This window comes from Coenobita brevimanus, chromosome 108, assembly GCF_032717465.1.
Source record: "Coenobita brevimanus isolate Jiangsu-jjx chromosome 108, ASM3271746v2, whole genome shotgun sequence".
Classification (NCBI taxonomy): Eukaryota; Metazoa; Arthropoda; class Malacostraca; order Decapoda; family Coenobitidae; genus Coenobita; species Coenobita brevimanus.
In genome coordinates this window covers 8,400,808-8,544,986 of record NC_137061.1, presented here as the reverse complement: position 1 = coordinate 8,544,986, position 144,179 = coordinate 8,400,808, and the positions used below count along the sequence as shown (strand labels likewise).

Genomic DNA, 144,179 nt, shown 5'->3' with positions numbered 1-144,179 from the left:
TTGTTGCTGCGACGGAGAGAGGTCCTGTGTCAGCAGTGCGAGGTCAGCTAGTACCCAAACTCCACTTCACAGTTAGTCCAGTCCTCCCACCCATCTGGTGATACGCAGCATTCATCGACTATTGTATTTCTTTTGTGTATTTACTAGTTATAAGAGTTTAATTAAGGTGTTTTTTTTTCTAGACGTAAGTATTTAGCTCGTGTGAGAGTGAGTGAGTGCGTCTCATTGATTTGAAATGTAACGTTAAATTTATTTTTTGTAATTAATAAATTTAATAGTTCCTTTCTCGAGCTTAATGTAAAGTAAAAATCTTGTTTCATTTTTCCATAATTAAGCTTATTTTCCATATAGCTCCTAGCTTGCATAAACGTTTGCTTTCATAACTGGTACTTAGACCAGTCTTGTTGTTTTAACTTAATATCCGTTGTGCCATCTGGGAGTTAAGCATCGGCAAGAACCTGATGTTAGTATTAGTTATTTATTGTCAGGGGTGATGTAACTTTCTCCAGAGGCTAACAGTACAGTAATTCAGCAATTGTGAGTAATTAGTCTCTGCTGTGTACTGTTGAGAAAGTTTATAAATTCTCGTTCTTGAGAATCTTAGCAAGTCAGCGTAAAGTAATCGTTGCTTGATGTAGCAAGACAATCATTGTCTCTGCTCTTCAATATTATTGAATATTATTATCAAATTAAATAATATTTAACCATTTATTCCAAAATTACCGTGATATTATAAAATCCCCGTGACAACTGCATCCTATTTTTTTTTTTTTTCTGCCTCTCGCAACTCTACCCTCAACATTCACACCTCACCCTCCACACCCAACTGCTATCCTCCATCCTCTCCTCATAGCCAAACCATCTCTATTTACCCCTCCTCATCACAAAACTAAGACATTTAAGTTCACCCTTCCTCTCAACTCTTCACTCGCAATCTGACCACCCCACAAGGCCTGTCATTCAAGGACGCACTACACACACATTTTAATCATCGCCATTTCTGTGTGTCTGAGCATACGAATATCCTTTTCCTTCACTACCAAAGTCTCACCATCATACAGCATTACACTCCTAACACATGCAGCATACAAAGATCCCTTGGGAATTAGCACTGAGGGAAAGCCTTATCAATGTCAGGAGAGGCAACAGCTCCTTGAACTTCAACCACTCCTTACGCTAGCCACAAAATTAACTCCAGCCCCACCTCCAGCACACAACACGTCCCCAAAATAGCGTAACTCCACACACTGAAGACTCGCCAGCAAGATCAATCCTTTCATGCCTGACAATCTCTGCATGCTCTCCCTGACACATCACACACACAACAATCAGCGTTTTTCAGTCTACCTCTAATACCACTACATCTTATGCGCCAACTTATCAGAAATACTGCACAAAATGGAGTTACTTCCCATACCCATGTGGCAAACCACACATGGCCACTCTCACATCAACCCTGCAATCTGACTACACACTGCCATCAAATAAGGGAATATGGATCTGTTAGATGTGAAAACATGCTATAATAATGAAACTAAGCAACGGAGAGGGTTGCCTTCCTGAGGTGGCACAGTCTCCTTGGTTACTAGTCATATCAATGTGGTAAAGCAATATGACTTCATAGTTACAGGAGACTTGCTTTCATGTCTCCTTGCTTACTAATCCCTCAGGTGGTAGGTGGTGGCAACCATCATGCAGTCACTTGATGTAGTGCAGTCTACTTCTTCCTTCACCTGTATCATTCTGCTTGTGTTCCCCCCCCCTCTTCCTACTTCTCCCTGTCACTTATCCTTCCACTTTAGGTGGTTCTACACTGAGTGACAAGCCTAATGGTTTCCTGCAACTCAGGAAACCATTTACAATGCTGGGTGGTAACCATATAACCAGATAACAGTGTGATGTGGAGCCTGCTGCGGTGCCCCTGTTAACTGGGTGGAGAGACGCAAATGCATCATCCATCCAGGAACCAAACCTCCACACTTTTCCCTGCACCTTGCTGTTGCAGGGCGCTGCCAGCCACAAGGGAACATCGGTTCACTGCTTGGGGTGACCCTGCAAGGGGCTGTTGCTTGCCTGTGGTTGATGGGTCTGCTTGGCCAGACAGACCGGGATTGATCAACAACTAATCCTTCAATTCACAAATCCCTTAAACGAGACACCTTCACTTCCCTCCCTATCCTCCCAAAGGATAATGGTGGACTACAGGTGAAGGGCAAATTCAGCCTTCAGACCACCACGTTCATGCTCAGGTAAGCCTGAGGACAAAATAATTCAGCACTTCATGAATAGCATATAAACGAGCCTGAGACAATGAGTGAACTGCTTGAAGGGGGGGGGGAGGAGGAGGTAAACAAGGACTTTCTGTATATACAACTAAAATGCTTTCATTAACTTTCCACAGCACTTCTTTGTGACTAGCACATAAACGAGGACTTTCTGTATACACAACTACAGTTCTTTCATTTTAACTTGGCCAAGATTTATCCTTTACCAACTTACTTCAGTACAAAAAAAAAAATCTACGTCCTTTCCACAGCACTTCTTTGTGACTAGCACCACTAATTTCAAACTACTGTCATAGCTAAATGAGAAAGATTCAATGATGGTAATTTTGGTCCAAAGTTAAACCCTTCCCACAGCACATTTTCGTGACCAGCATGGTAGTTTTACGCTTAAGATTCAAAAATGGTAATTTTAGGTCAAAGTTAAACTACTTCCACAGCACTTCTTCGTGACTAGCATGGCAATTTTAGGCCAAGTTAAAGCAAAAGGAGAGATGCAGTTTTAACACATTACCAATCTTCATGTAACATATGGCATTTTCCTGCACACAGCTGGGTTGATCTTGCTGTCTTGATACCATCTTCAACCACCTTGGTAAAAGTCGACTCGCCTCCTGTAAATATAAAAAGACATTAACTTGCTTGTTTTCATCTGATGGCACTGAACCACTCCCCAAAATACCAAGCTGTGGTTGCTGAGGCATGAGGCACCTAAACCCCCTAACCCACCAGGCACCTAAACCCACTAAACCCACCAGGCACCCAAACCCACTAAACCCACCAGGCACCCAAACCCACTAAACCCACCAGGCACCTAAACCCACTAACCCACCAGGCACCCAAACCCACTAAACCCACCAGGCACCCAAACCCACTAAACCCACCAGGCACCCAAACCCACTAAACCCACCAGGCACCCAAACCCACTAAACCCACCAGGCACCCAAACCCACTAAACCCACCAGGCACCCAAACCCACTAAACCCACCAGGCACCCAAACCCACTAAACCCACCAGGCACCCAAACCCACTAAACCCACCAGGCACCCAAACCCACTCAACTCACCAGGCACCCAAACCCCCTAACCCACCAGGCACCCAAACCCACTAAACCCACCAGGCACCTAAACCCACTAAACCCACCAGGCACCTAAACCCACTAAACCCACCAGGCACCTAAACCCACTAAACCCACCAGGCACCCAAACCCACTAACCCACCAGGCACCCAAACCCACTAAACCCACCAGGCACCCAAACCCACTAAACCCACCAGGCACCCAAACCCACTAACCCACCAGGCACCCAAACCCACTAAAACCACCAGGCACCTAAACCCACTAAACCCACCAGGCACCTAAACCCACTAAACCCACCAGGCACCTAAACCCACTAAACCCACCAGCCACCTAAACCCACTAAACCCACCAGCCACCTAAACCCACTAAACCCACCAGGCACCTAAACCCACTAAACCCACCAGGCACCTAAACCCACTAAACCCACCAGGCACCTAAACCCACGACACCCACCAGGCACCTAAACCCACGAAACCCACCAGGCACCTAGACCCACTAAACCCACCAGGCACCTAAACCCACTAAACCCACCAGGCACCTAAACCCACTAAACCCACCAGCCACCTAAACCCACTAAACCCACCAGCCACCTAAACCCACTAAACCCACCAGCCACCTAAACCCACTAAACCCACCAGCCACCTAAACCCACTAAACCCACCAGCCACCTAAACCCACTAAACCCACCAGCCACCTAAACCCACTAAACCCACCAGCCACCTAAACCCACTAAACCCACCAGGCACCTAAACCCACTAAACCCACCAGGCACCTAGACACACTAAACCCACCAGGCACCTAAACCCACTAAACCCACCAGGCACCTAAACCCACTAAACCCACCAGGCACCCAAACCCACTAAACCCACCAGGCACCCAAACCCACTAAACCCACCAGGCACCTAAACCCACTAAACCCACCAGGCACCTAAACCCACTAAACCTACCACGCACCTAGACACACTAAACCCACCACGCACCTAGACACACTAAACCCACCATGCACCTAAACCCACTAAATCCACCAGGCACCTAAACCCACTAAACCCACCAGGCAACTAAACCCACTAAACCCACCAGGCACCTAAACCCACTAAACCCACCAGGCACCTAAACCCACTAAACCCACCAGGCACCTAAACCCACTAAACCCACCAGGCACCTAGACACACTAAACCCACCAGGCACCTAAACCCACTAAACCCACCAGGCACCTAAACCCACTAAACCCACCAGGCACCTAAACCCACTAACCTAAACTCCTCTGAGATATGTGGGCATCATCCAACCCTCTTAAGCTACCAGAAGAGGCTGTATGACTCCGTCGCTGATGCCTGTCCAGGATGCAACACAGCACCCTATACTATTAAGCACATTATGGAAGACTGCATTGCACACAATCACCTACGCCAACAACACAACATACACTCCTTGAGAGCTCTGTGAGAAAGCCCGGTCTCGGCCAGGGCCTTCCTTAGGGACTCGGGGCTGTTCGGCCAGACTGCCTAGGGAACAACTACTACTACTACTACTAACCTAAACTAACACACACTAACACACCTAACATTCAAACACTTGCCAACTGGATCTAAACAATCAGTTTAAATTCCCTAACTAAACAAGAAGAAACCAGGAACCTGGGGCAAAACTATTTCAGCCAGTTTTTAAGTTTCTCTTGGAAACTCAATGTGAAACTTTTATTGAAATGCTTCCTTATGGGCAGAAATGAAAGTTGCTAAAAAGCAGCTGAAATCAGCCGACATGTCGTATCAACTCAGATTTATCAAGCCGAGCAACTCATAAGTCGCTAAAATGCCTCTTTATGGCCCAAACTGAAAATCTAACAGTCACTTGTTGTGTCAGCTGAGGCAACACCTGATATGTAAAATCAACAAAATTTCAAGCTGAGCAACTTTGTATTTAAGGAAATATTTCAGAGCTCTCAAAGTTTAGATATTTAATTTTTCCTTGGAGAAAAAAAAACATTACCACTTCTACACCTTTCAGCTTTGCCACTGAAGAGGTCTAATATTCTAAAGCACATCTAACTGGACCACCATAACCCACTAGACCACCAGGCATCTACAGTAAGTACGGCAGCAAACACACCCACCTATAATTTCAAACAGCCAGAGGAAGCACCTTAACCCCATAAACAACGACGATGATTGCCAAATTTTTAAGGACGGCAAATCTGTGAACAACGCTCATACACCTAGAGAATATCCACTGTACTCCCTGTGTGCTTAAACTATTCATATTGAAGTAATCCTAGAGTATTTTAAAGTCTGGATTACATGAAAAAATGTAGAACAGTATAAATCTTCCCAAACAAAACCTGAACAAAGTCAAGAGTCATCCACTGAAATATGCCTGGATTGTAAATAACCGTTTCCTCCTGCTAGTGACAATCATTGGCAGAAAAACTATTTAGTCACTGGTAAAAGGAAAAATAGTCACAGGCAGTGGGAGGAAAACAGTCACAGGCAGCAGGAAAGTCACAGGCTGAAGGAAAAAGTCAAAGGCAGAAGGAAACAGTTATTTACAGTCAGTGGCAAAAGGAACCTATTTACAGTCACAGGCACAGGGATGAATTCAAACAGGTATACTTTTAATTCCTTAACTCCTCTAGTACCTTCTTTGTTTTTGGTTTTCTTCTTACCAGCAGACAATTTCATAAATAAGGGAGGACCTATGGCTCTGATGGGGTCAATGAAGGTTAAATCTTACAGTTCATAAGCATAAAATCGTCTGGAAATAAAATCTAAAACTTCTGAGTGACGAAATTAAAGGTACCAATGTAACTGAAATCACAATATTACACACAAGGCTTTGCTGTCAACACTGCTGTCCTTTTTAAATACTGTACAAGGATCGCCAGCTGATGCAAGGGACTCCAGATGACCAATTTAACCCACAATTTCATCTCACTTGCTTCATTCTTGCCATCACCTAATGGTTTTATCCAGCGTAGGGGATATTTTCTTTATTGAAGGGGTAATAATGGCTATACTGTATCTGACTTCTGTTCCACGTCTCCAAAGCTTATTAAAACTAAACGGAAAAGTTAAGAATGAAACAAGGCAGATGGGGTGAGAATGATAATTTCCAGGGATATGGTTGTCAGCTCTGAAAATTTAACTGCTACACGTTTATTGCATATAATTCCACTTGGCAAAAGTGAGTTGCATGGTTCTTGCAACTTTAGCTTCCTCAGCTATTTAAGCACAGGTTTTAATGCATTTTGACCACAACACGTTTAGGGGCAAGTTTTGCAGCCAAATGACAATTACCAAAAGCTGATACCAGGGCAAGATTCAAAGAAATTTGAAAGTCGGGAGTAGGTTTGAGTTAGGCAGACTGAAAAAGACCTAGGGCAGATGCACTGACTTCGTGGATAAGGACTGAATGGGGAGGCTACAGAGCAACGTACAGTGTCACCATTAGGTGATTAAGGTCAACGCATGCAACCACATTGCAGCCTTTATAAATGAACAATACGATACCAAGGCAAGTTTTGCAACCAACTGGCAATTAGCAAGAGCTAATACCATGGCAAGATTTGGAAAAAAAAAAATATATAGTGTGTAATCTCAGGGGTATGAGACTAAACAGGGATGCTGCCAGAGATTGAGAAGCGTGGAAAGCCGCCATTAGGTGATCAAGGCTGACACATGCAAGCATATTGGAGCCTTAAATATTACAAAATGTTACAGTATGAAACTATACAAGTTGACTAGGCCCATCAATGTTTCTTCAAGAGACTGGCATCTAAATAATTAAGTAGCTAGAACATTTAAGAGTTCTCACCATTTTAGTATCCAGCTGAGTTGCTCCCCCACATCAAAGCTGCTGGTGGTGGTGGTGGTGGTGGTGATGGTGGTGGTGGTGTCTACCACTGTCCATCCTCCAACTGTACTTATTAAATGAAGGAAGGAATTTTTGATCTAGTTCTTATAATGAGGCCTTAAGTGGGTAAAAGAGGTTAAGATATAAGTGTAAGTGCTTCCTCTATTATTTTCCCTATCTTTGCTTTCTGACCCTGCCTCATACCATCATTAGGTGGTAAAGATTGGGATGAAGGAAAAATAAGATTGTCCCTAGATAGTTCACTGTTTGAATTAGCTTAACTTGAAGAGGGAAGCAGCATTACACAGTACTGTATAGGAATAGATGCCCTGGTTACTGTGCAAACTTTGGTGTGAATATTGAGAAAAACTTGTTTGCTAGAACACTTAAGTCAGTTGAGGGTTCATGCTTGTCTGCAAGTGAATCTGGGGGACTCTAGGCTGAAATACCCTTCAGCAGTCCACCATCTTCCTCTTGAGGGATAGGTACATAATATTAACTGGTACTCATAGATGGAGGGGTTAAATACAGGCTTCAGTTACGTCCTTCAGCATAAGATTTAACTAGTGTTGAGGCAGCACTGTCATTGTAGATAAAGGGTTAATGAGTTCTAAAGCATCTTTGTAATTAAAACTCCAAGATGCTTGCATACATCGGCCTTGATCACCTAACAGCAGTTCTCCATGCTGCTTGATCTCTAGCATCCTCTATTCTGTCCCCATCCCTGAGGTCACACTATGACTTCGCCGCAGGTATCTTACCGCCTGCCTCTCACCCTCTGCACCCGGCTGTCATCCTCTATCCACTCCACATTCCCATGCCATCTCAATCTACCCCTACTCATTACAAAAATAATACGTTCAAGTCTCAATCTAACTCCAAAACCATCTCTGTCTACCCTTTCCTCTCAGCTCTACCCTCAACATTCAAACCTCTCACACTCAGCACAGGGTGTCATCCTCCACCCTTTTTGCATTACCAGACTATCTCAATCTACCCCTTCTCATTACAACACTAATACACTGATGTTCCATCCTTCCTCCCAAACCATCTCAATCTACCCCTATCTTTCAGTTCTACCCTCAACAGTTACACCTCTCACCTTCTGCATCCAGTTATCTTCCATCCTCTCCATATTCCCAAACCATGTCAATCTACCCTTTACTCTCAACTCTACCCTCAACATTCACACCTCTCACTGCATCCAGCTGTCACCCTCCAGCCTCTCCACATGCCCAGTGAAATGGACCACAAACTTCTATGACAGCACCTCCGTAGATATACTTTACCTCTGCCTTCGCCCACACTGGATAAAACTATTAGGTCTCAAGGTTCCAGTCAACTGTTCTAATCTCTCTCGCATAGTCTACTGTATACTCTGCTAAATTTTCCGACATCAGTATCTAAATGATGAGATTAGCAATTATGACATTCAAAGAAGTGCAGTGGCAAAGGTGTATAGGCAAGGAACTGACATTTTGATATTAAGCTATATTGAACTACTAAAGAAAAAAAACGAACGTAAGGCTAAAAACTGCCTCATTTCAATTTCTTAACCATGAGAAAAATTATCTTACTACTTAGCTATACTGTAGTTTGCTCTTTACCTGATGGAACTGACCCACTCTCAACATTAGTACTTGAGTAATTGGACAAAATTTCATTAACTTTATAGTGATGGGGGTAGGAATAAGTCTCCTTGGTTAATATAAGTTTGTTTTCAATGGACAGAACTAACAACAATACTGTGTGGTTGCTAGAAAATTAGTTATCTAGCTATCTATTTATCTATTGCCAGAAACCTTAGTTTTATAAGGTGTGGCCACAAACAAATCGCCTCCACACTACCCTGTCCTGTCATTTGGCTGCCCTCCCTTCAGCTCTCACCCCCCCTCTCTCTCTCTCTCTTCTCCCCACTCAATCCCTCCAACTCACACACACCCTCTTTCATATGTATCTACACTCAGTCCCTCCAACTCTCACTCCCACCTCCCTCCACTCCAGCACTCCATCCCATCCATGGTTATATAGGAATGAATGGCTTTGGTCAGATCAACCTTCCATAATTATCTAACTACACTAACAAGGATAAAGACGAGATACACAGACACAGACAAGAGAGACAGACAAAGACAGACAGACAGACAGACACGGACAAACACAGTACTATACTTATCGGAACAGACTTCCCCCATTCTCCTCCATCGGTCAAGGCCCCTTCGCTACGAGTTCTCCAGTCAGACTCCCATTGCTCCTTTTGAACCAGAATCAGGCTGCCCTCTCTCTGGAACCGGGCTATCTTGGTTCTTCATTCACTCCCAGATGAACCCAAGGCCACCGCAGGAACACCACTGCAATGATTGTAGAAATATAGTACATTTTATTTATATTTAGACTACTATACAAAAAACGCTACTTGAACCTACTACTTGACCTAGATTTTGCCTTATGCAGTCCATTTCACACTCAGTGGCAAAAGATAATACTGTGGCTAATTATCCTTTCCACAGCACTTCTTCATGACTAGCATTGTATTCCTGTGTTCATCTATTACTAAACTCAATTCAAGATGCAGAGATATTTTAGACCAAGTTAGAGTGAGGGACACAGGATCACTAAGCTTTTGTTACAACTAAGTGTTTAAGATGGATATAGGTCAAATTAGAATGAAAGGAGTATAGCATTATATTCCATCCATCCATCCATTGCCAGACGCCATGTATCCCAAACGGGGTGGTCAAGGGCTTAGAGTTAATTGTTTTACAGGGAGGGGCACTAATCCTCCACCAACCAGCATTATATTCTGGTGTTAATTTACACTTTCAACTCTATTTCAAGACGAAGGGCATTTTAGGACAAGTTAAAAGAAAAGCGCATGACTGCTTGGTTTGAGGCAAGACATTTTAAAAAGCAAGTCTTTCTATCAAGTCACTCCGGCCGTAGTCACTGCGACACCTAAAAAAAAAAAAATAGTTTTACAAGCCTTAGTCACTGCAGCATCCCACCCAAGTACTTAAGATGGATTTATAACAGGCATTATTATTTCAATAGTTTAGGTTAAGATGGATTTATAAATGAAGTTCTTATTATTTTATTAGCCTGGGTTAGGTTAGGCTAGTTAATAATAATTGGGTTAGTTAAAAACGAGTAGTAATAACGGTTGCAACGAGTGGATTTGTCAGGAATGGGAGGCCAGAGTGACTAGGGTGGGAGGCCAGAGTGACTAGGGTGGGAGGCCAGAGTGACTGGGGTGGGAGGCCAGAGTGACTGGGGTGGGAGGCCAGAGTGACTAGGGTGGGAGGCCAGAGTGACTAGGGTGGGAGGCCAGAGTGACTAGGGTGGGAGGCCAGAGTGACTAGGGTGGGAGGCCAGAGTGACTAGGGTGGGAGGCCAGAGTGACTAGGGTGGGAGGCCAGAGTGACTGGGGTGGGAGGCCAGAGTGACTAGGGTGGGAGGCCAGAGTGACTGGGGTGGGAGGCCAGAGAGACTAGGGTGGGAGGCCAGGGTGACTAGGGCCGGAGTGACTAGGGTGGGAGTGACTAGGGTGGGAGTGACTAGGGTGGGAGTGACTAGGGTGGGAGTGACTAGGGTGGGAGTGACTAGGGTGGGAGGCCGGGGTGACTAGGGCCGGAGTGACTAGGGCCGGAGTGACTAGGGTGGGAGTGACTAGGGTGGGAGGCCGGGGTGACTAGGGTGGGAGTGACTAGGGTGGGAGGCCGGAGTGACTAGGGTGGGAGGCCAGGGTGACTAGGGTCGGAGTGACTAGGGTGGGAGGCCGGAGTGACTAGGATCGGAGTGACTAGGGTGGGAGGCCGGGGTGACTAGAGCCGGGGTGACTAGAGCCGGGGTGACTAGGGCCGGGGTGACTAGTGCCGGAGTGACTAGGGTGAGAGGCCGGGGTGACTAGGGCCGGAGTGACTAGGGTGGGAGGCCGAAGTGACTAGGGCCGGAGTGACTAGGGTGGGGGTCGGAGTGACTAGGGTGGGGTGTCGGAGTGACTAGGGCTGGAGTGACTTGGAAACACTATCTTAACCTGGTCTAATTTTTCTGCTTTTGTAGTTTACTTCGTGTAGCTCAGTGACAAAAACCCATCCATAGCACTTCCTCGTGACTAGCATCAGTGTTAATCTCAGCAATAAAGATGGAGAGCAATATTAGGTCAGATTTGGAGTAAAACAGGTGTAATGTCATTTTTTTGTTAAGGAATGAGTCTCCTTGGTTACTAGCCAAAACTGCTCTCCCAGTCCGACTACACTTGGCCATAAACTAATTCAAAAGGAGTTAGGGATCCTTATGAAGAGTCTTGGTCATGAGGAACTAGTCTCTTTGGTTACTAGTCAAAATCACCCTCCCAGTCTGACTATGCTTGGCCATCAGCTAACTGTAAAGGGGTTAGGGATCTTTATGAAGCTGTTGCATGGAATTTGATAAGCCTTTAAGGAATGAGTCTCCTTGGTTACTAGCCAAAATTATCATCTCAATCTACACGGGCATAAAGTGACTGCAAAGGGAGCCTTGGTCAAGAATCTCCATGGTTACTAATCAAAATTAACCTCCCAATCTGACAATTGGCCATAGTGACTGAAAAAGGGGCTGGTGATTTTTGTCAGATGAATCCATCCATCCATTCATCATCTAATCCTACTTTGCCCCATGAGGAGCGTAGGAGCCCGGGGCTAGGAACATTGGTCCTGGCATTTAAGATGAGAGTGACCAGCCTCACTCATCCCTGAGTGGCATTACGGGAGCAATAAACCCCAACCACCCCTTGAATATAAATCTTCACCGGCTCAATCCGATTGGAGCACCTTTATTACCCACTAAACCACCAGGAGCCAAAATTTGGTTATATGGTTACCACCCAGCGTAGTAAATGGTTTCCTGGTGTACAGGACACCATTTGGCTTGTCACTCAGTGCAGAGTCACCCATAGGTAGAAGGAAGAGGAAAGAATGAAGGAAAGACAGAAGAGGATGGACGGAAAGAAGGATGGAGGAGAGGAAAGGGCAGACACCTGAGAGCAGCACTAAAAGTGAGTAGATGGTACAACGAATTATTTGTAGAATTTACCCGTTAATATACCAAACCCCTCCAGAAAAGCCATGTGGAAGCAGCAAGCATAAAAATATAAATAATAATAATATAATAATAATAAGAAGAATAATTCGAAAAGGCTTTGGCATACTCACCAGATTAGTGTCCAGTTGCATGTCCCCTCCAGAGTGATGGTTGTGGTGGTGGTAGTAATTGTAGTTGTGGTAGTTGTGGTGGTGGTGGTAGCCCTCTACAGCTATTTGCGTTGATACCGGAAGAGCTGCCCATAAATTACTTCTCCATGCCATGCTTTTTTCGCCATGTTGCTGCCCTCCCCCCAACTCACACCACTGAAAAAGAAATTCCTTATAAGCCATCACATCAAAAACGCCATAAAAACGACCATAAATTATCCATAAATAATTCGAAAAAAACAAAATTCCACACACACCCAAAATCAACACCCAAAATCTACACACACACCCAAAATCTACTCACAAACACCCCAAACTCCACACATACACACCACAAACTCCACACACACACCCTAAACTCCACACATACCCCAAACTCCACACATACACACCACAAACTCCACACACACACCCTAAACTCCACACATACCCCAAACTCCACACATACATACCCCAAACTCCACACATACATACCCCAAACTCCACACATACATACCCCAAACTCCACACATACATACCCCAAACTCCACACATACATACCCCAAACTCCACACATACACACCCAAATTCCACACACACACAACCCAACCTCCACACTCAAACACCCCACCTCAAAGTCCACACACAACTTTATTATCCTATTTTATTACAATATCAATGATCTGAGTAAGCTTTGAAAATACTCAGGAAGGTTTACAGTGCAAATTAGAATCATTATCATCATCATGGCGCAATTAGTGGGGAGAAAATGGAAAAATATCTTACCAAAATCATACAGCCTTCACCAGCCCACACCTCAAGCCAGACTAACCAAACCAGAAGCCGGCGAATTCCTCCACCTCCCCCACATTCTCCCTCCCGCTCTTTCCCTCCCCCTTCCTCCCCCCACTAGTTCCCCCCCTCCTCCACCTCCCTCTCATCACACCCCTTCTTTTCTCCATCCCCCCTTTCTCTATCTCTCTTCTTTCTTCCTTTTCCTCCTTTCCTTTCCTTCCTTTCTCCTCCTTGACTTTCCTCCTCTTGTCATCCTTCTTCTTTCCACCTCTTCCTCCTCCCTGAAAAAGCACGCTTCCTCCATCCCCCTTCCCTCCTCCCTCCCTTCTACCTCCTCTTTCCTCCTCCCTCCCTTCTACCTCCTCTTTCCTCCTCCCTCCCCTCCACCCCTTCCTTCCTTCCCCTCTTTCGTTCGTCCAATATCTCTGGATTTGTAGAACATTAGATATTTTAGTGACTCAGGCTCCCGCACACGATCACTATTACTGGTCAGTATCTGGTGTTGATCAGTGTTATTGATGGTGTATGGGTTATAGTGAAGGATTGTTCAATATACTGACGACATCAAAATGAGTTTCGTTTTCTGTCAATATAGTCAATGTCAATATTACTGATCGTGTGTGGTAGCTTCAGTAATATTTATCAATATTTTCCCATCACAGTCCGTATCCATGTTTTGATGTTTGCAGCTTGACGTCAGTTATACAAATGAATACTGATCAATAGTACTGACCCGTTTGTGGCAAGCGGGGTTATAAATATTGATGTCAGTACAATATATTAAGGTCAGTATTACTGACCGTGTGTGGGGGCCTTTGCACATACACACACACACACACAAAAAAAAAATGCATAAGAAGAGAGGTGATAAAGACGTAAGGAAATTCAGTTTCCCAAACAGAGCAATTGATCAGTGGAATGCACTACCGAATGAAATAGTGTGTGCCAAAACGATTCACAAATTTAAGGATATGTACAATAGGCTAAATATGGTTTAAGACACGGGACAGTACGAGCTTGACTCATTCCTGTAAAGATACGATTAGGAAAGAACAATTCGGTAAGAACACACACACACACACACACACACACACACACACACACACACACACACACACACACACACACACACACACACACACACACACACACACACACACACACACACCGCTCGCTGGTGCAGTGGTAACGCTCTCGCCTGCCAACTGGTGGACGGGAGTTCGCGCCTCGCTCAGGTTGCGAAAAGTTTCACTGACGAAGTGGGTGGTTACTGTCCCCCTTGAGCAAGGGGACGGGTGTGTGCGTGTGTGAAGGTCACAGCCTTGCCCTTAGATCGGACTATATGAGCTCTCAGCTCCCTTCCGGGAGGGTAAAAGCTGACGATCACGACCATCAAATGATCCTGACCGACCCGGTGAATTACACACACACACACAGATTATCTATAGGATGGTGATGATGACTTTTTTTTTGTGTGTGTGTGTGTGCGACTCTGGGCATAGGCTTCACAGCCTGCTCCCAAGGCCCAGTAGTCCTCCTACATACCATACACCTCTACATGTCACCACTTCGGCGCTAACACCCACCGTCCATATTGAATCCATGCTAGCGCTGTCTCATACAGGACTGGTGTATTGGTATTAGCGGGGGTATTTTTACGACATGTCGGCGGGTCTTCTGGTAGATCAGTAAATTCTGATTTGGTGAAATTCAAATCTTTAAACTGTGCCCTGCCCCAGCGGGGATTTGAACCTGGGTCCAGTAGGACTACAGGCCACCTCTCTACTGGGACTACACCAATATCAATGGTTTATAATCGCAGACATGACTGTCACCACCGCGAGTATCACAACCAACTACCACCATCGCCATCACCACCTACCATTACCACCACTACAAACAATTACCATCAATACCACCACTACAAATAATTACCATCATTACGACCACCACAAACAACTACCACCACTACCACCACCACCAACTACCACCATTACCACCACCACAAACGACTACCACACTACCACCACCGCCAACTACCACCATCGTCACCACCACCACAACCACATCCATCTACTACAACCACAACCACCCACCACCACAAACAACAACAACTACCACTCCCACCACCAACAACAACAACTACCACCCCCACCACCAACAACAACAACTACCACCCCCACCACCAACAACAACAACTACCACCACCACAACCACAACCATCCACCATAACCACCACAACACCTACAATCATAACAACCACAACCATCCACCAATCCCACCACCATCTATTTCCATCACCTCGCCCCCCCCTTCAACATCCCTTTATTCCTCTCTCTCTCTCTCTCTCTCTCTCTCTCTCTCTCTCTCTCTCTCTCTCTCTCTCTCTCTCCCTCCTTCCTTCTTTTCCCATTCTTGTCTTTCCATCTATCGTCTTTTTCCCTCCCTTCACCTCTTCCTCCTCCCTGAAAAGAGGGCTTCCTTCCTCCCCCTCCATCCCCCCAGCCCTCCTTTCCCCACTTACGTACTCCCTCCCCTACCCCCCTCCTACAAACTACTACCACCATTATGACCACTACCATCACCACCGCCTACCGTCATCACAACCACAGCCACCACCACCACCACAGCCACCACCATCACCAGCACAACCAGGATCACGTTTTTTCACCCTTTTTTTTTTTTTCCACATTTCTAAATATAAACACAAGTTGTGGCAGTGGGGGCAAGATTCAGAAAGCTGAAGTCAGATTTTGACAGTTTTCTTTCGGATTCATTTGGATGTGTTTTATCTAAATTTGATATTCATTTTATTGGGAATACATGATTCCTTTTTTATTTAAGGTCATGGGGTGTGACCTCAGGGATAAGGGATTGAATAGGGAGGCTGGCAGAGATCGAGCAGCGTGGAAAGCTGCCATTAGGTGGCCACAAACACATTGTCTCCAAGTCACCCTGTCCCCTGCCATTTCGTTGCCCTCCCCCGAACTTACCAGTACACCACCCTCTCTCAAATACCTCTCTACTCGATCCCTGCATCTCATCTTCGGTCTCCCCCTCCCCCCACCTCACTCACATACTGTACACTCCTCGTGAGCCTCTCATTCTCCATCCTCTCCACATGGCCAAACCACCTCAGTGTATTTCTCCTAATGCTTTCTGTCATCCACACCCGAGTGAATTGGCTCAGTGAGAGATGCTATCAGAGCAGGTTTGGAACTACAAAGAAAAGTGTTTGAGAAGGGAAAGACAAATGAAACTACAGGATGAGGGAGCTGGCGAATGATCTTTGGCCTCTTACAGACTCAGTGACTCAAGGTTAGCTCCAAGATGGCAGGAAAAGTCATTGTGAGTGATAAGCAGCTGCAGGGTAAACCGGTCAAGGTCTGTAGTGATGTTAGTGATGTCAGCTGCAGATGGGTAGGCAGAAGACGAAGGCCAAGACCATGATGTTATTTCACAGGCTGCTTGACATCACAAAGTGTGCCTGTGCCTTCTGTCTTGCACTAGGGGCCACTACTGTTCCCAATCACGTCACTGTCCTCCACACTAAAAGCTTCCTGTGATAGAGCTTCGATTCATACTGGCACAAAGGACAAAGCTTGAGGACTTCAGCAGCCACCAAACCTCCGTCTGAACGAGAAAGAAACCAACAGGATGGAAAAGGCAACAAAGGAGAATGAGATACAGAACAATAGAACCTTCCTTCTCTCACGCCTTCTTCTTTCCCTCCTGCCTCCCATCTTCCTCTCACACCTTCTTCATGCTGTCCTACCTTCCATCCTCCTCTCACACCTTCTTTCCCTCCTGCCTTCCATCCAGCTCTCATACCTTCTTCATTTCCTCCTACCTTCCATCCAACTCTCATACCTTCTTCATTTCCTCCTACCTTCCATCCTTCTCTCACACTTTCTTCTTTCCCTATTGCCTTCCGTCCTTCTCTCACACCTTCTTTCCCTATTGCCTTCCGTCCTTCTCTCACACTTTCTTCTTTCCCTATTGCCTTCCGTCCTTCTCTCACACTTTCTTCTTTCCCTATTGCCTTCCGTCCTTCTCTCACACCTTCTTTCCCTCCTGCCTTTCATCCTTCTCTCACACCTTCTTTCCCTCCTGCCTTCCTTCTTCCTCCTTCCTTTCTTCTTTCTTTCCTCTTACCCACTTTGTCCCTTGCCTTTCTCGTTTCCTTCACTAATGCCTTTTTTTCATTGCACCTGTTACCGAACTGTAAATTGAGCGGAAATGGCAAATAAGGCTTGATGGTAGCAATGATTTTTTAACTATCAATTTTCTGCAATTTTCTGTGGGTTTAGGCTACACTTGAACATAGGGATATTTTCATTTATTTTTGTATTTTAGTCATGTCATCCTCTGATTATTTTGTTCAGCTTACGATAGACTTTATAGACTGGAGGGATTACATGAATCAGTAATAAATTTTTCATCATGTTCCACTCACCTGATGTAGTGTTGCCTATTTTTTCCTGCACCTTTATGATTTTTTTTTGTGTCTGTCCTCCTCTCTTCCTATTTCTCACCATCTTCCACTCACTTGATGTAGTGCTGCCTACTTCTTCGTTCACCTATGTGTGTGTGTGTGTGTGTGTGTGTGTGTGTGTGCGCGCGCCCTCCTCTCTTCTATTTCCCACCATCATCCACTCACTTGATATGCTGCCTACTTCTTCCTTTACCTCTATCATTCTTTTTCTGCATCTGCCCTCCTCTCTTTCTATTTTTCCCATCTTTCCTGTCACTTTTTGCTACTCTTCTTTCCTTTTCAGGCGGCTTTATATTGAGTGACAAGCTTAATGGTTTCCTGTAAGCCGAGAAACCATTTACATTGCTCCGTGGTAACCATATAACCAAGCCATACGTGTTCAGTGTGTGTTAATAAGTGGGTTGGTGGAAGGTTAGTGTCCCTCCCCATAGAACAGCTAACTCAAAGACAAACAGCAACCCCTTACTGGATTATGGTGTCTGGCTGTAGATAGATAGATAGAAGATAAAAGGCTTTACTCATATCATTCATATCATTTATAAAGGATCCAACATGCTTGCACGTGTCGGCCTTGATCGTGTAATGGCAGTGGCAACAATACATTATACTCTTTTTACTCTAACTTGGCCTAAAATTCCCCTCTCTCCTTCTTGAATGCTGAACTGTAACAAGAGATTAACGTTTAAATATGCTGCTAGTCACGAAGAAGTGCCATGGAAAGTGTGTAGAGCTAAAGCACTGTCTTTTTGTTACTGAGCTATGGAAAATTAACTGCTGAAGGAAAAAAATATGGGCAACGAGAGACAGACAGACAGACAGACAGAGACAGACAGACAGACAGACAGATAGACAGAGACAGACACACACACACACACACACACACACACACACACACACACACACACACACACACGCCACTCCAACAAGATTAAGACAGCACCACAACCAATAAAATTATTACACAGTTTTATAATACAGTACAGTTCTATCTATTCTATCTATCTATAGCCCGACGCCCTAATCCCGCAAAGGGTGGCCGCAGACAAAACGCCTCCAAGTGGCTCTGTCACCCACCATTTGACTACCCTCCCCCCAACTCACCCCCCCTCCCTCATATACCTCTCAACTCCATCCCTCCACCTCATCCTCAGTCTACCTCTCCCTCTCCCTCCCTCCACCTCACCTGCATACACCCTCTTAGTCAGTCTTTCATTCTCCATTCTCTTCACGTGTCCAAACCACCTCAGTGTATTTCTCCTAATCTTCTCAACCACATCTACATCCACCCCACAGCGTTCCTTCACTTCTTCATTCGTCAACCTGTCCCTCCACGTCACTCCACATGCTCCTCTCAAGTAACTCATTTCCACTGCTCTCACTCTTGACTTGTTCCCCTCTTACAAGGTCCATGTCTCGCTTCCATACGTCAGGGTAGGGATCACAATACTATCATGCAATGACTTCTTAACTTCCATACTCACCTCCCTATTTCTCATCACTGCTTTCAGTGTACCAACAACCTTCCTTCCCTTCTGTACCCTTTCACGCACTTCATCCCCAAAGTTTCATCCTTACTCATCACACTACCCAAGTACTTGAATGCACTCACATTCTCCATATCCTCACCAGTTCTACATGAAGAAAAAATATGGCAGGAGTGAGACGAACATTTCCTTTTACACTGATAAATCCCGCGTGTTGATAAAATGAAAAAGTGAAATTAATGACGCTAAAGAAACTAAAATGGAAAAATCACATACCAGCATAATCATTGTATTTTTCCTGTCACTATTTATTACTCATCTTTCCTTTTCAGGTGGCTTTACACTGGGTAACAAGCCAAATGGTTTCGTGTAAGCCAGGAAACTATTTACAACTCTGTGTGTAACCGTATAACCAACCCATACGTGTTCCCTACGCGTCAATAGGTGGGTTGACGCTAGGGCTGACAGAGGGTTAGTGTCCCTCCCGGCAAAACAACTGTCTCAAACAGTCACCCCTTACGGGATTGTGGTGTCTGGCTATAGATAGATTGATAAATAGAAAAAGTATATATATATATATATATATATATATATATATATATACAGTAGAGATGTAAATTAACTCTCTCATGGTCGTGTCTCTCATATTCTTTCCAGAAAGACGGTTGATTTTACACGCATGAAAATGAGTCATGGAAACCTGAGTGTTAATGCTGCCACTAACGCTTGCAACATGGAAAGATTATACTGTTTCATTCGCATCAAAGGCAAATCATTTTTATCTAAATGGGTGCGAGACACAGACCCTTGAGAGTTAATGTAATGCGGTATAAGCGTTAACTGTCTTCTTTACAATTCCATAAAAAACACTTTCGGTGGAATATTATTTATAATACTCCTGCCAATTTTCTCATAAGCTCAGAAGGATTATCAAAACCTCTTTCCTATTGATTTATTTTATACACCCCTCATACACCACATACACTAAAATACTCTTTGGATAAGGTGTTGGGGAGCTTCCTTCATTGGTGAGAACAATGACCCTTACAGAACGTCATCCTTCGTTTTTTGCATGTGTTAGGATAAAGATACATTCATATATATTGTATTGTGGCAGTATGAGGTGCTTTTTTTTGTGTGTTCGACTCTGTGCATAGACTTCACAGCCTGCTCCCATGGCCCAGTAGTCCTCCTACATACCATACACCTTTACATGTCACCATGTGTGGTAGTATAAGTGTTGTAGTGTGAGGTGTGGTAGGATAAGGCGTGGTAGTGTAAGGTGTGGTGGCATAAGGTGTGGTATAAGTATGGTAGAATAAGATGTGGGAGTATAAAGCGTGGTAGTATAAGTATGGTAGTGTATGGTGTGATAGTATAAGGTGTGGTAGTATCAGGTGTGGTAATACATGATGTGGTAGTGTACGGTGTGATTGTGTATGTTGTGGTAATACGAGGTCTGTTAGAAAGTATCTGACCTTAGGCTCTAAAAAATAAATAGCTAACCTGTTGAACTAGGACACTAATCACCCTCATAGTAGGCCCCTTCTGACTTGACACACATAGTCCAGTATTCTTTCCACTGCCTGAAACACTTTTCAAAGTCGGTTTTCGGTATCTCCTAAAGGTGCTTCGTCGCAATCGTCATGATCTCTTCTCTCATCACCAATCAGGAACCCTTCAGCAGAGTTTTGAGCTTGGGGAAAAACCAAAAGTTGCACGGAGCCAAGTCTGGTGAGTAGGGAGCCTGCCAACCTGCAGGATGTTGTGCTAGGCCAAAAATTCCTGAATCAATTGAGAAGAATGTGCAGGGACATTGTCATGGTGCAGTTTCCAATTTGCCGCTTTCCAATGGTCTGGTCTCTTCCGCCGAACTGAGTCACGAAGACGACAGATAACGTTGAGTTAGTAATGTTTGTTGACAGTCTGACCTTCTGATGCGTATTCATGATGCACAACACCACGGGAATCGAAAAGAACTGTCAACGTGTGAGTGCACTTCAGCTTGCTGCGGACCTGTCACGCTTTTTTTTTTGGCCGAGGTAACCTTGCATGCTTCCAATGGGACGACTTTGCTTTGGTTTCTGGGTCGTGCCCGTACACCCATGTCTCATCTCCAGCGATAACAGTCTTCAAAAAGTCTGGATCGTGACTTGCACACTTCAACATGTTTTGAGCAATTTTCATCCGAGAGAAGAGATCATGACAATGCAATTAAGCACCTGCAGGAGATACCGAAAATCAACTTCGAAAAATGTTTCAGGCAACGAAATGAACGCCGGGCTACGTGTGTCAAGCCTGAAAGGGCCTACGTTGAGGGGGATTAATGTCCTTGCTCAACAGGATAGCTAGTTATTTTTGCAGACTCTAAGGTCAGATACTTTCTGAACAGACCTCGTATAAGGTGTGGTAGTATAAGATGTGGTGCTGTAAGATGTGGTACCGTAAGGTGTGGTAGTATAAGGTGTGGTAGTCTGAGGTGCAATAGTATAAGGTGTGGTAGTATAAGGTGTGGTAGTATGAGGTGCGGTAGTATAAAGTGTGGTAGTGCAATGGTAGTATGAGGTGCGGTAGTATAAGGTGTGGTAGTGCAATGGTAGTATGAGGTGCGGTAGTATAAAGTGTGGTAGTGCAATGGTAGTATGAGGTGCGGTAGTATAAGGTGTGGTAGTGCAATGGTAGTATGAGGTGCGGTAGTATAAGGTGTGGTAGTGCAATGGTAGTGTAAGGTGTGGTAATATAAGGTGTGGTGGTGTAAAAAGCGGTAATGTATGCTGTGGAAGTGCAACGTATGGTTCTGTGTGTTGTGGTACTATAAGGTGTGATTGTGTAAGGTGTGGTACAGAAAGATGAGGCAGTGTAAGGTATGGTAATGTATGCTGTGATAGTGTAAGGTGTAGTAGTGTAAGGTATACCACTGTCAAGTGTGGTAGTGTAATGTGTGGTACAATAAGATGAGGTAGGATATGCTGTGATACTCTAAGGTGTGGAAGTGTAAGGTGTCACACTGTATGATGTGGTAGTGCATACCGTGGCACTGCAAGGTACATCACTGTAAGCTGTGGCAAAGTAGTAGTAGTTGTTGTTGTTGCTTAACCCAGGTCTGTCTGACCGAGCAAACCCACTGACCGTAGGTAAGCAACTACACATAACGGGTTGTCCCATAGGTTCCATACACCATTGATGTTGTGTCAGCATCTTAGTGTGTCATGTGTTATGCAGTGCTCCATCACGTGTGTTATACTGTGTGAGCCTCTCCTACATGCTGGGTACGTGTCATCCGTGATTCCACCCTACCCGTATCTAAGATGGTAGCTGAGTGGGGCTGGGTGATCTTCTGCTCTAAGCCTAGCTTAGTGAACATGAAATTGATCGCACATGAGATGAGTATGTAGGTGATTCTTCACTGCTAATGTGGAAAGTCTGGAGGTGGGACATTGTTTTAAAGGGTTTGATAATGTTTGTGTGGTGACTGTTTTATATGCCTAGTTGTGTCGTGTGTGTCTGTCATTATAATGACAGCACAGGCTGCTGCACTGAATCTATGCCCTTCATATCAAGATAGTTTTTGACAGGGACGAGTTTAGTTTCAAGGTGCAAGTGAGCTGTGAGGGTGGTTTTAGTGCAGCCAGCGGTGATGCATTGTGTGTTGTTCTGTATGATTTGCAAGGTGTTGATGTGGGTATTAGATACACTGGGAACCTATGCTGATCGAATGTAGGCTACTGTTTGCGGAGAAGGAAGAGTGTGTCCTTTAGTTCCCCAAAGTCTGGCCCTGTAGTTGGCCTGAGTGCAATGAGTCTAGGGATGCACCATCTCTTGTTGTTTTGTACACGGTCCTTGAAGGTGAGTCTGGTGCCGTAAAACACTCCGAGGATCTTAGCAGAGGGTGTGTGTGGCACACATACGTTGTTTGATGTTGGGGTGGTTCCTGTGGTCATTTTTACTGCTGGTGATAAATGTGGTGATGGATTTAGTTGGGGAGTTCATCAGCCTATTACCTCGACCCAAGTCTACAGTGTGTTGAGGTACTCTTTTTGCATTGACCAGGCTGTCCGCAGTGTGGTGAGTGGTTGTTATGGTGACATCATCTAAATATAAGGCAATATTTGTGGGTGGTTGGGGTGTGGGAATATCATGCATGTGTAGGTTGAAGAGTGTGGGTGAGAGAACAGAACTCTGTGGAACACCAATACGGAAATTTTTTGTACATAATGATTTCCCCTGATATGTGATACGTTCTTGCCTACCAGATAAGTAGTTGGTATACCAGTGTTTGGTGGTGTTCTCCATGTTTGTGTTGCATGTCTTAGTGATTTGCTTTCACTAGGGGATGGTATCGAAGGCTTTAAGAATACTGTATCTATTGTTGTGAGCAGTGTGTGTTGTGCCAGTTCACAGAGTTGATGCCATCAGATGCTTGTTGCGTGAAATTAGTCTGTAAGGTGTTTGTAGAGTATAGTGCTCTAAATCTGTTGTGAACGAGCAACGGGGACCTGGGGTGTGACTTTGATGAGACTGAGCTGTTCAGATATTTTGGATGATGAGCTATGTAGTATTACAGATCTGAACAAAGCAGGGTGAACTGGGTCCCATTTTGGTTTAGGTATGGTGATAACTGTAGCATGTTTCCAAATATTCGAAACTCTACAGGGTGCGCATGAGCAGTTGCTAATGTTTGTGAGGGCCTGGATGCCGGGTGGTCTTAAATGTTTCAAGTGCAGGTTGCCGATGCTATATGCTTAAAAAGTTGTTTGTTTTCTTGATAATGTTATACGTCTGTTCTGAAGTGATGAGGGTTGTACTCTGGTTGGGTGGAAAGGTGTTTATGTTGACAGGGTTGTCTCTCAGACTCAGTGCATGTTGGTGTTATGTAACTTACATGTGCATAATGGTTCATGAGTATATCTATTTATTCTTTATAGGAAAAGATGTATTGAGTGCCAGAGGTGATGGCAGTGTGGGTCTTGGGGGTGTTTATTTGTGATTGTGACAGTTAAATATTCTGTACAGCTGAGAGGGGTCTGAGGAGTCACTAAATGTTCCTATAAGGCCTCCCAATTTTCCATTTTCTCTGTACAAATTTTACTGTTCTCATTGTTTAACTCTTGGAGCCTTGTGATGGTGTCTTGTATGTGTGGGAGAGGGGAGTTGTGTTTATTTGTTGTGTTGTTTTATGAGGTGCAATTCCCGGTGTAAAGTTTGGGCTGCAATGTCTTCTGTTGCCTCATAGAAATGATATACGACTGCACCGAACACCGGTGTGATGCTGCTGAACTTTGTAATATGCCCATTAATGATGGTGATGGGTGTGTTTGTTCATTGTGCTGAATTATGTTCTGTTTCTTCAGTTAGTTCTGTCCAGTCTGCTTTCTTGTAGTTTGTGTATGTGAGGGGTGATCACTCTGGCCTGGACTGTGTTCCTAAGATGATAGTGATGAGATGATCTGTAGTGAGTTTGGGTGAGTTGGGTTTCCATGGGTGAGTTGGGTTTGCTTGGTGGTGGTAGGTGCAAATGTTAGCATACAGAATGTGATGTCTGGTGCAGTTTGCCTGGTGTGGGATGAAGGTGTATTATGTGTCATTGAGAATGTACGTGTTGTTGCGTCATGAATCAATGCTGAAACCTTGGCAATTATTTTGATTGTGTTCATACCAGGCTGTGCTTTTAGCATTCAAGTCCCCAGCAATGACAGAATTAGGTGTCTCCCTTAATGTAACTGTTAAAAATATTGATATCTTGCTTATGACCAGAGTTGACACTAAGGAACTGTATTTCTAATGTTGTGTCATCCTGGAAAAGTGATTGTATTGCTTGTGTTATGTCTGTAGAGAAGTAATGGGAGTATGTATGTATGGAGGCCTCCTCCTTGGTCCTCAGTTCTGTCTGAGGGGAAGCGTAAGCAGTGGTTGATTTGTGTGTGTGTGTAATTAATTCACAGGGTCGGTCAGAATCACTTGATGGTCGTGATCGTCAGCTTTTACCCTCCCGAAAGGGAGCTGAGAGCTCATATAGTCCGATCTAAGGGCAAGGCTGTGACCTTCACACACGGACACACCTGTCCCCTTGCTCAAGGGGGACAGTAACCACCCACTTCGTCAGTGAAATTTTTCGCAACCTGAGCGAGGCGCGAACTCCCGCCTACCAGATAGCAAGTACCACTGCGCCGGCGAGCGGTGTGTGTTCTTACCTAATTGTTCTTACCTAATCGTATCTTTACAGGAATGAGTCAAGCTCGTACTGTCCCGTGTCTTAAACCATATTTATCGTACATATCCTTAAATTTGTGAATTGTTTTGGCACACACTATTTCATTCGGTAGTGCATTCCACTGATCAATTGCTCTGTTTGGGAAACTGAATTTCCTTACGTCGTTATCACCTCTCTTCTTATGCAGTTTTTTGCAGTGTCCTCTTGCTGATGCTTCTCCATATGTTAAGTAATCATTTATGTCTATTTTCTCCTTTCCTGATATGCACTTGTATAGCATTATCTAATTGTTCTTACCTAATTGTATCTTTACAGGAATGAGTCAAGCTCGTACTGTCCCGTGTCTTAAACCATATGTCTTAAACCATATTTGTGTGTGTGTGTGTGTGTGTGTGTGTGTGTGTGTGTGTGTGTGTGTGTGTTGTTTCTTGTAGCATTTATGCGGTTTGGTCATGATTTTTTTTTTTTTTTTTTTTTTTGTGGTCATCAACATTTAACTACAGTACTGTAGCACTGCACACCAGTTATCTGATCTTCCAGTGATTGATAAATTGCTATAAAGAGATGAAAAAAGTTATGGCCATCTCTTTGTATTTGATGCAATGCTCCTGCTATAATGATAAAGATGGTACACAGAAAGTTTGTCATGCACACACACACACACACACACACAAGCTGACCATCACCTGCCAGAGCAAAGATAGCCACCAGTACGATAACTGCATGTGCTCAAACCAGTTCTGATGCTTCTGTGCAAGCCTCGTGGCTCCCACCGCTTCCCTGAACAGCTGCTCACTCCATTTCCTCTCTCTCTCTCTCTCTCTCTCTCTCTCTCTCTCTCAGATGTCCCATGGTAGTCATTGAATCTCTTGTATTCATTGTGTTGCATCATTCTCACTCCCTTGTGCAATATTGCAGACCCTTTGCAATCATCTGTGTGCAGTGTTAGTGATCGAAAGGCATCAGCGTGTGTGTGTTCCTTAAAGTGGATTTTGTCATTTTTTAAAATGAAATAACTGAAGGTCTGTGATAATGTCTGGTCAAGGTACTACCCTTAGTGAAAAGTACAATGCTCAGGGCATTGCCCATGGCAATGGAAGGTGAAGTGCCCAAGGGATAGCATCATCTTTGAAGTAAAACTGTATATTGTGAGGCAGCAGCAAGGCTGACACCCCAATTAAATGTCTCTACCACCGGTAAGAGTTCTGCTGACGTGTTAGTTGCAGGGCTTGCCTGATTTAACTCCCTTTGCCTCTCCACATCACTCTCCACCTTGCCTGATGTAAGTGACTCTGAAGACGAGGCAAGTGAGTGCCCAAGGACACCATCTCTCCCCTAGGCGGGGGGTGGACCATGATGATGACTTGGCCAGGAGCTGGCACTACTCAAGATTAGTTACTGGTACACTTGTTTGGGGACTTTATTGTCTTACTTCTACCCCACTTCTTTCTTATCACAATTTCTATCATACTCACAGGTGAGACAGTGAAGGAAAGCTTGGTAGTCAGGTACGGCACTAGAGGAGGTCTAGAAACAAGTTTAGGGGGTAGGATTTTTTTTTTTAGTTGGAAGGTGGGGGCGCTCACCATTCACTCACATGATGTAGCGCTGCTCTGGATGTCTGCCCTTTCCTCTCTTCCATCCTTCCTCTTCTGTCTTTCTTTCCTCCATTCCTTCCTCTTTCTTCTGCCTATGGGTGACTTTACACTCCCTCTTCTGTCTTTCCTTCATTCTTTCCTCTTCCTTCTGCCTATGGTAACTCTACACTGACTGACAAGCCAAATGATTTCCTGTACGCCAGGAAACCATTTACTATGATGGGTGGTAACCATATAACCAAATTTTGGCACCTGGTGGTTTAGTGAGTACATACGGCACTCCAATCAGATTTAGATGGTGAAGGTTTGTATCCAAAGGGTGGCTGGGGTTTATTGCTCACGTAATGCCACTGAGGGATGAGTGAGGCTTGTCACTCTCGTCTTAAATGTCAGGACCAACTTGCCTAGCCCCGGTCTCCTACACTCCTCATGGGGCAAGTATTTTTTTTTTTTTTTTTTTTTTTTTTTTTTGTTACATGCTCATAGGACCCCCTCCCTATCCCCACTGAACCCATGTTATATTGATCTCACCGTACAATAAATTGCAATTCCATGGGTTTTCACTACACGTAACCTCATCACATAGCGAGGCTTGACTAACTCATGTGTGCCAACTGTGGGATTTTTCTCATCTATGCAGAGGAAAAACTTCACCAAAGTCTATGTGATAAGTAATTATATAATCGTTGTAAGATATGTAGAAAATGTGAAAAATATTTAAAGTCATTACACACTGGGATGATCGCCTCCTCATAATTCTCGACCCTGGATGAACCCATTCTCCCATTTCTTCTCCCTCCAATGCTCCATTTCTATTTGCAGAAGCACCCATGACATTCATTAACTTATTATCCATTATTTCCTTATGCACTGCATGCAAAGCAGCCAAAGGTTTTATCTCTGCCATTCTGAATGTTTGGTTGATGTCTGATCAGCTGATTGATCGTCTACTTGGCCAAGCAATTTTTTGCTTGCTCTGCAGTGTGTGGTACTGCCCAGGTAGACACAAGGCTGGTCATCTTTTGAGGACTGAATGTACATGTGTGGCAAGATTTTCACTCCAACTGCAGTATTCTAACCACTGCACCACCAGGATCCTTTCTAAAACCCTGAAAATATTCTGTAATCCATCCATCCATCCATCATCCAATCCTACATTGCCCCATGAGGAGCTATTCTGTAATATTAATATTTATCATATGCCTGACCTCAGTTATAACCTGATCAGTTCTCCACAACAATGTCATGTAAAAGTAAAACCCGTAAAATGTAGATGACATTTTTTTATTTTTATAATACAATCTCTGTACTACAAATCCTAACAAAGTTCTTGCTAAGTCTGATGATACAAGTCAAAACAAATGTTACAATGGCAATGATTCTTGCCTCCCCATTGTGCACAATCATATAAATACTGCAGATCCATTACCAATATGTACACCTACCTATAGTCAGTTTGATCATACCTGAAAGAGAATTGCCTCTCATTTTAGCTTATTACCTGTTATTTTATGGCAGAATAAGAAATAATACATCCATACATCATTTCCTTTCCTTCAACTACATTCATTGTTAGCAATATACTCTAATACCTATCTCCTATAACACCTTAACACTCATTATGCAGAGGCAGCACTTTTCTGTCAGGTGGGAGTAAACCAGCTATAGCAACAAATGAAGGCATAAAAAAAAAAAAAAAAAATACTGTACACAACAGGATAATATCTCCCCATCACTGTAAAAAGAAATCAGTATGCCTTTACTGTTACTCTGGAAGGCTGATTTTTAATTTATTTTAACTCAGACTGTTATTTAATTGCTGAAAACCCCTCAGACTAAGACATTAACCCTTCACTCCAATGATATATTTGTTCATTCTATTCTTCTCAGCACCAGATGATTTTACTGTACTTAGGACAGACCTCTAGTGAAAGGGTAAATGACGGCCATATCTAACTCTTGTTCAAATATTCATAAAGCCGAATAAAATCATCTGAAGGCAGAAATAACAGAATTAGCATTTACATTCCCAGGGTGAATATTAATTACAGTCCCAAAAATCATCACCATGATCATCATCATCATCACCTCTTATCCCACCTCAGAATGGAGTCAGGACCAAATAAATAGCTAAAAAAACATAATACAGTATAACAAACAAATGACAAAGGCTTTACACCAGAATAAAAAGGCTCAGAATGTAAATATTTAGAGTGGCATGAAGTGGACAACTCCTCCAACAATTATTATTCCGAGATTAACCCTTTCAATGTCATGACACGTTTTCTATATTATTCCTGACATTACGGAATGATTTTTGGAGATTTTTCACACTGGCGAGGTTCAATACAGCCTTCATTTACCCTCTCAATCCAAGAGGTCTCTAAAAAGGTGAAATAAATCATCTCAAATTTAAAAATAATACGCATCATTGAACCGAAGGGGTTATCTGCATCATTTTTACAAGATTTAAAAAAAAATCGTGAGCTAGCATTTGTCAACCACCACATTAGGACAACAAAGAAGTAACTGGAAGAATATATTACTGTAAATGCCCACCAATTTGGTATCCTCAACGTCAGAAATGATATTACACTCTGCTGGAGGCTGGACCACTCACCAGTATGCTGAAATCCTTCTGTGAAAGGGTAGGAATCAGACATCGAAGGCTGGAAACTTCTTGGAAATTTGAATGTCTTCCATACTACAGTCAATCGGAAGCTTCTATCAGTCAGAACTTTCCATTTAACATAATGATCACAGTCCCTCTTGGTCCATCTTGGTGAGCTTTTACTATAATATTCTGTTCTTAAACATATTAAAAAAAAAAAAAAAAAAAAAAAGGAGGCATTATCACACAAAATTACCTTTTGCAAAGGAAGACCTTCAAAGAAGTCTTTGTCCAGTAAAGTATATCACTATACAAAGTACTGTACATCTAAAAAGACTTAATATTCTGATCAGAATCATCTTTTTCATTCCTTCTATGAAGCAAATTTTAAAGCTACAAAGTTACTCAGGCAAAATGATAAAACAATCTTGATTTGCACTAGACTCAAAACAGCACAGCACAAAACAAAGGTCAATATTTTTCCATGAATGTTAGGAACAGCCTACTGAAAATACCATGACTTCTGATAAAACTGAACACAAAATAATGATTCTATCCAATACATGAGTTTTAAAAAGTTTCAATACTGTAAATCCCTATTATATGTCAGTGACGTGTTCCAGTAGAAGTATGTTACAACATTTTCCGTACAACTGGTATTACAAACTGGGAGACTCAGCAAATCGGTATATGGGTAGCAATGGAATTTTAATAGAGAACATCTGCGTAAACTAACGTTGACTTCGCAGCAAAACAGAACATGAAAGAAGGGCAACACATAAAGATTTTCTGTACAGGCCTCAGAACTAAACCACTCTCCGAACCTCAAAGAATTGCTTGAGGTAATATACTTGTCCAATTGTCATGGCAACCAGTACAAGGGCCTCAAACACAGACCACATGACGACGCGTGAGTTGGTGTTGTCGTTGATGGAGCGGTGGATGCGTTCCCTCACCTCCATGTAGTCCTGCTCATGCTTCACACCTGATAGTGCCGCAGACAGCTCACGAATCATGTCTTCCATTTTGCTGCCTCCTGCTTCACCTGCACAAAGAAGAAAAAGGCTTAGGTTTAATGCCTATAAATTACCAAGGGTCATTAAGATACACAATCTACCAAGTCTAACAACTCCTTCGATAATAAGATCTTTCATATTGTATATCGTACTGCATCATTCATAGAGGCTCCAACAAGCCTGAATGCACCGTTTGATCACCTGATGGTGGCTCTCCACACTGCTTGATCTAAGGCAGCCTCCCTATTCAGCTCCGCATCCCTGAGGTCACACTCTGCAGCCTCATCCCAAGTCTCTTTTGGTCTGCCTCTTGCAACCCAACCCCAACATTCACACTTCTCACTTTCCGCACCCAACTGTAATTCTCCATGCTCTCCAAACGCCCATCCCAATCTTCCCCTCTTCATCACAACACCAATATACTCCAGTCCCATCCTTCCTCTAAACTCTTCAATCATAAACCTAATCCTCCCAGGGTTCGCATTCAAGGACGCACAGTACATCCATCTAATCACTGTCATTTCTGCATGTCTGAGACTACAAATATCTTCTTGTTTTACTGTCTAGGTCTCACTACCATACAGCACTACACATAAAGCTTAGGATTTATGCATACTAAATGCACAATGGCCACTAAGGCAGATTATAACACAATCAGTTTTGGTCCAATCACAATCTTTTCCAAGAATATGACCCTCAACAGCTGATGTTCCATTCAGGTTTCCAACTGTTCTGCTGGGTGAACACGTCCAATGGGGGAAACAAACTTTGTCCAAGAGTCTGACCTGTTGGATAAACAAACGTGAGTTCTTTCAGTTCTGAGACAGGCTTGCTAACCCAAGCACAGTCAGTTCCCCCCCCAAAGAAGTACTGTAAATAATAAACACAGTGCTGTAACACTGAAGATATAATAAATGTGGAAAGGTTGAAGAGACAAGAAAATACATGCAGTAACCATATCCAGTGAGAGACTTCATTATAATGGACTAATACGGGGATAAGGTGGACAGTACATATATGTTCATTATACAGTACAAGATATCCGTTACAGACCCACTATACCAGATCTACAGTCAGTATACAAAATGGTCCAGAAGGTATCCCATGTACGACATGTTATAAGACATTAATAAATCAACACTGTATGGGTTTGGCCAGCGTTTCTTGATATACAATAGATAACAAGAATTAATGTCAGCCCTCATTTCAAGTAATAATAAAAAAGACAAGGAAATACTAGGCCTGGGTTTGGTATTTAACAAAATTGTCCAGATGGTTGCCACATGCTCTCCCTATACTGGAACTTGATTCAGAACCGTATATAGCAAAAGTTGTCCAGTAGGGTCAAGGGGTTCATAATACCCATAGTCCAGTATAAACAGGTCTGTTAAAGCAAGGTTTCACTGTAACTAACAACTGGATGTTAGGTGGGTTAGTGGGTTCCTCCCTTCAACCAGAAGACACTTTCATTTTAATTAAGTTGCCATCAGACTACAGTACAGTATTTATTTTATTCAACTTCAAAAGAACCTCTAGCTGTTGAACTCCAGGCTCATCTGGATGTGAACCCAGTCAACCAAAAGACTCTGGTCTCTTAAACTGATGCTCCCAGAAATCATGTGTTGAGGTTATTGTCTGTGCCATGATAGTAAGGATATCTGGTGTAGGGGGCTACAACACAGTCTGGGCCTAGTGGTTTGTCTCTGATTTGCATTTTGTGCTGGTAATGAGGCAGGGATGGGTGATGGCCATATCACAGTCAGGCTAGGTGCACTCATGTCTCTAAGGTAGTATCTGAGTAGTGAATGTCTTGTACTTAATGAAGCAGAGGCTGTTGGGGTGAGGTTTTGAATGTGTGTGGTGACTATGTGATTAAGTATGGGTTTGTGACATGGAGTGTTGGGTGGGATAGGTCTTCAGCTGAATCAAAGAACTGTGTGCTTCATATGTACACCCTCCCAAAAAAGTATCGGCCCCTTAGGGTATGATGGTTGTGAAAATGAGTGAGTTCTGCAGACACACGACTCTATAAATCTGGTACCTCAAAACATATACTACCCAGTATGTGATATTTTTGTGTGATTTTGAATTATAATAATTACCAAAGATAATATTTTCACTTATAATCAAAGGATGCCCCATACAGTAAAAGCTTGATTAACCGGAATGCATGGGAATTTTTCCATTCCGGATGTGGAAATTTCTAGATAACTGAATGTTACTCTTAGGTCAAACAAATGAAATAGGACCAAACTTTAGACTTTATTTCATAAAGTACATTATTCAGCATTAGAAAGCGTACAGGTAAGATACAATACACAAAAAAGACAGCAAGAGAAATTGTACATGACTGAACACAAACCAGCAAACATTACCAAAAATTAGTTAAAGAAAAATTTAGCATATCCCTCTCGCACTCTTTCGACGCCACTTGTGTCCAATCACTTCCAAGTACCGAATGACAGTCTCTTGCAAGCCCAGACCTTACGCTCCCCACACTCCTCACTCAGCAATTTGTGCGGTGTCAGAACTGATTTCAATCATTTCATTCCCCCTGCCCTTATTAAAACTGTATAGTTTTGAAGCTGGTTTATGTTATAAATTAATGAATGATCTTCCTAATGAAAGAAAAAAAAAATCTTAAAAAAAAGAAAGAAATTATTATATTGTATCATTCACTTATTTATTCAATGCTTATTTATTCACTGACATATAAACATTTTGGCAATACTGTAATTACAGAATATTGTAGAGCATTTATCTGCGATCCATTTAGTAAAAAATTGACACTTCTAGCTATACTAGAAAATTTTTTAAGGAATACGGAATAACAGTAGTCGATCATCCCTCCTGGCCACTCTGAGTGAACTATCTATCTATTTATCTATTGCCAGATGCCTCAATCCCGTTCGGGGTGGCCACAAACAAATCACCTCCACGTTGCCCTGTCCCCCGTCATTTCACGGCCCTGCTCCCAACTCACACCCCCTACTCTCATATACCTCTCCACTCCATCCCTCCATCTCATCCTCAGCCTCCCCCTCCCTCTCCCTCCCTCCATCTCATCCTCAGCCTCCCCCTCCCTCTCCCTCCCTCCACCTCACTCACACTCTCCTCGTCAGTCTCTCACCCTCCATCCTCTCCAAATGGCCAAACCACCTCAGTGTGTTCCTTCTAACGCTTCCTATCACATCCACATCCACACCACAATGCTCCTTTATATCCTCATTTGTCAGCCGTCTCTCCATGTGACTCCACAGGCTCCTCTTAAATAACTCATTTCCACTGCTCTCACTCTTGACTTGTGTCCTTCCAACAACGTCCAAGCTTCACTTCCATACGTTAGAGTTGGTATCACAATACTGTCATGTAGTAACTTTTTCACTTCCATGCTCACTTCCCTGTTTCTTATCACTGCTTTCAAGGAACCAGCAAACCTTGCTTCCATGTTGTACCCTCTCAAGCACTTCACCCTCCAAACTTCCATCCTTACTCATCATGCTCCCCAAGTACTTAAACGTACTCACATTTCCCATTTCCTCACCATCCAACCTCACTGTGCATTCACTGACTTCACCTCTCTCAAAGACCATCACTTTACTCTTCCCTACATTCACCTTTAGATTCCATTTCTTACACACTGAGTGAACTGTTTCCTATTATTTCACTCTCGCCCACCCAGACCTCACGCTCCCCACATTCCTCACTCGGTGATTTGTGAGGCATCGAAAAATTATTACAATCATTTCATTCCCCTGCCCTAATTTTTAACTGTATTGTTATGAAACTGATACATGTTACAAATTAATAAATGATCTTCCTAATGAATGAGAAAAATAAATAAATAAATAAAGGATATAAGACACCATACTTTATCATTCAGTAATATATTCATTTACTCACTGACATATATACAGAACTCACACTCTGTATTTTTTTCACAGCAATTTGTTGTGAAAAAAAGTGTGCGAGTACTGTATATATGTCAGTGAGCAAACGAATACATTACTGAATGATAAAGTATGGTGCTTTATATCCTTTATTTACTTTTTTTTTTTTTCATTCATTAGGAAGATCATTTATTCATTTGCAACATGTATCAGTTTCATAACAATACAGTTAAAAATTAGGGCAGGGGAATGAAATGATTGTAATCATATGCAGCACACATCACAGAGTGAGGATTGTGGGAAGCAATTGGTCTGGGCGAGCAAGAGTGAAATGATAGGAAACAGTTCACTCAGAGAGGCCAGGAGTAATGAACGACTATTGTTATTCCGTATGCCATAAAAAAATTTCTAGCATAGCTAGAAGTGTCATTTTTTTACGAAATGGATCGCATGTAATGTTCTACAATATTTTATAATTATTGTCGAAATGTTTATATGTCTGTAAGTAAATGTGCGTTGAATAAATAAGTGAATGATACAATATGGTAATTTCTTTTGATTTTTTTATTAGTACTTGGATGGGTGACCACCTGGGAACACCAGATGTTGTTGGCATCCCTACGTGTCAAGTGGGGTTGGTGGAGGATTAGTGCCCCTCCCTGTAAAACAATTAACTCTAAGCCCTTGGCCACCCCGTCTGGGATACATGGCGTCTGGCAATGAATGAATGAATGAAAAGATGATCAAACAACAAATTGTTGTGAAAGAAAAAAATAAAGCAAATTATATGGCTGGACTCAACCTATGTCGAAAGAGTGTGAGTGGTTGATTTCACTTGGACGAATCCTGAGTCAAAAGAGTGTGAGCGGTCGGATTCTTCACCGGGCCCCCGTGCATGAAAGGGTTAAATTACGGGCAAAAATAATTTTTAAAACTTAGCTTCATACGCTACTTTATCCTGTGCTGTACAGAACTAATCAAGAATTATAGGGGAATCATCAGGATCATGAGATATCCGGAATATTTTCAACCCCATGCCGGATCGAATTTGCGTTTCGGTTATACGGATGTGCCGATGCATCGGATGCCGGTTAATCGAGCTTTTACTGTATATCACAATGATTCGTCCATGTTTCAGAATGATACATGCCATTAGAGGGCCGATACTTTTTTGGGAGGGTGTACATACGATCTTTGGTTGGTTTGGTTGAAAACAATTTTGTTTCTTGATGGTGATCTGTACATTACAGTATTTGTGGTTTTAGTGCATACTGTTTCTAGCTACTTCCCCCGCCCCCCCAAACAGCAGCCGTGGCTCAGTGGGTTAAAGCACTCTGACAGAAGGGCTGAAGGTTCAGGTGCACTCAAGGGTTATTGGAAGACATCAGGAAGGGCATCTGGTCATAAAGTGCTACACACTCCAAAACCAAAGTCCTCTACCCAGGGGCAATGCCTTATCCCTTGTCAAAAAAAAGTTATTTAACCTCAATGTATTTCTCCTAACACTTTCTATCACATCCACATCCACACCACAACACTCCTCAACTTCTTCATTTGTCAGATTGTCTCTCCACGTAACTCCATATGCTCCTCTCATGCAACAACTTTTTTACTTCCATGCTCACTTCCTTGTTTCTTATCACTGCTTTCAAAGAACCAGCAACCTTTCTTCCCTGCTGTTCCCTTTCATGCACTTCACCCTCTAAACTTCCATCCTTACTCATCACACTACCCAAGTCTACTTAAATGCATTCACATTTTCCATTTCCTCATCATCCAACCTCACTGTACATCCAATGAATTCATTTCTCTCAAAGACCATAACTTTACTCTTCCCGACATTCACCTTCAGATTCAGTTTCTTACACACCCTTTCAAACTCATTTACCAGGCCTTGCAGTTCCCATTCATCTTCACTTAACAATACAGCATCATCTGCAAACAACAGTACAGGGAGTTTCCAAACGTTGGACCTCTCTCATCAAAAGCCGCTCCAATATCCACTGCCCTACCCTGTACTGTATTTCTTTTTTAACTCCATCCATATACAGACTGAACATCCATGGAGACATGACACATCCTTGTTTCAATCCAACACTCAAATAGAAAAATTCACTCAATTCACTATGCACACTCAATGCAGCCTTAGCCTCCTCATACATACAGTACTCTTCATGGCATTCTACAACTTTCCATTTACTTCATATATTCTTAACATTTTCCACATTCCTTGTTTATCCACCCTGTCATATACCTTCTACAAATTCATGAAGGCCCTCCCTGTTCTTCACCAACAAATTCCTGTTATTTCCCTAACTCTGTCAATAAGTGTCCTACCATACACTTTTCCTATTATGGTACACTAAGAAGACAAATGTCCCTATGATTACCTCACACCTCTTTTCCCCCTTTATTGTACAGGGGAATAGTTATACCTGACTTCTAATCCTGCAGGACTCTACCTTCCTCCCAGCCCAATCTGCACATCTTCCATACCAGTATCCATTGTACTACTGTCTCTACCCCATACTTCACCACACACTCCCATCAATTCCTGGGACTTTCCCTATTTTGACTTTCTTCATTGCTTCCACTACTTCCATCCAACTGATTTCTTCCTCTCTTCTCATCTCCCTTCATCTCACAGCCATTTCCCAGCCACTTTTCCTACCATCACTTTCATTCTCTATGTTTAACAGTTCCTGAAAGTGTTCTCTCCATCTGCTCACTTTTTCTCCCTACTCCACTAGCAATCTACCATTTTTATCTTTCACTCCCCAACTAACTTCTTTATCACCCAGTCTAACTCTCTTTACCTCTTTCCAAAACATTTTCTTTCATTCTCTCCACTTTACACTCAAATTCCTTCCAAATTCCTCATCTACTCTCATCTTATTTTCTCTCACTAATCATTTCCTCTCTCTCTTCCTCTCTACATATAACTCATTCTTCTGTCTCTCAACTTGCTCCATGTCCCTGCTTCTCAACCACTCACTAAATGCTTTCTTCTTCTGCACCACAGCTTGTCTCACCTCGTCATTCCATCGTGCTGTTCCTTGCACTCCCATTCGTCTTCAAAAAGTAACTTCGGGATATTGACCTCAAAGTTTTAAAAACAATGTTTGTTCTATATCTCGAACACTTTTTCTTCTAATGACTTGATATCTAGTATGAGAGTAACTAAATGCAGGCTGATAAGTCTGTAAAAATATGATTATTATATCTTGAAAAATAAAATAATAAATAAATTTGTATATGGCCTTTTATGTTTTACGAATAGGATGGATGGACAGTGTGAAGAAAGCGCTGGATGCGAGAGGGATGTCTGTTGAGCAAGGAAGAGTGGCTGTGCGTGACAGAAATAAATGGAGAGAAATTGTGAATGAATAAGTGATGACGCAGCCCTGAGGGGATATTCTCCCGCATTTGGTCTGATCAGCTAGTCAGGTCAGGTGCGGGTAAGGGGATGGGTGTATTATGATGTGGCAGGGGTAAACCAGTTCTGCTGTCGGGCCCTGCTGCGGATGTCACTGATTGCATTGTGCAGTTGACCCTTGTGCGGTGTGGTGCGGTGAGGATCTGTCCGTTCTCCCCTTTGGGGCTAAGATGCGAATAAATGTGTTTGAATGGATGAGTAAATGGAGAGTGAGTCGTCCTGTCTTGGCTACCTCCCTTTCCTTGGGGGAAGCAGCCTAGGTATATAGATAGATAGATAGATGATACCTCATCACTGGGGGTCAACAGAGTAAAACACCTTTGGGTTTGGGTCATTTATTGACCAGTGGTGAGCAACTTTCTTCCCTCCACTTCCACCCATACCCAAAAAGAATGAAATTCTAAGTGATACAAATGCTTGAAAAAAAATATTAAAATGCAATAACGAAATAATAATGGTGCCCTTACACGAAAAGCTCATTTAGAACTCCCCGCCACCAGAGTCTGGGTCATCCTAGGCAGATCCTCTTTCTTTTTTATATCTATTGTCCTTTTTCCTTGAAGCACCCGTCATCCTTTCCTTGTCCTTTACTCTCAGGTACTCTGCAGAAGATCCCTCGTACCCAAGCTCTCGCATGACATCAGTTCTTTCATAGCCAAAGTTATGTTCCAGTATCATTAGTGACATGGAATACGGAACTGTTTTTAATCAATAAAATTTAGTTTTCAATAGCTTATGCCTGATTTTTTAATGTACACTTTCATTTATATTCTGAGTCTTTGCAAACATCCATCTGACAAATAAGTCTTCTCAAGTCTATCTATCTATCTATTGCCAGACACCATAATCCCGTAAGGGGTGGCCATTTGACTCTGAGTTATCTGTTTTACGGGGAGGGGCACTAACCCTCCACCAACCCACTTACTGACACATAGGGAGCACGTACGGTTTGGTTATATGGTTACCACCCAACATTGTAAATGGTTTCTTGGCTTACAGGAAACCATTTGGCTTGTCACTCAATGTAAAGCCACCTGTAAAGGAAAGAAAAGCAATAAGAAGTGACAGGAAAGATGGGAGAAATAGGAAGAGAGGAGGGCAGGAACAGAAAAAGAATGACAAAGGCTAAGGAAGAAGTAGGCAGGACTACATCAAGTGAGTGGATGATGGTCGCCACCACCTACCACACAACATAAAAACTGCACAGTTGCGCTCTCTCTGGTGGATCTAGCGACACTGTCACCTTCATACTTGAATGAGATGGCAGAGTTTCCTTCTTTGCCAATGCCCTCTGATAAAAACACCAAGAGTCTTTCCCTACAGGGCAATCATTGTGTTTTAGCTCCTCATCTGTGCCAGCGATACGATAAAATTTGGCAATTATATCTTTTCTGAGGTCCTGCCAGCTTTCACTTTTGTTCCTTCTAACAGCTTGTCCATAAAAAAATGGCAGTTTTTCTAAAACAGCTTCAGTTAATTTTCCTTTCTCAGATGAAACCTTCTTTTTTCTCTTCCTAACTGCATAAGTCTCTTTGCCCTTATCAGCAGCCATTTTCACTGTCTTTTTCCCTTTTGTTTTTGTTTCCATTTCCTTTTACAACGGTGTCTTTCAAGTTCCGCAGTCTTTTACCAAATCGCCTCCCAACATGATTCAGCACTCCTCTATTCTCACAGGAATACTGTAAGGTCCTTTCCCTTCATTCATTTCTGTGACTGTGAGGGATGCAGAAGAGTCACCATCACCAATGAATGTAACATATCACAACTTATTTTTTCCTTCCGATCTTTTCCACATCCGGGTAGTAGCCTCAGCCTCCACTGTCCTGGATTTTCCCTCCAAATTTTTGTTGCACATTGGTTTATGCTGAATCTGAAGCCTTTTGAAAGTACCTGAACTCATTTTTGTCTCTAATACTTTTTCTCCAAATCCAGACACTGTTGACAAAAGATGCTAAGGACCTCATGATATAAAATAAAACCAGTTTCAGCCTCAATAGCACTTCCAGTTCCAACATGTGACATATGTCCTCTTGTCCATCAGGTCCCATCACATGACACTGCTATATTGAGGATTCCATTCTCATCGGGAAAAATATCTTTCTCTGCAGAATGTTTTCTCACAAGGTATTGAATAATTTCTTGTCTTTCCTCATTCACCTTTCTTATTCTTCCACCAATAAATCTTTGAACAGAATAGTAGCCCCCTCTACAGAGTGGCTTCATTTTCAGACTGTAATGAAGGACAAAATATCCAGCATACCCATTGCCTTTTTTCATGGCATCACAAACTACCACTAATTTTTTTTTTTCTTTGTGAGGAAGAAGGAACCAAAGGCGCGACCCTGCAAAATTGTTCCTTCCAAGAGAAAAACAAAATACAAGAAAGAGCCAAATTCAAGATCCGATCATTTCGAGATGCCTGGACACACTGCATTTGAACGACTGGAGATCATAGGAAACAGGAAATACAGACAGAGGGAGACAGTTCCAGAGTTGACCTGTTGCATAAATGAAGGACTGGGAGTAACAGTTAACAGTGGTGGGCAGCACAAACGAAGAAAGACCTTGCGCAAGCGCAATGCGCAATTCACAGTTCACTACCTTGCGCAAGCGCAAGTGCACAATCTGACAAATATTTAGCTTTGCGCAATGTCGCAAAGTGCAAACGCAAACCATTTGCATATATTTTGGGGAATTACTGTAAAACATTGAGATTTTTAAATAAAATAGCATACTTATTTACTTACTTTTATTTATTATTGTTATGAGGGAGGGGGGGGTGAGTTGGGGGGAGGGGAGTCAAATGGTGGGTGACAGAGTGACTTGGAGGCGTTTTGTCTGCGGCCACCCTTTGCGGGATTAGGGCGTCGGGCTATAGATAGATATAATTTGCACAAAGTGCGCAATCCAATATTTAGCTTGCGCAGTGTCGCTAAGCGCAAGCACAAACCACTTGCATATATTTGTGGGAATTACTGTAAAATATTGAGATATTTAAATAAATTAGCATACTTACTTTTATTTATTATCATTCTGTCTATCTATCTATTGCCAGACGCCTTAATCCCGTAAAGGGTGGCCACTGGCCACAAACAAGCAACAAATCGCCTCCATGTCGCCCTGTCCCCTGCCATTTCACTGCCCTGCTCCCAGCTCACACCCCTCTCTCTCATATACTTCTCCAATCCATCCCTCCATCTCATCCTTGGCCTCGCCCTCCCTCTTCCCCCTTCCACCTCACTCACATACGCTCCTCGTTAGTCTCTCATTCTCCATCCTCTCCATATGACCAAACCACCTCAGTGTGTTTCTCCTAACGCTTCCTATCACATCCACATCCACACCACAACGATCCTTCACTTCCTGACTTGTCAGTCTGTCTCTCCACGTAAATCCACAGGCTCATCTCAAATAACTCATTTATTTCCACAGCTCTAACTCTTCACTTCTGTCCCCCCAACAAGGTCAAAGCTTCACTTCCATACATTAGAGTTGGTATCACAATACTGTCATGTAGTAATTTTTTCACTCGTGGAAGTTCAGAGGAGTGAGCGGGCTGCAAAGCGGAGGGACAGGGAAATGTGATGTTTCCAGTTTTACTTTTATCTGCATTTTTGCAAGACATTTTATTTAATAATTCAGTATAGATATACAATAGCAAGTGTGATTCCTTACAAAAATCATTAAAAAATATTATTTAAATCAAATATCCACAGCCTAATAAATCATTAGCCTGTGGATGTTTGGTTTCAATAATGTTTATCCACCATCCACCCCTCTCCCGGTGACGACTCGAGGTGCCTGGAACCACTGTCTGACTCTCTTCTTCTTCATTTCTGCAACATTCGCGGCCTTTCCTCTAACTTTCGCTCTGTTGAGCACCATCTCTCCTCCTCTAAACCTCACCTTCTTTTTCTAACGGAGACTCAGCTGTCTGAGGCAACTGACAGCAAACCCTTTTCTGTATCCTCCTACTTTCTCTATACTCATTTCAAAGCCAAAGGTGGCTGTTGTGTATATATACGCAACGACTTATCTTGCTCTCGTGTTCCTGAACTCGATTCTTCTGAATTCTCTACACTCTGGCTTCGGCTTTCCTGTCATTCTCTGACTAAATATATCTGCGCTGTTTACTTATCCCCTAATTCTACTGACTATCAAAAATTCTTAGACTATCTTACTTCTACGATGGAACACATTCTATCCATTTCTCCTTTCTCTGAAATCTCCATTTTAGGAGGTTTCAATGTTCACCACCACCTTTGGCTCTCCTCTCCTTTCACGGATCCACCTGGTGAACAAGCCTACATCTTTTCTATCCTTAATGACCTAGAGCAGCTTGTACAGCACCCTACCCGTATCCCTGACCACCTTGGAGAGAGCTCCAACATACTTGACCTCTTCCTCACAACTAATCCTTCTGCTTACTCTGTTAATCTTTTCCCTCCGTTGGGCTCCTCCGATCACAACCTTGTTACCTTAACCTGTCCTATCACTCCCGTACGGCCTGTGGACCCTCCAGGAAAATGTCGTCTGTGGCATTTTGGAGCCGCAGACAGGGAGGCCCTCAGGCAGTACTTCTTTGATTTTCCCTGGAATGATTTTTGCTTCCATGGCCGGGAGACATCTGAGTGTGCCTTGCGCATTACGGAGGTTATTCTCTCGGGCATGGAAGCATACATTCCTTTCTCATATCCTTTGACTAACGCTAGAAAGCCTTGGTTTAATCACGCTTGTTCTAATGCTGTCCGCAACAAGGAGAAGGCCTACAAAAAGTACCGGAGCCAACCCACCCCTGAATCACATCATCTTTACGTTTCTGCCCGGAATCGTGCTAAGTCTGTTCTTCGCTCTACTAAAAATAATTTCATCCATACTAAATGCTCTCAACTCTCAAACTCGAATTCTTCCCGCTCCTTCTGGCACCTTGCCAAAAATCTTTCTAACAACTTTACCTCATCATCCTTCCCTCCTCTTTTCTACTATGATGGTTCTGTAGCTATTTCTTCTACTGATAAAGCAGATCTCTTCGCACAGACTTTCTCCTCCAATTCCATCTTAGACGATTCCGGTGCTGTTCCTCCATCACTTCCCCCCTCTGACTTCCTCATGGCTGACATTAAAATTTCTTCAGTTGATGTATTTTCTGCCATCACTGGCCTCAGTGCTAACAAGGCATATGGGCCTGATGGGGTCCCTCCTGTTGTTCTCAAGAACTGTGCTTCTGTGCTTACACCCTGCCTAGGCAAACTCTTTCGCCTTTGTCTGTCAACTTGTACCTTTCCTTCTTGCTGGAAGTTTGCTCTCATTCACCCAGTCCCAAAGAAGGGTGACCACTCCCAACCCTCCAACTATCATTCAATTGCTTTAACGTCCTGTATTTCAAAAGTTTTCGAGTCAATTCTCAATAGAAAAATTTTAAGGCATCTTTCCTATCACAACCTTCTTTCCGATCGTCAGTATGGATTCCGTCAGGGACGCTCCACTGGCGATCTTCTCACATACCTTTCAGACTCCTGGTCGTCCTCCTTTCGGGACTTTGGCGAAAGCTTTGCCATTGCACTTGACATCTCAAAGGCTTTCAATCGAGTCTGGCATAAATCTTTAATTTCCAAACTGCCCTTCTACGATTTCCATCCTTCTATCTGTGCCTTCATAGCTAGCTTCCTTTCTGGTCGTTCTATAGTCGCTGTTGTAGACGGCCATCGTCTTCTCCTAGATCTATCAACAGTGGTGTTCCTCAGGGCTCTGTCCTATCACCAGCTCTCTTCCTTTTATTCATCAATGACCTTCTAAGCTGTACATCTAACCCTATCCACTCATACGCTGATGACTCCACCCTTCACCTTTCCATTCGGTTCCCACAACGCCCATCTCAACAGTTACTTCAACAAACAAGGGATGAGGCTATGGCACACCTAATGTCTGACTTGGCTCGTATCTCTGACTGGGGTAAAAATAATCTGGTTGTTTTTAATGCATCTAAGACTCACTTCTTACACCTATCAACCCAACAAAATCTTCCACAGGTATACCCACTAATGTTTAATAATATTCAGCTTAATCCTGCATCATCCTTGAACATGCTTGGGGTTTCATTTACTCGGGACTTATCTTGGAAAGATCATATTAAATCTCTTATAAAATCTGCTTCCAAGAGATTGGGTGTGCTAAGCCGACTCCATTCTTTCTTTACCCCTGCATAATTGTTGACTCTATACAGGGGTTTTATCCGCCCCTGTGTGGAGTACAACTCTCATGTGTGGGGAGGCTCCCCACATACAGCTCTTCTCAATAGGGTGGAATCAAAGGCTTTTCGTCTCATTAACTCTCCTCCTCTTACTGACTCCCTTCAACCTCTGTCTCTTCGCCACACTGTTGCATCTTTATCTCTTTTCTATTGCTACTTTAATGGTCACTGCTCCTCTGAACTGTCTGCTTGCATTCCTCCACCTCTACGACGGGTGCGTAGCACCCGTCTGGCAGCAACCTCTCATCCCTTTTCTGTCCAACTCTCTAATGCAAGAGTTAACCATTACTCCCAGTCTTTCATTTATGCAACAGGTCAGCTCTGGAACTGTCTCCCTCTGTCTGTATTTCCTACTGCCTATGATCTCCAGGCTTTCAAACGCAGTGTGTCCAGGCATCTCAAAATGATCGGATCTTGAATCTGGCTCTCTATTGTATTTTGTTTTTCTCTTGGAGGGAACTGTTACTGCGGGCTCATGGCCTTTGGTTCCTTCTTCCTCGCATAAAAAAAAAAATGTATACTGTATATGATTTTTCTCAGGAACTGCATATGCTACTCATAATAAATATTTTTAATTTACTATTATTTACTAATAATAGTAATTTAAAAATATTAAAATACATTATCTCTGTTGAAGCATTTTAAGACATGCTACTACCCTCTGTCCCTCCCGCCTCCCCCAGAACCCTCGTGACCCGCCCGAGCCTCCCCCAACCCTTGTCCAGACATACCGTACAGGAAGCTTCCAAGACCAGCTGTCTCTTGGATTGCGCAATGCGCAGTCCACAGGACAGGTGGCCAAGGCAGATGCCCAAATGCAAATTTAGCTGTGCAAGTGCAACTAAATTTGAGTTTGGGCACCTGCCTTTTCATGTGCGCAAACGCAATATTGCGCGTGGTCTTGTGCAGTGTGCAATGCGCAAACGATATTCACCAGAGCGCAACGGTGCACAATTGCGCTTTGCGCAAGTGTTTACACACCTGCCCAGCACTGACAGTTAACTCTTGCATTAGAGAGTTGGACAGAAAAGGAATGAGAGTTTGCTGCTAGACGGGTGCTACGCGCCTGTCGTTGAGGTGGAGGAATGCATGCAGACAGTTCAGAGGAACACTGACAATTGAAGTAGCGATTGAAAAGAGATAAAGATGCAACAGTGCGGCGAAGAGGAAGAGGTTGAAGGGAGTCAGTAAGAGGAGGAGAGTTAATGAGACGAAAAGCCTTTGACTCCACCCTATTGAGAAGAGCTGTATGTGGGGAGCCTCCCCACACATGAGAGTTGTACTCCACAGAGGGGCGGACCCCTGTATAGAGTCAACAATTATGCAGGGGTAAAGAAGGAACGGAGTCGGCTTAGCACACCCAATCTCTTGGAAGCACATTTTACAAGAGATGTAATATGATCTTTCCAAGATAAGTCCCGAGTAAATGAAACCTCAAGCATGTTCAAGGATGATGCAGGATTAAGCTGGATATTATTAAACATTAGTGGGTATACCTGTGGAAGATTTTGTCGGGTTGACAGGTGTAAGAACTGAGTCTTAGATGCATTAAAAACAACCAGATTATTTTTACCCCAGTCAGAGATACGAGCCAAGTCAGACATTAGGTGTGACATAGCCTCATCCCTTGTTTGTTGAAGTAACTGTTGTGATGGACGTTGTGGGAACCGAATGGAAAGGTGAAGGGTGGAGTCATCAGCATATGAGTGGACAGGGTTAGATGTACAGCTTAGAAGGTCATTGATGAATAAAAGGAAGAAAGTTGGTGATAGGACAGAGCCCTGAGGAACATCACTGTTAATAGATCTAAGAGAAGAACGATGGCCGTCTACAACAGCAGATATAGAACAACCAGAAAGGACGCTAGCGATGAAGGCACAGACAGAAGGATAGAAACCATAAGAGGGCAGTTTGGAAATTAAAGATTTATGCCAGACTCGATCGAAAGCCTTTGATATGTCAAGTGCAATGGCAAAGCTTTCACCAAAGTCCCGAAAGGAGGATGACCAGGAGTCTGAAAGGTATGTGAGAAGATCGCCAGTGGAGCGTCCATGACGGAACCCATACTGACGATCAGAAAGAAGGTTGTGATAGGAAAGATGCTTTAAAATTTTTCCATTAAGAACCGACTCGAAAACTTTTCAGATACAGGATGTTAAAGTAATTGGACAATAGTTAGAGGGTTGGGAGTGGTCACCCTTCTTTGGGACTGGCTTAATGAAAGCACACTTCCAGAAAGAAGGAAAGGTACACTACAAGTTGACAGACAAAGGCGAAAGAGTTTGCCTAGGCAGGATGTACGCACAGAAGCCCAGTTCTTGAGAACAACAGGAGGGACTCCATCAGGCCCATATCCCTTGTTAATATTGAGGCCAGTGATGGCAGAAAATACATCAGCTGAAGACATTTTAATGTCGGCCATGAGGAAGTCAGAGGGGGGAAGTAATGGAGGAACAGCAACTATATGTCACGCAAAGTCGCATTTTCTCGACATTTTCATGTCAAGATCATCTTGATATCCATTTTGACTTTTACTGAGTTTCAAGTGAGTGTTGCAAAAACGGGTCGGCAAGATTGTACAGTATTGCCTTTACCTCAGAGCCAACTATAAACATTCGTTCATGCGCCATATGGCTGCCTTGGGAGATTTTCTGTGAGTAGAGGAATTACATGATATTATTCATCAAGTGACCGACCAGGCGAGGCTTTTGCTTGATATTTTGGCGTCAGATGAAAGGGCAGCTGTACCACTGTTGCTGGACACAACGTAAAAGTGTCAAAATCCTGAAGACCCCCACATTGTGGTAGCATTGGGGAAAAACCAGAGTAGAATTGCTCTGGCACCTGCTGTGAGGCTCTTGTTCCAGTTTGCCTTAAAAAGTAACCAGCCATATCAAATAACATTATATGGGGCCACTTTAATAACTCGATGGGCCTAAATGAAGAACTTTTACTAAAGTTGCTGCTAGACGGCACCACCACAGGTGTCAGCTGACGGCAAATTTGGATTCTCCACGTCAAATAAACTTTTAAGGGAAAGCTTTTATGTCTCAATAGGCCACAAGCTCCTTTTTCTCCTCTATCAAGTTTGGCTCTACTTCGGAAGCGCTGGGTTTGTTTGCAAAATGGAAAATCACTATCAGTCAAAATACTTCGGAAGGAACCTTGACTAATCTTGACTAGTCATGCTCAGAATTCAATAAAGTTTTTAATTTTGGTGCTCGCGAAAACGGGTATCAGTACGAGAGTCAATAAGCGATATCAAGATTAGTCAAAATATCTTGACTTTTAACGTGACGAAAACACGGCTCGACTGTTCACACTTATCAGAATAGTGTATTCGTTTACACTGTATGCATGTAACTATAAAATCTGTATCTGCAGAATGTGTGTGCAAAGAAAGTTCCAAGACACCACTGCAGTCATTGCACACCCCAACATCACTCTCAAAAAGAGAATAAAGGCAAGATTCCTTCACAATATCATCATGCTCACCCTCACCACCGCCCACTTCTTTCAAAGCAAAATAGCTTTCCAATGCCTTTTCTCTCACTTTTAGGATGTTTTTCATTGTTCCTAGAGTTGGTTGGGAGTCTTGAGGTAATGCATGCAGTGAGGATTTAGGCCCAACTTGGGGTTCTAAAGTACTCGTCCTAGATCCAAGGGCTGCATCATCTTGTTTCCTCTTACGAGCTTCAGCACTAGCTAAACAAGCCTCAACAAGGTGCCTCGCTGATTTTGTAGGTCCAGGCATCGTGTGAAATCCTCAAATATATGCACAAAACCAAGCACTCTGATACAGCTGATTCGAAGGACACTCTACTGGGTATGATAGCACCAATTTAGAGAATTTAATATCCAAATCTTTATTCTGAGGCTCATACTGGTAAATAATAAATATAAAAAAAACTGTAATATTTTTATCGGTACAGCGCTTGCCTTGACACACCATGTATTGAAAATAATAACATTAATAATTCGAAATGGTAAAATAAAATTGTCTACCCTTCAATTTTCTTGTTTTGGTCATTCTCTCTACCGTAAATATCATAAAAAAAAACTCTAAACAATCAAGGGAGGATACAATAAATTGAAACTTTAATAAAGGAGGAGAGTGGAAAGCATTCAAAGAAGTAACTGATTGTACTGAGGAACTGGACATGATGTGGTGTACAGAACAGACTGGTAATCACTAACAGAATGCGAAGAATGCAAAACTAAAAGTAATGAAATCTCACAAAGGGTGGCCACAGACAAAACGCCTCCAAGTCACTCTGTCACCCACCATTTGACTACCCTTCCCCCAACTCACACTCCCCCCTCCCTCATATAATTCTCAACTCCATCCCTCCACCTCATCCTCGGTCTAACCCTCCCTCTCCCTCCCTCCACCTCACCTATATACACCCTCTTAGTCGGACTTTCATTCTTAATTCTCTTCACATGTCCAAACCCCCTAAGTGTATATCTCCTAATCTTCTCAACCACATCCACATCCTCCCCACAGCGTTCCTTCACTTCTTCATTCATCAACCTGTCCCTCCATGTCATTCCACATGCTCCTCTCAAGTAACTCATTTCCACCGCTCTCACTCAAGGCTTGTTCCCCACTTCCAAGGTCCATGCCTCGCTTCCATACGTCAGGGTAGGGATCACAATACTATCATGCAGTGACTTCTTAACTTCCATACTCACCTCCCTATTTCTCATCACTGCTTCCAGTGAACCAACAACCTTCCTTCCCTGCTGTACCCTTTCATGCACTTCATCCCCCAGAGTTCTATCCTTACTCATCACACTATCCAAGTGCTTGAATGCACTCACATTCTTCATATTCTCACCATCCAACCTCACTGTACATTCTGTGACTTCATTCCTCTCAAACACCATAACTTTACTCTTGTTTATATTAACTTTCAGCTTCCCCCTCCTACACACTGTCCCAGATTCATTTACCAAACCTTGCAACTCCCATTCATCTTCACTCAACAATACTGTATCATCCGCAAACAGCAACACCGGAATCTTCCAAATCTCACCCTCATTCATTAAAGCCACCCCCACATCCATGCCCTACCTTGCACCTCCTTTACAACCCCATCCATGTATATATTAAACAGCCATGGAGACATCACACAACCCTGTTTCAGTCCCACACTGAGATCAAAGAACTCACTCAGCTCACCATACACTCACATCGCAGCCCTAGCTCCTTCGTACATACTCTTCACAGCATTCAACAATTTCCCCTCCACTCCATATATTCTTAATACCTTCCACATACCTTGCCTATCTATTCTGTCAGAAGCTTTCTCCAAGTCCATGAAGGCAGCATACACTTTCTTTCCCTTCTCTAGATACTTCTCCACCAAACATCTTAGAACAAATATCTGATCTACACACCCTTTTCCCTTCCTAAATCCCCCTTGTTCTTCTCCAACTAACTCCTGTCATATGCCTAACCCTATCAATGAGTATTCTACCATATATTTTACCAGTCACACTAAGAAGGCAAATACCCCTATGGTTACCACATACTTCTCTCTCCCCTTTTCCTTTGTAAAAAGGAACAATTATACCTGATTTCCAGTCCTCTGAAACCCTTCCCTCTTCCCAAGCCAATCTACAGAACTTCCATATCCACTCCACAACAATCTCACCCCCATACCTCAGCATTTCACCACACACTCCATCAATTCCTGGGGCCTTTCCCAACTTGATCTTCTTCATTGCTTCCATTACTTCCATCCTACTGATCTCTTCCTCCCTCCTCTCATCTCTTCTTCTCCCAGCCATTCCCCAACCACTTATACTCGCACTGCTCTCATACTCTAAATTCAACAAATCCTCAAAGTGCTCCTTCCATCTCCTCAATTTCTCTCTCTTTCTCCACCAACAATCTATTATTCCTATCTTTCATTCCCCTACTATTTCCCTTTCACACTGCCTTCCTTTCTTTACCTCCTTCCAAAACAATTTCTTACTCTCCCTCCATTTCACACTCAGATTCCTCCCAAACTCTTCATCCACTTTCTTCTTACTCTCTTCACCAGTCTCTTCACCTCCCTTCTCCTGCTCACATATACCTCTCTCTTCCCTCTCTCATCTTCTCCCCTACCTCTACTCGCTAACCATTCACTATATGCCTTCTTCTTTTGTTCGACAGCTCATTCCACCTCATCATTCCACCAAGCTCTCCCTTGCACACCCTTGCATCTCCTCCTCACTCCACAAACCACCTCACACGCTGCGCCTATCTCTTCCGTGAATATCTTACATATGTCTTCCACCCTTTCCATCTGCTCTAGCTCATACCTTCCCAATCTTCCTTCCACTATGCTCTTATACTCTGCCATTTTCTCATTATCTTGCAAATTCTCCACTCTTCTCACAGGAGCTGTTTCCTCCTGTCTTCCCCTTTGTCTCCTCAACTATTTTCTTTGCTGCTTTACTGGCCAAGTGGTGGTCTGAGACTCCATTCCCCCACCCTCTCCACACTCTTGCATCCAACACTTGTCTTCTCATTCGCTCATCCACACACATACTTAACAAAAATTTGGAAAAATACAAGTAGCTGGAAATCAAAGAACTGGGACTGATATGTAGGTAAAGGTGTTGGTGAAAGCAGAAAGAGAACTATGGAGATTAACAAAACAAAGAATGATAAATTATGAATGAAGTTAACTGCAGAACGAAAGGCAACAGAGAAATGAATAGGAAAGTAGAGGAAAGTAATGAGGTAAAACTAAATGAGATCACAGAAAAGCTTGGTGACAAGAGAAATAACAATGAGATACTGCGGAAATTTTAAAAAAAGACAGAAACTAAGCAAAAATCCGCATTGGTGTTGAATGTTGAATGGCTATGATAAACAGGAAATAAGAAAACCTGAGAAAATAAATGAATTGGTAACAGAACATTACTCTGATATATATATAAGAAGGGAGGGAAATCCAATGTATAATGAATACAGAGTGGAGAGAGGTGATCTACTAAGAGAATGCTGGGACCACCAACAAAAATGAAAAAAACTAAGTGATGAGGACATAAGCACTATAAATAAAAAATGCAAAAAGCATGAGGCCCAGATGCAATTAGTAATGAAGCTGTAAAAAATGGAGGGAGAAGCATGATTAAATCAGGGATAGGAATGATGAAAATTGTGCATATTACAGAAAACATCCCTGAAGACTGGAAAAAGGCATACCAGTATATTAGAAATATATACAATGAAGAAGGGGACAACAGAGATTTGAGTAATTATAGAGGAATTTGCCTATATACTCATAGGCCTAGATATAAACCGTTTGAAAAAATATTACTGAACAAGGAAATAGAAAAATTGGAAGACATGTCAGAATAATCCTGTGGAGCAAAGAGAGGTAGATCAACAAGAGAACGCTTATTCACAATAAGAACAGTTATGGATAAAACAGATGAAAAACATTATGATATCATGGGAGTAGTTTTTGACATCAGCAAGTGTTCTGACAAACTTGATCTACAAGAATTAATGAGGGGATTGTGCATGAAGGGTATAAAAGGTAGAAGTTGGAGACTGCTTTATAAAATGAACATAAACTGTACTTTAGTGCCACTTACAGCTCTGGGAAAATGCAAATAAATAATAGCAGATAAGATGGTTAAACAAGGGTCAGTGCTGGGAGCAATTATATGTGCACTAACAACAGATTCCTTTACAAGAATGTTAAAATCCAATAACTAAGAATGGAAAATAACTGGTAAAGAAATATACCCACTTATATTCCAAGACAACAGTGGCAATTAACAAGCAATAAAATTTAGGAAGTTGTCGATACAGCAGATGTTTTTAGAAATATAAAGGGAGTAGAATTTAACGAAAGAAAAACTAATCAAGATCAAACGAAAGAAAGAACAAGAAGTCATGATGAATGGGAAACCACTTGAAGGAACAAAATGTCAGATATACTCAGGGAAAACTATAATGGATTGTAATAGACAACATACTGAATTTATGAAAAGGATAAGAAAAGGTGCAACAAACAGAGTAATACACCTACTGAACAGAGAAGAACTAAGAACAAAAAGAGCACATCATCATCATCATCAACATCATCTAATCCTTTGTTGCCCCATGAGGAGTGCAGGAGCCTGGGGCTAGGCAAAAAATACAACTGGGCCTTAAACTTTACGAAACATGTGTATTACCTTCTGTATTGTATGGAGCAGAAGTTTGGAAACCCCTGACAGAAAAACAGAAAAAAAGAAATGAAACATACTCACACAGACTTTCTGAGAAAATTATTCAAAGTGCCTCCAAAATCACCCAAATGTGCATTACTACACAACACTCAGTCAATTAAAATAACACACAAAGCAAACCAAAGAAAATCTGAATATTACATGGAACTAAATCACTGAGAAGAAAAGACTGGAAGTGAAAATAATGAATAGTGAGAAAGAGTGCAATGTTGAAAAGGAAGTTACAGAACTCATGAGTATGTATGAAATAGATATAATAAAGGGTGATATAAAGGAAGGGAAAAGAAGGATACAACTGAAAATAAAAGAAAGGAATACTAAAGCAACAGAAAACGAAATGGCATTAAAAAGCAAAACAAGAGAGTGATAAAACATAATATTGAATACAGTACATACAAACTCTGAAATTTGAGGATGCAAAAGAGGTATTTAAGATTAAGTATAGAATGACAGACATTAAACATAATTAACACACAAACTCAAAAATAACTTAATTTGTGAAATGTGTGGAGCGGAGGAAGAAAATACAGAACACTGTTAATCTTTTCTCTCCATTGGGCTCTTCCAATCACAACCTTATCACCTTAACCTGTCCTATCGTTCCGGTACAGCTTGTGGACCCTCCAAAGAAACGTCGTCTGTGGCACTTTGGAACTGCGGATTGGGAGGCCCTCAGGCAGTACTTCTTTGATTTTCCCTAGAATGACTATTGCTTCCATGGCCGGGAGCCTTCTGAGTGTGCCTTACGCATTACGGAGGTTATTCTTTCGAGCATGGAAGCATACATTCCTTTCTCGTATCCTTTGTCTAACGCAAGAAAGCCTTGGTTTAATCACGCTTGTTCTAATGCTGTCCGCAACAAGAAGGGGGCCTATAAAAGGTACCGGAGCCAACCCACCCCTGAATCACATCATCTTTACGTTTCTGCCCGGAATCATGCTAAGGCTGTTCTTCGCTCTGCTAAAAATAATTTTATCCATACTAAATGCTCTCAACTCTCCAACTCGAATTCTTCCTGCTCCTTTGGGCACCTTGCCAAAAACCTTTCTAACAACTTTACCTCATCATCCTTCCCTCCTCTTTTCTACTCTGATGGTTCTGTAGCTATTTCTTCTACTGATAAAGCAGATCTCTTTCCTCAGACTTTCTCCTCCAATTCCACCTGAGACGATTCCGATGCTGTTCCTCCATCACTTCCCCCCTCTGACTTCCTCATGGCTGACATTAAAATTTCCTCAGCTATTGTATTTTCTGCCATCACTGGCCTCAATACTAAAAAGGCATATGGGCCTGATGGAGTCCCTCCTGTTGTTCTCAAGAACTGGGCTTCTGTGCTTACACCCTGCCTAGGTAAACTCTTTCGCCTTTGTCTGTCAACTTGTACCTTTCCTTCTTGCTGGAAGTTTGCTCTCATTCACCCAGTCCCAAAGAAGGGTGACCACTCCCAACCCTCTAACTATCCTCCAATTGCTTTAACATCCTGTATTTCAAAAGTTTTTGAGTCAAATCTTAATAGGAAAATTTTAAGGCATCTCTCCTATCACAACCTGCTTTCTGATCGTCAGTGCGGGTTCCGTCAGGGACCCTCCACTGGCGATCTTCTCACCTACCTTTCAGACTCCTGGTCATCCTCCTTTCGGGACTTTGGCGAAAGCTTTGCCATTGCATTTGGCATCTCAAAGGCTTTCGATTGAGTCTGGCATATATCTTTAATTTCCAAACTGCCTTCCTACGGTTTCTATCCTTCTATCTGTGCCTTCATTGCTAGCTTCCTTTCTGGTCGTTCTATAGCCGCTGTTGTAGACGGCCATCGTTCTTCTCCTAGATCTATCAACAGTGGTGTTCCTCAGGGATCTGTCCTATCACCAACTCTCTTCCTTTTATTCATAAATGACCCTCTACGCTGTACATCTAACCCTATCCACTCATACGCTGATAACTCCACCCTTCACCTCTCCATTCAGTTCCCGCAATGCCCATCTCAGCAGTTACTTCAACAAACAAGGGATGAGGCTATGGCACACTTAATGTCTGACTTGGCTCGTATCTCTGACTGGGGTAAAAATAATCTGGTTGCTTTTAATGTATCTAAGACTCAGTTCTTACACCTATCAACCCGACAGAATCTTCCACAGGTATACCCAATAATGTTTAATAAAATTCAGCTTGATCCTGCATCATCCTTGAACATGCTTGAGGTTTCATTTACTCGGGACTTATCTTGGAAAGATCATATTACATCTCCTGTAAAATCTGCTTCCAAGAGATTAGGTGTGCTAAGCTGACTCCGTTCCTTCTTTACCTCTGCAAAATTGTTGACTCTATACACAGGTTTTATCTGCCCCTGTGTGGAGTACAACTCTCATGTGTGGGGAGGCTCCCCACAAACAGCTCTTCTCAATAGGGTGCAGTCAAAGGCTTTTTGTCTCATTAACTCTCCTCCTCTTACTGACTCCCTTCAACCTCTGTCTCTTCGCCGCACTGTTGCATATTTATCTCTTTTCTATCACTACTTCAATGGTCAATGTTCCTCTGAACTGTCTGCATGCATTCCTCCACCTCAACGACTGGCGCGTAGCACCCGTCTAGCAGCAAACTTGCATCCCTTTTCTGTCCAACTCTCTAATGCAAGAGTTAACCGTTACTCCCAGTCCTTCATTTATGCAACAGGTCAACTCTGGAACTGTCTCCCTCTGTCTGTATTTCCTGCTTCCTATGATCTCCAGTCTCTCAAACGCAGTGTGTCCAGGCATCTCGAAATGATCGGATCTTGAATTTGGCTCTCTCTTGTATTTTGTTTTTCTCTTGGAGGGAACTGTTATTGCAGGCTCATGGCCTTTGGTTCCTTCCTTGCATAAAAAAAAAAAAATTATTATTTAAATGCATAGCTTACAGGGATTTAATGGTAACAATAAAACCTGAAGAAACTGCAAAGGAACTACAATACTGAAAAACGATCTTGGAAAACTAGTTAAAACAGTGAAGAAAATGCTAAAAAGAAAGGACTCGATCATCCAACCAAGACACTCTCACCGCCCTTAGCAGAAGTGATGCAACCTTGACAGGCAAGAGCGACAACGACAACAATAACAAAAATTTTCCCTACACTTGTCAGCCATGCCATAAATCCTGCGTCTTTTCATCGCTCACACCACAGTTAACAGCAAATGTACAGTGGAACCCCAGAGTTCATACGCCTCTCTACTCATACAACTTGGTTTTCGTACAGCTTTTTCATCCAAAAATCACTCTAGTTTTCATACGGCAACCCGCTATTTGCACTAAGAGACGCGGCAACGTAGGTGCCACATGGTGGCCAGTCCTGCTTTGTCTTCCGCCAGCTACACATCAGTCATACAAGCTCCATTAAACTTTGTGATAAGTTATGTATTTTCATTAGAAAACTGTACATAATCATGGGCCCTAAGATGATTTGTGAGTCAGCTGGAGCTAAAAGAAAAGCAGTGAGAACAACAACTGAGCTGAAAAAAGAACTCTTTGCAAAGTTTGAAAGTGGAACCTGTGTCTCCGATCTTGCCATTCATTATGGTATGGCGAAATCTACCATTTCATCCATACCAAAGAACAGATTAATGCAAAATACACTGTTTCTTATGGAAAATAAATTATTCGGTTTTCGAACAATTTGCAACTCGTACAGCCTCCAAGAACAAATTGTATACGAATTCCGGGGTTCTACTGTATACAGTAATCCCTCTAATATCCGAACGCCCAATATCCGAACATCCCCACTAACCGGACATAATCCTCCTGGGATCCAATATTCCCAAAATGGGCCAAAAACTGCAAAAAATTCGAAAAAAATCTGACTTTTTTCCCTCCCATAATTTGAAATTCCCGCCTGGCGCCAAACAGCTGTTACACCATGGTCCCTTCACCCCTTCCTTCCTCCCCCTCCCCCCTCCCCTGTCAGGTTGCCATTTGGTATTTTTCATTACCAAGTGTGAGCCAATTTGGTAATGAAAAATTCGTTTGGTAATGCATTAGAATAATGCATTACCAAATGGATTTTTCACATGTATGAGGATACACAGGATGGAGATGGTGGATTGTTTGCTCTCTCTGATTAATCTGCTACCCTACATAGTGTGAAAATAATCAACATGTTGTTAGTTATAAGGAGAGTGATTACATGTATTTCCACCTGTATATATAATTAGTGAAGAATATATGCTAGCTTTACGAATTTGGTAATGAAAAGTTATATTTGACAATGAAAGTTGAGGAGATTGGTAATGTGGCTGTTGCGATCTGGCAACTCTGTTACCCCACCAACATCAACAGTCACAGCTTAACTCCGATGGAGAGCAGATACTCATAACAGTGCAAGCCACAGGTGCTTGTTTTTTGTGAATAAACAGTGAATAAACTGCAATACCTTGCCACTAGAACACACAGGAATTTACAGTGTTGTGCAGTGTTAAGAAATTACAATTTAGAGTGCAGAGGATTAACTGTGGACTGCAAACTGGCGGTTCAAACCAGTCCAAGACCAAGGGACTTGTAAGTACCCAGAATGTTTAATATTGTATAAACTCACCTCTAAAACCTCATTTTATGGTTCTTTTGCTTTTATTTCAGTCTTTTATGTACCTTATTGGTGTGATTTGGGTCTTAAATAGGTGCTATGCATGTCCAGAGGGAGTTGTATAGGTGTTTTTCAGAGTTAGGGTCCGTAAGTACTAGTCCATAAGCTGGGGCCCAATATCCGGACAGGACCACTATCCGGACCTGCCTATGGCTCTATTGATCCGGATATTGGAGGGGTTACTGTATTGTTCTGTGGTAAAATAAGCCATTTATAAGGGAGGTATGCCATTTTTAATGTTAGGAATGTAAAATATAAGAGCTGAACAAGCCACTGGTGGTGAATGCCAAAAACAGATATCGTACACTCATTTAGGTCCCAAAAGGACCCCTTATGGCTTCCAGAGAATCTTTCTGCCGTCCAAAAGTGAGCATTCTCGAGTATCCAGTCAATGAAATCCCTTTGCAATGATGTTCCTTATATGCTGAGAAGTGGTCATGTGCATCTTAATGTATGTTCTTGAATGTTTGTGTATCTCCTGTGAGAGTGGCTGGTTAAAAAGGGAAATTTGCATGTTTCAGATTCATGAGTGTAGAGTGAAGAGGGTAATGTCCGATGTGGTTGGTGTGGCTGTTGTTAGCTTTGTTTAAACCAGTGTTCTTACAAGAGTAGGTACAGCTGGAGCTTTCCCACTGTTTGTTTTATTTTGGAGTGTTGTGAAGGTACTGCCAGGTTATTAGCATAGGACAGTACAGGGTACTGTTGCTGGAGGAAGAGAGGTTGGCAGGGCAGCAAGGAAAAGGTTAAAAAGTAAAGGTTAGAGGAATGAACCCTGTCGGATACTGTTGGATTACATTCTGAATTTGGAACTCTCGTTTTGGTAAAGTACCTGGGTTTGTCTGCCTGAAAGGATGATGACCAGCCATTTTTTTATCGTTCTCTTCCATGCGAACAGTTACAGTGCTTACTGTCAAACCATCGATCACCTGGTGAAGAATACTTTTGTGACTGCATGTTAAATAGGGTAAATGTGCCACAGGAGACGCACTTGCCCGAAGGAGACACACTTGAACAAAAAAAACTTTCACATACGGGGGATGAATAGATGGATGCATGAGTAGTGTGCCAAAACATTCTTTAACTATCGCCTGAGAGTCTCATGTGGTATCATCATCTTATTTTCCTATGTAATGGAATAACTTTGGGGTCATGTGAAAGAAAGTGTTTTTTTCAACAGATTTCTTACAGAAATCTTAAGAATTTCACTTTTTTTAAGGTCGATTTTCTCACATCTCACTAATACAGTCTTCTTTTCTGTTGTTGCTGGTGCACTGTGCATGGCTTGAAGAATACCACTGCACAACCAGAAGATTTGTACCTGCATGCCTGAAGGGAGGGGAGGGTGTGTCTCCATAGGTACTGTAAAAAGAGGTGATGTCTTATGCAGACCCAATTTTTTGAGGTGGAGCCAGAGGGTCATAAAGCTCACTGGTAGAATGCCAACCCTACCTCTATGTCTGGTATAAATAAGGTTGGATTTCCTTCACCATGGACGGAGTTACCAACTTGAGAACAAGGGGGTAGAACAGTACCTATGGAGACGCACTGCGTAATGCTTAAAGAGACGCACGTGTGCTTAGGGTGGCCTGGTTGTGTCTCCTTACGGCGTCGTAAATAAACTCTTCTAATAAGTGAAATGCACAGTCCCCTCACTGTTTAATCATACTAGCCTTTTACTTCTTTCCAGGTGCATGAAATCTGATCGTTACTACAGCTAGAGCATGATTAAAAACTATGTCAAGTGCACCTAAAAACAGAATCATTTGAAGGGCTTTATTTTCCCATCTGCCATAACAGTATCAATCACCTCTTACTTTCAAAAGTAATTTAAGCCAAGGAACAACTAGGCCTATGCCAATTCTGAGAAAGTTTTTACTTTTTATATGTGTCTCTTAGTACAGCTTTAGTTTAGTTTTGCTTCAGCATATAATCACAAGTAGTTGATAAATGATTGGTGTATCACTTCCCTGCATCATTTAAATTCTTATGTTTGCATCCTACATGCAGCCAATACAGGAACTGAGTAATTTGAGATACATTCTGTGCCTTTTTTTTAAATTTTGATTTATATACTGCAAATCTCAATTACTTCTGCTGACTAAGCATTGTAAGCTTACAGTCTAAGGTAGCATTCTTTGTTTCTAGCGTTCTGGCAGCTATAGAAGTTATAATTTGGCACTTTTTTTTTTTTAAACACTACTGCGTCTCCTTAAGTCAAGGGGCGTCTGATTAGGGTTTTTATGTCCTAACGAGACACATGAGTTATTTGCATTCTACTCTTAAACAATAAATCTATCTATCTATTGCCAGACGCCTCAATCCCGTTTGGGGTGGCCACAAACAAATCGCCTCCAAGTCGCCCTGTACCCCGCCATTTCACTGCCCTGCTCCCAACTCACACCCCCCTCTCTCATATACCTCTCCACCCCATCCTTCCATCTCATCCTCGGCCTCCCCCTCCCTCTTCCCCCCTCCACCTCACTCACATACACTCTCTTCGTCAGTCTTTCACCCTCCATCCTCTCCACATGGCCAAACCACCTCAGTGTGTTCCTCATAACGCTTCCTATCACATCCACATCCACACCACAATGCTCCTTTATATCCTCATTCATCAGCCTGTCTCTCCATGTAACTCCACAGGCTCCTCTTAAATAACTGATTTCCACTGCTCTCACTCTTGACTTGTGTCCTTCCAACAACGTCCAAGCTTCACTTCCGTCCGTTAGAGTTGGTATCACAATACTGTCATGTAGTAACTTTTTCACTTCCATACTCACTTCCCTGTTTCCTATCACTGCTTTCAAAGAACCAGCAACCTTTCTTCTCTGCTGTACCCTTTCAAGCACTTCACCCTCCAAACCTCCATCCTTACTCATCACACAACCCAAGTACTTAAACGTACTCACATTTTCCAATTCCTCACCATCCAACCTCGCTGTACATTCACTGACTTCACCTCTCTCAAAGACCATCACTTTACTCTTCCCTACATTCACCTTTAGATTCCGTTTCTTACACACTCTCCCAAACTCATCCACCAAGCCCTGCAGCTCTTCTTCGTCTTCACTCAACAACACAGTATCATCTGCAAACAACAGTACAGGGAGTTTCCAAACACTATCCTCGCTCACCATGGCCACTCCAACATCCACTACCCTACCTTGTACCTCTTTTATTACCCCATCCATGTACAGATTGAACAACCATGGAGACATGACACATCCCTGTTTCAACCCAACTTTCAAAGAGAAAAATTCACTTAGTTCACCATCAACACGCACTGCAGCCTTCGCAACATTGTACATACTCTTCACAGCATTCAACAACTTCCCATCTACTCCATATATTCTTAACACTTTCCACAATCCTTGTCTATCCACCCTGTCATATGCTTTCTCCAAATCCATGAAAGCCGCATACAACTTCTTTCCCTTCTCTAGAAACTTTTCCACTAAAGATCTAAGAATGAATATATGATCTACACAACCTCTTCCCTTCCTATAGCCTCCCTGTTCTTCTCCAACTACTTTCTCTGTTCTTTCTCTGTCAATAAGTATCCTACCATACACTTTTCCTATTATACTAAGAAGACAAATGCCCCTATGATTACCACACACTTCTTTTTTCCCTTTTCCTTTGTACAAGGGAATAATTATACCTGATTTCCAATCCTCCGGGACTCTACCTTCCTCCCAGGCCAATTTGCACATCTTCCACATCCATTCTACTACTATCTCTCCCCCATGCTTCAGCATTTCACCACACACTCCACCAATTCCTGGGGCTTTCCCTGATTTAACTTTCTTCATTGCTTCCACAACTTCTATCCTACTGATTTCTTCCTGTCTTCTCACCTCCCTCTTTCTCCCAGCCATTCCCCAGCCACTTATACTCGCAATAAAAATAATAATAATAATAATGTACTGGTAATTAAAACAACAAAAATAAAACCAGAACACAGACTATCTAAAAAAACTTACAATACTCCTCGTAATTCAAATTCGCCTTTGCAAGAACAATAAGAGATATGAAGATGTAGCATTCTTTCCTTGTCATTCGTGCAAAACAAATCTTGGAGGGAAATTATTTTGAACTAATATTTGGTTTTGCACAAACAACAGGAACGATGAGTGGAAATTTTCCTGTCTCTTGTCCCTCATACCAAAACAAGTCAATGTTACAAGAGGGAAATGACTGTAAGGTTTGTTATGACTGCTTTACCTTAACTTGGCCCTGATTTTAGTCCTGTTGCAGCTTATATAACTCAGTGGCAGAATAAGGCAATACTACAGCTCTCCATCCCTTCCACAGCACTTCTTCACACCCAGCATCATATCCTACTAAACTAGGGAGTACAGTACAGTACTGCTATTATCCAAGCCACCACTCACCTTCCTCCGCATTTGCTGCATTGTGTTCACCAGGCTTTCCTGCATCACCCACATCCATTGAGAACATGACAATCTTGGGAGTCATGGTGGACATCTTATTGGAGAAGCAGTAAGTGTGCACACCATCCATGGCAGCAGGGAAGGTGTAACGGCCATTGGATTCCCGTTCCCCCTCGTGGATCGTTTTTCCATCTGGCCCAATTATCTTGATATCAATGTCAAGAAAGCCACCTTCAGCAACTTCAAAAGCCAGACCTGTAAAAAGACACAAACTATAACCCCACTGAATCTAGTGACACCTTTTTCAGTGTGTTATTGCTACTACCAGACAATCATATTCAGGTTTGCAGAACACCAGAAAAATGGAGATGTTAATGAAACTTTCACAGTTTTAACTCTTCTAGCTTAATGTTTCACATAAGCTAAATAATACTACTTGGATGTAGAAAAAAAAAAAAAAGATTAATACAGTACAATATAATAATATTCACACCATGTAGTCTACGGTCATGAGTGGGTAAAATGGGTCAGTCAGCATTATTAATGTATTGAGAAGTAACACTAGGTAATGTCTGTTTGACAAAAGTAAAAACTAAGAAGGGGGAGAGACCACACATCTTCACATACAGTACTACAGGTCATCCACCTTCACTTGAAGACTTTTGTCCTTCTGCAGCCTATTTCCTGCCACTCAAAGACAGAATAAAAGAGTAGCAACTAGAGCTATGCCTTTTTTTCACAGTACCATACTTCTCCATGGTGTATTGTTAAGCCCCGTCCACACTATGGAGCATGCAGCGAGCTCTGATGCACATCACATCACGAAACTAGCGTTGCTGAGGCTGGTGATGTGCACACTGGTACAATGAACAGTGTGTACCAGTTACCACTAAGCTGCAAAAGGGGAGGAATGGATACCAACATCACAGCAGTTCATGTGACTGTGATGTGGGGCACTGTGGCACTAAGTTGTGCCAAAAAGTGAAAGAATAGGAAAAAGGAGATGTGTGCAAGCAGTGGCTGTCTCGATGTAATTTCAGAGGGAAGCCAGACAGCTACTGTGGGCATCATGGTGCGTGCCATCACCTTGAAATGCCCCTCAGCCAAATTTGCAAGAAGCCCGTGGCACAGACCCTCCACAACACAAAAACCCATGCTGGGCAACATGACATGCAACAGAGACAGACAGCATTGCATGACTCCTAGTGTGAACGGGGCTTTAATCTCCCGTTACATCTCAGCATTTCAAGATGGAGAGAGAACAAGTTTCTGTTTAAGGCTATCAGAGTACAGTATACTGTACAGTACACTACATGGTGACTGGGCACATTACATGATTACCAATTTTTATCAAATGACTTGTCCCCATAAAACAAATACCGGTAACTCAGAGTCAAATGGCCACCCCTTGCGGGATTGTGGCGTCTGGCAATAGACAGATAGACAGACACACGTTTTAAAGATGTAGCACCAGCCGATCAGGGTGGCACATCCGAGAGGAATGGAAATGCTGGTGATAGGGAGAGCTGGAGCTCCTGTTTCACTAGCTACCTTTTCCTCCTTTACTGACCTTTTCAGTGTGACACTAACATGAAGAGTAGACCAGCATATTCTCCCAAACACTTCCTCAAACTATCTCATACACTACACCACACGCGATTTACATATAACACAATGTACCCTACTACGTCACAGGGGTTGATGTCAGCAAGAGTATGCGGCCAGAAAACTTTGCTCCCGCAACCTAGCAGCATACCTTGTGAGGGGAGGCGTGATGAGGGCTCTGCCAGCACGGATCCTGGGGCCAGGGAGAGATGGGGCTTGAACCTGTGCTAGAGGGTACAGGGCACTGTGGTTCCCAGGCTGCCGCTTCCACCCAATAGAGAGGGGCCCGAACCTGTGAGTAGCGCCCCTGGAGGCTACCCTATCAATGGGAGTATAATGGCAATGGCAGAAGAGTTACTGTGCCAAGGAACACTTGGAGGATGTCCCTGTAGCTGTCCTGGCAGGGTGCCCCAAGGCCACTACCACAGCCCCTGGTCAAGGGTGGTGGGCTTGGGGTCCCAGATCTATTTCCCGGAACTGGGACTGTGCAGTGGGTAAGGCCTGTGGCATGTCTTTCCCCTTTATCATTTTTACTGATTATCACCAAGTTAAAGAATGAAACTCAAAGCAAGCCTGAGGACACTAAATCACTCGGGGGGATCAGAGAAGCATCGTGGAATGTGGGAAGTTTGTGGGGTAGAGCGGGGGAAGTGGTTGAGACATTAAGTAGGAGGTGGGTGGATGTGGCATGTGTGCAAGAAGTCCAGTATAGGGGTGGTTCAACCAGAAAGACTGCTGGGAGGGATTGTTATTATAGGTAAGTTGTTTTGGCAGGGTAGGACTGACAGATAAGGTGGTGTGGGTGTGTTGGGTGGGGAGAAGTGGGTGGAATATGTCATAAATGTTATGAGCGTAGGTGATAGAATAAGAGTGAAAATACCATTCGGTGGGAATATGGATGCATTTGTATCAGAGTATGCTCCACATGCAGGCTTAAGTCTGGGGATGACTTAATATGTGTAGGAAGTGGTATGGGGGATGATGAGACTGTAGTCTTGGGGGGGAACTTAAATGGTCAGGTAGCTAAGTAAAGTAGCTCAAGGATATGAAGGAGTACATGGGGGATGTGCAAATGGTACATGAAATGAGGAAGGAGAAAGGATACTCAAGTTTAGGGAGACTATGAACATAATTGTGTGCAACACACATTTTAGGAAAAGAGAGAGTAGTCTGATTACATATGAGTCTGGGGGAAATGGCAGCAAGATAGGCTATTTCATAGTCAGGAGGGCTGATAGAAAGTTAGTGAGGGATGTTAAAGTTATAGGGGGCAAGGAATGTGTGCAGCAACACAAGTCACTGTATTGATAAGTGACAAGGTGCTTAACCCGCGCCGTCCCGGCGACGTGAATTAACGCGGCAACATTGCAAGGTCCCTAATTTGCACAATTTTCAATTTTCGCGAGTGATTTTTGGCATGTATACACGGGACACCTTCCTCTATTCCTCTACAAGATGCCAAGCAGGAACAATGCCTTACACCGCATAACCTCATCCCCCCCCCCCTGCACGCCATTGTCTCGGAAATTCACCTGTTACCAGTGACCTGGCCAATAAAGACATTCAGGGCCAGAGTGATTCCCCAATCAATGACAATGTGGAGGACAATGTTTACATAGCATTAGAGGAAGAAATGATGATCAGGTAATGTGGGAAAAAAAAGGTCATGAATGGTGATGAGTTAGTGAGTGAAACAATGCTTATAATGCCTATATTACTGTTTGAAAACCAATATACTCTTGTACTACATATAAATTCGTACCAAGTAAATAAATAAATACTGTTTATGAGTGGATAAAATAGTTACCCTCCCATAGAACTCGTTCTTTGGTGCCAGCCTGTTAGAAAACCCAGTCAGGTAAGGAAGGACTTGTACCTAAATCAGGTCTTTTAAACCTCAGGTGAGCGATTTCTCTATGAATTTTCGATGTTTCTCACCAAAAGCGGATGTTTGAGCCAAAAAAAAAAAGGTCCAAAAACGTCGGGATGGGGCGGGTTAACCCCTACACCGCGGGCATGTTTACCGATGTTTTGCGTGTGCCACGGGGTTATTCGGGCTCTGACAGACTCTCAAAAAATATTTGCCAAAAATCAGTTATTAGTCCTAGAATATTAAAATTACATATGCTTATGGCACATACCTTCAGCTTTCTCCTGGAATGTTTGTTGAGCCTTCATCAGTTACCGTAGGACTTGTGGAGACCTCTGAAGTTGGGTAACGAAGTCTCCACTTTACACTTCCCGACAACCCGTAATATGATTACCACAGCCAGATATTAACACTATAAACACTACTCTATGATTTTCAAGTAGTTTGGGATCCATACTCCCAAAAAAAAAAAAACTGTGAAAGCAATGAAAATTACGAGCGCGTCTGACCGTCGCACTGGCACTAGTTCGCTCTTGGTACTCTGTCATTTATTATTCATAAAACCCCTCACACTTTATATTTCTATTACTATATAACACTTATATATATCTACAGTCTTTATCCATAAGTTTCCTTCAGTAGTATTAGTTTATTGTCACTGTAGGGATTCAATTTCTTTCAGTAAAATACGTAGCATTCACTTTCTCGTCCTGTATACTAGCATTGAGAGTGAATGTCACTTTCATCTTCACTCTCATAACTCATAGCATTCAGACATGCTAGAGTGAAACTTTCACTTTCATTACTCCTAGGGTATATACTCATATACTTATAATACTACTCATTTAATTTCTATTTACGTTCTCTATTTTATTTACGTTATTTACATTTCTATTTTATTTACACTGTGTTAGGCACTGTCATTTGAAGTAACTTATAAAACTATTTTCCACTGTTCACGTATATTTACATTCATTACTTTCACTTGCTGTTTACAAATTATTTACAATTCCACTTGCACTGTTTTACTCAATAGAAAGATCGTAGTCACTCTTTTATCAATTGTCAGCCCTTTACCTCTTTCCACACGAGGTTTAGTAGGGGGTAAAGGTCACAGGGCCCTTTGCATGGGGATGAAAAAGTCCCTGAAGCCAGCAAGAAGAAACATACGTACCCCCCCTTCGGAAGATGAGAGTAAACTGATAACAGAGGGCTGGGGTAGAGGCCTACTTAGGGGATATTCAGTGCTACCAATGTTAGCTCTTGAAACAGCTATGTCTAGCACTGAAATGATTGGCAGGAAATCTAGACAATACATAATAAATTAGGTAGTTCCAGGTGAATGTAAATATCATTTAGGCTTCTCCCTTCCCTCCTTACATGTATATTTATTACGAAAATAGATTATACGGCATATTTCAAGGGGAAAAAAACAGCGAAAATTAGCGAACGAGTGCACGTGAGGTGTTGTCAGGTGATAATTAGCCAATTCCAGGTGTATGGCGCTCTCACTTACCTTATTTCTTTCTTGTATATATTATTTGGTATAAGAATAGGACATAGGGCTTATTTCAATGGATGAAATCAGTGAAAAATTCCAGGGAAGATTTACTTAGCGTAGCACGGCCAGGCAGGCAAGAGGATAGGGTAATGGATGGGGGGTAGGGAGGGGAGTCAAGAACGGGGAGAAATGGCTAAATTGTCAACAATGGATGGGAGTACAGATGAGATTAGGAGTGCTGACTAGTGTTGGACATTGGCAGTACTGATAGATGATACAAGCCCCCACTTGGAAGCCCGGGTGAATTCAAAATAACACAGAATCACAAAAGCGACGCCCCGCGGTATGATCCCTTGCTCCCAAGCGTCACGAAAGTGACGCCCCGCGGTTAAGGGGTTAAGGAGCAGGTGATGAAAATGAAGGCCAATGCACCTAGGATGAAAATATGGAAGCCAAAAAAACAAGCAGTAAGGGATCCCTTCTATAGTGAGATGGGGAGAGTGATGGCCAAACAGACAGATGTTGACAGAAGTGTTAATGAAAAGTGCAGAGCCCAAAAGAACAACCTCTTAAGAGTCACTGATTCAGTACATGTGGATGGACAAGAGGCCCCCCCCCCCCAAGACATAAAAACTTGGTGGTGGGATGAAGGCGTAGAAGCTACAGTTAAGGAGAAAAGAAGGTTTTTCCAGGAATAGAAGACGGGTGGTAACAGAGAGAGTATATACTGTACTTGGTTGCCAAGCGTAGGGCTAGAAAACAGGTTTACAGGGCAAAGTCTGAGTCACAGACATGAAGCCCTCATCATATGTTTGAAGACCCAGACTCATCAAAAGGAATTTCACCACCTTGAGAAGAGAATCCCTGTACCACTCTGCATCTCACTGGTGCATCCTATCCTTGACAGTGGAGCACAGTGCTGGTCACCATATTTGGTTAAGGATATCCAGACGCTGGAGAGAGTATAGCAATGAGAGACGAGGCTGGTTCCAGGAATGGAAGGACCAGCATACGAGGAAAGATGCAGGCAATTCGGATTCCAGATGCTAGGTGAGAGAAAGAGAGGGGACATTACAGACACAGTTAAGCTTCTTCAAAGATATGAAGACATTCCCTCTTCCAAGTTCTTTGAAAGTAACACCGCCCAGTTAAAAGGACACTCGCTAAAACTCTCCAAGCCTGACCACTGGAGAACGACCCTGAAAGGAAACTGGTTTGCAATCAGAGTGACTGACAACTAGAACATACTCCAAGAGAGTACAGTCACAGCATCCACAATGGCAATGTTCAAGTCCTGCTATGACAAGCAGGCTGGGCAACTCATGCATTAGAGGTAGGACCACACAAGAAGTCCACTTATTATGTCCCACTAGATATTCTTAAGTAAACTTTCAACATCAAATCTACCTACAGAGGGCAAAAGCATGCTGATGAAGTAAAGAAGAAAAAAAATGCCTGAACAGAGGAGTGCACAGTGTAAACATTGAGCAATTCTTTACCAAATGAGCAAGGCGATTCTACCTATTTAACGAACTCATGATCTCAAGGCAAGTAATTCTGGTGCATATGCAACACAGAATTCTGACTGCAAAAACTGATTGGAAATGAACAAAATATAACTATTTGGGGGTATTTAAGGTAGCAGCAAGGTCGCCCACAGCTGCGTTTACCAACAATCTCTGCCACTGGTTCCATTGCTCCTGGACATGTCAGTGTATCATACATACTCAAATGTAGATGAAAGAAAATACTAGTAACCATGTCAAAGCTATGAGAAACTTAATGATTTAACCAAACTTATGGTAACCTAACTTGCATTTGACAGCCTGCTATCAAATTTAAAAACATGCATTAGGAACATCAGATATGGCCAGCTACTGGTAGATGGTGGAAATTTAAGCACTCTTAATCCTCATTTATTTCTTTCATAAATAAGTTCATAAAAATGCCCAGTAGCTGTAGTAAGCCTAATCCAGGAAAATAACAAGTAGCCTGTGAAAGACTGAATTCTATAGAATATATGGCAATGCCATGCCTATTTGTTAACAAACTGATAAATACTGACCATGTAGGGCTATGAAGATGATGTTAGTGGCAATATGGATGAAAGTGACACGTCTTGAATAAAACTGTCAATATTAACCTCAAGAAACAAGGCATATTTTTAAACACGAAATAAAATGAATAACAGCACAGTTATAAAGAAAGTTAACTTGCTTGAAATGGAAACTGGCTATGCCTGCCTTACCGGTACAAGAAAAGATAATGACAGATGCTCTATACAAACGTCGGGCTGTTCATGTTTACCTCACAGCGTTTACACCACTATAATTAGCTGGCTGTTATCACCTCCATTACCCTCAATTTGCCCCACATACATCAAACCATATGCCCAGTTACCCAGTTTCGCTCCGGATGCTGGCAAACGTCAAACAACTTTCTATTTGTATTTGTAATATATTTACCCAATTTTGTTCCAGCTGTGACTTTTTCGAAGAAGCACTCCTCGGCGTGGGCATCAATGGTAATAAAGTAGCAGTGGGCCGTGGAGACGAAGGAGAGGAGGCCCAATATTGACAACGCCGTGGTGAGAGTCATTTTGTTGTTGTGGCTGACACGTCTCTCAGGTGGCGTCCATTCTTATAGCTATTATGAATATTGTTAATTGAACTATAATTGCCAGATATTGTAATTTAAAAAAATTGAAAATACCTTACCTAATACTTAATAAGGCAATTAATTCGTAAATTGAAGATAAAGTAATATTGTTATCGCTATCCCCGCCAATAAAGTTCGAAAGTACAGTATTTATGTTCGTTACTTCATCTATTTTATTACACAAGATGGGTAAAAGTTAAAAAACATTATTATATCAATCGCGACGTGGATGTGTTATAATTTTTTCACAAAGAAAACGCATCTCCATCATACTACGGGATATCGACTGCCAATTTATTTTATTTCAACTCCTTTAATATAATCAATTGTCTGACCACTCTTTATTAACCAAAATACATTAAGCTCGTAATCATACAGTGAGTATCATCATGGCGTCCGCGGCTGTGTCAAGTCACTCCACTATGCAGGCCTCCCACCTCGACTCCCTCAAGCCGGATTGGATGAAAAATGAAGTCTTAACGGGTGTAAGTTTTTGCGATTCTCTGCATATTCCTTTAAGCAATGTTAAATGACAGCTAGGGTTGTTTATCATACCGGTAAATTGGAGGCGGCTATGGTGGATGTTGTTTACCTCTTTATTTACTCAGTAATGTCATTATAGTCACATGAAATAATCTAAAGTAGGTTATTTCAATATATGTTTAGAGTTCTGCACGTTCAGTTTTCATTATTTTGGGTAGTGGTCATTTTCCTGCGAACTTCCCAATGCCCACAGTAAAGCATTTAGTGAAATAGGCTGTTACATAGGAATTGTACCCAACCAGTGGGTACTGAAATCAGTAAGGTCACCACTAATAATATGCAGATCTAAGCAGTTTCTCTTCAGTTAACATCAGACAGAAGTGCTTTTTTTTTATGTACTTCGTGAATGAATGGGGTTGGGGGGGTATTCTCCAGTTCCTTTTGCTGATCTTTCATACATATACAGTTAAGTTAGGTTAGGTGAGATAGATTACTTCATTTTGATTGAGATACAGTAAGGGATGGAGATAGAGCTGTGAATACTACAACTATATCATCTGAATTTGGTTGGTCATTACAGACATCCATCATGGCAGTTGAGTTTGATGGTGGTGTGGTGGTGGGTGCTGACTCCCGCACCTCCATGGGTACTTATGTGTCCAACCGTGTCACTGATAAGCTCACCCGAGTCACTGACCGCATCTACTGTTGTCGCTCGGGCTCCGCTGCTGACACCCAGGCCATCACGGATATAGTTTCATCACACATGGAGCTGTTGGAGTGAGTAATTATGGTACAGTGTATTGTGTGTTACTGCTGATGTTGTGGACCCTGGTTCATCTGAACATGAACCTGGTGCATTGCAGTTTGAAATTTTCTTTCTGCATTCCACCATCATCCTTTCAGAGGATTGAGGGGGAGCTGAGAGATGTTTATAAAATCAGGGAATGAGTTATACGGAGAGCACCATGTGAAGGTGTCCCTTCTCAACTGCCATAGTGTATATACTGGATCAGTGATATACAGAATTATTATTGTCTATCAATCTATCTGTTGCCATATGCCATAATCCTGTAAGGGGTGGCTACAAACAAATCACCTCGATGTTGCCCTGCTCTCAGCTCACATCCCCATCTCTCATATACCTCTGCACTCCATCCCTCCATCTCATACTTAGCCTCCCTCTCCCTCTCCCCTCCTCCACCTCACTTTCTATCACATCCACACCACAACACTCCTTCACTTCCTTATCTGTCTCTCCATGTGACTCCAAATACTCCTCTCAGATAACTCATTTCCACTGCTCATACCCTTGACTTGTGTCCCTCCAACAAGGTCTAAGCTTCACATTCATACATTTGAGTTGGTATCAGAATGCTGTCATCCAGTAACTTTTTCACTTTCATGCTCACTTCCGTGTTTCTTATCACTTTCAAAGAACCAGCAACCTTTCTTCCTTGTGGTACCCTTTGAAGCACTTCACCCTCTATACTTCCATCCTTACTTATCACACAACCCAGGTACATAAATGCACTCACATTTTCCATTTCTTGTTACTATTGACATTAACTTATTCATTACAGTACATCTTTCTAGAGGCAAGGACAATTTCCTGACAGTGGCTGGAGTGTGAAATACCGGTACTGTGTTGATAATTTTACACATAAATGAGATTATTAAGTAGCCTATATACGAATACAAGCAAGGTCACTTTTAAAAGATAAGGCCAAACTTGTCTGCCCTTCGCAGTCAGAGCTTACCTTTACCCTCAGAGGATAGTACAGTACAATGCATTCTATAAAAAGTTACCTTAATACCAGTAGCCCATTTCTTACAGAATTGCTGCTGCACAAGTATGTTTTATGATATTTACAGTAGGCTCTTATACGTTGGCCTTTTTGACATTCTTTTTCATTATCAGATCTTAGGTACATTACAGAAAATTGCCTATTAAAGTTCATTTGCTACTTGAAAACCTTAACAGTTTCCCGCAGCTTACAGTGCCAGTGATACCAGTAAGGAAAAATTGTGATTTTTGGAAAACATTCCTGACTGACTGTAGCTATTTTAACCCCCAACTGCTGGGGAGCGGCATATGTTGCATCATTTTAGGTGGACGGCAGCCACCGGGTGGTGATTATAGCCACATTTGTCTCTCGCCACCGTTTCATAATGGTATCCAGGGGTGGAGAGGGAACCCCTGCATCTCACGCATGCATGGCTCAGTCTGTGCTGTGACTTGCCCAGGTGTGGAATGATGTCATTTTGAAACATCCTCGTCCGCATCCCCCCCTCCCTTTGGGCGGCCCCCTTGCATCATCCATCCCTGCCAAACTTCTGCTGATGGATTCAAAGAAAGGGCTAAGTTGATAGTGCAGTAGGGGGTGCTCTAGATGAAACTGTGTCCAGTTTATCTGACAGTGGTCAGACTTCTGAAAAAAGGGGAAATTATCACATAGAGAGCGATGTGTCACGTGCTTTATCCCCTTCCCACGCTGACACATCGGAAAATGCCCTCACAGTGCTTCAGGAGGTAGGACTGGCTTATGACAGGCATGCCATCACCCATGAGGAAGAGGTGGACGACCCTGGAGCAGTGAAAGATGAAGGAGATGGTGATGAGAGTGATGGGCATCAAGTCCATAAACTCCGTCGCTGTGTCTTACCACCACACTCGTGACAAGTGCAGCGTAGTCTCTCGCTGCCACAACCCTCATCACTGCAACCAAGCACTTCGAAGGCCATTTCTCCACAATCTGGTCCTTCATATATGGGGAGAGGGCAAACTATGACCACATGTGGTCTGCATGGCCAGTCAGCATCTCCCCAGGGAGTCCCTGAATGAGGTGAGTCATCATCTTCGTCATCACCTACCTTCGCTTCTCCCTCCTGCTTTTTTTTTTTGACTAGCTACTCTTCCTCTGTGAACAAGAGTTCTAAATACAGATGTGTGGGAGATTGTAAATAGTGGATAAGTATGTGCAATTTTTTTTTTTTTCCATAAGTGATGTTGAATTTGCAAAGGTAATCAGGTACGGTATGTAAAATGAAGCTTGTAAATATCTTGAGTCACCCTTGCAAAAATGGAAGAAACCCTGATGTGCACCTGTAGAAAATAGCTTTCTTGGATAGAAGTTCTGTATTTTTCTTGGTCTTGAAATTGCTGTAGTTTGGAGAATGCAATATGCGATTAGCACCATAATTGTGATATGAAGTGCAAATGTTATAAGTGCTGCAGAACATAAGTAGTAAGGTCAGTATTATCACCATGCTGGAAAAAGGTGCAGAAAAGCATAAATAGAAGTACAAGTGTTTGTCGCACAGTCAAGAATAGTGTGTGCAACCTGCAGAAAAGTTAGGATGGGAAATGCACCATTGCCAGTCTTCTCTCGAAGTGAATACAGGGTGCAAAATTTGTTGACAGTCATTGGAAAATAATTAGATATTTATTTTTTCCCTCATTTGTTGTAGCTGCGTCAGTTCTCCCACACATCTACGAGACATAGCTAGTGTCACTCTGTTACAACCGGAAAACCAATGACAAGCCACATGTACAGGGTGAAGATTCATACCTATGGTGGTGAGTATGGAAAGTTGAGGAAATGAGTGAGAAAATGAGAGTGTTTCTCAAGGAAGGCTGGTTAGTGTTACAAACGCACCACTCTAGCCCAGTCAGTGCTGCCATCGTTAGCCAGGCGCTTGGCATCCTCAGCTGAAGTCAGAGCCGAGAGCTGCCATGCGGACAGTGCCCAAGTTCACCACAAGAAACTACTTCTCGTCTCCTTGTCCCTACTCGTCAACGAGACAGCCCACAAGCCTGGAGATGGTTTCATTCGCATGACAAAGAGTTGATAAATATGGATTTTAATTTGTATCCCTAACTGCCATACTTTTCCAGATATGAAGGTTTGAAAACAGGTTGTGTTGGGGAAAATGCCTGTAGTGAGAATATGTTGGCCTCAAAACAATGCCAGTGCTGTGGGGTTAATAGGATGTTATTAATAAGAATGTTTAGTTTCTTTCCTCCTGTTTGTCATAACAATACAGTACAGTACAGTATGTTTCTCTTCATCAGAGTTAAACTAGGAGAGCCTCCACTTGTTCGTGTCGCTGCCAACACATTCAAGGAGATCTGCTACAATTACCGTGATATGTTAATGGCTGGCATCATAGTGGCTGGCTGGGACAAGGCAAAGGGGGGACAGGTAAGGACATTTGATTAATCTGTGCTGTTTGTGCTAATTTAACCAGTTTTGTGATACTAGCCTTCCTCCCACGTCCTTCAGCATAGAGAATAAGCCAGTTACCCCATATTCTTAAATATCATAATTCTTAATGCCATAGGGGTAGGAGTTGTAGGACTTTGAATCCTTTTTCCAAATAGGATTTGGCTAAAAAAAGACAGTTGAGGTGAGAGTAGTAGAGGATGGCTACCATCAACCCTCAGAGGTACTACCATATACAGTAAGTGAAGTGTGGCTACAAGATTGGTAATTAGCCACACAGTCATCACTCTTAGGCAGGAAACTCAGCCACAAGTAAATAGATTCGTAGTCCAAGACAGCTCATACACTGCTACAACTCTAATTATTACACATTTGAGAGTTCTGTTCCCCTAACATTTTCCTGCAACTTCAGAATTAAGCACTTGCCTGGCTTTTGCAGTGGTATCAGGTTCCAGTTCATAAAATACAACTGTACAATGGCTTGTGACTTGGAGTTTGATATTAGCAGGAACAAAATACTAGAGGAAACTTGGCCACAAAGGAGTTCTGCCTGTGTGTCAATCATCCAATCCTTTATTGCCCTGTCAGTAGTGTAGAAACCCAAGGATAGTCTGCTTAGTTGAGACATTTAAGACAAGACTTACAAGTCACGTGCCCCAGAGTGGCTAATGTTATGTCAGCTTGTATATTCTGAACACCCCTCAGGTGTAAACCAGTATGGGCCACATCCAGTTGTAATATCTTATCCCACTTAACCACCAATGAAAGAGTTAATATGCAAATAACTTTTTCTGCACAGGTGTACACCATTCCCCTGGGCGGCATGATCGTACGACAACCAGTGGCCATTGGAGGATCAGGCAGTACATATGTTTGGGGACACATTGATGCCACATACAAGCCAAACATGAATAAAGAGGAGACTGTCGAGTTTGTCAAGAACAGTTAGTATCGCATATTGTATTCCTCATTTTCGTCATACATTTTCACATTTTCATCATCATCATAAGTTTCTCTGATCAGATTTTTTCCTGGTCTGTGGACCCTACCTCACCCCATCCATAGGTAGGAAATTAGGTCAGGATGATGATGTCTCAGCATCTTGAATATCAGTATTAAATATCTCTGCATCTTGAATATTGGTATTAACCCACGGCGTCCCGTCGACGTACTTCCACATCCTCACGTTATGTCACAGCTAATCCCATCGACGTACTTCAACGTCCTGCAATTGCAAGGTTCATAATTTCCACAATTTTCAAAATTCGCGCGAGATTTTCGATTCGCCCACGTACCCAAGCCTCCCCTACCTGCCGCCAGGCGGGCAGCGTCCTAGACCCCGCGTGACCCGCGCTCGCCCTTGTCTCGGTCACTCACCTGCTAGCAGTGACCCAGGTCAGACATGGCGCGGAAAGGTCTTTCAGACGAGGAAATAGCATCCGCCCTGGAAGCCTTCACTGGAGATAGTGATTCTCCACTCAACGATGATGTGGTAGATCGCGATTACGTCCAGCCAGAGGAAGAAATAAGTAGCAGTGATGAGGAGGTCCCTTCGCCCCGAAAAATGCGGTATGTGACATACTGTAAGGCAAGGGAAGGCCAGCCTGCTCCCCAACCACGTGCACAGCTATCTCTCCATCCCGAATCTGATGAGGACGAGGATGAGGATGATGAGGATGACGGCGGCTTAGGACGTGATATCGCCGCGTGGTTGGGAAAAGAGAAAATAATACCACGAGGATCAGAAGGTGGGGCGAGACGACATATAAGGTATGGTGAAAGTACTTTGTCTGGGGAAGTGGCAAGTGGTGTGGTGGGATTGCTGGGGGAAAGGGAAAGTGTTGTGGCGGCAGCACGGGGTGAAAGTGAGAGTGGTGTGGGGGTAGTGCGGGGTGAAGGGGTTAGTGGTGTGAGGGAGGCAGCACGAGCACGTGGTGCACGTAGGCCTAGGGGAGAGGAGGTGGAGTCACTCCCCAGCACTTCTTTCACCTCAGAATATTCCCAGACTTCCTCCCCACAGCCCCAGGATGTGGGGAAAGGAAAGAAAGGGAAGGGAAAGGGTAAAGGAAAAGGGAGAGGGAAGAGAAGTGCGAGTGATGAGAGGCGCCGCTCTCCACCTCCCCAACCTCCCCCACCACCCTCACCTCCCCACCCTGACGATGGGGACGTGGCTGGAGATGGTGGTATCATGTGGAACTGGGAAGATGGGAGTAATTTTACTCCCATCATTCACCCTTTCACTGAGGAGTGGCGGTCTGGTTGCACGGCTCCAGGTGTGAATGCAGGTTCGTCTAGGGTGGATTTTTTCAACTTGTTCTTTGGTGAGGCGTTTGTGGGGTGCATAGTTGAACAAACTAATATCTTTTCACAATCACAGCGCTGTGAAAGTGAACGTTTGGGAACCACGAGCAGGCATTCCCAACAGTATGACTATCCCGTGACAATTTCAGAGATGTTCCTATCTTTGGCCCTGGTTCTCTTGATGGGTGTGGTAAGGAAAAACCAAATTCCTGCCTACTGGACAACTGACCCAATCATCCTCACACCTTTCTTTGGAAAGGTGATGAGTCGTAACCGATTTCAGTATATTCTCGGCCGCCTCCACTTTTTTGATGCAGAAGATCCAGCCAATGCAAATAACACCGATAAAATGAGGAGAATTAGGCTGGTATTTGATCATTTACAGGAAATGTTCTGCTCCTCATTTTATCCCTACAGAGACCTCGTCATAGACGAGAGTCTTGTGTTGTGGAGAGGCAATATTTCCTTTAGGCAGTACATACCCAGCAAGAGACACCGTTTCGGGTTCAAGATCTTTGTTATGTGTGACTGTAAGACTGGTTATGTGCAAGACATAGTCTTGTACACGGGCGCACAGATAGATATAACAGAAGATCGGAGTATAGGACTCTCTGGGGCCGTGGTGAAGACAATGATAGAAGAGTACCTTAATCTTGGTCATGTGTTGTACCTGGACAACTGGTACACTAGCCCTCTTCTCGCTAGGTTCCTCCACCAACACGACACCGGAGTCTGTGGTACAGTCAAGAGAAACCATCACCATATGGTCAAGATAGGGAGGAAACTTGACAAGAACGAGGTGGTTTTCTTCCAGGCCAATAACATCCTTGCAACCCTGTGGAACCACAACAGGGAAGTTTGCCTCCTATCAACTGTTCACAGCCCCCTGATGCACCGCACAGACTCCGTGGATCACCATAGCGAGAGGAGGCGCAACGTATGGAAACCCGAGTCTGTACTGGCCTATAATCTGAACATGAGGCAAGTTGATCAGTCAGACTCGATGATTTCAAGTGTTGACTGTGCCAGGACCACGATGAAGTGGTACAAGAAACTCTTTTTTCCACTTGCTCGACATCACGGTCCTGAACGCCCACTACCTGCACGCAATGACCACCGGAGTATCCGAGACCTTTGAGGGGTTTGTGAGGGAGCTGGCACGTGAAATAATCGCCAAGCATGCCCAGGACAGACCCACACACCGCACCCGCACCCCCATGGCTGCTCAGACTCCCCTACGTCTTGCAGGACATCACTATCCCAGCGCAATCCCTTCCGACCCAAACCGTCGTAAACCCCAGCGTCGCTGCCATGTATGTAAGCACTCGACAGTCAGACCATCCACTCAGAGAAAAGACACAAGATACAAGTGTGTCGAGTGCAATGTTGCGTTGTGCCTTCAGCCTTGTTTCAAGGAGTATCATAATTTCCTACACTACTGAAACTGTGTGGGAAGGCGAAATGACGCTCTTTATTATGGTAAGGCCAGTCAGTAGGTGCTAAGTCAAATATAAAGTTGAAACGGGTGTTATTTTTTCAGAAAAGTAATGTATAAGTTGAGAATTAATGTAAGTTGAAAGAATTGATATCAAAACTACACCCACTGTGTAATTCTGGTCAGTAAATATGTGATAGCAAGGAAATAAAGTGGAAACGGGTGTAATGTTAGCATGAATAAAACGTATAAGTTGAACAATAGTGTAAGTTGTAATAATTGATGTCACGAGTACACCCACATTCTGGTCAGTAAGTATGTGATAGGAATTATATACAGTGGAATTTGTTGTAATGTTAGTAGTAAGGTATTTTATAAGTTGAATACTAGTGTAAGATGAAACAAATGATATCGCGATAACACTCCCTGTGTAAGTACGCGCAAATATGACGCTCATTTCCATCGTAAGTTCTGAAATTATGTGATATCAATTATATCAAGTGTAAACATGTGCAATGTTAGTGGAGAATTATTATATAAGTACAAAAATAGGTTGTAAGTTGAAATAGTTGTCAGAGCGACTTCACCGTGTGTGTTATTATGCGCTATTATTACGCTATATATTTACGTAAGGCCTGAAATAATCTCAAAACAGTTCTATAAAGTTGAAAAATGTATAATAATATTAGAAAAGTATTATGGAAGTATAAAAAACACAATACGAGTTGAAACAACAGTCACAGCGAGTTCACTCACTACGTAAATAAGCGCTAACATTACGCTAAATATTATCAAAAGGCCTGTGAATACGTAAAAACAGTTCAATAAAATGTAAAATGGTATAACGTTATTGTAGAAGTATTATGTAAGTTAAAAAAATTATATGTATCATGATTTTAGAATGTTAGCGATTCATCGTGACCAAGTTGCCCGATTTTGCTCGTTTCACACGATGGTACAATGCTTATTTCTGCTCTATTTTTGTATAAAATCCAATATACTCTTTTATCACATGTTTTTATGTTTGTAATAAATACATATCTACTTACTTTCATTGGTTTCCCAGACTTATAATACCATAGAAAACGTTAGAGGCTCAAACCGCCTACGGAGAACACGGGGCCAGGTGGGACCAAGGCATACCTGGTTAGGGTAATTAGGGACCCCGGGGACCAATTTCTTTGCCACTGACCATTGTTTCTGACCAAAAGCGAAAGTTTAAGCAAAAAAAAAAGGGTCGAAAAATGGTCGGGATTGGGGGGTACCAGTGGTCAAAAAGTGGTCGGGACGGGGCGGGTTAATTATCCCTGCATCTTGAATGTCAGTTTCAGAATTAGGTTGATTAATCTTTGAAATAAGATACTGCCTTATATCTTACAGCCTAGACCACATTGAATTCAGGGTAAATTTGTGATTGTCTCTTTCAGAACGCTGACGTCTTTTATCGTCTCTTCTTGCTGCCTTGAGATAATTTCATTCAGTTTAAGAATGGCCACTGGAATTGAAGGGGTTAGAAGTAGTCTTCGTTAGCCCTTTTAAGTAATTGATATGACAGGGAGGTGGTAGGTGGGGGCACCCACCATCCACTCACTCAATGTAGTGCTGCTCTCAGGTGTTTGCCCTTTTCTCTCCTCCTTCCTTCTTTCCTTTCTTCCTCTTGTGTCTTTCTTTACTTCATTCTTTCCTCATCCTTCTGCCTACAGGTGACTTTACACCCCCTTTTCTGTTTTTTGCTTCTTCATTCGTTCCTCTTCATTTTGCCCATGGATGACTCTACACTGAGTGACAAGCCAGAGGGTTTCCTGTACACCAGGAAACTATTTACTACGCTGGGTGATAACCGTATAACCAGATTATGGTGCCTGGTGTGTTAGTGGGTAATTATGGTGCCCCAATTGGATTGAGCCAGTGAAGGCTTTTTTCCATGGGGTGGTTGGGGTATATTGCTCACTTAATGCCACTCAGGGATGAGTGAGGTTGGTCACTGTCATCTTAAATGTCAGGACCAACTTGCCTAGCCCTGGGCTCCTATGCTCCTCATGGGGCAACATAACATTGGATGATGGATGGATATGACAGGGAGGATAGACAAGGAGTGTGGAAAGTATTAAGAATATGTGGAGTAAATGGAAAGTTGTTGAATGCTGTGAAGAGCATGTATGAGGGTGCTACGACAGGAGTGCATGTGGACAGTGATCTGTGTGAATTTTTCTGTTTGAAAGTTGGATTGAAACGGGGGGGTGTCATGTCTCAAAGGTTGTTCAATCTTTATATGGATGGGGTTATAAAAGACATACAAGGTAGTGCGGTGGATGTTGGAGTGGCCCTAATGAGAGTGGGCAGTGTTTGGAAACTCCCTGTCTTGTTGTTTGCAGATGATACTGTGTTGTTAAGTGAAGATGAAGGGGAGCTGCAAGACTTGATAAATGAGTATGGAAGCAAAAGGTGAATGTATGAAGAGTATAGTTATGGCCTTTGAGAGAAATGAAATCACTGAATGTACAGTGAGTTTGGATGAGGAGGAAATGGAAAATGTGAGTGTGTTTAAATACTTTGGTAGTGTGATAAGTAAGGATGAAAGTTTAGAGGGTGAAGTGCTTGAAAAGATTCAAGGAAGAAAGATTACTGTTTTGTTTAAAGCAATGATAAGAAACGGATGTGAGCATGGAAAAAAAAAAAAAGTCACTGCATGTCAGTATTGTGATGCCAACTCTGATGTGTGGAAGTGAAGCTTGGACTTTGTTGGAGGGACACAAGTTAATAGTGAGAGCAGTGGAAATGAGTTATTTGAGAGGAGCATGTGGAGTCACATGGAGAGACAGACTAACAAATGAGGAATTGAAGAAGCGTTGTGATGTGGATGTGAATGTGATGGAAACATTGGGTGAAATACATTGAGATAGTTAGGCCATATGGAGAGGAAGAGACTGACGAGGAGAGCTTATGCAGGTGAGGTGGAGAGGGGGAAAGGGAGACTAAGGATGAGATGGAGGGATGGAGTGGAGAGGTATACGAGAGAGGGAGGTGTGAGGTGGGAGTAGGGCATTGAAATGGCGGGGGACAGGGTAACATGGAGACGATGTGTTTGTGGCCACCCCTTATGGGATTAAGGCGTTTGGCAGTAGATGCATAGAATTAATTGATATCATGTTTTGTTTTCCTTCTTGTTACTGTCTCTAAATAGCATTAATTATCTTGAGTTTGTTTTAAGGGGGAAACCTGAGTTGTTTCATGCATTATCTAGAACAGTCCATTAATGACTACAGTAAGTTTGCAAACCAGCCAGAAGACCTTTAGGATTTTGTTGTAGTTATTCATGAACAAACTCTGTAAGTACTTGGTCAAGTACAGGTACCGTAATTTAAAAAAACATCAAATTTTTAGAAACAGCCGTGCTTCGCATCAGTCAGTGTATGTTAGTCCTCCACTCGTTGACCGTAGGTAAATCCAAATTCCTGGGCAATATTGCAGAAATATATTTACACAAGAACAGCACAGGTCTTGCCTCCACCATGCCACCCTTGTCTCTGGCCCCCAAGCGGGCCCATTCCTATCTCTCTCTTAGATTGTGTAGGCAGAATTTGAACTAGACCAGACCTTAGATAAGGGAATTAGATCACGTACACCCTGTATAGAACACACATACTACTGGTTTACAAGTGGTTACATGTGTCACATTTTATTGGGGATTCTCTTTATAGTTCACTTGTTGAATGCTCTCCTTTTCCAATTTGTGGTTCCTACCGGACCCAGTTTTTAGTGGGAAATTAGGCTAGGATTATGCTGGAGAGGAATGCTTTCCTTTTGTAGCACAGATATGACTAGTTGGTCCCGCTGCTTAGTTGTACACATGTTCCACAATTTAATTCTTATTCCTTGAAAGGAAGCTGGTAAACAGCCAAAAAAGAACAATCTCAACTTGCAGTTCACCGAGTTCACATTCAAATGAGCCTGGGGCCACAACAACAGGATTTGAATGGCTGGATTTTATTAGCATTCATTGATACGACATACATCTTTACAAAGTAACTCACCCGGTATTTATGTTTGCTGTATTGTTAACAGTAAGTGTTTGTTTGGCAGCACTAACCCTGGCCCTGACCCGTGATGGTAGCAGTGGTGGTGTTGTACGCGTAGCAGTGATCACAAAGGATGGGGTGGATCGCCGTGTCTACCTCCACAATGACCTTCCACAGTTCTACCAGGGATAGTACCCACAAGAACAACAAACTTTGCACACACCACACATACAATTTTTTTTTTTTTTTTTCCAGATCATCAATTTGCTTTTTGTAGATACCCACATGCTGTTGCCCATCAAAACCCAGTGTTTCTGTATTTTAGTGCTTCATTGGTGACATCATCAGCCAGCTCAAATGGAATCAGAGCCAGGTGTAAGTGTCCAACAAGACAGCAATTTTTATGGGGAAAACTATTTTATGTTTCAGTTCTTCACAGTAAACATACTGTACTATTGTACTGTATGTTTTGTACTAAATTGTCACATGGTCATGTGTGTCTATATTGTAATTTTACAGGGGGTGATCATAAGAGAATATTTAGGTATACATTGTAAAGGAGGGGAGACCCTTGTTTCTTATATCGAACTACTGCTGTACTGTAATTAGATTGTTTTTTGCTAGTTGCATATGCATTAAATTCTTTAAATAACAGTGCCCTGTATCAAACTGTTGTACACTTTATATTAAAAGCTGGATTGGAAAGTTTTTATTAGTTTTTATTTTATGCATACTGTATAGGAATCCCTCCAAAATGCTGTAAAGGACAATTTTATACAGACTTACCATCATCATGATTTTTTTAAGATAAATGGGAAAACTATCAACAGTATGCCTAGTGAAATAGGGCAGACAATCACTTGCATACCACTCGAGCAATAAATGTACAGTATATGTACAGTATATACATCATCATCATCACCTAATCCTGTGTTGCCCTATGAGGAGTGTAAAAGCCCAGTCCTAAGTAAGTTGGTCCTAACAAGGTGAGAGTGACCTGCCTCACTCCTCCTTGAGTGCCATTATGTGAGCAATAAACCCCAGACATCCCTTGGATATAAATCTGCACATATTTATTTAGTATGACCTCAGGGATAAGGGACTGAATAATGTAGCTGCCTGAGATCGAGCAGCATGAAGAGTCGCCATTAGGTGACCAAGGCTGATGCATGCAAGCATTTTGGAGCTTTCAAAAATGAACGAATGAGGCTCAATCCGATTGGAGCACTTTAATTACCCACTAAACCACCAGGCATTATAAATATTCTATATGTATATATAATCTTCATCCTGGAAATCCTTGCACTTGCACTGACAGTGGAATGAATAGTGATGGCATGAGAGTAACGGCAGGCTTGGTAGTGAACACACATTTGCGGACAGGAAAAGTACTGTATTGCATTTTTAATGGCAGTGTTTTATAGCATGTGATACTGAGTCCCTAGATGAACCTTGCATATGTGAAATTACAGTACATATATGTGGAACCACTGTATGTGTATCTGAAATATTACTATGTGTCCTCTTCTGTCTATCTTTCCTTCATTCTTTCCTCATCCTTCTGCCTACGGGTGACTTTACACTCTCTCTTCTGTCTTTCTTTCTTTCATCATTTCGTCTTCCCTCTGCCTGTGGGTGACTCTACACTGAGTGACAAGCCAAATGGTTTCCTGTACACCAAGAAACCATATACTACGCTGGGCTGTAAACATAAAACCAAATTTGGGTGCCTGGTGGTTTAGTGGGTAATTACGTCACTCCAATCGGATTGAGCCAGTGAAGGTTTATATCCAATTGGTGGTTGGGGTTTAGTGCTTATGTACTGCCACTCAGGGATGAGTGAGGCTGGTCACTCTCATCTTAAATGTCAGGACCAACTTGCCTAGCCCCAGGCCCCTACGCTCCTCCTGGGGCAATGTAGGACTGGATGATAGATGGATGGATGTGAAATACTGTAGCTATGTACTGTATAGTATATGTAGAATTTTACATGTGAAGCTTTGTGTGTATGTATATGTGATACACTCTGTATTTACAATAATTCCCCTCATTTATCCGTCATTATTAAGCCAAGACCCCCCCCCCTTTTTTTTTTTCTTTTCTTTTTTTTATGCTGTGCTACCCCTCCAACCCCTCTGCAAGAAGTGTAGCCCTTATAAAACCATAATACAGGTCTTCTTTGTTATTGACGAGCGGGTCATGTTCCAAGGATGACTGTCAATACCAGTTTTCCAGTAACCTTTATCTATCATCCAAGCCTACGTCGCTTCACAAGGAGCTCAGGAACCTGGGGCTAGGCAAGTTGGTCCTGACATTTAAGATGAGAGTAACCAGCCACACTCATCCCCGAGTGGCATTACATGAGCAATAAACCCCAACCATCCCTTGGATATAAACCTGCATCAGCTCAATCCGATTGGAGCGCCTTAATTACTTACTAAATCACCATGAGCCATAATTTGATTTTATGGTTGCCACCTAGTTTAGTTAATGGCTTCCTGGTGTACAGGAACCCATTTGGCTGGTCACTCAGTGTAGAGTCACCCATAGGCAGAAGGAAGAGTAAAGAAAGACCAAAGAGGGAGTGTAAAGTCACCCACAGGCAGAAGAGGAAAGAAAGACGAGGAAGGAAGGAAGAGAATACTGTTATTTATTAAAAGTGACAGTGAGGTTCATAAACAGAAATGAGCATAACTGAAAGCAGGTAACTAGCTACATAAAGTTACATATCACAAAGGAGACAGGCAGGCACCAGACGCATCCATGTTTTAAGTAGACATATTATTTTCCACAGAAGGAGTTTTGTTATTAAAAGTGAGCAAGAGATGCTTAGTTAGATATTAGTAGAACCAAATGCAAGCGAATGGCTACAAAATTTACGTGACACAAAGGAAACAGGTCAGTGCTGCCTCCATGCATATTTACATAAACTTTATACAGTATTACTTTACATAGAAGGAGGAACTGACATGCACACATATGCCAGCACAAGGACAAGCAACATAAGCCCCTGAAACAAAGGCCACAGACTCCACGAGGAAAGTAACGTGCACCAACACTGGACAGCTTACTCTAACTGAGCTGGAGTGGGCAATGGCCTCTGTTTTGGCTTGCAACAATGGTGGCAGGGATGTTGCAGGGAGTGTCGGGCAGTTTGAAAAATTTGGTTTCCCTGTGTACTCAGTTAATGCAGTCAATGGCAGATACTGCTTTAATTCAGCCAAATTTTTTTTTTGTTATCAGACAATGACATATGTCAGGTAGTGCAGCACTGGATAAACAGGGAGTTACTGCATATGTAAATTTAAGTGTACAGTATACTCATGTACACAATAGGTTGCCTGAGGTGCCACTGCACCCTAGCCATACTGTAGGACTACTTACAGCCAAGTGAGGACAGCTTAAGGGACAGATACACGCACCAGCACTGAGAGTATGTCAGGTCAGCTGCACTGAGAGTACGTCATCTCCCGCACTGAGAGTATATCACCAGCACTGAGAATACATGACACGAGCACAAAGTACATATTGTCACCAGCACTGAGTTTATGTCGTATGACTCGAGCACCAAGAGTACATCATATCCACAGCGCAGAGTATGCCATGTCAGCAACACAGTACATCATGTCATCAGCATTAAGAATGTCATGTCACCAAGTGTACGCCTCGTTACCAGAAGTACGTCATGTCACCTGCACTGAGTGCATCTTGTCACCAAGTTTATTTCATGTCACTGGTAAAGTACATCACATGTCATGTCATGTCATGTCATATCATCTGACTCCTGATAACAGGCTATGACATATATAAGAAAATATTAATATGTGGTATGCAAAACAGCAGTGTGATTCACAACTAATGATTTGACTTGTAACCAAGGAGATTATTTACCACCCCAAAACTAGGGCTCAATGAATTTTATATGCTAGGGCATGCTTGGAGGGTATCCCTGTAGCTGTCCTGGCAGGGTACCCCAAGGCCTCTGGCACAGCCACAGGTCATGGCTGGTGGGCAAAGGGTCCCAGGTCCCATGCCTGGATGTGGGACTGTGCAGGTGGGCAGGGCCTGTGGTCTGTCCTTCCCCCTATTTAATTTTAATGATAACAAAAAATCAGAAAATGTGGAAGCCTGATGATACTAAATCACTCAAGGGGATCAGAGTGGCATCTTGGAATGTGGGTAGTTTGAAGGGTAGAGCTGGGGAAATGGCCGAGGCAATGAGTAGGTCAGTGGATGTTGGCTGTGTACAGGTTGGGTATGGGGAAGGATCAGCCAGAATGATTGCGAGGAGGGATTGCCAGTATTTTGGATGGGAAGGGCATATGGATATGGTGGCGTGGGTATGCTGGTTAAGGAAAATGGGGGAATATGTCATGAATGTAATAAGAGTGAACGAAAGGATTGTAGTAGAGAAAATTTTTTTCGTAGGTTGACAGTTTCATTTACGGTATATCGGTGTATGCCCAACAGGCCGGCTGGGATTATGTAAAAAAGGTAGATTCCGGGATGACAGTATGTGTAGCAAGTAAAATGATGAATGATGAGATTGTACTTTTGGGAGTGTTATGCTGAGTGTTTTTAGGCCGACTCCTCGTACTAAAAACACTAACTACTGAGCGGGGTCCTCTTACCGGACCGGAAGTAAAGCACTAACAAAGGAACAGGACATTAAAACTAGGCAGTCCACCTTTAACACATCTATTACCTTAATTCTAACACCGTGACAATATTACATAGAATGATATTCTGGACAGAGGATACAGATATACAAAGTTACGTTAATACAACACGGGATATTCACACACACTATAATTATACTTTACAATGGGTTAAGGGTCCATAAGTGAATGAGACTAACTTTCATTAAAGTCCAAAAGGTCTTAGTGTACTGGTGCAATCGAGATGTCTGGGCTTGATGAGCCAGGGGAGGATTACTACTATAAAAGAACAAGGGGAGCAGATCACTATAATTTACTGTCTGGGCTCGGCGCGGCAACTCTCGCCCGCGCGTGCACTGGTCAGGGGGGGACTCCTCTAGTCTGGGCTGGGGAATAACACTAGTTTCACGGGCCCAGAACTTATAGTCTTTATCAAGGGAAAGTAATCACGGACACTTATAGGTGAAATCCCTCTTGTTCACTTTGTCACTGTATCACTATCTCTGTCTCACTGCAGGAGGGGAAAGTCACTAATCTTGCCCGATTTTCTGGGGCGATATCACTCTGTCACTATAAGGGGACCTCCGGGAGCTCTACCCGTGGCGGGAATCACCGTACCCGCTGGGGGGAGACTCGACCCGGGTCCGATCCACTGAGGCGATGCAGGGAGACCCTCTTCCCTGGGGTCTCGACCTGTTGTAGGCCCTCACTCTGGTCATGGCGCAGGGAGACCCTCTTGCCTGGGGTCTCGACCTGTTGTAGGCCCTCACTCTGGTCACGGTGCAGGGAGGCCTGTCTATATTGGCCCTAGGGACTGGGGCCAAACAGGTGAAGCAGTCGTGTCTGGCGTCGGAGGGTCTGCGGCAGGGGGAGGTCAGCGTTGGTAGGCTGCTGGGTTCGCCTGGGGGTCCGAGGGCTGTGGAGGTCTGTCAGGGGACGCGCCGTCAGTTGTGGGCTGCGGCCTCGTCTCCTGCTGGTACCTGGGGAAGACAAGAATTTCCCGGGGGTGGGAGGTAGGTCCCGACTGGGACCGGGCCTCTGCTCGGGTGACACTTTCGGGGCAACTCTCCCGGGTGGTGTCCAGCTACTCCTGCAGGAGTTGGCTGACTTTAGAGGACACACGGAGGCCGTGATCTCTCTTTTACTCAGGGAGGGTAGCACAGAGGCGACTCTCTCTCTTGTCTTCAATACAGCCGTGGCACCAGGTCGATCGGTCCTGCAACCCACTTGTGGCTTTATGCAAGGGGCTCTTACCCTTGGGGTGGCTAGGGGTGTTGGCCCCGTATAGTCCACTATTGGGCCTCCTGTCCTGTTTGTGATAGAGGGTGCTTCTCCCTCGTTAAAGGACCTCCTGTCCTGGTCGTGGCAGAGGGTATTTCTCCCTCGTGGCTCACGGTGGCAGAGGGTACTAGCCCCTCGTGGCTCACCAGGGTAGCGGCAGAGGATGGTACTTCCTCGTGGCTCGCGGTGGCAGCAGGTGTAAACACCTCGTGGCTCACCTTCTGCCCTGTTGGGGTGAAGCTGTGGTCGTCACCACAAAACTACTAGAGACTGATGTTATATCAGTCCCACCCCACTGCTGTCGATGGTCAACGGTCAACCCGCCGTGTAAGTTGTTGCGGATCTAGGCTCACCTGGTGTTGGGGCAGTTGCGGGAAGAAGGGGCACAGGTCAGTGGTGGTTGGATGACCCTCTTGTCCCGGGTCACTAACCTGACCATTATCTCCTCCTCGGGTGGTGGGGTGGTGGTGGCCCGGTGGTGGTGTGGGGGGTGGCGGGGCGGAAGGTCCGGTCGCGGGCATTTTACCACCGTCGCTCGTGAAAAAGTCACAACCCCGTGACTGTAGGTGGTAGGTGATGGTGGTGGATGTCCTGTTGACTGGGGTGAGGTGCTGCAGGAGGTTGATCCAGTGGTTGGTCATTGTGGTCGGTTCGTGGGCTGGGTTTACGAAAAGTCGGATGGAGGATGGGTGGTTTGTGCAGCATAGGCGGCGAAGAAGCTGGGGCGTCTATCGGATTGTGTGTGTGTGTGTGCGTGTGTGTGTGTGTGTGTGTGTGTGTGTGTGTGTGTGTGTGTGTGTGTGTGTGTGTGTGTGTGTGTGTGTGTGTGAGAGAGAGAGAGAGAGAGAGAGAGTAACGTTGATGGATAGGTAGATAGATGGATAGATAGATAATACATACATTGCAGTCTGAGAGAGAGAAGAGAGAGAGAGAGATACACAGACATTCAGAACACACACACCTTGCAGTCTCTTTACCTGGCCTGACTACTAATATAAATCCACCTTTATTACGAATTTGTAAGTAAAGGAGAGCGAAGCGTAAAACGTATTTCTTCCCCCTCTCCCTATTTTTTTATCTATCTGTCTATCTGTGTCTATCTGTCTATCTCTGTCTATCTGTTCATTTGTCTCTCTCTCCATCTATCTATCTATCCATTCATTCATACATTCATCCATCCTTCTGTCCATCCATCCAACTATCTTTCTCTCTATTCATCCATTTACCTGTCTATCCATCTATCTATCTATTCATCCATTTATCTATCTACCTACGTATCTATTGCCTACCTCCCTCCCTCCTCCTCTCATTACCCACGTACCTACCTACCTACCTGCCTATCTACCTACCTACCTACCTATCTGCTTACTTACCTTCTTACATACATACGTACATACATTCCTACCTACCTACCTACCTGCCTGCCTGCCTGCCTGCCTGCCTACCTACCTACCTACCTGCCTTACCACACCTTCGCTATCAAGATGGACACCTGAGCTGCCTGTGTTAAGGTATTTTTGGTATGTGTCCTGCCCTCGTATCATCACCACCATCATCATCACCATCATCACCATCATCATCATCATCATCACCACCACCACTACTACCAGCGACACCACCATCATCATCATCATCATCACCACCACCCACCACCACCACCACCACCACCATTATCATCATCATCATCATCATCATCATCATCACCACCACCACCACCACCACCACCACCACCACCACCACCACCACCGCCACCACTACCTTCGACTCCACCACCATCATCATCATCATCACCACCACCACCACCACCACCACTACCTTCGACTCCACCACCACCATCATCATCATCATCATCATCATCACCACCACCACCACCACCACCATTATTATCAACCATCATCATCACCACGACCACCACCACCACCGTCATCATCACCATCATTATCATCATCACCAACATCACCACCACCACCACCATCATCATCATCATCACCACCACCATCATCATCATCACCACCACCACCACCACCACCACCACCGCCACCACTACCTTCGACTCCACCACCATCATCATCATCATCACCACCACCACCACCACCACTACCTTCGACTCCACCACCACCATCATCATCATCATCATCATCATCATCACCACCACCACCACCACCACCATTATTATCAACCATCATCATCACCACGACCACCACCACCACCGTCATCATCACTATCATTATCATCATCACCAACATCACCACCACCACCACCATCATCATCATCATCACCACCACCATCATCATCATCATCACCACCACCACCACCACCACCACCACCACCACCACCACCACCATCACCACTACCTTCGACACCACCATCATCATCATCATCACCATCACCACCACCACCATCATCATCATCATCATCATCATCATCATCAATCTGTTTCCTTACTTCACCATCTTACGTTTCCTTCCTTCCCTTCATTTTCTCATCCTTCCTTCCTTCTATTTTACCCTCCTTATTTCCTTCCTCCCTCTCTTCCTTCTTTCCTCTCCCTCCCTCCCTCCCTCCCTTCCCTCTGCTCCTTCTTCCTTCCTTCCCTCTCTTCCCTCCCTTTCCTTGTCTCTCCCTTCCTTCCTTCTTTCTTTTCTCCCTGTCCTTCCTCCCTATCTTCCTTCCTTTCTTCCTTCTTCCATCCTTCTTTCCATACTTTCCTTTCTCTCTCTCTCTCTCTCTCTCTCTCTCTCTCTCTCTCTCTCTCTCTCTCTCTAGCTCATTATGACTATCACCTTTCCCTATCACCTGCGAGAGAGAGAGAGAGAGAGAGAGAGAGAGAGAGAGAGAGAGAGAGAGAGAGAGAGAGAAAGAGAGAGAGAGAGAGGTATATTTCTCGTTTTTAGGCCTATGGTGTCGATAGATCAAAGGTTTTTCATAGGCCTATTATTTTATCAGTGATCCATCTATCAAATTGGTGTGCTGGGGCTATCTACTCTCTCTCTCACTCTCTCTCTCTCGTCTTCACTATTTCATCCCCCTTTACACTGTTCTTATTCCTTGCTCTTTATCTCTTTCCCTTCTTCTCTCTCTCTCCCTCTCTCTCTCTCTCTCTCTCTCTCTCTCTCTCTAATGGGCCTCTCACTCCCCATTACTTCCATCACTTTCCCATTAGCCCCATCTCGATAGGGGGAGGAGGGCGGGGGCTTTTGATGTGTGTGAGAGAGAGAGAGCACCCATACTCCTATCTTCTCCCTCTTTTCCTTTTATTCTTCATGTTAATCTCTCTCTCTCTCTCTCTCTCTCTCTCTCTCTCTCTCTCTCTCTCTGTCTCCTTTCCTCCAACCCCTCCGCCTCTTCCCTCCATCCCTCCCTTTCTCTCTCCTAATCCACTCTTCCTCAAATTCCTTTTATGGAGGAACAAAGGAAGGCAAACAGCTATTATTTTAGAGAGAGAGAGAGAGAGAGAGAGAGAGAGAGAGGTTGAAAAGAAATGGGTAATGAAAGAAAATGAAGAGAGAGAGAGAGAGAGAGAGAGAGAGAGAGAGAGAGAGAGAGAGAAGCTGAAAAAAATATAAAATGACAAGTGAATAGATAGATAGATAGACTGACAGATAGATAGATAGATAGATCATATTGTCGTATCATATAATTATAAAGGCTCCATGATCCTTGCATACGTCGGTCTTGGTCACCTAACGGCGGCTCTCTACGCTGCTCGATCTCTGGCAGCCTCCCTGTTCGGTCTCCTATCCCTGAGGTCACACTCTATGACCTCGTCCTGGGTCTTCTTCGGCCTGCCTCTTGCAATCCTACCCCCGACTTTCACATTTCTCACCTTCTGCATCCAATTGTCATCCTCCATCCTCTTCACATACCCAAACATCTCAGCCTACCCCTCCTCATCACAACAACAGTACCCTCCAGTCCCATCCCTCCTCCTAAACCATCTCAGTCTACCCCTCCTCATCACAACACCAATAACTCCAGTCCCATCCTTCCTCCTAAACAGTCTCAATCTGCCCCTCCTCATCACAACACCAATACACTCCAGTCCCATCCTCCATCTCAATTCTTCCATCATAAACCTACCCCCCGCAGGCCTCACACTCAGGGACACACTGCACGTCCACCTAATCATTGCCATTTCTGTACGTTTGAGCCTGTGAATATCTTCTTCCTTTACTGCCCAGGTCTCACTACCATACAGCATCATACTCCTTACACATGCCGCATACAAAGATCCCTTAGCACGGAAGAACTAACACAGTGCCAGGAAAGGCAACAGCTGCCTGAACTTCTTCCAACCACTCCTCACCCTAGCCACAGAGCTGCTCCAGCTCCACCTCCAGCACACAACATGTCTCCCAAATAACAAAGCTCTTCCACACACTCAATACACTCACCAGCAAAGATCAACCTTTTCGCGCCTGACAATCTCCACCTGCTCTCCCCGACACACTGCACGCGCGAAATCAGCATTATTTTGCAGTCTGCCTCTAATACCACCCCGTCTCTTATGCACTCACATCACAAACACAGCACATGATGGAGTTACTTCCTACGCCCTTGTGACAAACTGCACATGACAACGTTCCATCTTCTTTGACAGTACCACCACCAGCCCTACATTACATCACTTTTGTTCTACCCACGTTATATCTATCTGTCTATCTATCTATTGTCAGACGCCTTAATCCCGTAGGGGATGGCCACAAACAAATCGCCTCCATGTCGCCCTGTCCCCCTCCATTTCATTGCCCTGCTCCCAGCTCACACACCCCCTCTCTCATATATCTCTCCACTCCATCCCTCCATCTCATCCTTGGCCTCCCCCTCCACCTCACTTACATACACTCCCCTCGTCAGTCTCTCGCTCTCCATCCTCTCCACATGGCCAAACCACCTCAGTGTGTTTCTCCTAACGCTTCCTATCACATCCACACCACAACGCTCCTTCACATTCTGCCTCATCCTTGGCCTCCCCCTCCCTCTCCCCCCTTCCACCTCACTCACACACACTCTCCTCGTCAGTCTCTCGCTCTCCATCCTCTCCACGTGGCCAAACCACTTCAGTGTGTTTCTCCTAACGCTTCCTGTCACATCCACACCACAACGCTCCTTCACATTCTGCCTATCACAATTCCTTTATGCTTCTCCTTGTCTCATCCCCACTACAGTCTGTCTCTCTCTCTCTCTCTCTCTCTCTCTCTCTCTCTCTCTCTCTCTCTCTCTCTCTCTCTCTCTCTCTCTCTCTCTCTCTCTCTCTCTTTCTGCCTGTATGTCCGTCTCTCTCTCTCTCTCTCTCTCTCTTTCTGCCTGTGTCTGTCCGTCTTTCTGTCTATCTGTCCGTCTGTCTCTGTCTGTCTTTCTGTCTGTCTGTCCGTCTCTCTCTCTCTCTCTCTCTCTCTCTCTCTTAAACTACCTTACATTTCCGTCCTTTCTGGGGGCTCATTTCTCATCCATACCATAGCACTTCTTCGTGACCAGCATCATAATTTGCTTTCACATTCTCCTGTAAAATAAATTCTTCAGTATCGACCTAGTTTATATCAGTAACATAGGAGAAAATAAAGAATAAATCGGTAAGGGAAAGGTGTTATGTAAATCCCCGAAAGGCACGTAAAATTGGGAGGTAAGGTGTAACTGCCAGACTAAATCACTAACGTACAGGTGTTAGGGAGGCTTCTAATTCCACGGTACACGAGCCTCTTGCTTTCTGGCCCCTGGCGTAGAGCTGCGAGTTTCTCTCTCTCTCTCTCTCACTCTCACTAATATGGTAGATAGATAGAAAGATAGGTAGGTAGATACATGGATAGATGGATGGATAGATAGATAGATAGACAGATAGATGGCGAGAGAGAGAGAGAGAGAGAGAGAGAGAATTTTTGGCGGTTTTGCTCACATTTTTGCACACACAGGTAGAGAGAGAGAGGGGGGGAGGGAGGGAAAGAGGGAGGTTGGTAAGGAAGGAGGGAGGGAGGGAGAGAAAATGAGAGGGAGGAAAGGAGGGAGAGGAGAAAAACGGAGAAGGAGGGAGGGAGAGAGAGAGAGAGAGAGAAAGCAGGAAAAGAGAAGAATGGAGGGAAAGGAAGAGAGGGAGGAGGAAGGAGAGAAATGAGTGAGGGAGAGAAAGAGAGAGGAGGAGAAGGAAGGAGGAATAAGGAGAAAAAGAGGAGGAAGGAGAATTGGGAAGGTTAGAGAGAGAGAGAGAGAGAGAGAGAGAGAGAGAGACTGGCAGAAGGTATTGCGGTTTTCTTGATTTTTCCCTCCCATAAACTCTCTCTCTCTCTCTCTCTCTCTCTCTCTCTCTCTCTCTCTCTCTCTCTCTCCATTTTCCCCTTTCTCCCTCTACCTTTCTTTCTTTCCTCCTCCTCCTCCTCCTCGTCTCCTTTTCCTCCTCCTCCTCCTCATCTCCTTCCTGTCTTCCTTCCTCTTCCTCCCTTCCTTCCTTTTCTTCTCCCTCATTCTCCTTCTTCCTTTCCTCTCTTCCCTCACTCTCCCTACTTTCCTCCTCTCCCCTTCTGTCCTCCTCCCTCTCCCTACTTCCCTCCCCCTCCTGTTTCCTCCCTTTCCTCCTCTTCCCTCTCCCTTACCTACACTCCTCCATCCTCTTCTCCTTTTCTCTCCCTCCCCCTCCTCCTCCCCCTCTCCCTTCTTCCCTCCCCCTCCAGTTTCCTCCCTTTCCTCCTCTTCCCTCCACATTACCTACTTTCCTCCCCCTCCCCCTCCAGTTTCCTCCCTTTCCTCCTCTTCCCTCCACATTACCTACTTTCCTCCCCCTCCCCCTCCAGTTTCCTCCCTTTCCTCCTCTTCCCTCCACATTACCTACTTTCCTTCCCCTCCCCCTCCTCCTCCCCCTCTCCCTTCTTCCCTCCCCCTGCTGTTTCCTCCCTTTCCTCCTCTTCCCTCCACATTACTTACTTTCCTCCCCCTCCCCCTCCCCCTCCATCAGGATCGCTAGACCGTTGGCGAAAAATTTACCAACAGTGATGACTTAATGCACACACACGTACACACAGGTATACGTACACACACACGTACACTCAGGTAAAAGTACACACACACACGTACACACAGGTATACGTACACACACACGTACACTCAGGTAAAAGTACACACACACGTACACACAGGTAAACGTACATATACACGTACACACAGGTAAACGTACACACACACGTACACTCAGGTAAACTTACACACACACGTACACACAGGTAAACGTACACATACACGTACACACAGGTAAACGTACACACACGTACACTCAGGTAAAAGTACACATATGTTAACGTACACACACACGTACACTCAGGTAAAAGTACACTCACACACGTACACACAGGTAAACGTACACACAGGTAAACGAACACAGGTGAACTTACACACACACGTACGCACAGGTAAAAATACACACACGCACATACAGAAGCAAACGTACGTATACTTACACACAGGGAAACGTACATATATACACACGCAGAGCATAACTTACTAATATCCACACAAATGCATTGACTTAACAGTAAAACACGCACACACACACACACACACACACACACACACACACACACACACACACACACACACACACATTCTCCTTCTCCGTAACTTTATTGGTCTATGTATGAGGCAGGGGCAGGGTGAGCCAGGGGTAGGGTGAGGCAGGGGTAGGGTGAGGCAGGTGTAGGGTGAGGCAGGTGTAGGGTGAGGCAGGGGTAGGGTGAGGCAGGTATAGGGTGAGGCAGGGGCAGGGTGAGCAGGTGTAGGGTGAGGCAGGGGCAGGGTGAGGCAGGGGCAGGGTGAGGCAGAGGTAGAGTGAGGCAGGGGTAGGGTGAGGCAGGGGCAGGGTGAGCAGGGGCAGGGTGAGGCAGAGGCAGGGTGAGGCAGAGGTAGGGTGAGGCAGGGGTAGGGTGAGGCAGACGTAGGGTGAGGCAGAGGTAGGGTGAGGCAGGGGTAGGGTGAGGCAGGGGTAGGGTGAGGCAGGGGCAGGGTGAGGCAGGGGTAGGGTGAGGCAGGGGTAGGGTGAGGCAGAGGTAGGGTGAGGCAGGTGTAGGGTGAGGCAGGAATCAGGCTATACCGTAACAAGTAAACAGTGACGGGCAAAAGGCTTAGGGTGATCCGTTTGTTTGTTTGTATGTGTGTTTGAGAGTAAGTGAGAGAGAGAGAGAGAGAGAGAGAGAGAGAGAGAGTCAGTAGGTAACCAATATTCTGTATGGTATTATTATTATTATCCACGTTTCCGAGCTGACCTCTCCATCAGCGATGACCTTGACACTGTTTCCCTCTTGTGATCTCCGTTTTTCTAATAACCCCTATACCCCTGCCACCAACACCCCCTATACCCCTACCCCCAACAACACCCCCATCACCAACACCCGCTATACCTCCACCACCAACACCTATAAATATAGACCCCCACCATCAACACCTGTATAATAATTAGCCGTTGATAATTGCTATACTTTTATTGAGAGCATACATTCTACCCTATTGCTCAAACTCCCTAATCTTACAATCCCATCTGTCTTAATCCTTCCCACTGCCTTCGTTCCTAAATCCCTTAATTGATCTATTTTTAACCTAAGTGTCCCCACACCTTTTAAACCATTTACCTCTCTGTCACTATTCTCCACCATATGTATCAACTTGTATTATATTGTGTATAGAACTTTCATACTGTATGCTGTACTACTGTATAATGTATAAGAATACCCACTGTTTAGTGGAAATAAAGTTTTATTATTATTATTATTATTTTCTCTCTCTCTCTCTCTCTCTCTCTCTCTCTCTCTCTCTCTCTCTCTCTCTCTCTCGCTAGATTTTGTTGTGTCATCCATGGTTTTTTACTTCCATTTTTATGTATGGATTATAATTTTGACTTTATTTCCGCACCACCCTTGAGGTAAAAGTCACGGCGCGTTTTTTTTTATAGAGGTTTCCCCAATAGGCCTAAATCCTGTAGGGGGTTGGTGACCTCCCATAGCGTACACACAAACACGTGTCGCGTGAGTGCTGCCACCCCAGAGCTGTTTGATATATTTATTTTAATTATGAAAGGATCGCCTCTTCCCACTTTTATCCCTTCAAATTTTCTTGCAATTATACTTGCTAAATTAATTAGCAATGTTAGAAGTGTTGGGGAAGTAAATAATAATTAGAATATTTTTAGAGCAACACTGCCAAATTTTTATGCCACGTTTCTCTATTATCGTATAATATAGTATGCAGAATAGTTTTATTCTTCCTTGATACATGTCAGCACTTTCATTACAGTTATATTAGTATGAGTTATGTTTATGTATCATTCCTACTACACAAACCACAGGCGTTGTACATCGTAGGGTTAGGAAACATGGCAATAGTGTAGGGAGGGGGTGACTCCACCCAAACCCTATGTTTAGATTTGTCAGACTATAGTAGGTAGAGTGGTGAGAGGCTTAACGGTAAATTGCCGTTAGAAGGGGGGGGAGTGGCGTTTTACGGTATCTGACAGGATGGGAGGGGGCGTGTCGGCAATAACGGTAGCGGCTGCCTGTCGCAGAGTTGTAATTAACTGTGGGGTGATATTTACGCATTGTACGTCTGGGTTGGGGGGGGTTGTTTGGTCTTTTTAATTTATTTGAGACTGGGCAACGAAGAATATAGTGAAGCAGCGGGAAGGGGGTGTCCGTGTTACAGTGATCACAAATTACTGTTTGAAGGTCGTCTGTTTGAATCTGTGCTAGGTTTTTATAACCCAGTCTTAGGCGTCTGATTTTTTTGAGCGTTTTGCTGCTTATGTTTTGTATATCAGCTAGGGGCTTGTAGTCGGTAGCTTTAGTGTACCATATAGCAGAAGGGGAGCCCTCGAGGACGTGTTGTTCATGTTCTTTCAGGTTGAGTTTGGCTGCCTGCTTTTTAATGGATTTTTTTATTTGACTGAGAGTGGGTTGATTCCCGGAAAGAAAGTATCAGGAAAAAAAGTAACAGTAAAAAACGTAAGGGAAAGAGCCAATCTAACCTAACCTAACCTAACCTGACAATCTAACCTAACCTAACCTAACCTGACCTAATCTAACCTGACCTAACCTAGGAAAAGTTGTTACTTTTTGACTGTTACTTTTTTTCCTGATACTTTCTTTCCGATTCCCGAGTGGGTTTAATGTCTACTTGCACGTGTGGGTGTTCTGTGACATTTTTGGCTAGGCGGTCTGCTAGTTCATTGCCACGAATGCCTACGTGACTCGGGATCCAGTGGATTGTAATTTTCCCACCAGCATTGTATATTTCCTGGGCTGTAGTCGTGATGTCGGTTATCAATTTGATGTTGTCAGCTGGCTTTTGATTTTTAAGTGAGTGAATGGCGCTAGATGAGTCCGTATGAATAATAATGTCGGCTGTGGGGTTGATTTCTAGGGCGTCGTCTAGGGCTGATAGAATTGCCACTAATTCGGTCTGTAGTGTGGAGGCTCCGTCCGTGACTCTGAGGCCATATGAATGTTCCTGACTCACAACTGCCGCACCTGCTGTTCTGTCCTTGACGGAGCCGTCTGTGTAGTAGGTGGCTGAGTTAGGTGTGGTGAGGGCGTCGATTCTCATTAGGCTTTCCTGTCGTAATTGTTGGGTGGCGGTAAAGGCTTTGGGGGGGGGGAGTTGGAGATAATGAGCTTAAAAGGGGGGGGGGGGCTCCACGGAGCGGGAGGGTGAAAGGCATCGCTAGGGACATCTGGTGGGAGATTTATGAAGGGTGTGAGGTCGTATGTGTGGAGGGCTTTAGCGGCTCTGTGACACCAGCTGTTACCGAGGATATCTGGATGTAAATTAGCCGCCTCCGTTAGTCTTGCTCTGAGGGGGAGGGGGGAGTTTTTGTGTGCCAGTTTAGCCGCGATATTAGCTATTCTTCCTTTTATCCTGAGGTTTAGGGATTCCATATTGCACTCTAGTCTGAGGTTGCACACGCGGGTCCACATAGGGGCACCCGTCATTGTTCTGAGTGCGTTATTTTGTATAACCTCTAGCTTATTGACTAGTTGTGGGTTGATGGTAAGGAGTGCTGGGGCTGCGTAGTCAATAATGGATCGTATGGCCTGGGTGTAAAAAAGGCGGAGGACTTTGAAGGAGGCTCCCTCTCCCTTCCCTGCTAAGGCCCGGAGAGCGTTGAGACGGAGTTTTGAGATGTCCCTGAGATACTGGACTTCGTTATCAAACGAAAGGTTCCTGTCAAAATATACCCCTAGGTAACGATGGGAGTTTACGTATTGAATAGGGGCGTCTCCTAGGAGAAGCTGGCTGGGCGGGGTAGGGATTTTGACAGGCAGAGCTTTCGTTTTACTGGGGTTGACTTTGAGTCCAAGTTCTCTACATTTTTTGTGCAAAATGTCCAGGGCTCTCTGAGCTCTCTGACGGTAGTGTCCCCCATATACTACCAGAGTGATGTCGTCAGCATAGCAGAGGAGGCGGGTTCCTTGACCTAGGTCTAGCTGCAGGAGGCACTCTACTAAGGTGTTGAAAAGAGTGGGGCTGATGATGCTGCCCTGCGGAGTTTCGTTTTCGTGTTGGTGAGATTCTGATACGTGGCCCTGAAATCTGACCTTGGCTTTTCGACCAGAGAAAAAGTTTTTAAGCCAGCGCAGGAGTCGACCCTTAACCCCCTTGTTTGCAAGGGTGGCCAGGATAGCCTCAGGGCAAGCCAGCTCAAAAGCTTTTTCTAGGTCTATAAATATAGCTAGGCCTTTACCTCCCCGTAGTTCAGACAGGAAGGAGCTGAGGCACTCCGCCGTGCCTTTCCCCTTAGTGAAGGCGAATATATGGCTGTGGGGGGGAGGGGTTGCCCAGTCAAGGCGGCCTTTAACTATTCTCTCCGCGGTTTTATTGACACAGCTTAGAAGGGAGATGGGTCTGAAGGACTGGGGGTCTAGGGGCTTGGGGATAGGGTGAATGATCGCTTCCTTCCATTGCGATGGTAATTTACCTAGTCGCCATGAATGGTTGAGAAGGTCTAGCAGGGCTTGTCTTGCAATAGGTCCCGTATGACTGATCATAGAGTAAGTTATAAGATCCTGACCAGGCGTCGTATCTGAGATGGTTTTGAAGGCCCGTGTCAGTTCGTCGAGGATGAAGTAATGGTCTGAGGAAGCTGGGGTGTTTATGCAATTTTAGATTAACTGTGCTCTTTCTGGGTGCAGTTGTTCTTGTTGTTGTCTTGTCAGGGCAGGGAGTTGCGTGGGGGAGGTTCTTTGTGCGAAGGAGTCTGCCAGTCTTTCCGCTTCGCCTTGAGGGTTGGGGTGGGTTGATGGGCGGGAGGGCCGAGGGTTGGAAACTGCCCTTAATCTTTTCCAAATGTCGCTAGATGACGTGTGGGCTTCTAGTGACTGACACCACTCTAGCCAACTCTGTTCTTTGATAGCATTTTTTCCGTTGATCGTGTGTCTGATAACTGATTGGAGATAACTGCGGCTCTCAGGGGTAGGGTTCTCTCTGTGGATTTTTTTTGCACGGTTTAATCTTCTATTTAATTCTTTAACTCTTTCGTTATAAAACCAATGGTCTTTGTGATGGCCTTTAGGGGGGCTGGTGATGGGGATGGCCTGCTCAGCGGCTGCGTGGAAGGCATTTGTGATTTCTGTGGTGTGCTCGTCTAGGTTTAGTGGGGGGTTAAAGGAGCAGAATTTTTCTAGAAGGGAAGTGAAAAGGGGCCAGTTAGCTTTCTTAGTGTTCCACTTAGGTGGGGGACTGGGGGGTTTGGGGAGTTTAGCCAAATTGAGGGAGCAAAGTATGGCGTGGTGGTCAGAGGTAAGTGTGGGGTGTATCTCCCAATTTGCAAGGTTGGCGATGTTTGTGTTTGTAAACGTTAAATCGAGTCTGCCCCCTCTTAGGTGTGTTGGGGATTGGGTGTTGTTAAGTAGCGTTATGTCAGGTGAGTCGTCTATTAGAGCGGCTATGTGGCGGCCTGTTGGGTTGGTGGTTCGCGACCCCAGACAGGGGTGATGGGCATTTAGGTCGCCTCCGATGAGTAGATGATTAGTTGCTGCTGTTGCAAAGACCTCATCAAGGCTTAGGGTTGCATTGGGGGGCCGGTATATATTGTAGATGTCGAGTTGTGTGGTGGCAAGCGTAATGGTGCAGCCCTGAATTTCTACGCCCTCCCCGCAGTCAGGCGGCGGTTGTAACAGTTTCGAGGGGATGTTATTTCTCACTAAAATGGCAGAGCCTCGTGGGCCTCTTTGCGAGTGGGGGAGATGAAAGGAGGTGAAGCCTCTTAGTTTGATGGGTTTATGGGCTGGAGTAAGAGTCTCCTGAAGGAGGAAGACATCTATATTATTTTTATGGGCTGTTTCCTCTAACAATGCTCGTTTTTTCAGTGCGCCCTGCATATTCCACTGCAAGAAATTGATGTGGGGGGGGTTCGGGGGGGGTTGCGTGTTTGGGGAGGTTGTCGTATGGTTGTTTGCGTTTAGTTGTCTGTCCATGGTTGTGATAATGTCTCAGAGTCTGAGGGAGTTTGTCTCGGGGTGGTGTGACGTGAGAGAGGAGGACGTGAGTGTGAGTTCATATTTGTGTTGGGGTGTTCACGAGCGGTTTGGCGGGGCTCGTGGTGTGATCTGGTTGACGAGTGTGATGAGGGTGATCTGCTTTGTGTGCGTGAGGCTGAGTTTTTGCGTGATTTGGAGGATCGAGAGTGTCTGTTGCTTGAGTTGTGGTGTTGTTGTTTTTGTGTGTTGGGGTGTAGTGGAGTTTCTGGTTGTTGTTGTGTGATAGGTGTGTTGTGGCTGTTGTGTTGTTGAGGTTGTTTGGTGGGGGTAGTGACGTGTCTGGTTGTTGTTGTGTAATACTGATGTTGTGTACTGTGTTGTGAGGGAGGGGGTGTGTGTTGGTGGCGTAAGAGTACTCTGCAGATGTTGGAGGGTGTGTGTGTTGTAGGTCTATCATGTTGGCGTCTGTGTGTGTGGCGTGGCTGAAGTGTTTGCGTATGGCATCCTGAGCGACTCTGGTAACCTCCGTGGTTGGTATGGTTACTCCGACTATGTCGTTGACGAAGGTTGCTAGTCCTTGAGCTATGAACTGTGTGATTTGGCGTAGGTCATCCTTATTGAAGTTGTTTAGGAGTTGGGGTTGATCGGGGGCTGGTGAAATAGTTTGGATTTGAATTGATGTGGTGGTTTGTGTGCTGGCGTGCTTTTTTAGTGTTGGAGTGGGTGGGGGGGGAGGTGTAGTGTGTGTGGTTGAGGGGGGTGTGGGGGTCTGAGAGTTGCTGCGGTTGTGGGGGGGGTTTCTGTGAGCAGTGGAGAGTTGGGGGAAGTTGCTGGGCGTAAGTGAAGGGGGACTTGAATTACTGTTTGATTGCCCCCAGGTGAAAGTGCCAGGGGGTGCGGGGGTGAAGGCGTTTTTTTTTCCCTGAGTCCCTTGTTGGTCTTTCGTCATGTTCTTTTGGATGATTGCCTTTCTTATGGGACAAGCCTTGTTCCAGGCGTGATGCTGCCCATGACAATTGGGGCATTTGGCTGTGACCTGTTGTTTAGCCTTGAATTTGTCAAGGCATTGCTGGGTGGGATGTCGGCCGCTACAGAGTGCACATGTTGGTGGGCGGTGGCAGGAGGATTGGTGGTGCCCGAATTTCTGGCAAGTGAAACATCTTAGGGGCTCAGGGGTGAAGGGGCGGAGATCGTAAGTGCCCCAGTTTTTCAGATTAAGCGAGTTTGGGATGGGGCCTCGAATAGTAATGAGTACCTGCCTGGTTGGTTCGCCCTTGACCTCACAGCGTTTAGCTTCTTCCACCTGGCTGTGGCGTAGGATGGCTTCAAGGGGGAAGTTCAGGGGGTAGTGCTGGACTACGACTTTTTTGGTGGATAGGTTTGGGTCCAGTTTCTGAAGCGAGACTTTCTTGCCCTCTAGTTCTTGGAGATTTTCAGGTATATTCAGGGACTCATTATTAAGGGGAACAATGATGGTATTCAGGGCTTTGGTGGCCACCATTTTGAACTGTAGATGTGGGTAGGCGTTCTCAATGCTGATGATGATGTCGTACGTGTTAGGGAAATTGTCGTGCTTTGGGATAAGGAAAGCTGGGAGTTTGGGTGTGGTGGGGGGTGTGGTTGGAGGTTGGTTAGTGGGTTGGGTGTGGGGGCGGTCAGAGGGGTTTGGAGCAGGTTTTTTGTTTCTTTTCCTTTGAACGAGGGTGAAGCAGTCGTCGTCTGGGTCATGGGGGGAGGAGGGTGTTTCACCTGAATGGTGGTTGTTAGGAGAGGGGGTCTGAGTGCCGTCCGTTGTTTGGTTGTCAGAGTGGTTTGGGATGTCATCGTCGGAGTTGTCGTCGTCGGTATCCATGGTGTTGTAGGAAGGGTTGAGGCGGTCTTGGGTGTGGTCGTTGCCAATGATTCCTAGTTTCCTTCCTGCCGTAATCTCAGCGTCAGGGGAGGAGTCTTCAAGTTCCAGGGCTCTCTTCTTCGAGTCGGCGTTTGTTGAGTTTCCAGGGTGGGTGGCTCAATTCTTAGGAGCGTTTCTGGGGTCTCGAGGGCCTTGAGGGGCAGGAGGTTTCTTGGCGGAAGAGGGGGTTTGATCTCGGCTCGCCATCTTGGCGGCCGTCACACTCGCATTCACACACTCAGTCACACTACCATTCACTCAGAACAAGGAAGAAGCCTACCTACAGTGGTGGTGACTATCCCCTCGCTAGCGGAGGTCGTGGTAGCCCTGCCACTGCCCCCTGTGGGGTCTTGCCTAGCGCCCTACCGAGTTTTTGGCCACCCCAGTGCTTTCCTATAACCACCCCTACTAAGGGGCCTCTTTGTGTACCTGGCCTAACGCCAGGAAACCGCAGAGTTCGGCTTCGTACTCGCACTGGGGGGCTCTAAGGCCGAAAGGAAGGAATAGTAGAAGGGGGGGCGCAACCCACGAAAGGGCGAGTGCACACAAGTGTGTGCACCCCGGTACACAATCGTGGGGCGTATGGCAGTGGCTGCGGTGGTCTCAGCATTGACTGCAATGACGGCGGTTGCACAACACAAGGCGTGATGTCAATCTGGACTCAGAGGAAAACTCTAGAGGCGAGCACCGTGGTAACTTCTCGCAGAGCGGAGTCAGGATGGTAAGCTGAAACGTCTGCTGACTGGAGCAGGTTGACCGTGGGTTGCTGGTTCCGTAGAGTTGATGAGAGTGTGAGGGGGCGTACTGACGGGCGCCGAGTCTGTGTAGAGCGGGAGCGAGCGGGAGATGTCTCCGCTACGGCTGCCAGGAGCGAACTGTGTGGCTATGGTTGGCAGGTCGGTGCTTTTATGGGGGATGGGTCGGTGAGTAGGGGATTTGACTTTGGGGAATTGGGACTTGGGGTTTTTCCATCGTGCTTGGTGGAGAGGGAGAGTGATAGGGGAGGTGTTTGGGGTAGGGGGTTTTTGTGGTTGTGTGTGGTGGGTTGGTTGGTTACTGTGGGGTGGTGTTGGTGTATATCTGGGTGGTGGGCGTGAAAGGCGGCCTGATCTAGTAGTGGTGGTGGTGAGGGTGGGTGTGGGTGGTGAGGGTGGTTGAGCACGTGGTGGTGGTGAGGGTGTGCGGGTGTTGGGGGGTGAGGTGGGTGGCCAGGTGGTGTGGCGGGTATAGTGAGCATGGTCGCTGGGTAGGGCGGGCGCGTTTGCTTGGGTGGTTCTGGGCGTGGTGCGGGTGCAGGTGGGCGAAGGTGAAGGAGTGTGGTTTGAGGAGGTAGTGGTTTGGGGTGGTGGAGAGGCAGGGGATGGAGGGGTTGTGGTGTGGGGGGTGGTGTGGGAATGGGTGGTGGAGTGTGGTGTGGGCGTTGTTGAGTATGTGGTGGTGCTGGGTGGTGGTGGTGGTGTAGGCGGCGGTTGAGGTGAGTCAGGATCCGGGGTGGTGGGGGGTGGTGCGGTTGTAGGTGAGGTGCTGGGTGGGGGTGGTGGTGAGGGCGGCGGTTGAGGTGAGTCAAGATCCGGGGTGGTGGGGGGTGGTGTGGTTGTGGGTGAGGTACTGGGTGGGGGTGAGAAGTAGTAGGCGTATGAGTGTGGGGGGTAATTTCCGGAAACGTCGTCGTGGCCAGGTGGTCGGGCAGAGGTGCTGGGCGCGCGGGTGCGGGGGTGGTTATTGTTGGGTGGGTGAAAAGGTCGCACGTGGCGGTTGCGATACGTGCGCTGCTGGCCGTGTTGATTGATGATGACTTGATACGGGTTGGGGACTTGGATTATGGTGAAGGGTCCAATGAATCGTGGTGCAATTTTATTTGGGGTAGGGAGTTGGGCGACGACAACGGATTGGCCGGTTTTGTAGGGGTTGGTGTGGTTGGCATCGGGTGTAAGGTCTCGTTGTGCTTGTAGGTGATGGAGGCGGCGTTTGAGATGGTGGAGAGGGTCGGTGGGGGAGGGTGGCTGGAGGTGGTGGCGGAGCGGGAGGAGGAGCGGGGTTTCCCCGAATACTCGCTCGTGTGGTGTTATGCCGTCTGCTCGCGGGCATGTGTTTAAGCCCCATTGAACTATTTTGACGTGAGCAGGCCAGTCTTCATTTCCTGTTTGTGTGATGCGAGTGCGGACTTAATTGAGGAGGGAGCGATGGCTTCTTTCACAGATGCTGTTGCCTTGTGGCCAGTAGGGGGATGAGTGGGAGATGTGGAATCCGAATATTTTAGGTAATTCCTGCCAAACCTTTCCTGTGAATTCTGGTGCATTGTCGGAGTGTAATGCCTGGGGAATGCCAAAGTATGGAAATACGTGGCGAGTCAGAGCATCAGCGACAGACACTGCACTGTGATCTTTAGCAGGACAAGCTATGATGAATTTAGAATAGACATCAACGAAGATGATTATATATTTATATCCTGCTTTGGGGGTGAGTGGTCCGACGACGTCAAGGGATAGCAGTTGCCAGGGTTTTGTTGCCGTTAGTTTTCCGGATGGGAATGGTGTGCGGGTGATATCTTTTCCTAACGCACAGGCTCGGCAGGATTGTACGATGGTTTTGGCGATGGTGGTGGGGTTCGGTGTCCAGTATATGTCGTTGAACACTTGGGTGAGTTTCTTGGTGCCCAAGTGGATACCGTTGTCGGCATGGAGGTGGAGCATGGTGTCATGGTCGGTTGTGGGGCTCAGGACTATGTGGCCGTTAGGGTCAAACAAGTGTTCACCATGCAGGTGGAGCTTGCTGAAAATATTCGGCGGAATCCAGGTTGGGTGTTGGTTGTCTTGCCACATCTTGATGAGGTCGGGTTCTGGCGAGATGGCATTGATGGGTAGTCTTGATAGGGCGTTGGCGTTCGTGTGGAGTTTGCCTGGACGATACGATATTTCAAAATCGTATTCTTCTAAGGTTTCGCGCCATCTAGTGAGCTGGGCGTTCGTGGTGTTGGATTGGCGCAACCACTGTAGGGATTGGTGATCCGTGATGATGATCACATGGGTGCCTGATATGTATGAGTGAAAGTACTCAAGCGACCATATTATCCCTAGGCATTCACGTTTGGTGACCGCGTAATTCTTTTCCGCCGAGTTCAGGGTGCGGCTGGCACAGGCGATGATGTGTTCGCGGCCGTCCTGTACTTGTGCAAGGACTGCCCCTATCGCGTGGAGTGAGACGTCTGTGTACAGGCAGAATGGTAGGTTGTAGTCCGGGAAGGCGACGACTGGGGCGGAGGTGAGTTTGGCTTTGAGGATGGTGAATGCGATGTGCTGGGGTTCAGTCCAGGCGAAGGGTTCTCCTTTTTTTGTAAGATCGTGCAAGGGTTTGGCGATGTTCGCGAAACCTTTCACGAAGTGCCGATAATAGGAGGTTAGTCCTAGGAAGGCCCTGGTTTCGTGCACGTCGCGGGGTGGTGGAATGTCGGCGATTGCACGTAGCTTGTCGGGGTCGGGGGAGATGCCCTCTGCGTTGATCAGGTGTCCGAGGAAGGAGACTGATCTTTCAGCTAACACACATTTGGTTGGTTTTAGCTTCAATCCGGCCTGTCGTATGCACTGGAATACCTGTTTGAGGCGGTGGAGGTGGTCGGCCCAGGTATGGCTGAAAACAATTACATCATCCAGGTAGGCTAAGCAGGTTTCCCAGGTGAGTCCGCTCAGCACAGATTCCATCAGGCGGGGGAATGTCGCAGGGGCGTTGCAGAGTCCGAAGGGAAGGACGTTGAATTCGTAGTGCTTCCCATTTGATGTTGAGAAGGCGGTTTTGTGTTTGTCGTCGGGGTGAAATGGAACCTGCCAATAGCCTGATTGCAGGTCTAAGGTAGAGAACCAGGTAGATCCATGTAGGGAATTTAGAGAGTCGTCGATCCTGGGTAGTGGCGTAGCGTCTTTGATGGTAACGTCATTTACTTTGCGGTAATCGACGCAAAACCGCATGGTTCCGTCCTTATTTCGCACGAGTACTACAGGTGATGACCATGGGCTGGTGGAGTTTGATATGACACCGGCATCCAGCATTTCTTGAACCTGCCGGTCTTCTTCTGCCCGTTGTTTAGGATTTTTTCTGCGAGATGGTTGGCGAATGGGAGGTCCTGTAGTGTGAATTTCTTGGCTTAGGTAGGTGGTATGGCCAAGATCAGTTGGGCCGACGGAGAATAAGTCCTGGAAGTCCAGGAGTAGTTGGTGGAGGCTATTTGACTGGGCAGGGGAGAGATGTGGTGGTATGTTGGGGAGGGTGGGGTGATTGGGGGGTGGTGTTGAACATGGTTCTGCCTCTTCTGTGTCACCGATGATGAGACCTCGAGGCAGGGTTAAAGGTGTTGTGGCGAGATTGGCAATACGTATTTGGTGGGCGTGGGGGGGGAGGAAAGTGGGAGAGACTAGGCAGGATGATAGGGGTCCGGTGGGGATGGACGGTGAAAAAAGGACTGATGTACCTGAGGGTCTGGTGAGTGTAACCCATGCTTCGTGGTGGGGTGGAATGGTAACAGTAGAGGCAATAGTGGCAGGGAATGAGGGATTTTGTGATGGCAAGGGTGGAGTGGGGGGTGGTGGTGGAAGGGAATTAATTGAGGCATTTGGGGAGGTTAGACTTGGTTTACATGTACAGATGGGCTGGAGAGGGAGCGTGTGGTGGTGTGTTGTGTGTGTGGGTGGTGTGGGGGTGGTGGTGGTGTTTTTTTTTTCCTTTTTTTTTCTTTCCTTGTCGGTGGATGTTTGGTTAGGTTGGGCTGGACCGAAGTGGAGGCGACGTTGATAGCAGTCAATGGTCGCGTGGAGTTTCTGAAGCAGGTCCAGGCCAAGGTAACCATCATATTGCTACAGGAGGAGTCAAAAATGATGAATGGGTGGTCGGTGGAGACTCGTTGGTGGGTAGTAGTTTGTAAGGCCCTGGTTTCCCCACGGATGGGTAGGGGGCCATCCCCGGCGTCTACGAGGTTGGCTGAAGTGGGGAGAAGTGGGCCGAATGCTGAGATGTGGCGGGAGTAAAAGTGGGAGTAGAGACAAGACCTGGCTGCTCCCGTATCCACCAGTAATCTTGTCTTGACCCCATTCAGCCATATCTTGTTGTAGACTGGGGGTTTGTAGCTATGTGAGGTGGCCCCCGCCACCGTGGGGAGGTGCGGGGGCGGGCCTAAAAATCCATCTGCTGAGGATGGGGGTAGTCGTCGTGCTCGTCGTCGTCCGATCCTTGGTAGAGCAGTGGTGGTATGTCGTCCTCTTGGACTATATGGGGCCAACACCCCTAGCCACCCCAAAGGTAAGAGCCCCTTGCATAAAGCCACAAGTGGGTCCCAGGACCGATCGACCTGGTGCCACGGCTGTATTGAAGACAAGAGAGAGAGTCGCCTCTGTGCTACCCTCCCTGAGTAAAAGAGAGATCACAGCCTCCGTGTGTCCTCTAAAGTCAGCCAACTCCTGCAGGAGTAGCTGGACACCACCCGGGAGAGTTGCCCCGAAAGTGTCACCCGAGCAGAGGCCCGGTCCCAGTCGGGACCTACCTCCCACCCCCGGGAAATTCTTGTCTTCCCCAGGTACCAGCAGGAGACGAGGCCGCAGCCCACACCTGACGGCGCGTCCCATGACAGACCTCCACAGCCCTCGAACCCCCAGGCGAGCCCAGCAGCCTACCAACGCTGACCTCCCCCTGTCGCAGACCCTCCGACGCCAGACACGACTGCTTCACCTGTTTGGCCCCAGTCCCTAGGGCCAACATAGACAGGCCTCCCTGCACCGTGACCAGAGTGAGGGCCTACAACAGGTCGAGACCCCAGGCAAGAGGGTCTCCCTGCACCGTGACCAGAGTGAGGGCCTACAACAGGTCGAGACCCCAGGCAAGAGGGTCTCCCTGCAACGCCTCAGTGGATCGGACCCAGGTCGAGTCTCCCCCCAGCGGGTACGGTGATTCCCGCCACGAGTAGAGCCCCCGGAGGTCCCCTTAAAGTGACAGAGTGATATCGCCCCAGAAAATCGGGCAAGATTAGTGACCTTCCCTCCTGCAGTGAGACAGGGACAGTGATACAGTGACAGAGTGAATAAGAGGGATTCCACCTATAAGTGTCCGTGATTACTTTCCCTTGATTAAAGACTATAAGTTCTGGGCCCGTGAAACTAGTGTTGTTCCCCAGCCCAGAATAGAGGAGTTCCCCCTTACCAGTGCACGCGTGGGCGAGAGTCGCCGCGCCGAGCCCAGCCAGTAAATTATAGTGATCTGCTCCCCCTGTTCTTTTATAGTAATAATCCTCCCCTGGCTCATCAAGCCTATACATCCCTATTGTACCAGTGCACTAAGACCTTTTGGACTTTAATGAAAGCCAGTCACATTCACTTATGGAACCTTAACCCATTGTAAAGTGTAATTATAGTGTGTGTGAATATCCCGTGTTATCTTAACGTAACTTTGTATACCTGTATCCCCTGTCCAGAATATCATTCTATGTAATATTGTCACGGTGTTAGAATTAAGGTAATAGATGTGTTAAAGGTGGACTGCCTAGTTTTTATGTCCTGTTCCTTTGTTGGTGCTTTACTTCCGGTCCGGAAAGAAGACCTCGCTCAGTAGCTAGTGTTTATAGTACGAGGAGTCGGCCTAAAAACACTCAGCATAACATGGGGGATGTGCAACTGTGCATATATGGTATAAGGAATGGGGAAAGGGAAAGGATACTCAAGCTTGAGGAGGCAATGAACATGATTGTGTGCAACACACATTTTAGGGAAGGAGAGAGTACGTTGATTACATAACATTCTGGGGAAAATAATGTAGTAGCCAGATAGACTACTTCCTGGTCAGGAGGGCTAATAGGAGGTTGGTGAGGGATGTTAAAGTAATAGGGAGGGCTGTAGGAGGTTGGTGAGGGATGTTAAAGTAATAGGGATGGCTGTAGTAGGAGGTTGATGAGGGATGTTAAAGTAGGGAGGGCTGTAGGAGGTTGGTGAGGGATGTTAAGGTTATAGAGAGGAATGTATGAGGTTGGGAGGGATGTTAAAGTTATAGGGAGGAATGTAGGAGGATGGTGAGGGATATTAAAGTTATAAAGAATGAAGAGTGTGTGCAGCAACACAAAATGCTGATATGTGACATGGTGCTTAGGGAGTGAGTGGTGAAGAAGAGGACCTTTGCACCTGGGAGGAAAATATGGAAGTTGAAAAACTAAGCAATAAGGATTGCCTTCTATAGTGAGATGAGTAGTCGTGGCTGAAAGGGGAGCTGTTGAGAGAAGTGTCAATGAGCAGTACAGAGCTCTCAAGAACGATCCCCTGAGAGTTACTGATTCAGTGTGTGGATGGACAATGTCCCCCTCCCCTCTCCCCGGAAAGGCATAAATTAACATGGTGATGAGATGAAGGTATAGAAACTGCAGTTAAGGAGAAAAGAACGCTTTTCTGGGAATGGAAACGGGGTGGTAATAAAGAGGAATATCTGTCTGCCATGCACAGGGTTAGAAAAGAGGTTAACATGGCAAAATCTGAGTCTTAGAAACTTTTACAGGATAACCTAACTAGTGTGGAAAGGAAGAGTATGATATTTATGGTGGCAAATCAGATTAAGAGGGAAAACAAGGATAGCATAGGTGGGCAATGTGTAATGAATGATGAAGGAAAAGTAGTGGTGAACAGTGAGGATATTAAAGACAACTGGAGAGCATTATAACCGATTGATGAATGAGTCTGAATGGAACAGGGAAGATTTTGAGTCGGCAGATCCAGTGATTTGCCCCTGGCCTTTGATTGATGCCGCTACTGTGTGTAGGGCAATAGGCAGGATGCAGGTGGGGAAGGCGGCAAGTGTGTCTGGGTTGACTACTGAAGTGCTGAAAGCCTCAGGAGATAAAGGAGTGGAGTTAGTTACTGATTTTATGAATACAATTATATATGAGTGTGTTGTCCCAGATGATTGGCTGAGGAGTGTGACTGTAAATGTGTTCAAAGGAAAGGGTAATGTCCCGGAATGAGGAAATTATAGAGGCAAAAAACTTTTGGACCAGATGATGAGGGTAATGAAGAGGGCTCTAGAGGGTATATGATTAAAGAAAGAGTGAATATTGATGAGATGTAGTTTGGGTTTATGCCAGGCAAAGTGACCACTGATACCATATTCATTGTTCAACAGCCTAAGGGAAAATATACAGGAAAGCAGGGGGATCTGTATTTTGTTTTGTTTATCTGGAGGGGGGCCTTTGACAGAGTTCATGGCGAAGTGGGCAATGAAAAAGTTTGAGATCGAGGAGTGGCTGGTTGGAGTGGTTATGACTTTTATTTTTTAATGCGAGGAAGAAGGAACCAAAAGGCTATAGAGCCCGCAAAACAGTTCCTTCCAAGAAAAAAACAAAAACAATAAAAGAGAGCCATAGTTGACCTGTTGCATAAATGAAGGACTGGGAATAACGGTTAACTCCTGCATTAGAGACTTGGACAGAAAAGGGATGAGAGTTTGTTGCTAGATGGGTGCTACGCACCCGTCGTAGAGCTGGAGAGATGCAAGCAGACAGTTCAGAGGCGCAGTGACCATCGAAATAGCGAGAGAATAGAGATAAAGAGGCAACGGTATATGTATTTGGGTGCTCACACCCAGGTGTGAGTGAATGGAGATTTAAGTGATGAGTAAAATGCAGCAGGGCATCAAAACAGACCACAACGAGCCACCAGAAGGAGCCCACGGAGGAATGTACACGGCGCGAATGAGCTCCGGGTGGAAACGGCTTAAGTCCACCCAGGCCGCACGCCCCTATGACATGGAACTCGCCCGCCGCCACCATAACAGGAATACAAGACGACCTGCCGGGCGAGCTGCCCACAGATCAGACCGAGGTGGAACTGTTCCTCCAGTTCCTAACAGCACCCCTGAGACGGCCAATAGCCGCTCACCCACCTACAGGAGACAGCCTGAAGCCGCTCTCACCTTCGTCAGTAAACGGCCTGAAGCCGCTCAAAAGGAGCTCCTCAGAGAGACAGCCTGCAGCCGCTCACCCTCCTACAGGAGATGGCCTGAAGCCGCTCTGGAGGAAAAGAGGAGATGGCCTGAAGCAGCTCCCTTCTTCGTCAGGAGACGGCCTGAAGCCGCTCAGAAGGTGCCCCTCGCAGAGACGGCCTGCAACCGCTCACCCTCCTACAGGAGACAGCCTGAAGCTGCTCCAGAGGCCAATCAGGAGACAACCGGAAGCTGCTCTGAAGATGCCCCCGGAGAGTCTGCCTGTAGCTGCTCTACCCTCCTGCAGGAGGCAGACAGTAGCCACTCCAAAGGTGTCCCGAGACAGCCACGGCCAGTAGCCACGCCCTACCGCCAGAGACGGCCTGAAGCCATTCCTTCATTAGGTGCTGAGCCCAGTCCACCTACCCACGGCTTGGAGGAAGCCCCCAGCCTGGAGGAGTATTGGAGAGGCCCTGTGACCACCACCGGGCTCTTCTCCCTACAGCCGGTGGAGATGCCCCTGACAGACCCCGACGCTGGCTGATGCCATAGCTCACTCCTGACAGCGTCCCCGACCTGCGGGGACCATAGCCTCCCAATCGCCTCTCAGACTCCCGGGCGGGACCTCCCTGCACCCAGACGCCGGAGATCCTCGTCCTCCATCAGGCACCTGACTCAGAAGTTCAGGCGACTGTTCAGCCCCAGCCCAGAGGGTCGGACTCCCACCCCAAGCCCAGATGCCTCAGGCCCCTACACCCCCAGCAACCCCGGACGAGAGAGGACGCCCCTATGCGCTGTTCTCTGCCCCCGGGACCTAGCTGCCCCTGGCGGATCCCAGCCCCATCAGTAGGGAGGCTGAGACTCTGCTGCCGCCCCTGCGCCTAACTGTGACACGTCCGACCTGACAGTGAGTGAAAGTGAACACACGCAGCATACAGACGGCATGGGAGTGACAGAGTAAAGTGGGCCAGTGGTTAAAGCATAAAAGAAAGTGGTGGAAAAGATAGTGCAATAGTAAGACAGTGAAGGACGGGCCTACCATAGTGTACAGTGCCGCCGTAAGACAATGAAGATCATACATAGGCCCCTGAGTTGAAGTTCCAGTACCGTCAGCTCCACCCTCGTACATAGTAAAGTAATGTAAAAATGATCTACGGGCCAAGGTACAGTGAACACTCTATGCAACAGTGACGGCACGTCTCGATAAGGTCACACTTAGGTCCAGTGTAAAATATTAACGCTACCCTGGGAAATCGAGACAACCACCACCACTGGCCTAGAAAATCTAAACTCTCCAACCAACATAAGTGTCTAGCTCAAGTGTTGTTCCCCCTAACCAATCTGGTCCTGTACAGTATCCTGCGTGATACTATTATTCCATATCTGCAGCCCAAGGATTATAGTTGTCCAGCTTGTTTGTATTTGTGACATCTGCTCATTCCTGTGTAAGATTTAGTAATACACATGTAAGGCGTTGCCTTGAGTTTTTGTGTCCTGCCTCTCTCTTATTTGTCTAAGCTCCGGTCTAGAAAGAGAACCCAGCTACTCACTAGGTGCTCTAGGGACGAGAGGCCGACCCTAAAACACCTAGCATTAAAATGAGTTTTCCATGTTGGTGTAAATCAGGGGTCAGTCTTAAGCCCCTTATTGTTTATCATGATGTTTGAGGCCCTCTCACAGGACTTCAGAAATGGACTTCCGTGAGAGATGTATGCTGATGATTTGGTGTTGATTGCAGACAATGAAAGGGGGGCGGAGGAAATATTTAGGAAGTGGTGAGATGGTACAGGACACAAGAGCTTAAGAGTAAATGCATATAAAACAAAAGTGATGGTACCTAAGGTTGGTGTCGGTACTGTCAATGAAAAGGGAGAGAAGAGTGACCATGAACGGATTGCTATAAGGGCATGGGAAGTAATTCCATCTTGTGCAATGTTTGTGATTAGTGGATGTATAAGAGATGTAGTGGTATCAGAGGTAGACTGCAAGACAGTACTAATTTCATGTGTGTTGTGTGTCGGGGAGGGCATGTGGAGATTGTCAGGCGTGAAAGGACTGATTTTGCTGGTGAGTTTCTTGAGTGTGTGGAAGAGTTCTGTTACATGGGAGACAAGTTACGTGCTGGAGGTGGGGCTGGAGCTAGCTCTATAGCTACAGTGAGGAGTGGTTGGAAGAAGTTCAGGGAGCTCTTGCCTCTCCTGACACTGAGAGGACTCTCCCTCCTTGCTAGGGATCATTGTATGCAGCACGTGTTAGGAGTGTAATAGTAATAGTAGTTGCTTCCTAGGCAGTCTGGCCGAACAGCCCTGAGTCCCTATGGAAGGCCATGGCCGAGACCAGCTTTCCCACAGAGCTCTCAACGAGTGAATGTTGTGTTGTTGGCGTAGGTGATTGTGTACAATGTAGTCTTCCATAATGTGCTTAATAGTATAGGGTGCTGTGTTACATCCTGGACAGGCATCAGCGACGGAGTCATCCAGCCTCTACTGGTAACTTAAGAGGGCTGGATGATGCCCACATCTCAGCCTGGCCAGGTGGACCCTGTTCTCACAAGGGAGATAGGAGTCAGAAGGGTGGATATCAGGAGGCCGTGCACGCAGCTGTGTGTTGTCTTTAAGTGACTTTTTCTTTTATGCAAGGAAGAAGGAACCAATTAAGGCCAGGAGCCCGCAAACCGTTCCTTCCAAGAAAAACAAAATACAAAAGACAGCCAAATTCAAGATCACGTTCATTTCGAGATGCCTGGACACACTGCATTAGATAGATTGGAGATCAAAAGAAATAGGAAATACAAATAGAGGGAGACGGTTCCAGAGTTGACCTGTTGCATAAATGAAGGACTGGGAGTAACGGTTAACTCTCGCACTAGAGAGCTGAACAGAAAAGGGATGAGAGTTTATTATTAGACGGGTGCTACACACCCGTCATAGAGGTGGAGGGATACAAGCAGACAGTTCAGAGGAGCAACGACCATGGAAGTAACGACAGAAAAGAGATGAAGACACCTTCAACAGTGCGGCGAAGAGACAGAGGTTGAAGGGAGCCAGTAAAAGGAGGAGAGTTGATAAGACAAAAAGCCTCTGACTCCACCCTATTGAGAAAAGCGGGATGTGGGGAGCCTCCCCACACATGAGAGTTGTACTCTATCCAGGAGCGAATAAAACCCGTGTATAAAGTCAACAACTATGCAGGGGTAAAGAAGGTACGGAGTCGGCTTAGCACACCAAATCTTTTAGAAGCAGATTTTACAAGATATGCAATAATAATCTTTCCAAGATAAATCCCGAGTGAATGAAACCCCAAGCATGTTCAAGGATGATGCAGGATTAAGCTGGATATTATTAAACATTAGTGGGTACTCTTGTGGAAGATTGTGTAGGGCTGATAGGTGTAAAAACTGAGTTTTTGATGCATTAAAAACAATAAGATTATTTTTAAGTCAGAGATATGAACCAAGTCAGACATTAGGTGTCCCATAGCCTCATCCCTTGTTTTTTGAAGTAACTGCTGAGATGGACGTTGCGGGAACCGAATGGAAAGGTGAAGGGTGGAATCATCAGCGCACGAGTGGATAGGGTTAGATGTACAGCTTAGAAGGTCATTGATGAATAAAAGGAAGAGAGTTGGTGATAGGACAGAGCCCTGAGGAACACCACTGTCGATAGATCTAGGAGAAGAACGGTGGCTGTCTACAACAGCGGCTATAGAACAACCAGAAAGGAAGCTAGAGATGAGGGCACAGATAGAAGGATAGAAACCGTGAGAGGGAAGTTTGGAAATTAAAGATTTATGCCAGACTCAATCGAATGCCAAGTGCAATGGCAAAGCTTTTGCCAAAGTCCCGAAAGGAGGATGACCAGGAGTCTGAAAGGAAGGTGAGAAAATCGCCAGTGGAGCGCCCCTGACGGAACCCATACTGACGATCAGAAAGAAGGTTGTGATAGGAAAGATGCTTTAAAATTTTTCTATTAAGAATTGACTCGAAAACTTTTGAGACACAGGATGTTTGAGCAATTGGACGATGGTTAGAGGGTTGGGAATAGTCACCTTTCTTTGGGACTGGCTGAATGAGAGCAAACTACCAGCAAGAAGGAAAGGTACAAGTTGACAGACAAAGGCGAAAGAGTTTACCTAGGCAGAGTGTAATCACTGAAGCACAGTTCTTGAGGACAACAGGAGGGACTCCATCAGGCCCATATGCCTTGGTAATATTTAGGCCAGTGCTGGCAGAAAATACATCAGCTGAAGAATTTTAATGTCAGCCATGAGGAAGTCAGAAGGGGGAAGTGATGGAGGAACAGCACCAGAATCGTCTAAGGTAGAATTGGTGGAGAAAGTCCGAGCGAAGAGATCTGCTTTATCAGTAGAAGAAATAGCTTCAGAGCCATCAGAATAGAAAAGAGGAGGGAAGGATGATGAGGTAAAGTTGTTAGAAAGGTTTTTGGCAAGGTGCCAGAAGGAGCGGAAAGAATTCGAGTTGGAGAGTTGAGAGCATTTAGTATGGATGAAATTATTTTCAGTGGAGTGAAGAACAGCCTTAGCACGATTCCGGGCAGAAACATAAACAAGATGTGATTCGGGAGTGAGCTGGCTCCGGTACCTTTTATAGGCCCTGTCCTTGTTGCAGACAGCATTCGAACAAGCGTGATTAAACCAAGGCTTACTTGCATTAGTCAAAGGATGTGAGAAGGGAATGTATGCTTCCATGCCCGAGAGAATAACCTCCTTAACACGCATGTCCACACTCAGATGGCTCCCGACCATGGAAGCAATAATCATTCCATGGAAAATCAAAGAAGTACTGCCTAAGGGCCTCCCAGTCTGCAGCTCCAAAGTGCCACAGCCGACGTTTCTTTGGAGGGTCCGCAAGCCGTACCGGAGTGATAGGACAGGTTAATGTAATAAGGTTGTGATCGGAGGAGCCCAACGGAGAGAAAAGATTAACAGAGTAAGCAGAAGGATTAGTTGTAAGGAATAGGTCAAGTATTTTGAAGCTCTCTCTAAGGCAGTCAAGGATACGGGTAGAGTGCTGTACAAGCTGCTCTAGGTCATTAAGGAGTGATATGAGTATGGATATGCTTCTGGAAGCTGGTCTGAGGCGGGCGAGGGGGGAGAGATGACAGTATTTGTATATGATATCATGTGCTGGGTGTTGTTCTGATGTCCCTTGGTGTGTGTGGATGTGCTGCCATGTAGTGTAGTGGATGTTGTGGGTTTGTGGAGGCTGCAGCAAGAATTTGGGTGCCTCTCATGTCTAGTTGATCCTTGACTTTGAGGACTGGTTTCTTGATGTAGGTGGTCAGTGGGTATAGTAGCAGTGCAGCCTGTGATTATTTTTAGGGCCTTCTTCTGTATGATCTGTAGAGTGTTGTTGTGTTCTAGTGAGGTTAGGAGCCCAAGTAGGGCTTGCATAATTCATCACTGAGTGTTTATATTGTTTGTATACTGTGGTGGTGGTTTCTTTGTTGTGTCCAAATGTTGTATGGGCAAGTGACCTCAAGGCATTGAGTCTTGGCGTTAATTTATTTTCAGTGTTTGTGATGTGTTGTTTAAATGACTTTGATGTATTGTATGTTACACCAAGGATTTGTGGGGGGGGGGAGGGGAGTGTTGTTTATGGTGAGGTGTGGAATGTGACTGTGTTCTGCTGTTCAGTTTGTGAGAAGGGTCACTGTAGATTTGGCTGGGACTATTTTGAGCCTGTTTGTGGCGAACCATTCGTGTATTGTGTTGAGGTAAGGTTGGAGGATGTGTGCAGCTGTGGTTGCGTTTTGGTGTATACATGTAAGTGTTATATCATCTGCATAGGAAGCTATGTGTATCTGCGGTGTGTGGAGTGTGAGTATATCATGCATGTATAGGTTAAAGAGTGCAGGGGACAAAACAGATCCTTGGGGGACGCCGTTTGTGAAGTTTCTGATGTTTGAAGACTGACCGGCAAATGTTACATGTGCACATCTGCCAGCTAAGTAGTTTGCCAACCATCTTTTTGTGGTATTGTGCATGTTTGTGCTGATCTTTTTGTTTGTGAGGTTGTGGCGGGGGATAACATCAAAAGCTTTGCTGATGTTTAGTGTGACTAGGAGTGTTGTGTGTGGTGGCCTAGCTGAATTCTTGCCATGAAAAACTCTCTGTGTAAGGTCTGTAAGAATTGTGTTTGTGGAGTGTAGTGGCCTAAAGCCATGTTGTGATGGGGCTGGGGGGGGGGTGAGGTGTACCAGTCGTTCAGTGACTTTAGAGAGGGTGCAGAGGAGTGTGATGGGGCGGTGTGAGGAAGGTAACGTGGGGTCTTTGTTGAGTTTAGGGATAGTGATGATAATACCATGCTTCCAAATGTTGGGTATTATGTTGTGTGAGTAGCTGTAGTTTGATATGTTGGTAAGTGCTTGTATGCCTTGTGGTCCAAGGTGTTTAAGGTGAAAGTTGCCAATGTTGTCTGATCCACAGGCAGATGAGTGCTTAAGGTTGCTAACGATGTGCTTCGTCTGGTTGTAAGTGAAAGGTGCGTAGTCTGGGTCTGTGGGGAACTGTCTCTTACGTCGGATGAAACGTCGGTCGTCGAGACGGAGGTTTAGATGGCTGACATGTGAAAAGTGACTGATGAGAGTGTTTGCTTGATGTTTGTTTGAAGGTATGATGTTTGTTGTTGTGACTGCAGCATGTAATTCACCGGGTCAGTCAGGATCACTTGATAGTCGTGATCGTCAGCTTATACCCTCCCGAAAGGAAGCTGAGAGCTCATATAGTCCGATCTAAGGGCAAGGTTGTGACCTTCACACACGCACACACCCGTCCCCTTGCTCGAGGGGGACAATAACCACCCACTTCGTCAGTGAAACTTTTCGCAACCTGAGCGAGGCGCGAACTCTCGTCCACCAGTTGGCAAGCGAGAACGTTACCACTGCACCAGCAGTGTTGGAAGAGTGTGATGCAGTTTGGTGTTTTGTAGAGTTTACTGGTGTTTGTTTTGTGGTCAAGTGTTTGGAGATAATTATTCCAGTTTAGTGTTTGCTGTTCTGATATTATATTGTTTATCTGAGTGTTGAGTTCTTGTATTTGTTGTACGGTGTCTTGCGTATGGGGTGTTGGGGAGTGTCGCAGTGTGTCCCGTTGACTAATGAGGCCTTGAATTTCTGGTGTGAAGTTGGGGTTGTGTCTCTTTCTGTTGCCTCTAGGGATGTGTCTTTTGTCTGCGTTTTGTATAATTGTATTGAAAATGTGCACAGCAGTGTTGACGTTTGTGATGGGTGTACTTGTTTAGTGTTTCGAAATGTTTTCTGTTTCAGTTGTGAAGGCCGCCCAGTTGGCTCTCATGTAATTAGTGTATGTGTGTCTGTGGCCAGCTGGAGTGACTCTGGTTTTGGTAGCGATGATGACTGGGAGGTGATCAGATCCGAGAGTTTTGCCCACTATCCAGGACGTAGTGGGGACGAGGTTTGGGGAGCAGAAGGCGATGTCTGGGGATTATGGGAGGAAAAGGGCTTGGTATGGGATATGGGTATGTTGATGGAGATTGTTCAGTATGAAAAGATGATCTGTCTGGGACTGTAGGACCTGCCCTCTGTCTGTGTCAGGGTTGTTGACATGCCAGGCCGAAGCCTTGGCGTTGAAATCACCACCCAGGATGATGCAAGGTGTATTAGTGATGTGGTGTATTTGTGGAGAGTAATTGTGTGGTACATTGGGGGACGACTCGGGGGGAATGTATGCGTTGGCGGTTGTTATATGTGATTTATTAGCAGTGCGATTTTAATTTATTATATTTTTGTTGTGGTGTCATATGGGGAGAGAAGTGACTTTGTGTGTGCACTAGTATCTGAAAATTTGATGGATTTATGTACCAGGACGATGAGCCCACCGCCACCGCCGTCGGCCCAGTGTCGAATGGTGGTGATGTTATGAAAAGTTGGTGTTTTCTGTGTTCTCTGTAGTTTTGTTTCTTGCAAGATGGCAATGTGTATGTTTTGTTGTTTGGGGTATTGTGTGAGTTCTTGTTTTTTGGTGTTTATGCCATCTATGTTTAACTGAAGGATGATAATGTTGTGTGTGCGATGTGTGTTGGCTGCTGTAGCACGGGGGTTAGGTGGTGGTGTGGGATGGAGGGGAAGGGGTAGGAGAAGGTTGTGATGGAGGTAAGGGTTGAGGTGGATTAGGATGGGTTGGAATAGGAGGGGTTGGGGGATTGGATGGTGTGGGAAGGATCGGTGGGCTTGGCTGAGGAGGTGTCGGGGAAGTAGGAGTAGGATTGGTTGGGGGGTTAGTGGGTGGGGGGAAGGAGCATAATTATGGGGCAGGTCCAGGTGTTTGTGTAATGTTTTCTGGATGCAAGTGTTGTGCAGGTGTAATGGGTCCAGTTCTCGCAGGAATTGCACTGAAGTAAACCCATTGTCTGTCGGCTCGACGTGACAGGTTTTGAGCATGTTGGACATATGTATTTGTTGGTGGGTCCTGGATTGCTCTCAATGTCCCCGGATAGAAGTCGTCGAGAAATGACCGCCGGGGATTCATTTCTTGGTGTAGAAAAAACGGTGTTGTTGTGTGTGTTGTGAGGAGAGATGTGATATTTGCCCGGGCAACCGAAGCCACTCCCAGGTACTCGGGCCCCGTGAGGGGCCGGGGGAGTTTGCGGTGGTTTGGCCCCCATGCTGTCCTCCTTTTCTCTTCGACAGCATCTGGGGAGTAGACTCACGGCGAAGACGCCACCGCTCCAGGTCCTGTTAGGAGTGTAATGCTGTATGGTAGTGAGACCGATAAAGGAAGAGGATATTCGCAGGTTCAGACGTACAGAAATTACAATGATTAGGTGAATGTGCAATGTGTACTTGAAGTGCGGGGCCTGGGGGGACTTGATTTAAGATGGAAGAGTTTAGAGGAAGGAAGGGACTGGACTGTTTTAGTATTGTGATGAGGAGAGGTTAATTGCGATGATCTGGTCATGTGGAGAGGATGGGGGATGACAATTGGGTGTAGAAAGTGAGAAGTGTGAACGTTGGGGGTAAGGCTAAAAGAGGCAGACCGAAAAAGACCTGGGACGAGGTCAAATAGTTTGACCATAGGGATAAGGGACTGAATAGGAGGCTGCCAGAGATCGAGCAGCATGGAGAGCATCTACTGGGTGAACAAGGCCGATGCAGGCAAGTATGCTGGAGCCTTTATAAACGAGGCAAAACGAAACGAAACAACTTAGTGTTCAAGCTGTAAGAGCCGCCTAGATTCCTCAGCCAAAACAAGCCCATTATATTTTAAAACACATGCATGTCCTTGTAAACGGGAAACCACTCGTTTCAGTTAAATATAACAATCTGGCACTATAATCTGTTCACTTTAACTAGGCAAAAAAAATTGTGTGTAGAAGTTGTGACAACACAGAACTGTGAAAACACCCTCATTTGTGTGAGGTTCGAACTTACCTTACCATTGCCCTTAAGCTCACTCCCTCCTCCCCCCAACATAGCGAGGACACTCATGCATGGTCGCTGAGGGTGCAGGCCTATTGTATGCTCTCTTCTCCAGTTTTCTAGAGTTGCCTCACCGGCATTAGTTTTTTTTTTTTTTCTCACCCTCCTGGTGACCGGCGGGATAGCTATATCTCATTTACCTTCCTTCCCCGTTAGTTTGGAACTGATTGCTCTGGGCCTCCCGAGAGTGGTTTGAGAGGGTGATAGCCTTAGGTGGTTATTCCCTGGGTCTATTGTCCCTTGCTTTTTTTTCTTTCTTTCTTTCTTCCCACTTCCCCCTTTCGGGGGAAGTGGTTCCTATGGCAGACGCTCCTGCCAAAGTGTCTATATACTTTGGCTCCTGCCGCCTCCCCACCCCACTCCAGAGGAGGAGGTGGTCCTGACCGAACCCCGACTATTGCCCCCAAGACTGAGCAGCCCAGACACGCTCCCCGCTAGACAGACAAGTAAATAACTTATCGTTTGTATTAATTCACGCGGTTGGTTCTGCACCCCTGTCCAGTCTCAATCTCTTCATCATCAAGGTGATTGATGGATGTGCTGGTGAGGCAGAACTTGTGACAAGAAAACTTGCTAGTGGGGACCTTCTTGTAATGACAGTCAATTCAGCCCAGGTAAAGGATTTGCTTAAACTGAGCATGTTCCATTGTTACGATGTTGAGACCAAGATCTCGCATTTCATGAATTCCTGCAGGGGTGTTATCACCTGCAGGGATCTCGCGGTTATGGAGGAGGGCGGCATTGTACAGGAACTGGCTCAGCAAGATGTAATAGACGCTCGATTTATCACCAGATTCTCGGAGGGCAGGAGGACGAAGGCCGCCACGGTTATCTTGACTTTCGGCAAAGTTTCTTTACCCTGCATCGTTAAGATTGGCTACGAATTTGTCAACTTAAGACCGTACATTCCAAACCCCCTTCTTTGCTCAATGTGTCAGATTTATGGACATCATGAAAAGACTTGTCGGGCTTCTAACTTAGTGGCAAATGCGCGGCTGTAGGTCATTCTGCTGATCACTGTACATCCGAAACTGAGTGTTGCTTTCACTGCAAGGGCGCTCACTCCACTTCCTCGAGGGTTTGTCCCAAGTGGAAGGAGGAGAAACAGGTCTGCACAGTGAAGGCGACGGAGGGCACATCCTATTACGATGTTAGGAAGAAGTTTTTTTTTTTTTTTTTTTTTTTTTTTTTTTTAATGCGAGGAAGAAGGAACCAAAGGCCACGAGCCCGCAATTACTGTTCCTTCCAAGAGAAAAACAAAATACAAGAGAGAGCCAAATTCAAGATCCGATCATTTCGAGATGCCTGGACACACTGCGTTTGAAAGACTGGAGATCATAGGAAGCAGGAAATACAGACAGAGGGAGACAGTTCCAGAGTTGACCTGTTGCATAAATGAAAGACTGGGAGTAACGGTTAACTCTTGCATTAGAGAGTTGGACAGAGAAGGGATGAGAGTTTGCTGCTAGGCGGGTGCTACGCACCCGTCGTAGAGGAGGAGGAATGCATGCAGACAGTTCAGAGGAGCAGTGACCATTGAAGTAGCAATAGAAAAGAGATAAAGATGCAACAGTGCGACGAAGAGACAGAGGTTGAAGGGAGTCAGTAAGAGGAGGAGAGTTAATGAGACGAAAAGCCTTTGACTCCACCCTATTGAGAAGAGCTGTATGTGGGGAGCCTCCCCACACATGAGAGTTGTACTCCACACAGGGACGGATAAAACCCCTGTATAGAGTCAACAATTGTGCAGGGGTAAAGAAGGAACGGAGTCGACTTAGCACACCTAATCTCTTGGAAGCAGATTTTACAAGAGATGTAATATGATCTTTCCAAGATAAGTTCCGAGTAAATGAAACCCCAAGCATGTTCAAGGATGATGCAGGATTAAGCTGAACATTATTAAACATTAGTGGGTATACCTGCGGAATATTCTGTCGGGTTGATAGGTGTAAAAACTGAGTCTTTGAAGCATTAAAAACAACCAGATTATTTTTACCCCAGTCAGAGATACGAGCCAAGTCAGACATTAGGTGTGCCATAGCCTTGTCCCTTGTTTGTTGAAGTAACTGCTGAGATGGACGTTGCGGGAACCGAATGGATAGGTGAAGGATGGAGTCATCAGCATATGAGTGGATAGGGTTAGATGTACAGCTTAGAAGGTCATTGATGAATAAAAGGAAGAGAGTTGGTGATAGGACAGATCCCTGAGGAACACCATTGTTGATAGATCTAGGAGAAGAACGATGGCCGTCTACAACAGCGGCTATAGAACGACCAGAAAGGAAGCTAGAGATGAAGGCACAGGTAGAAGGATAGAAACCGTAAGAGGGCAGTTTGGAAATTAAAGATTTATGCCAGACTCGATCGAAAGCCTTTTAGATGTCAAGTGCAATGGCAAAGCTTTCGCCAAAGTCCCGAAAGGAGGATGACCAGGAGTCTGAAAGGTAGGTGAGAAGATCGCCGGTGGAGCGTCCCTGACGGAACCCATACTGACGATCAGAAAGAAGGTTGTGATAGGAAAGATGCTTTAAAATTTTTCTATTAAGAATTGACTCGAAAACTTTTGAGATACAGGATGTTAAAGCAATTGGACGATAGTTAGAGGGTTGGGAATGGTCACCCTTCTTTGGGACTGGCTGAATGAAAGCAAACTTCCAGCAAGAAGGAAAGGTATGAGTTGATAGACAAGGGCGAAAGAGTTTGCCTAGGCAGGGTGTAAGCACAGAAGCACAGTTCTTGAGAACAACAGGAGGAGTTGCGAATTCCAAATCTAATGCCTCTTATGCATCGGCGGTTGTGTCACGTCCCGTGATGTGCAGCGTGGAGACACAGACTGACCTAACTGTTGTTCTTCATGCCACGCACCCTATACCTCTCAGTCTCACCCTCCTGCACGCTGCAACTCTCTTACGGACATCCCTGTCGCTACTTCCTACATTCAGGCTGCCACTGCTGCTTCGCAGGCAGTACGGCCTAAACCGAAGTCTGACAAGTCTGATAAAATTAATTTGACCACCTATGCAAGCCAGCACGTCCTCATGTTCTTCCTGTTCCTGGTCCAGCGAGGGAGAGAAGAGTAAGCTTTTCCTCAGGGGAGTCTGGGAGCCTCATTATTGATGCTAAATGGAGGTGTCCAATAGCAAGCACCGGTAGTCGCTCGCCTGCTGGCGTGCTGGGGGGGGGGGGGAAAGAAGAAGAAGCACACTGGCCTCCCTCGTAAATCTTAAACCGCTGCATTCACTGTGTTACAATGGAACTGTAGGACTCTTGGAAATAAATTACACAGTATAGCAATTTGCTATCTATACACAGGTCAGACGTTATTTGTTTACAGGAGATGCGCTTGGTGGTTCATCCTGATCCTCCACAGCTCAAACACTACCACTCGTATAGAAGATATGAAGGTCACGGAGTTGCCATATACACATACAAATCACACCCACAAACGGAAGTGGTTCTAAGTTATTCTACACTGGAAGCTGTCGCGTGCAGAGTAAAATTTTAATAACATTCATGTGTCTATTTGCTCTCTCTACTGTCCACCACATGGCCTCACCGATAATGATGCTTTTAAGTCTGAATTCACAATTTGAACATCTTCCGGGGAACAAGTTAGTGCTGGGTGACTTTAACGTCCATAACTATCAGTGGGGTAGCTTGAGGATCGATGGTCGTGGGGAGCAGGTAGCCGACCTAATACTACAGTCCAACCTCTGTCTTCTTAACGATGGTAGAGCGACTTGGATAGATGATCGTACAGGTAACTTTTCGGCTATTGACTTGTCTCTGGCCTCCCCAGGTATACATCAAGATTTCTCGTAGGACCCTTATGACGATTCCTTGGGAAGTGATCATTTACCCATCTGTCTTTCTTACAGACGTGACATTACTTCGGATCCTCCACCTCCAAGATTTACGTATAAGAAAACAGATTGGGGAAACTTCTCAAGGCTCTCCAAGTTAGATATATCTGGGGAGACCATAGATGTAAAAGTCGAAAATTTTTCCAGTTCCATATTACACGCAGCTGAGGCTGCTATATTCCCAAGACTTCTACAGTTCATGCGAAGCAAAGAGCACATTGGTGGACGCCAGATTGCCGACAAGCATTAAGGAAACGCACTAGGAGATAAAGGATTTTTGATAGCCAGCGTACAGAGCAAAATTTTATTGCGTGCAAACAGACACGGGCTGAGGCAAGGAGAATAATAAGAAGGGCTAACGCGACTCCTGGGGGTCATTTGTGTTCATGGTGAATCGTTCTGCTCCACTCAGTAAAGTCTGGTCCACTATTAAAATACTGAATTATAAACTCCTCAGCATCCTCGTGACCACCCTGCAGGTGAATACCATCTATGACGATCCCGTGGATGTAGTTAACATCCTCGCCAGGAGTTTTTCTCATGTAAGTAGCTCAGCCGCGTTTCCACCATAATAAACGCATGGCTGAGCTGCAAATATTAGACTTTGCCACAAAAAACGTAGACTCCCCGTACAACCAAGAGTTTTTGATTGATGAACTGCTCCTTGCCCTTAAATCCTGTAAAGACACCAGTTCTGGACCAGACACCATCATGTACGGTATGACCCAGCATCTTAATCAGGACAACCTGATTAAGCTGTTAGCATTGTACAATGAGCTTTGGGCGCCCCGAACGATCCCAGACTCATGGTACTTCGCGCACGTCATATCGATACGCAAAGAGGCTGGTCGTCTTATGAATCCCACCTCATTCAGACCTATTGTGTTGACTTCTTGTCTATATAAAGCTTTTTTTTTTTTTTTTTTATGTGTCCGACTCTGGGCATAGGCTTCACAGCCTGCTTCCAAGGCCCAGTAGTCCTCCTTCATACTATACACCTCTACATGTCACCACTTCGGCGCTAACACCCACCGTCCATATAGAATACATGCTAGGGCTGTCTCATACAGGACTGGTGTATTGGTATTAGCGGGGGTATTTTTACGACATGTCGGCGGGTCTTCTGGTAGATCAGTAAAGTCTGTTTTTATTAAATTCAAATCCTTAAACTGTGCCCTGCCCCAGCGAGGATTTTAACCTGGGTCCGGTAAGACCGCAGGCCACCTCTCTACCGACTGAGCTACCGCCTCCCGAATGGTTAATAATAGACTTCTTTTGTTTTGGAGTCGAAAAATTTCTTAGATAATCAACAATATGGCTTCCGTAAATACGGAAGCTCACTAGATCATTTAATGAATTTGGAGCATTGTATTTCAAAGGCATGTGTCAAATAAAGAATTCATGATACGGGTGTTATTGGACATCCATAAAACCTATGCCATGACAGGCAACACAGTATACTAAAGAAGCTCTAGGCTTACGGTTTAAGAGGAAATTTGCCTATTTTTATTTCAAATTTCTTAAGGGACAGGGCATTCTCTGTCAAATCGCCCCGTAACGTAACATTGGATTTATTTATCCAGGAAAACGGGGTGCCTCAGGGAAGTGTGTTTAGTCCTACTTGGTATAATGTTATGATCAATTATATTGTCATTAGCTCCCGTTGCAAGGAATCTTAAATGCTCACTCTATGCTGACGATTGTGCAATATTGCACTCTTCCCGTGATGCACAACTTTCTGCTGGGCGGATTCAAACAGCCCTTGATTCCGTCCACCAATGGGCCTTGCAGTGGGGATTTAAGTTTTCCGTCCCTGAGTGTGCCGCTGTGGTTTTTTTACCACTCGTAACGTACCTAGTTTGTGACTGACTTTGGATAATCAGGCGATACCTTTTCAAAATTCTGTGCGGTTTTGGGGAATCCATTTTGATCGTCGCTTGAACTTTAACTTTCACGTGAATAATTTGATTTCTCGCTGTCATAAACCGTTAAATGTCCTTAAGTACCTAGCGGGTACTACTTGGGGTGCTGACAGAAAATTTATATTAATGGCGTATAGTCCCTTATTAGATCTGAGCTAGACTCTGGCGCACAGGTGTATGGGTCGGCATCCGATGCCACATTGAGGAGGTTGGATGTATTGCAGAATAAATGTTTGCGAATGTGTCTTGGAGCCGTCAGGTATATGTACAGAGTAGCTCGTACGGAAGTGGAGGTGAACGTACCTCCCCTCCTTATACGCCGCGACCACCTGGCCTTGTCCTGTGGACAACGAACATCGAGGAAGAATGGTAAAGGAGATGTCAAGGCCAATTGGCTTTGGGTAATGTGGCCTGTACCTCCCTGCATCAATACCACCATCTTCTGTGGGGGGGGGGGGAGTGCGTTGGCCACTTGCCTTTCGCCTCCACTAACTGACTCAGGAGCTTGGTGTGAACCTCAGTGACTGTGACAAGTTGTTGATTAAAAATATAGCGCCTTGGGAGCCACCCGGCTTTACTGTTGATGTGTCATGGCTCCCAGCACAAAAGACCAAGGCACCAGAGGCGGAGGTCCACCACTTGTTTTCCAACATCATTGTGCGTCACTTGGGGTCCCACAACTTATACATCGATGGCTCCTAGCCGAGTGAATGTGTGGGTGCTAGTGCATGGTCGACAGTGTTCCCACAGGTAGGCTATCGGTTGCTGACTCACATCTGTGTTTGCCTCCGAACTTTTTGCTATTGATAAAGCCATAGATTATGCTCTAACTTCTAGGCACGGCTCATTTGTCATATTTTCAGATTCGAAATCAGCCCTTCAGGCGATAGCATCTTGCACTACGGACTCGCACGAGATCCAGGGCCACATTGTTAACAAACTGCGTTCATGCAACACGTCCTTCACGCTGATCTGGGTGCCTGGTCATTGTCGTATCTACGGCAATGAGCAGGCTGACTTACTTGCAAAGTCGGCTGTAGAGCTCGAGGAGACTTGGGACGTTTCTCATGATCTATGGTCGAGCCTCTCTCTCGGAGAGAAATCAATAAATCTTCTGTGGCAAGGTCAGTGGACCAGACCTAATATTCCAAAATGTAAGCCGTACCTGGGCGACTGGGACATTGCCAACCATCCCAGTCGCCTGGACGAAAAAGTGTTGGGGCGCTTACATTTAAACAGCACAATTCCAACACATATGAAACCATATACTGAACGAAGATTTCCACCGCACTGTGACGTCTGTGGTTCGGTGTTACAGTATCACCCTGCACTGTCGACGATTTATTAGTGAACGTGTTTCACTTATAAATTACTGAGGTGCAGCAGACGTCCCATTCACTTTATCCACCATCTTGGGTGATGGGGATATTGTTATGACACATAAATTGATGGCTTTCTTGAGAGAGACCGGATTGATTGGTGAGATGTGTCTTTTTTACTGTGTAGTTATGGTTTTTATCGACTGCAATATGTATATTTTGTATCATTAATTAGGGTTGGCAGTTGGCGTATTTAAAATAGTTCTGCCTCCGACTGATCTGTTTCTAATATTGAATATCCTACATTAAACCACGTGCCTCGCCTGACAGTCACCAGTTGATGGTGCAAGCGTGCAGTATAGAAGGGTATTGGACATTTTCAGTCGATGGCAGTCTATTGGGTGAGGTACTTCACTTTTTGTACCTATTATGTAAATGCTTTATACCATTTTGTATAAGATGTCCTAATTAGGGTCGACAGTTGACGTATCTGGAATGGTTCCTGACTCTGGTTCTTTCATATACTGATGTCCCCTTCATTAATTTGTGCCACGACTGACAGTCAGCAGGTGATGAGTGCAGGTATGCAACGTAGAAAGGCATTACATATCTGCGGACGATGGTGTTCTCTAGGTCGGGGCTTTTCCCATTAGCGTAGGTTTAGTTATTTGTATCTTCAGGATGTAGCATAGGTTAACGATTTGTCTGTTAGGTTTGTTAGTTTTAGGGGTTTTAGATTAGATATTCGTCCAAATAAAGTAAGAATAAATAAAAATAGAGAATAACAATATATATATATATATATATATATATATATATATATATATATATATATATATATATATATATATATATATATATATATATATATATATATTCCTTAATGACTGCAGGGGCTTCGGCCCCAGTGGCCGATAGGAAAAAAAAAAAAAAAGTCAGTGGAGTGTATGGATCTGAAAAGAAGTTAAAACGTCATTATATGGCGGCCACCCACCTTCAGACCTGCACTGGCAAGATTAGTTCGAGTCCCACGCAAGTGAGGGTCCTTTCACGGCTAGGTGTTGTCATGGACGCAGAGTTGTCATATCTGTCTCTTTACTGCTGTGTTGTAGCAATAAATCAACACTGTACTTTTTTCACTCTAACTTGGCCTAGATTTTTCTCCTTCAGCAGCTTATTTCTTGGTGGTAGAAAAAACTATACTATGGCTCTACCTCCTTTCCATGGCACTTCTTTTGTTAATCTGCTTTTATAACTCGGCATTCGAGATGGAGAGATGACAATTTTAGGCCAAGTTAGGGTAAAAGTGGTACAGAATATAATCATGTTAGTCTAAGAAGTGCCATGGAACGAAAAGGACTGTTATATTGTCTTGTTTTGTCTATTTAGCTGTCAGAAATAAGCGGCAAAAGGATTAAAAATATGAGTTCTGTACTGGACCTGAAAGGATTGATGATCTTGCAGATGTTGCTGGTAGACCCCTTCATAAATGTTGATCCTGCATGTGTGCAACAGGTAGACTATTCATAAATGTTGATCCTGCATGTGTGCAACAGGTAGACTATTCATAAATGTTGACCCTGCATGTGTGCAACAGGTAGACTATTCATAAATGTTGATCCTGCATGTGTGCAACAGGTAGACTATTCATAAATGTTGATCTGGCAGGGGATATTGCTGGTAGACCCTTCACAAATGTTAATCTGGCAGGGTTGTTGCAGGTAGACCCCTCCACAAATGTTGATCTGGCAGGGGTTGTTGCAGATAGACCCCTCCATAAATATTGATCTGGCAGGGAATGTTGCAGGTAGACCCTCCATAACTGTTGATCTGGCAGGGAATGTTGCAGGTAGATCCCCTCGACCTCTTCTGTTTCCGGGTTCACGTTCAATCCTGGGGTTGCAGCTACTACTACAATTTGTTCACTTTAACTGGGCGAAATTTTTTGTCCTTTTGCAGCTTTTACCAGTGTTACAGACTAAGGCAATACTTTGGCTCCTATCCATAGCACTCCTTCGTGACTAGCACAACATTCTAATAATATCTTACTATAGTTATGCATTCATGATGCAGAGATGGCCGCCCAGTGAAGAGAGTACACTTAATGAGGGCTGTACTTTACCCACACACCTCGAAAAATCTCCCTTGAGGTGAGTAAAACAGTTAGGAGGTATCAGATCGAGTAAACTTTGAATGACTTCATCGAACTGAAGGGGATTAACGAAACTTGACTGAACTGTTAAACGAAAAACTTTCACGAATAGTACACAATAAGATTGAAACTAATAAAAAGAATAAATAATTTTCGTATCTCGAAGTTGTAAAAACTAGCTTGAAGTTGAGCTGAGTCGTCTGCATGGTGTTATATGGAATAAAGTGATAGAGGAAGAGCAATCACTGAGAGTGTTATTAATGGCTGTTCGAACTAGAGACTATTTCCATAGGGTCTCTTGTTCGAACTCGCTCTCCTTTAGTTAACAATCCGAAAGACCTCTCGTTTCGTGAGGGTTAATGAAGGATGTAACTAACCACTCGAGTTCGAGGTATTTCCTGATCTATTTATAGTGGTTTGTATGTAGCAAAAACAAGGTACAGGAAGTAGTCACTTCTATGATGGAGGGAAATATTAGGTGTTCGAACTCTGCCTAACAATCCTGACTCTTTTATTCAGTTTAGAAAAGGCTTCTCGTAATGTAGTGGATAATGATGGCTATAACAACCCCTCTAGTTCGAAATATTTTTCACGATCTAGTTAAAAATTATCTGGAGGCAACAGGAATTATAAAATAAAAAAGTAAGTATCGGCTGCTCAAACCCTCCACCACAAAGTTCACCCTCCTGCTTGAATGATGAATCTTCAGACCCCCTGAAGTCTCGACCCATCTCATTCGCCTCCAGACGATTTAATGCAACTTAAGTAAGTCCTCTTGTACTGAAGAGCTTAATGAAAGCTATATCTAATTTTTCTACATCGAAATATCCCTCCTAATCTGTTTTAAATCGTCAAAATATAGCAAAGAAAATAAAGAAGACATGACAGTGGCAGAATTAAAATCAGCTGTTCGAACCCTCAGCGGCAAAGTTCATCCTCCTGTCTCGAGTCCACTGAAACCGCCCCGGAGCCCCCCCGACTGACGTGAGAGAGGGAGGTTGCGGAGGTGGATAGCAGAGGTGAGTTTATAATTATTTTTGGTATTTCTCTTGTTACGACACTTATTTTAACATTATTTGTGGTACTTTATGATGTTTTGTGATAGGATATAGTTTAAAGGTCGCTGTTGTTTAAGATATATGTGTGTTAATGTCGGCTGCTGCTAGAGCGGGACGCCAATGACACCATAGTGAAGAGTGTCGACTTTCACAGTACTGTAGCCTACGTATGTGGACGAAAATTAAAAACCCATTGAGCTTGGACTTTACTTATCATCATGATTGCTTACAGTAGTTATTTATAAGAGACTAGAGAGCGTATGTGTTAATAAGAGTTGCATTTCCTAAGTTGAATAAAACTTAGTTGTGTAGCGCCAAGCAGACGTCCAAGCATCATTCCTAATTTGCATAGCAGTATAATTTATTGTGTTTTGTCCTTTGTTCTTGGATATTTTATTTTTTCTAAAAGTGGTATTATATCATTGTACCTTTTGGGTTTATTGTGCCAGCCGAAATCCTTCAGTCCGATGACATAATACTATATATATATATATATATATATATATATATATATATATTGGGGGGGTGGAATCTCTCTTACTCGGTACATCCCCTGGCGAGGGGGTTAAAGAATACTTCCCCAGTATCCCTGCTTGTCGTAAGAGGCGACTGATAGAGGCCTTATTGTTTACAGTCTCCATCTTCATACTGACCTTGTCTGCTCTTCTGTCCCTCTTATCTTGGTATTTCTGCTTCTTCCGGCCTTTATTTTCCATCTACGCCCGCAGTGCCATGTAGACATGGTATGGCATGGTGCTAAGTCTTCATTACTCCTTATTCGTACTTAGTAGGTTAAGGAATATGCATAACCCCTCAAACTCGAAAGTCTCTCCCAAAATGAATAAAATCGTCTGAAGGTAGCGAGGAACAAAAAAAGCCATTAATACCCTCATCAACCCTCATGACTCCATATGACATAGTACTGTATTCTCATCCCTAGACGAATTTATTCTGCTACAGGTACATATTTGAAACTGGAGGGATTATTATATAGCCTTCATTAACCCTTTCAGTGCCAAATGCCTCAAATTAAAAAAAAAAAAAAAAGTGCAGCTTGAATTGCTGTTATGATTGCTTGTTATTGTTATTCTGAGTACTGATGTTTTTGTTTCTGTCTTCTGCTGACAGGCTGCTCTCGCCAACTCACACACACCCTCCTATCATATATGTTTCCACTCCACATCATCCATAGTCTCCAGCTTCAGCTTCTTCCCCTCCCCCACCACAGACACATACACTATCGAGTCTCACACACTCCATCCTCTCTACATGGCCACAATGGAGTCACCCTGTATTCACAAGCACACATACCAACATACCTTAAGTTATTCAGTCAGCCATAACCAACGCACATACAGAGAAACTGTCTAGATTACATCTGCAACACCAATGACCCACAGTTGAATTATTACGATAAGGAACAAATGTATTCAATATTGCCATACATATGTAATTGACCCTGGGAGTAGATGGCTTGTTGATCTGCAGGACAGTCATGGTATGGGGAACAACTGTGTGAAGTTATATATTAATCTTTCCAAGCATGTGAAAGTTAGAGCGGACATGAATGTAGGTATGACTTAAGTATGACTGCACCCAACCTTGTTTGAGCCCCAGGTGTGATCTTGACCGTGGGAAAAGACTGCTGGATGTTGTGCACGACGCACCTTCATGGTATGGGGAACAATTGTGTGAAGTTGTATCAAAATCTGTCCATGCATGTGGAAGTGACAGAACGAACATGAAATAGCAGACAAACCGATGTAGCTTACTGACGTACTGATGGAACCGCCCAAACCTGTAGTCTCCTACCGGTTTCACCGGTAGAGGAACAACAAGTTGGAATGCTGGTACGAGAAAAATACACCTACATCAACCAAGTTCAACGAGGACCTAGTAAACAATCTGGAGTCAGCAGTTAACACCATGAAGAAAAGAGGGCAAAGAAATCAACCGAACGCCATAAAGAGATGGTACAGTACAGTCACTACTCATTATATGATGGGGTTAAGGCAGGTCATACCTTAACGTGTAACGAGTATCGTAAATCGGGAGGTTGAAATACATTATAAAAAGGGGGTTACGTCAACTCAGCTTCCCAAAGTCACCTACCTAAGACTGAAACAAAAATGACAATCCACCTTAACTCCTACTCGCCGGGGGTTTTCCAATGTTGCACACTTCTCCCTACGGGGGATATCCGTGATGGGAAAAAAAACGTCCTTCAAACCCTAATATCTGCTAAACTATAACACCAAGAGAAAAAAATTAAGATACATAAGACTCACTAAATCTTCCTCTTTCAAATTAAAGTATCCCCACGTCTCCAAGTGGTCTCGTTGATGAGTAAGAATAAGTTAAAGTTCATAGTTATTAATGACTGTTCGAACTAGAGACCCTTACAGGGTCTCTTGTTCGAACTCGCACCCCTTTAGTTAACAATCCGAAAGACCTCTTGTTTCGTGAGGGTTAATGAAGGATGTAACTAACCACTCGAGTTCGAAATATTTCCTGATCTATTTATAATTGTTTGTATATAACAAAAGCAAGGTGCAGGAAGTAGTCACTTCTATGACGGAGGGAAATATTAGGTGTTAGAACTCTGCCTAACATTACCTCTCGTAATGTAGTGGATAATGATGGCTATAACAACCCCTCTAGTTCGAAACATTTCTCACAATCTAGATAAAAATTATCTGAAGACAGCAGGAATTGTAGAATAAAAAAGCGTATCGGCTGCTCAAACCCTCCACCACAGAGTTCACCCTCCTGCATGAACGATGAATCCTCTGACCCCCTGAAGTCTCGATCCATCTCATTCGCCACCAGACGATTTGATGCAGCTTAATGAAAGCTATATCTAACTCTTCTACCACGAAATATGACTCCTAACCTATTTTAAATCGTCAAAATATAGCAAAGAAAATAAAGAAAGAAGACATGACAGTGGCAGAATTAATAATCGCTGTTCGAATCCTCCACGGCAAAGTTCATCCTCCTGTCTCGAGTCCACTGAAACCGCCCAGCGCTCGCTTCCATTTGCCCGACTGCTGTGGGAGAGAGCGGTTGCGGGGACGGAGAGCAGAGGTGAGTTTATAATTATTTTTGGTATTTCTCTTGTTATTACACTTATTTAACATTATTTATGGTACTTTATGATGTTTTGTGATAGGATATAGTTTAAAGGTCGCTGTTGTTTAAGATGTATGTGTGAATGTCGGCTGCTGGTAGAGCGGGACGCCAATGACACCAAAATGAAGAGTGTAAACTTTCACAGTATTGTATGTGGACGAAAATTAAAAACCTATTGATCTTGGACTTTACTCATCATAATGATTGCTTACAGTAGTTCCTGTTAATAAGAGTTGCATTTCCTAAGCTGAATAAAAATTGTGTAGCACCAAGCAGACGTCCAAGCATATTCGTAATTTGCGTAGTAGTATTATTTATTGTATTCTGTCCTTTGTTCTCGGATATTTTCTGTCGAAAGATGGTTATTTATCATAATTCCTTTTGGGTTTATTGTGCCAGCCGAGATCCTTCAGTCCGGTGACGTAATAATGTATATATATATATATATATATATATATATATATATATATATATATATATATATATATATATATATATATATATATATATATTTTTGGGGGGAATCTCTCGTACTCGGTACACCCCCTGGCGAGGGGAGTAAACTGTAAAGACTACTTCCCCAGTATCCCTGCTTGTCGTAAGAGGCGACTGTTAGGGGGCTAGGGCAGTTGTCTCCAGTCTCCCTCTTCATGCTGTCCTCTTCTGCTCTTCTGTCCTACCTCAATTCTTGATATTTCTGTGTTTCTTCCGGCCTTTATTTTCCATCTTCTCCCGCAGTGCCATATAGCCATATTATGGCATGGTGCTAAGTCTTCATTACTCCTTATTCGTACTCAGTAGGTTAATGAATATGCATAACCCCTCAAACCCGAAAGTCTCTCCCAAAATGAATAAAATCGTCTGAAGGTACCTAGGGAAAAAAAAAAATACCCTCATCAACCCTCATGACTCCATATGACATAGTACTGTATTCTTATCCCTAGACGAATTTATTCTGCTACAGGTACATATTTGAAACTGGAGGGATTATTATATAGCCTTCATTAACTCTTTCAGTGCCAAATGCCTCAAATAAAAAAATAAAAAAAAAGTGCAGCTAGAATTGCTGTTATGATTGCTTGTTATTGTTATTCTGAGTACTGATGTTTTTGTTACTGTCTTCTGCTGACAGGCTGCTCTCGCCAACTCACACACACCCTCCTATCATATATGTTTCCGCTCCACATCATCCATAGTCTCCAGCTTCAGCTTCTTCCCCTCCCCCACCACAGACACATACACTATCGAGTCTCACACACTCCATCCTCTCTACATGGCCACAATGGAGTCACCCTGTATTCACAAGCACACATACCAACATACCTTAAGTTATTCAGTCAGCCATAACCAACGCACATACAGAGAAACTGTCTAGATTACATCTGCAACACCAATGACCCACAGTTGAATTATTACGATAAGGAACAAATGTATTCAATATTGCCATACATATGTAATTGACCCTGGGAGTAGATGGCTTGTTGATCTGCAGGACAGTCATGGTATGGGGAACAACTGTGTGAAGTTATATATTAATCTTTCCAAGCATGTGAAAGTTAGAGCGGACATGAATGTAGGTATGACTTAAGTATGAATGCACCCAACCTTGTTTGAGCCCCAGGTGTGATCTTGACCGTGGGAAAAGACTGCTGTATGTTGTGCACGACGCACCTTCATGGTATGGGGAACAATTGTGTGAAGTTGTATCAAAATCTGTCCATGCATGTGGAAGTGACAGAACGAACATGAAATAGCAGACAAACCGATGTAGCCTACTGACGTACTGATGGAACCGCCCAAACCTGTAATCTCCTACTGGTTTCACTGGTAGAGGAACAACAAGCTGGAAAGCTGGTACGAGAAAAATACACCTACATCAACCAAGTTCAACGAGGACCTAGTAAACAGTCTGGAGTCAGCAATTAACACCAGTAAGAAAAGAGGACAAAGAAATCAACCAAATGCCATAAAGAGATGGTACAGTACAGCCACTACTCATTATATGATGGGGTTAAGGCAGGTCATACCTTAACGTGTAACGAGTATCGTAAATCGGGAGGTTGAAATACATTATAAAAAGGGGGTTACATCACCTCAGCTTCCCAAAGTCACCTACCTAAGACTGAAACAAAAATGACAACCCACCTCAACCCATACACACCGAGGGTTTTCCAATGTTGCACGCTTCTCCCTATGGGAGATATCCGTGATGGAAAAAAATATCCTTACTTGAAACCCAAATGTCTGCCAAACTATAACAGCTAGAGAAAAAATTAAAGATACATAAGACTCACGAAGACCACGTCTCCAAGTGGTCTTGTCGATGAGTAAGAATAAGTTAAAGTTCAGTGGGTGGTGGGAAGATGTTTGTGGCTATACACGTCAACTAGCTTTGTTCCACGCCCAAAATCGTGATGGTTATATACGTCAGCCGGCGGTTAGAGGTTAATCACTTCTTATGTCAGTCCAAGTCATCTCCAAGAGCAAAACAAACACAATCACACCAATACAGGCAGCGTTACGTACATACAGTAAATCGTTGCAACAACACAACAATCACACGTGTAAAATTGCCCTGGTGCTACATGATGTATAGGCCTACTGTAGCATGATGTTTGGCTGAGAGGTGACGATAGCAAGGGTCACACGTGAACGAGTGAAAAAGACGTGGCTTTGAAGGGTGGCGGGACCGCAACTGAACCCAAACATTGCTCTGCACGCTGGGGCTGCCTGCCTGAGACAAGCAACAGTCGCCTTGTGTGTGCCTGGCGCTTCTTACGAAATTTTCCGAGAGCAATATCGTTATAGCAGGAAATTCATCATAAATTGGGTTTTGGGATGGAACTCTTCTGTTATCGTTGTTGTGAATTATCATATGCCAGATCAACGTATAACGAGTAGTGATTGTATTGACAAGTTATTCCTAAGGATCAACAACTGACAGGATAATAAAAGAAAAGAAGAAATGGGAAATAATCTGAGTCCTAAGAATCTTATGATTTTTAAGAGAATGGAAATGCAAGTACAAGTCAAGCTTAAGGCAAGAGAGAAAGACCAGACCAACTTCTTTCAGACCATCAACCATCAGACATCACAGCAAGTGACAACGAGGAGGATAAGCATCATCCAAGGAAAGAAAGAGAGACAGCCACTACACAGCAGCCTAATCCTACAGAACACTGAAGGCAGAGGAATTCATACAGCATTGGGTATCTACATCCACTGAAAATAACGTACCACTCAAAGTACGACATGCACTTCAGAAGAGAATCATGAAGCTCAGTAAGGTATGTGACGTACAGCACAGGGCACATGGATGCCAGGACTATTAACCAAGAGGATCAGCAGCACGCGTGATAGACAAAATCACATACAGTAGTACAGTATCTGTGTAGCAGCAAACTCTCATTCCTTTTCTGTCTACCTCTAATGCAAGACAACTGTTACTCCGAGTCCTTCATATATGCAACAGGTCAGCTCTGGATTCTGGAATTGCCTTCCTCTATCTGTACAGTATTTCGCATTGCCTATGACCTCGAGTCTTTTAAATGCAGTGTGTCCGATATCTCGAAATGAACAGATATTGAATTTGGCTTTTTTTTTTTTTTTCTTTTTTTTTTATTGGAACAATCTTGCGGGCTTCTAGCCTTTGATTCCTTCGTCTTTGCATTAAGAAAAAAAAAAAAAATGCTCTTTTCCACTGTATTGATAATTTGCCCTTTTATGATGATGGTGATTGTGCGGAGGCTTTGCCTTTCCAACGGTGCCTCGTTAAACGCCTCTTCCTATTTGCAACTGAGATCTTTTATCTTTTTCTCTCCCTATTTCCACATCTGATATATAATTTCTTTTGTTTTTTCTCCACTGCTTAACAGGAAATTTCACATTATATTCGTTTTATTTTCAACATACAGTTGTCTGCAGCTCTGATCCCTGATCCCTGACAGATGTGGGCAAAAGAAAATGAATAATGTCCTCTAACTCTGCACCACACATCTCACACGCTGTTGACTGTCGTGTGAATCTTTTTCTATCCTTTAGTGGCACTGTGTTTGATCATACTTTAAACAAAGTCACTGAAGCCAGGGTCTATCTGTCTATCTATCTAATGCCAGATGCGTTAATCCCATACGGGGTGGCCACAAACAAATCGCCTCCATGTCGCCCTGTCCCTCGCCATTTCACTGTCCTGCTCCCAGCTCATTCCCTCCTCCCTCATATACCTCCCCACTCCATCCCTCCATCTCCTCCTTGTCCTCCCCCTCCACCTCACTCACATACACTCTCCTTATCAGTCTCTCACTCTCCATCCTCTCCATATGGCCAAACCACCTCAATGTGTTTCTCCTAATGCTTTCTATCACATCCACAACCACACCACAACGCCACTTCACATTATCATATTATTCATATATGTCCTCATCACTTTTTATTACACTCTTCCACCCCTAATAAATAAAAAAGCTTGATTTGCTCATTATATCTTTCCACTTTGCTGTATCCCATTTCCTTATCAGTTCTCTTATGTCCTCTTTCTTCTTTCTTGTCATTTTCTTTAAATTCAGTCCAATTTCTCTCATATCAGGTGGTGTCCTCAAACCTTTTGTATTTCTTTTCTTCTTTCATTTCTAGTATAATCTCTGTTAAATCGTTTCTGCTGTTTCCTTCACTTTCTTTTCTTTCTTGAAGTATGCTCCTTACGTATTGAATTTTTCCTTCCATAGCCCATGCTAACATTGCTGAGGTTTCCACTTCTCCTCTAAGGGTACACTGGTGTGGATCTAGTTACTCCAAGCATCTGATTAAGTACTTTATTCTCTACTCTCTGAAGTTTCTCTATTTCTTTTGTTAGGCTAACAATGTTAGTGCCATATAGTACTGATGGTAGTGCCAGGCTCTTCCAGTATACTTTCCCTATCATGATCTTGTTGCAGCTTTTTTTTTTTGTTACTGGATATGTTAAGTTAGCCATTTTCTCAGCCTTTTCTGTCATGATCTCCTGTCTTCCAAACATATTCCTCTTATTTGTAATGGTGAGTCCCAAATACTTAATTCTGTTCACAACTCTGATTCCTTCAATTTATTCTGGCTGGTCTTTCTTATTATATAATATTATGTTACTCTTATCCTTATTAATTTCTAAGCCACACTCTCTGCTTACATTTATTAATTTCTGGATGTTGTTCCTTGCCTCTTCCACTGTTTTTGATAACTATAAGCCATCATCAACAAAGAATAACATATTCAATTTGAAAGTTTCACTGGTGTCCAGTATTTCCTTCTTCCATGGCATGCAGAATTATATATGTAATTATCTTAATGTTGTGGAGCCTGTGCAACCTTGTCTAATGCCACTTGTTATGTTAATTTCACTTTTCACCTTGTTGTTTAGGTTTATTATAGTTTTGTCGTTTTTATATATGTTGTTGTTGATTTCGATTATCTTTGGGTGGATAATGTATTTCATTAAAGATTTTAATAGCATTCCTCGGTTGATGGAGCCATGGGCTTTGCTGTAGTCAATAGATGTTACAATCAGTGGTCTTTTCAGTCTATAGCTCTTTTCCACACAGTACTGAAATATCAGCAGGTTATCTTCAAATCTTCCACCTGTAGTCAAGCCTACCTGGGTATCCTGCTCTTCAATGTTGTTTTCTAGGTGTCTCTCCATGTTTGTCTTTATCAGACTCATAAATATTTTGTACGAGTAGTTAGTCAAGGGTATAGGTCTGAGTTGTTTCGCCGTGGGTTTGTTATTCTTTGGTATTATTTTTGTTCTCGATATTCTCCAGTTTTCTAGTATGTCTTCTTCTTCTTATATTTTATTGTATGTACTAGTTATTGTCTCCATACACTTGTCACTTTTCAGCAAAGATTTGTAAAACTCTGGTTTTAAATTGTCTGGTCCAGCTGCCTTTTTATTCTTTAGATTTTTTTTTAGTACCTCTTCCACCTCTTTTCTTGTGATACCCTCCAGGTTCATTGGTCTTACTTCTGTCTTCTTTATCTCCATCACCATGTCAAACTGTTCTCTCTGGTATTCTGGGAACTCTGATCCTTGAGTTGCAGTGTTACCTTGTGCTGGTTCTGTACGTCTGTGAATGTTCGTGTATTTTCTTTTTGCTTCTAATGGCCACACTTCCTGCATGTTGTTTTCATGTTGCTGGTATATTGCTTTCCATGCTTCTTCCAGTCGTTCCTTTGCTTCTGTTTCCCACAGCTGGTTGCGTTCCATGTCATACAAGCAGATTTCATTTTCTTTGCTTCTATTTTTCCTCCTCAATTTGTCTATGTAGTTCCACATTTGATTACTCCTGTCACTGCTGTCCCTTTATCTCTTCTGTCAATTTCTTTTCATGTACATAATTATATTTCTTCCTTAATCATCTTTTGGACTTGATTCTTCTAGATCAGGTACTGATTATTCATTCTCCCTCTCTCAGGTTGTGTTTTTGCATTTCTCTTCAATCTGTTGTCATTTTCTTTCCTTTTTTCCTTTCCTAATTTCTTCGTTCATCCACAGTGGTTCATTGATTTCCCTTACCTCTGGGTCTACTTTCATTTTTATTGTCCTTTTTAATACTCTGTCTGCCCATCTTTTAATGGCTTTATCCAACTGTTCCACATCTGCCACCTCTTCCTCATGAATCACTGTCTGTAGTAGGTTTCTGTATTCATCCATTGAGGCTTCATCTGTTCTGTAAACCTCCTTTTTGTACCATTTACCATTTTTGAAATTTGGTTTCCTCGAGTTTGGTCCCATATCTTAACTTGTATAAGGTTGTGATCAGATACATCAGTTATGGTTTGTTTTTCATCTATTTCCATACAAATGAACATATTACGGGCCCATTTCTTCACTAGTACATTGTCTGTTGTACTGTTTTGGTCCTCTCTGCTCCATGTGATGACCCCATTGCTCTCTGGATGATCATGTAGCATGATTAAGTTGAAATTTTCCATTAAATCTATAATGATTTGTCTGTTTTCATTTAAGTTCTGGCTTCGTATAAACCCAACACGTCCGTTAAAGTCTCCTAGAAGGAAAACTGATTCCTCTTCTATTGTTTCAAGGATTTTTTAAATTTCAGTCTTTAGGGAAATATTCTTTGGTCTGTCAGCTTCTGCAAAATACACTAAAATTATCTTTAACTCATACTTGTACCTTTGGTTTTTAGACTAGCATATAGTAGATCACTATGTACAGTTTTTAGTTGCCTTAATTCCGTGTTATCCACATTTCTGTGCATAATCATTAGCCCTTCACCTTTTTTTTCATTACATGCTCTCATGCTATCCACCTTACATATGCCATTTGCTGTGTTGAGTTTATCTGTTTTCTGCTGTGTCTCAGTGAGTAAAATTGTCATTTGTATTTTCTAATAACTTTTCCACTTCAGCTAGTTTCACTTTAGTAAGGCCTATATTAAGTAATTTTAATGTTATAAAGTAAAACCTCGATATAACAGACTTCAATAGGCCGGAATTTGCTTTTGTCGGAATCGAGGAGCTACCGGACTAAATTCCTGTATATTGGAAAATGTCCGATAAAACCAGAAGCAGTCCAGACTACCTGACCACTTCAGCTACGTTCACCACAATAAGGTAATTAAAAGACACGTTTATCAGTGTACAGTACAGTATTATTATACCATTTGATTAACCCCTATCCGCCGGCTGATGTGTATGCACGACAGGATTCAGGACGATATACCGCACTCACCTTCCCGCCACTGTTTAAGCGCAGGACCATTTTCTGTGATACCTACGGGGTAGGTAGGACCCCCAGGTACCCTGCAGTTGCGCGGTTCAGTTTGTGCTCGGCAGTGGTAGCGAGAGGAGCAATGTCATCTTCCTTGACATCGTCCGATTCCGTCCCACTGCATGAAGGGCCGATTGCCTCATCAACCCCCGCGAAAATTCAGCCCTTAGTGCCACGTAAAGGGCTTAGTGATAGTGCCCTAGTACGTGCACTTGACAATACTGTTTCCTGTTGTACACTCAGCTAGAGTACGTCCTCTGAGGAGAAAAAAAGCTACGATGTGGAGAGCGAGCTCTCTCGCCCTCCAACCCCTACTCGCCCTCCAACGTCAGAGAGGGCTCTCCGACTTCTCCAGGAGGAAGGGACAGTCTACGAGAGTGATGATTTCGGCAATGAGGAGGCGCAAGATAACCCAGGACATCGGGAAAGTGACGCGGACCTGGCAGTCATCTGCGGAAAAAAACGCCGCAGAGCCGTTTCCCCCACACTCTCGCCACCTGCTTGCCGACGTATCTTCCTCCAGTGCTCTCCCACACCTCAGCCTACCACTTCAAGGGCAGAATCTCCACAATCAGGCCCTTTGGGAGTGGTATGAGTACTGAGCAGGTGTGTGGGGAAGTGTAAATAGTGTACAGCAGTGCAGAAGTTTGTGTACTGTATTTTCATAAATGAGTGAAATGTGTGATATTATAAGTGAATTATAGAAAGTGCTAAGATATAAGTCTTTTATAAGTTCTACAAGTGCATATAAGTGATTTATAGTAAGTGCAGTACAGGAGTTGATACTGTTTATTGGATATTGGTTAGAAATTTATTGGATATACGTTGAGTTTGCCTGCCTGTTACCTGAAAGAAAACTACTTGTGAGCAGGCCACAGTGAACAATACCTGCTTCGCTATACCTAAATTATTTCACTCAGTACTCGGGGATTGTGCCAAATATGAGCATCAGTGTATCTATGATGTGAAGTACAAATAATGTTGTGTAAAACATTTATATGATTTTCACTATAACCCTGATTCCTACAAAGCAGTCTGATTTACAGTACAAAAAATTACCTCATACTCTACGTTCATGCGTGAAAGAGCAACAGCACTTACTTGTCAAAATGCAATTACACGTAATCATGATGTAAAGTGCAGTTCTAAGTGTCTTAGTAAAGGAGAAATATGATTGTTTACGGAAGAAGTGAGTACAGAAAAACGACTAGATATTTCCTTTCCCACACACCTACAAGGCATGGTGGTATGGTGGTGTGGGCGGTAAATCCTTGGGTGAGCCACATGAACCGGGTGATGACTCATTTTCATGGCGGTGAGTAAGGAGGAGTAGAAAAAACGAGTGGAATATTCTGCATTCCAAGGACGCACGGGCAGTGTTACAGTCACCACTCCAGTCAGTGCTGCCAACGCTAGCTGGCCGGGCCAAGGCCATTGCCAGTGGCACATGCTTGGAGCCGTGCACCAAAACGTGAAAAACCACTCACCTGCAACTCATCCTTACTCATTGATGGGACCACCTAGAGACTTCGGGATACCTTCATTGGAGAGAGGAAGAGTTGTTGAGTTTGATGAACTTTCATTGAATTCTCTAGCTATTATAGTTTGTCTGATATAAGAGTTTGAAGTAAGGGTATTTTTTTCCAAAATCTTGGAAATCGCCCGTAGGGAGGAGTGTACAGCTGCCGGGAACCCCCCGGTGGCTAAGGGTTAATGTAATGAATGTATCACACAGTACAGGTACAGTACTGCAA

The 144,179-nt window shown here is 44.3% G+C and overlaps 3 protein-coding genes across 3 annotated transcripts; 1 reads left to right on the top strand and 2 right to left on the bottom strand.

The window, feature by feature from the left end:
- Nucleotides 1-28,276: 28,276 nt before the first annotated feature.
- Nucleotides 28,277-69,041, bottom strand: CHOp24 (transmembrane p24 trafficking protein CHOp24). Its single transcript, XM_080285823.1, has 3 exons — nt 68,891-69,041; nt 61,450-61,704; nt 28,277-30,655 (listed from the first exon to the last, which is right to left on the bottom strand). Exons 1-3 carry the CDS (start codon nt 69,021-69,023, stop codon nt 30,417-30,419), a joined length of 627 nt encoding a protein of 208 aa, XP_080141949.1. The 5' UTR covers nt 69,024-69,041; the 3' UTR covers nt 28,277-30,416.
- A 425-nt stretch (nt 69,042-69,466) lies between these two features.
- Nucleotides 69,467-82,255, top strand: Prosbeta1 (proteasome beta1 subunit). Its single transcript, XM_080285821.1, has 5 exons — nt 69,467-69,568; nt 70,147-70,346; nt 73,642-73,771; nt 74,592-74,736; nt 81,612-82,255. The coding sequence occupies exons 1-5, from the start codon at nt 69,473-69,475 to the stop codon at nt 81,737-81,739; spliced, it is 699 nt and encodes a 232-aa protein (XP_080141947.1). The 5' UTR covers nt 69,467-69,472; the 3' UTR covers nt 81,740-82,255.
- A 17,359-nt stretch (nt 82,256-99,614) lies between these two features.
- On the bottom strand, nt 99,615-100,832 carry LOC145416951 (uncharacterized). Its single transcript, XM_080285802.1, has one exon. It carries the CDS (start codon nt 100,830-100,832, stop codon nt 99,615-99,617), a length of 1,218 nt encoding a protein of 405 aa, XP_080141928.1.
- Between the last annotated feature and the right edge of the window lie 43,347 nt (nt 100,833-144,179).

Bases quoted from the DNA above. Each gene is read 5' to 3' on its own strand.
- CHOp24 (XM_080285823.1), bottom strand. From the start codon at position 69,023: ATGACTCTCACCACGGCGTTGTCAATATTGGGCCTCCTCTCCTTCGTC. The intron at 61,705-68,890 runs GTAAATATATTA...GTCTTTTTACAG, and splicing joins CACAGCTGGAACAAAATTGG to GTCTGGCTTTTGAAGTTGCT. The intron at 30,656-61,449 runs GTGAGTGGTGGC...TTCTTTGTGCAG, and splicing joins TGCAGCAAATGCGGAGGAAG to GTGAAGCAGGAGGCAGCAAA.
- Prosbeta1 (XM_080285821.1), top strand. From the start codon at position 69,473: ATGGCGTCCGCGGCTGTGTCAAGTCACTCCACTATGCAGGCCTCCCAC. The intron at 69,569-70,146 runs GTAAGTTTTTGC...TGGTCATTACAG, and splicing joins AAAATGAAGTCTTAACGGGT to ACATCCATCATGGCAGTTGA. The intron at 73,772-74,591 runs GTAAGGACATTT...TTTTCTGCACAG, and splicing joins ACAAGGCAAAGGGGGGACAG to GTGTACACCATTCCCCTGGG.
- LOC145416951 (XM_080285802.1), bottom strand. From the start codon at position 100,832: ATGCAGGGCGCACTGAAAAAACGAGCATTGTTAGAGGAAACAGCCCAT.